At 40.2% G+C, this 144,179-nt stretch overlaps 2 protein-coding genes across 5 annotated transcripts; one reads left to right on the forward strand and one right to left on the reverse strand.

Annotated features, from left to right (window-relative positions):
- Positions 1-19,706: 19,706 nt before the first annotated feature.
- Positions 19,707-48,148, reverse strand: kif18a (kinesin family member 18A). Of its 2 annotated transcripts, none has more exons than XM_070963933.1 (17): positions 47,842-48,148; positions 45,478-45,635; positions 44,991-45,095; positions 44,234-44,344; positions 43,161-43,358; positions 40,062-40,238; positions 39,863-39,937; positions 39,646-39,746; positions 36,734-36,896; positions 36,000-36,164; positions 34,911-35,032; positions 34,484-34,773; positions 31,921-31,977; positions 25,123-25,501; positions 21,779-21,871; positions 21,453-21,553; positions 19,707-21,291 (listed from the first exon to the last, which is right to left on the reverse strand). In XM_070963933.1, exons 1-17 carry the CDS (start codon positions 48,146-48,148, stop codon positions 21,155-21,157), a joined length of 2,739 nt encoding a protein of 912 aa, XP_070820034.1. In that variant the 3' UTR covers positions 19,707-21,154. The 2 variants fall into 2 exon arrangements, with proteins under 2 accessions (XP_070820034.1, XP_070820043.1); XM_070963942.1 differs by having other exon boundaries at positions 21,030-21,291; positions 21,453-21,550.
- A 1,232-nt stretch (positions 48,149-49,380) lies between these two features.
- On the forward strand, positions 49,381-107,091 carry mettl15 (methyltransferase 15, mitochondrial 12S rRNA N4-cytidine). 3 transcript variants are annotated; one of them, XM_070961575.1, is made up of 6 exons: positions 49,381-49,420; positions 53,638-53,888; positions 83,594-83,730; positions 96,802-96,993; positions 98,460-98,638; positions 106,497-107,091. In XM_070961575.1, the coding sequence occupies exons 2-6, from the start codon at positions 53,655-53,657 to the stop codon at positions 106,913-106,915; spliced, it is 1,161 nt and encodes a 386-aa protein (XP_070817676.1). In that variant the 5' UTR covers positions 49,381-49,420; positions 53,638-53,654; the 3' UTR covers positions 106,916-107,091. The 3 variants fall into 3 exon arrangements, with proteins under 3 accessions (XP_070817676.1, XP_070817658.1, XP_070817667.1); XM_070961557.1 differs by lacking the exon at positions 49,381-49,420 and adding an exon at positions 65,106-65,177 and having other exon boundaries at positions 53,563-53,888; XM_070961566.1 differs by lacking the exon at positions 49,381-49,420 and having other exon boundaries at positions 53,563-53,888.
- Positions 107,092-144,179: the final 37,088 nt, after the last annotated feature.

The raw sequence follows: 144,179 nt of genomic DNA on the forward strand, positions 1-144,179 counted from the left end.
ACACCAGTAAATCAAACTACTGTACCTCATGTCTCTTCTAGTCACCTCTTAACAGTCAAAGTGCAGTTTGCAAAAAAGAATAAACTGCCACATATGTTAAGTCTTAATTAATTTACATAAAAAGCATAATTTCTTCTCCTTTCTTCATAACGAAGCGGTCAAACTAGCTTAATCCAGTCACCCTGTTGACAATGTGCTCCATGCTGTACATCTGTCATTCTGTCGAGCGGCTTCATAATATTTCTGTAGAGTGTGGAATTAATTATCAGGCTCGGTCGGTGACTCAGAGCTCAGGTCTTCAGAAAGTAATGCAGCCCGTAAATAATCGCCCCAGCCACCATACTTCACAGTGATGGCAAGCGCTGCATTTGTGCTAATTTCACCATTCTATGTATAGTGTGACGGACAGTGTCAGGATGGATGATATTTGGGTTGCCCCAGTGGCTTAGCAGGCTGAAATTGGACTGAATGTGCCAGTGGGATATTGAGGGTTTCTATCTGGCTTTGCTGGGTACAGTATCATCTGTCTTCTTCAAACCATCTTTCAGCAGATAAACACCAGGTGACTATGTAAACTCTGTCTTTAGTGCCTGAGGGGAGAAATCTGCAGCTCTGGGTGTGACATATAAGTGCATTGATCTCCTAACTCTGACTAACCTCCGTCTGCCTGACAGCCGGGAGTGGAGGATGCTGCCTGTCTGCCATTAGCTTTACGACCGCCTGGGTGAGGCGGGTAATCTGGGCCTGCCACTGGACTGAGAGGCTGCCAAGCTACAGTAGGCAACGAGGAGGAAAAACAGAATTTGAATTTGAAATATTTTAGAGAAATTTCATTTGTTGGACAACAAGACTTAGGTCGAATATGGGCGCAGGACTGTGATTTATTCATGATTGAAATGATTGCAATGTATTGTAATTCTGCAGCGTGTTACACCGAGATGACATTGTGTGCGAGTGTTTGTGTAAGCTCGAATGTGTATGGAGTGGTGCGAATTTGAATAGATGTATTTGCATCTTGTTGCTTAGCCAAAGGCATTATTGGTTCCCAGTGGTAGTGACCTGAAATTTTGCATGCACGGCAACTCTGCAAATGGTATCCCCTTTATGATCAGCCAAATATTGCACAGCGCAAGTACGAGGCACTGACCTTCAATGCAGCACATGTATGTAACACACGTCGACGGAGATGTTCACATTTCATGATTGTCTCTCCTTCCCAGTTTTTCTGCTGAGCTCTACGAGGAAAGGGAAAACAATAAAATGGGTTTAAATGTGTCTGCATTTGGGGCGCGATGGCTCAGGCTGATTTGATGATCATGGTCATGAATAGTCAGTCCTATTTGCATGCCGCCATGCCTTCAAGTATAGCTAAGAAGTCAGACATACTGAAATGTAAGAATGTGAAAAAGAAACAAAATAAAATAACTGAAACAAAAACCACACAAGTAAAATGCCATTTTTATAGCTTGCAGATGTACAGAAGTCATTCCACAGTGATACTTCTTGCACACTCAGGAGGTAGGTGGTAGATTGTGAGTTCAGATATTCACTTTTGTGTGATCCTAGCCAACGCCCGTGAGGTGGATTGAGGAAGCACAAGCTATTGACCTTGTAATGGATTTCTGAACTAGACATTGAGCCCACTGATGCCTTCTTTTACTCTGAATAAGAAAACACACACACTTTCTTAGTTAGCCAGTGTAAACATTTCTAGTATAACCAGTAACCATTGTAAATACGTTGCTGTAAAATCCACTGTGAGCCAAGTTAAAATATTCAGTCAGACAAGGTCAGCAACCCTGCAAAACTCATATCAGCATTACACAGGCTTTAAAACAAAACCGTTTTTTCAATGTTTTTATGTAAAAGCCCTATTTCCTGACCCCCATACTAAAATGCCTATGTGATGAATATAATCTTTATCTGCTTAAGCACTTGTGGGCGCCCAGGAATGGACGGGTCAAGAGTTTTAGCTCTTTTACTGGTTGTCTGATATAAAGGATAGTAGCAGCAGCCTGCAGAGGAGGTGGAGGCTCGTGACTTGGAAGCTGGCAGTTCAAATCCCCGGACTGACTGACGAAAGCTGCACAGGGAAGCAACACTGTGCTCTGCCTCAACCGAGCTGTTGCACAGAATCACTCAAGTCCCAACTGTTCAGTAACAGCAGTGTAAGGCTGTGGCAGCATACTGGGCAGCTCCAAGGTGTGAGTGTGGTGACTTTCTCTTCCCATAGTCCGGTTAAATTCGATTTTAATGAAGTGTATGTTTGGAATTACACTCAAAGGTTTGCCAGTCATGAAGATTTATCCACCAGTGAGCAATGACAAGTTGTACAAGTGTAAAAAGGGCATGTAGAGTCTACGACTGCGCCTGACCAGGAAAGGCTCCGGCAGATAACCCGTAATAGCACAATGTGTAATTTTTATGCTTTACTTTTTGTACAAATTAAACACCAAGACCTAATGTGCTGATTAGTGAACTTTAGAGGTGCTGGTAGGTGGATTTTGTTTCCAGTCTTTCTGCTAAGCTAAGCTAACTGGCTACAGGCTGCAGTTTCATATTTACTGTACAGATATGAGTGGCATCGATCATATCTAACTTTCAGGATGAAAGCATATAAGTATATATCCCAAAATGTTGAACTATTCATTTAAAGTGCTTTAAAAACAAATGGAAATTTAAATATCTACAGTTTTATTAAACATGGGAAAGTCCATCTGTTGAAGAGGAAGCGCTAAAAGCTGCAGAGAAGCTACTAAATAGACAGTATTGTTATATGTTTTCATATTTTTACACCTCTTTACTCTCTAAACAGTATCAAAATGTTCTAATCACCAAACCTTCATTATAAACAATGTCACGTGGTCTGCTGATGTTTTTTCATATCTGAACTGCATGCCCCCAGCTCCCCATCAAACCCCCCTCCTCTGTACAATAAAGTCAAACAAGATTCCCTATTACAGTTGACAGACAGACAGTAGGCACAAAGTTTAAAATAAAGGTCTTGAAGGGAATAAAAGCTTTGCAGTGAATGGTGAGGGAATTGTTAAGGATAATACAAAGGAGTGGGATTTCTGGTGCATTTGTCTGCGAGGGATATCCCAGCCAAAGTTTCTCTATACATCAAAGGGCCGCCGCAAATAAAAGCACACTTGTCAGGGGCGAACAAACTGCCTCCTTTGTGCCTTCTACCAGCCAAATTCAGGCACACAAAGCCGTTGGATGTACAACACTGCAAAGAAGACATACTATTCAGATGACATGCTTTGCTCTCTGGTGGTTTGCTGTGTGCTTTTGTCTGCCCTGACCAGGACAGATATATAATATCACTGGATCAAAATCCTTTCAGTCCCTTTTACTCCCTGTTAAAGACTCCCGTTACACTCCCTCCCCCATACACTCCACTATTCTTTCTTTTCTTAAACAAAGTAAACTTGATGCAGCCAGATAACACTTGCAGCCCTCAGGCCTAATGCCCAAAAATGAGTCTCAGGTTAATTCAGGTTTTTTAGCAAAGAGCCTTGTACAAACTGTGGTCAGGCAGACTGGACAGTTTTCACTCTGGCCTCAGGAAAGCTTTGTACGTTTCGGTTTCCATTTCTTTAAGCATCTGTCATCTGCGTCTTTTATATTCCTGTGAAATAAATCACTATCACTTGGAAAGTTTTTCCATGCCAAGAAAAAAATAAGAAGAAAGTAGTCTTACCGCCCGCACACACTCTGACACGACTCAAAAGCCCATCCAAGTACAAACTAAAACACGCTGTACATACATCAAGATGATTTGTATGATGCTGTGGAGATTTCCTGTGTGAAATCACTCAGATAATTATTTATCTGTTTTAATTAGGGCTGCAACTAATGGTGATGCCATTATCCAGTTATCTCAGTTAATTGTTTGTGAAATATTTATAAAATCTAAAATAGTCATGAAAAATACCCATCACAGTTTCCTATAGTGAGAGTTGACGTATCCAGATTGCTTATTTTGTCTGATCAACAGTTGATATTAAGTTCATTTTCACAGAAAACAACATCATATTGGCCTATTCCAGTGGTTCCCAACCTGTGGGTCTTGGCCCCTTGAAGGAGTCGCAAAATAAATCTGAGGGGTCTCGAGATTATTAACAAGATATAAATAATAATAATTAAAAAAAACATTTTCTGCTACACAAAGTCGTGTTGCTTTCAATGTTTTCTTCAACCTTTGCTTCTTATTTCGAAGATTCATAAATCTGGCTAATAATACATTTAAGTGGTCATAGTAAGTCACTTTGGAAAGAGCATGAAATATGCACATCTCAAGTGTGTAAAGTGTACATCCTGTGCTACACACTGGACATTTAAGGGTTTATAAGCTGGTGAATCATTTAAGTACGGATGTCAAATCTATGACAAAGAAAGAAACATTTGTGCTTTGCTTCACATTTATCCTTATTCTATTTCATTTTTGCTATTATTATCACGTGGGTTTTATTCTCCATCTTATTTTGCATTAATCTATCCCTGTCTTCTCTATGTGAAACACTTGGTGCAGGTGATTTCACTGTTTGTGGGTTTAATTTACTACATGTTATTCATTCTCTTTAACAGTCTGGGTTTTTTTTTCTTTTAACCCCCCCACAGCACCGTGTTCTTCTTCAGGGCAGCTTTACAGATAATATCCACAGTGAATTTTAACCCATAGAAAGACATGTTGGGGTAGGCTGAAATAGAGTTGTTTTGGTTAATCAAGACTGGTGGTAAATTTGTGTCCATTGTGAAAATGGGAGATTCTGTTCAGAGGCACCAATTGGTAAAGTGTACATACAAGGTGAAACATTTTCTGAGTTGCCAGTGTATTAAAGAAATAAGGGGGTTTGGAGACCTTTGATGCTTCTAGTTTCACCCTTATTATCAAATGGGTTTAATTCTCCATCTTATTTTGCATACATTTTCTATTTTATTACTGTTATCATTATCCTTATGTCTGACCTCTCAGCCATGGATGTGGCAACATCAGGCAGTGAAACTGCCAAGTCTACATCATCAGGTATGTCTGTCAAGAGGTGGACCACTATGCCAAAGAATATATGTATGTGATGTACTGAGGCAATATCAGAGAGCTGCTTTTCTCATCAGTTCTTCCATTTGTTATGGAGTGGTATGCAGCTAATGCTCAACAGATGTGTGAAGCAAAGTTACTTGTCCATCAGCTGTGATACACAGTGAAAAAAAGCTGGTGAATATTGCAATGATAAAAGTGTATCATGAGCATGTTAATTTCAATATGTAGTTTTTTTTTTTTTTTAAACTATGTTTGAACAGATCAATTTCGCAATGTGCTACTTATCCTCCTCAGGATGATGAGACAAAAAGATGGGGTTTTGATGATAATGAAGAAAATACACTGGCTGGATGACTATGTCAAACAAAATCCTGCATTGCAAACACAAACACCGCAAGAGGACTCTGTAGGAATCAGCACTGTTAAAAAAAAAAAAAAAAAAAAAAAAAAAAATCATCCTGATTTTTGTATTTTGCATTATTTTCTTTTATACAGCAAATCAAGTCACAGATGAAGAAGGCTATTATTATTTCAACACATTTTATTGAAACATTTTTATTCACTCATCCATAAACAGTCAGTTTTCAAACATATTTTCTTCTCTCACATACATGCTTGTTTGCTAATCAACACGAGACAGACATAATAAGACATAAAAGAAAAATACAATAATTAAATAAATAAAAAACTTCAACCATCCTTTAGCGTCTGCATTAGGACACCTTTGTCTTCTCAGGCTTCTACCATTTTACTACATTACTTACAGTTGTATATGAAAATGACTATTCATCAACACTACAAACCAGTGAGCTGGGAATCTTGTAAAGTTGTCCCGCTTGGTAGTAATGCCTTTGTTTCAAGGGTATTATGTTCCCCATATATGTTCCCCCTAGAAACAACTGAGGTTTCTGTGGTGGAGGTATTCGGTTAAAATATTCTTACCTTTGAAAGTGCTGCTAGCATCATTCATCAGATCATCAACGGTAAACTGTCTACCCTTCAGCTAAGTATAAGGACTTGGCTTTGCTTGAACTCCATCATTACCTTTTTTCATTAAATCGCTTAAATTATTTTCCCACCTCATTCGTCCGAGCCTGGCACTTTGGGTCCTGTGGATTCAGTCAGAAACATATCAGACGATACAACCAGTATGGACCCAGCTGGCTCAGATGGTGAGATAGAGGGCATTCAGCAAGCCCTACACCACCAAGGACAACTTTTTGGACAACAAGGACAGCTTTTGGAAGCTATTCATGCCCAGCAACAAAACATGTGGAACAACGCTCAAACTGATGTATCTTCTTCCATTACAGTCCCACTGCCACCTAACCTGCAAACCCCAGTCCCCAGTGTAGCACCCACGCTGTCCTGTCAGTCTTTTTCTCACCAGCTCTCAGCTCTAAAGGACTCTCAGGCCCAGGAGAACTTCACTGACAAAGGATTAGCCAAGAAACTCAACTTACTGCTTAACCACTCCTGTCACAGATAATGCTTTAAACGGCAGAGGTAACACACTGCACCATACCTGTGACTATTACTCTGTCTGGCAACCACAGTGAGAAAATCAGTTTGTGTGTAATGTCACCCCTTTAATCCAGTGGTACTATGCTATCCATGGCTTAAACTCTACAATCCACATATCAACTGGATAAATCATAGGATTGCTTCCTGGAGTTCTTTCTGCCTCTCACACTGTCTCCAATCCGCACCTTTCCCTGTTTGAGACTACCCTGTTTGTAATGCCCTGTCTCCTCCAGATTTGTCTGGAGTGCGGTCCAAGTATTATGATTTGCAGGTGGTATTCAGTAGGAAGCGGGCCGTCTCCCTTCCTCCTCATCATCCCTATGACTGTGCTATTGACCTCCTCCCTGGAGCTCCCTTTCCTACTAGCCGTCTTTACAACTTGCCTCGCCTTGAGAGGGAGGCTATGGAAACATACATCCGCGACTCTGTCATGGCAAATATAATCCATCCATCTACCACTCCAGTCGGTGCTAGGTTTTTCTTACCAAGACAAGATAAGTCACTTCGTCTATGCATAGACTTCAGGGGCCTCAATACCATCAGTGTCAAAAATAATTACTTTTTGCCACTAATCTCCTCGGCATTTAAATTACTGCAGGGAGCAACCATTTTCTCTAAAGAGAGGGGGACGAATGGGAGACAGCATTCAACAACCCCATGGAGCATTTTGAGTATTTGGTGAAGCCCTTTGGCCTCACCAATGCCCAAGCCGTCTTCCAGAATCTGGTAAATGATGTATTGAGAGACTTCATCAATCATTTCGTGTTTGTGTATCTTGATGACATTCTGATTTTCCTCTAAGAGTCAGGAGGAGCATACTCACCATGTCTCGCATGTGTTACAAAGACTGTTGGAGAACAAACTTTTTGTTAAGGTGGAGAAATGTGAGTGTCACACTGCTTCGGTCTCCTTTTTGGGGTTTGCCACGTAGGGGACAGGTGAGAGCAGACCCTGAAAAGATCAGGGCATTGGAGGAATGGCCAGCCCCCACAAACTGCAAAAAGCTTCAGCATTTTTTGGGTTTTGCGAATTTTTACCAGCTCTTCATTTAAGATTACAGTTGAGTAGTAGCTCCACTAACGAAGTTAAGCTCTCCATCTCTCCAATTTTTTTGGCCTTTGGAGGCAGTGGGTGCCTTCGCCAGACTCCAGACATTGTTTATATTGGCTCCCATTTTAGCCCAGCCTCATCCAACTCATCAGTTTGTGGTCGAGGTAGATGCTTCAGACATGGGAGTAAGGGCAGTACTGCCACAGTGTGCAGGTTGTGATCAAAAGCTTCATCCATGCGCCTTTTTCTCGAGGAAGTTGACCCCAGCAGAAAGAAATTATGATGTCAGGGACCAGGAGCTGCTGGCGGTAAAGATGGCGCTGGAGGAGTAGTGGCACTGGCTTGAGGGGGCAAAGCAACCTTTTGTGGTGTGGAACGATCACAGGAACCTGGCATACATCCAGTCAACCAAATGATTGAACTCTTGACAGGCCCGGTGGTCTTTATTCTTCAGTAGGTTTAACTTCACCCTCACCAATCGACCTGGGTCGAGAATCATAAAACCCAACGCCCTCTCCTGGCAACACAGCTTGGAGAGAGTCCAGAGCCTGAGAATATTCCACCCCCTTCGTGCGTGGTGGCGGCTGTGACATGGGAGATCGAGTCCATCATTAAGAAACCCCAACGGCACCAAAACAACCCCATGTAACGGCCCACCTAAGCATTTGTTTGTACCTGATTCTGTCCACTCCCAGGTATTGCAGTAGGCTCACACATCCAGATTCGCCTGCCACCCAGACATAAATAGAAAATTAAAGATTCTGAACAGACACTTCTGGTGGCCTAAGATGCGAGCGGATTCCTGAGAATTTGTTGCCGCCTGCTCAGTTTCGACCCTAGGAAAGGGTTCCCGTCAGGTACCTGCTGGTCTCCTCAGACCATTGTCTGTCCCTGGTTGTACATTGCACTAGACTTCATCACAGGTCTACCCCTGTCACAAGGTAGTACTGTAATCCTCACTATTGTTGATCGGTTCTCCAAGGCTGCTCTGCCCAAGCTTCCCTCCGCCAGGGAAACTGCTGATTTGCTGGTCCAGTATGTTTTCGCTTACACAGCATCCCTGCAGACATCGTCTCTGACAGAGGGCCACAGTTCACCTCTCAGGTCTGGAGAGAGTTCTGTCAGGTCTTAGGAGCATCCGTCAGCCTGTCCTTGGGGTTCTACCTGCAGCCCAATGGCCAGACCGAAAGTACAAATCAAGACCTGGAAGCAGCCCTAATGTGCGTGTCGGTCACTAATCCCATGTCAGGGTCTATCCATGTCACCCCTGTCAGCAGTTGGCAGATATTTTATACTAAGTGACAAAACTAGAGCAGATGACGGTGAAGAGCATTGCTCTAGATGACCAGTCATTGTTAGTTGTTGATAATTAAAGATTTCCCAGCCTTCACCACTTCACAGAAACTGCATTTCAAGGCTCTCATGGAGCAGAGCAGCGGGCTCTGAGAATATTTCTTACCTCTTTCCCGGACAATCTCACCACTCACCCACAGACACTTCTGGAAATGTCTGTTCTGAGGTCCTAGATGTATTTGAATTTTTTGACAAGGAGCTTCATGCAATCTGCACTAGCTGTCCATTTTTATAAATATATACTTGGGTCTTCCTTGGGGATAGGTTGTATGAGGCATTCGTGTTCAGTGCCACGAACCAGGACTTCTCCACAGTGCTAACACTTCCCCTGCAAACACGCCTCTTTGGGCATGTCTTTGTCTTTCTTCCTCTGTGGTATGAGGTATAGCCTACAACATTTCACAGAATTTTACACTACTACATGGTGTAACACTGTAGAGAGCCTTGTTTGTGCATCTCATAACAGTGCTGTGACTGACATAAACTTGTGGTCAGTATATTTTATGAATTTGGATGTCAGAGTCTAACCATAACAATATCATCATCACATTCATCATCGGTACTCACATCACCATCCAAGACATACCGCCTTCTCTCTGTATTGTGACGACCACAAATGGACTTGCAAAGCTTTTTTCTTGGAGTCATAATGAATAGATATAGCTGGTACATAACCAGACACCACTAAATACACTTCCAACAAATTGTCTTCAAAGCATTTGCAAGCACAGCTAAAGATACCTCACACCATTTGAGCCAACTATCAAAATCCCTTATGGAAGGAGTGACTTCCTTATTGGAAGGTCGATTTCCTTGACTGCACGATTGGTCACTGAAAGCAAAAGCAATGTTGTTTGTATTGGTACATATACTGTGTGAACATTTTTCAAAAATGGCAAGATATTCTTTGCTCACCAGTGGATTTGTCTGTGTTAAGGCCTTGTCATGTGAGGTGACTCCTTAAGTCTTATCAGATGTGTCCAGGTTGTCTCTTTGCACAGCTTCCAGCTGGCGATATGATTCCGCTCCAGTATCTATAGTCTAATAGCGATCTTGCAGTCTTCCAAATGTAGTGCGATAAAGTCATTTTAATCGCCAACCTTTTTTTTCATTGGACTGCAACCATGGTTGTGAATTGAGCAAATGTTCATCAGCTGAATCTGTAAAAAACACATTAAAACAGATACAATTAAAGTAGAGCACTTTTTTAAAAAAAGTATTTATGTATGTATGTATATACATACATACGTGTGTGTGTGTGTGTGTGTGTATATATACGTGTATATATAATTGTTGAGAGAAACATATCACAGAAAAAGAAAATTCTAAAAATAACATTTCACAGTAACTCATCATTGCTAGTAGATGTTCCTAATAAAATTGCATAGTATGGAAAATACATATTGACCTTTTATACTGGTTTTGTCTCAACAAAAAATAGTTCAGTACTCACCATATATCAACATCATGATGATTCCAGAATTAAAAGGCCTCTCTTGCAGTGTAAGCTTGTAGATGTTCTTTCATCAGAGACAGAATATCCAGAATGAAAGTCGTGTCTCCTTATATCTTGCTTGCTTTATATCCAGCCCTATTTATCAATAGGTTACGCCTTTGTAAACAGACAAATTAAATACGCCCACCAAAACCCTTCAAACTTCTGTGAAGAATTATAACATGTCCTTACAAGAACACACAAAATGGTTACTCACAAAATTGTTACAGGGTCCTAAAAAACAGTTATTCGGCTCTTACAGTCAACTGGTCACAGGTGTAATTGTATATTTTTCTTTTTTAAATAAATCAATATCTAAATAGGACAAACAAGCAAATGTTGTCAAACCATATATGGCTCTTTGGATGACTGTCACAGTAGTTGCCACCTCTCCCCTACAACCCCCATCATATTTAGATGTGCACTTTGCATGTGTGTCTCATGCACAAATGACTATTAATTACTACTCATTTACTATAATTAGTGCTGTTATCACAGCTGTTTTTAGCTGCCTTCCAGAGCACTTTTATTCACCCCTCTGGTCTTGATTCTTCTCACTATGATGACATGTTTACCCAAGAAACTAATTTCTGAAGAACACCTAATTATTGATTGGCTGGAAATATATATAGTAAAGCCTGGTATAATCACAGGAGAAGGGAGCCCTTTTTAATTGTTTGGTGTGTGTGTGTGTGTGTGTGTGTGTGTGTGTGTGTGTGTGTGTGTGTGTGTGTGTGTGTGTGTGTGTGTGTGTGTGTGTGAGACTGGGAAATCATAGTCTGATTTCAGTGGATTTTAATGACGTTCTGTGCTATTTTTGATTCACTTTTTTTTTACATTTGAAAAAACGTCAAGGCACACCTGAGCTCACTCAGAGGCACAATGGCGAAAACCACTGCTTCACTCTGCCTTATGAGATTTCAGTGTGTTGAATAAAGCAAATCTCTGAGTGAATGCAATGACTCATCACCAGGGTCATTTGCCTTTCACTGCAAATGAGTGTGGGTGTCTGACTAACTTGCAGTTATAAGCTGAATATTGTTTGTTAATCACTGAAGAGAGAGAAAGAAAGGGTGAGAAAGAGAGACCTAGTGTTTGTGTTCATGTGTATGATACGTATGAAAGTGTGTGTGTGTACAGTATGGGTGCCAAAGAGACACACAGACTGAGGGCCACATTTTGAGTCTTTGAGATGCATTGGGTTATTTATCAAACAGGCCCTTTCACCTGGAAGTGCAGCTTCCTGTCATCTGACAGAGAAACCCTTTGTGTGTTAGCCGTGAAGTCCGTCACATGCATGCGAGGGAAGAACGTGGCTGGTTGCGCATTTTGCTTAAAGTTCACACACTTTGTGAAGGTTTTCAGTGGAAAATTTCTCATCACTACAAAGCAGGTGCAAGTTTTTGCAAGTTTTAAAAATTAAAGGCCATGGTAGGCAGGAGGAAATTTAATTAAGCTCTGCAGAAATCCTGCCCACATATAGCTACTATTATATCCATGGTAACGCGTCATTTGAAGGGGTGTGCATAAGGCCGGCATTACACGATCATGAAAACGTGTGTGAAAACTGGTATGATCATGAATTAATCTTCATGATTGTTTATAATTGTTGTCATTAAGTGCCATTTAATTAATAATGTCATTCAAAAGTTTTCTAAAAAGAATTTCAATCAATGCTTTAAGATTTCAGCATCATTATAAAATTGACTGTTACATCAGTCTCCAACTTCCTGCAGAGTAACAACTACATCAACAGGTCGGTACAGAAGGGAGGCATACAAGGGGTCCCTGGTTCATCAGGGAGGTGAGCAAGGGTAAAGGGGACCTCGCTAAACTGTGGCTAGACTTAACACACTTAATACCCCACAAGCTAGTCGAGGCTGCAGTTGAGAGACATCACATACCCCAGAGGGTGAAAGGCCTTATCCTGGATTATTAAAGCAAGTACAGCTTAAAGAAAGCATGAGGAAAAGCAGAAGCACCAGAATAACGCCTGTTTTCCAAGAAAGGGACCCTCGAACACGTCCTGAGCAGCTGCTCCAAGACACTGAGCGAGGGGCGCTGTCCTTGATACGCGATCAGGTCCTCAAGTCCATTGCTGAGGCAATCAGCAAGGGGCTCAGTGATAGCAGATAAGACCAAGCTACAGACAAGATGACTGTGTTTGTCAAGGAGGGAGGGTGGCTGAAGAAAAGACCCATGAACCACTCTGCTGGTTTGCTTGCTACGGCCGGAGACTGGGTGATGACAGGTGACCTGGAGAGGCAGCTGAAAATTCCCCCACATATCATCTTGTCCTTGCTGAGGCCAGACATCATCTTGGTCCCTCAGCCACAAGACAGCCCATCTTGCTGAATTTAACTATGCCCTCAGAGGAGAGGATGGAGAGTTGATAGAGGAAGAGGGGAAAGTACTTGGTACTGGTGGAGGACAACGACAGGAACGGGTGGTGGGCCCGGTGCATGCCAGTGGAGGTGAGCAGTCAGGAGTTTGCAAGCCATTCCCCCCACAAGGCCTACGCAAGCCTGGGCATTGCAGGACCAAGAGGGAGAGGAGCCGTCAGCAACAATGTGGAGGTGGCAGAGAAAGCATCTTGATGCCTCTGACTGAAAAGGGGTGACCAGTGCTATCAGTCAATACTCCTTGAACAGAGAGCAGGCTTGATCAACCTTGGTCCAGAAGCCTGTACAAGGATGTTTGTTGCAAGACCATAAAACACCCAAGGACAACACTCATGATGTGTTCATGTGCCTCAGAAGATGTATGTAAGAACTATAAAACCTTTGTAAAACTCTACCACTGTACAAGGAAATTATCCACAAAACTGTCCTAACGGAACTGAAGTGTAATGATTTTTATTTTAAAATATTTATTGGTTTTAGTATTTTCATCCATAAATAAGGACACAAAGTAAAACAAAACAGCTCAACAGATAAATCCACATAATAGTAAGAATTAAAATCTAATAATAAATACATTTAAAAATATGTTTTTATATACTTTCCAAACCTTTAAAAGTTTAGTGTGTAGGATTTAGTAGGACAGTGCAGAGTGCAACCAGCTGAATACCACTTGTGTCACCCTTCCCTATGATGCAAAAAACACAAAAGACATGAAAGACCCTTGAGCCGGTGCATGGTTTGTCCATTCTGGGCTACTGTAGAAACATAGGAGCGCAACAAATCAAACCCGTTCCCTCTGTAGTTCATTCTAAGGTAATGAACACACAACTCTTCTTATTTTCAGGTGATTATACACTATCGGGATGTAGGAACAACCTGAGGAGCTGCTTCCACTGACCTGATGTCCGGGCAGACACACAAGGAATCAATAAAGCCTTTACATAAGCAAAGCTCAGGCTGGCACGACAGAGATCTCAATTTTGCACAGAAAGAGATGTTATTGATACACTTAAGAGGAATAGTAAAAGACATTTCAACACATCAGTTTTCATTTATCACAGTGTTTTACCAGACTTATGCAAAAGGCCTCAAATAAAGTTACCAGTTCTGCTAACATGCAGCTACTAGAATTTATTTTCTAAGACTAGAAACTGACAATGTGACATTTTTTGGCTGTTTTTGTGATTATTTGTGGTACCAGAAGCATAAGCATCTGTCTCCAACTTCAGGTCAATGTTGTCGTTCCCCTAACTTTAACGTAACAGTCATTTGAACCAAATACTTCAGGTTCTGCTGTGTGCAGCGCTAACATCACGCTGAAGCTGAAGATTATGCTTTGTAGAAATCTGATGATGAAAGATCAGTTTGAAACAGTTAACTTTCAGATTTTGGGCTAATTTTGGATGGATTTCATCACTATGGTGAAAAATTTGTTACCAATTGCAACGATGACATGTTTTAGTTTTGCAACAGCTCAGATTTGCGGCTCTATTCTCCAAACCAAAGGTGGCTGAGGCTCACAGGTGTCGGTATGTGGAGCCATCTGTCATACTGAAGTGAAACAAATGGGATTCCTCAGAAATGCAGATGAAATTGTTAAGACTGATGGCAATAACATACACCTACAGTTAAATTATCAAGCAGACTTGTGCCTCTTGTGTTGAGAAACAAAGATGCTAAAAAAACAAAACAACAGTGAAGTGACCAAACTATTTGCTCTCACTAAAATTAATGATAAAAGTGTTCAGCAACAAAACCAACAGGAGATTGATGCAGATGTGAATTGAGCACAGTCTGTACATGCCCACGCAGTCCTGAGAGGAGGTCTCCAACAAAACAAGTGAAAACACCTGTGTGGACAGTGGAGTGGTTCGGACTTTTCCAGACAAGGCCTGAATAAAAAGGGTCTAAGGTGCTGTGTTAAGGTTACACTTGGCTCTGCAGAGTGGTCTTCCTCACTTCCCACAGACAGGCAGACGTCTAAACCATCCTGTGTGTGAGAGTTACATTTTCTACTTAATGTGCAATGGTTGCTTAGTGTTTAGCACTGCTGCCCCACAGAAAGAAGTCAAAATACTCAAAATAAAATACTCTGTTCCTGTGTGGTGTTTGCACACTCTGCAGCAGTGGCTCCCATAAGTCTGAGGGGTCATGGGATGGCGAACGGTATTGGACAATGCATGCTGGATATTATTAGGGGTAATATTCCTGCTATTGGCAGCCCTGGCCTCAAAAATATGGTTTGACCCCTGGCCAGGCCCACTCCCTCTAAATATTTAGGACGGGAGAGATGTAAAGGACAAATTTAAATGAAAGAAATTTAGATATAGCTGTCATAAAAGCATCACTTCAGCTTCATTGTCATCAGGTGGAGAATTCCCCCCATTAGTGACAAACTTTATAGTATAACAGCACAAGAACATACGACAGAGCAACAGGATGCTATAAACCGAATGAGGAACGAGGGAGGATTTACAAAGTGTTGGAAAGGAACAGGTGTGAAAGGCTGCCGGGAAATGAAAAAAATCATTTGAATGTCCATCCATTCAGCTCGGCAGTACTTCCTGGAAGTTGCGGTAAAGAGCATGAGCATACACTCATGCACTGTATAATTCCAGTAGGTTTGGGACTTAACCCTGTCTCCATGGTAATTGGTGCAATGATGACAAATTTGCTGTTTCAACAAACAAAATGACTAAAAATTCTGGAGCCTTAACTGATGTCTCTGTCGTGTGTTTTCGTAACATCATCACATGTGTAACACAGGAGGGACACATTAACAGGAAAGGATGTTTCACACTGTGTCTAACAGGCAGAATAAAATAGAAATGGTTTGTTAGAGTTTGAATTTGCGGTCTGTGGGTTCAGACTGTAAGTCAGCAAAGTACTTCAGTAGACTCTGCAAATGGTGAAATGTTTATTTGCAAGGCTACCTGCACCATACAGCTCATTCTCCTGAGGATGAGTCATCCACAGGCTACATACAGTACATTTGAGGTGGGCTTCGGATAAGCTCCTGGAGGAGAATGTAGAGGGGCAAAGAACACTGCTGAGCCATCACAGCTGTACTGATTTTCTGTCACATTGTTTCACAACAGGAGACATTACCTGGTAAAGGAAACTGTAAATCTCACCCATCCCCCACCGCACAAGGTCCTGCCAACAGTCAGCTATGTATTGGTAAAGGGAGCCAGGTATTTGCTGCCACATTGTTTTCTCACAAAATTTGTTTACAGAGTGAAATGTGGAGGGAGATTGTAACCCGGAACGTTTCAGAAAACAAACTGCTGGGTGAAAAATGAGGAGGAGCAGCAAACATGTAACCAAACAGACACGTTATCAGATACATTTTTGTTGCAGCCAACATGCGAAATAGTTCAGCGTTTGGTGACATTCGAGTGAGGATAAAAGAAACACTGAGTGCCATCAAGCTCTCTCTGATGCCTCTACCTTTCTGCAGTAGACAGACAGTATACATATGTTGTCCTTGACGATGGATGTTAAAAAAATGCCCCTCACAGTTACCTTGAGCGGGCAAAAAAAAAAAAAGAAATAAAAGATGAAATAAAAAAAAGCACTAGATGGTCTTTTAAAATGCAGAGCTTTGTTCCAAACCCCAGAAGAAAAAAGAAATAGACAAAAGCTCCAAATGCTCACATTAGAGATCATTCAAGCATGTTTGAACCATAAGTAACAAAAATGATTAAAGGATTATCAGAATTGTTGGCGATTAATTTTTCCACTGAGTTATCCATGAATCAACTAATCATTTCAGCACTACTTTTAAATCTCTGTGAGGGTGTAACAAGCTATCAGGGCTTACCTTATCAGAATCACTCTGTTTGACTGCCTTTTAAGTTCAAGTATCTCCCCAAATGTGCTCCAATCTTGTGGATATTTTCTATTCTATACTTTTGTGTCTATTCCTTTGCTTCCCAGTGTTGGATGGACACAAATGTACGGAGTGTAAACAATCCTCTTGGTGCTGTTTTACATGCCAAATTCAGGGTGCATTGCAGGAATTTCCATAACCTCCATTTAAATATTTGCATTTAGCATCACGGGACGGAGCAATAAACAACTCTACTGTGCCTTGCTTATGATGCTGCCTAGAACAGCTTTAATTTTCTACTACAGCAAATTGAATTAATGAAGCAAAATAATTGTGCTATCCACAAATGCATTTGTGTCCCCCCTAAAAAAGAAGTGTGGAGGAGAATAAAATAGTAAATACTATGGCTCATCTTGACAATTTTTAAAGCAGGATTTGAAGCTGAAATACTACTCCTCATTTTTCAGCTTTTTCACATCAGCAGGACACACAATAAGCTGTGTGTATGCATCAGGCATGTACACCTCGTTTCAGGTGACGTACAGATAATTTTAGCCAAACTGAGGTAAAACAAAAGCCAGAAAAGGACACTATTAGAGCAGTAAAAGGACAGACAGTGCTGGTGGTCAGCTCTGCACGAGTTATTCCACGGTGACATATTGCTGTAAGATATCAGGTCATCTAATTAGACAGGGGATGAAAAGTTCACAGCTGTGACGTGCTGCCTTGTGGGAGTCAGGAACATTGTAGGAGGGATCATATGCTTATATTTGTATGTTCTGTTTGGTGTCTCTCTTCCTGGCCACGCACAAATATAAAGGCTCTATTCAAATGCTGCATTTACTCATTTCATTTAGGCCAACGCTCAAGGTTTTCCGAGTCAGAATTATAACAAAGAATCATAATTAATTGCATCTGTGTTTTGCGCGTGTGTGTGTGTGTGTATTAGTGTGACAGTATCTGGGAGTGTGGTGGGTTAAATGTTGCAAGTGCTTCCAAATCAAATGCTGACGTTTCATCTCCATGAGGAATCTTTGCTTTTAGCAGTCTTGTCTGTTGTCTATGTTTAAAAGCACTCATCTCTGACACTGCATGAGGTTCAGAAAAGGTTATTATCCCTCTAATCAGGAGCAAAAATAAATAGCTAAATAAATAAAACCATAAAATCTAAATTCTCTTACATGTGCTCCTGTGATTTGGTGGTGAAAATAAGACATGGAGTAACATAATGACAGTTCAATTAAAAGTGCTCTGACCTGAGGGCGAGATGTGGCCTTTGCTTAACAATACAAAAATAGAGTTAACAACTTTGTGACGCATTTGCACAGAGGTGTTTTTTACTAACAAATCACAACACACAGCATGTAATGTCTCTCAGGGAGGCAAGATAAAACAATGGGTCCGACATGATCTGAGATTCTACCTGCAGTTGCTAAGCAACACCCACCTCCAACCTCTCAATCTGTCCCATTGGTCAGCAGGAAAAACGCACAAGGCGCCCCATTGGCTAAGAGAAAGTTAATAAACTTTAGCCAAGACCTGCCTCCCTGTGTGCACACACTCTCTCTCTCTTTCTCTCTCACACACACAATGAAGAGATTCTTGTGAATGAGAGCATGAGAGGGTGTCAGTGCTTGCGCAGTACAGTGCTGATATATGCATTGAGCTCCTGAGCTAAAAATAAAGATCACACTGAATGCTGTGCCACTGAAAGTTGCAAGACTGAATTCAAAGTGACAAGTCTAGTTCTCTCCAGACAGAGCAATGAGGTCCCACCCTCATCACAGATCCACAAGGTTTTTTTTGACATTCGTTTTTAGTATAGGATTCTAATAAAAGCCTGTTCCCAGAAAGTCTTCACATCTGATCTGGCTAAAAATGCAATGTAGGAAAGCCTGAAATATCTTTGAAATGCAAGTAAAAAGTGGCGTTTAGCAGAGGTTTCCAAATGGACCCCCACAGTCCTGTGAGATGAGCTCAAAGACCCCTTCATCCACAATACAGTGAATGAACTGTTAGTGTTTAGGTCGGTTTGGTCAAGGTTGCATTTGTACTACTGTAACTTGAGTTTTCCATTATTTCTTTTAGCTATTTCAACTGTTTATCCATTACTTTTAGCTCACTAGTTCCACTGTTTGTCCTTTTCATCCAAATCATTTATCCATTACATTTCATTGATTATTCACCACTAGGCCGGCTTTTCATTACTTAGTCCACTATTTCAACCATTGCAGCTATTTTGAGTTCTCCGCTCGCTTGCTTGGGATTTTCTGTGTTTTCAGTCGTAATGTGTGATGTTATGTGTTGCAGCTGTCAGGTTGGTGGGAGCACCTATTGTGGCTGATGGTCGCTTGTTATTTTAAATACTAGAGATCCGCTGGACTCACCCCAATTTGCAAGTCAAATTTATTCCTTTGCATAAATGTGTAGATATATTTTATTTAAATCAAAATTTCTGTTTTTTAAATCAGCTACTCTACAGTGTTTCCATGTGTGCCCTGGCAAAAGCAGAAATACCCCCTGTGGAGCCAGTACACATAGTTGGGCAAAAAGACTAATTGGCATCATTTTCTCTCCCCTTTTAAAGGTTAATCTCAACTGGGGTTTTGGACAGCAGTGATTGAGTTAGTGGTAACACCTCTTTTAAGCCTGAATGTGTGTGTTAAATGGTGAAATACACTTCTCATCCAGAATCCCCATGAGGCATAGGTAGAGACAAATAGCATCCTATCAATCAATACACTCAGGGATCACCCTTTTTCCTAAAGGCATATGAAACGGGTGCTTTTTCCGATACAAAGACAACAAGGAAGTTATCTTTGTGAGTTATACTGCAAGTCGCTTGCAGGTCAGTTCAATTTTTCTTGCCATTGTGTTTTTCACCTTCCATGAGCCTGTCCTGCGTCACTTATTTATCGTTGGAACATTTTGTAACCCACACTTCATTGAAAACCACATTCAGACTCAACTTTAGTAGCAGAAAAAAGACAGATATTACATTTTAGAAAGGGATTTATTTATCGAAAAACAGCTACAGATTCTATTACAAGCCGTTTTATGAAAAATATTAAAAAGAATAAAAAACCAAAGCACAGCTCAGTGATGAGCGTTTTTTTTTTTTTTTTTACCATACTTCCATTTGAGGTCATCGATAGTCTACCTCTGATACTAGCTGCCCTTGGAAACATCACCTACCAGGTCGATCATTGTTTAGGACAGTGGTGAGAACGTCTGATCTGGCCCATGAGGCAATCCACAGATACCCACCAAGAAAACGAAACAAAGACGTGAAAAATAAATAGCAATTACTTCTTTTCTGTGAAAAGAAGATAACACAGCAGTAGACTAACACGTCCTTCGGGTTGGTCACTGAACCCAACATGAGCAGTTACACTGTTGTCAAGCCAGTGTGTCTGTTAGTTTGTGGGGTTGCGCTCACAATGATGAAAAAGGCTAATCTCAGAGTCATTACAGCTTCAAACGTGCTAATATGGAAGAGCTGCATGGACAAACAAGCTAGGGTTAAATTAAGGCTCCTCAGCAGAGTTTGGAGGTCCAACAAGCAGCTTTCACAGACCGCAGTCTGACAGTGTTATACAGGCAAGTTTTGTGGTAAGTGAGCAAATTGCTGATGGGCCTGATAACCTACAGCAAAGCCAACCAAAAACAAGCTCAAAGGTACAGCAGGTACAACAACTTCCTTGTGCTTGATTCTAAAAACCGTATGTATGTATATGCTGAGGATTTTCTCTGTTTTTTGTTTTTTCTGAGGAGACGTGCACTGACGTTTCCAAATCTGTTTGGGACAACCTACGACTGTGAGCAGCTCTTTTCAGAACTGATCCTGTAAAAACTCCTGTACAGCTCACCCAAACCTGGAAAACCAGCTGCAAGTAGCATCATCATCATCATCACAACCACCTGACATCAGACGCCTTGCCAAAGAGAAGCAGTTCCTGCCATTGCATTAGAGGTTAGTGTGTTATGTGCTCGGTAATTTAATATGGCCCACGACGGATGTTCTACAAACTGAAATGGCTTTTGATAAGAAAAAGGTTCCCCACCCCTGGTTTAAGAGAACAGTTAAAAGTACATAACGTACGTAAAACACAGAACATCCACAGGACATGTTTTATTTCTTGCTGTTAGTGTGTTTTAAAAAATTTAAAGGTAGGCTGAGAAATGACAAAAATCAGAAGAATCTAAACAGATGAACAATTAACTATACATTGTTTATATACAGTCAAGTAAACTTTCACTGCGGTGAAAGGCTAAATTAGAGCATAACAAAATAATACAACTGCTTATTACATTTTAGCTCAGAACATTAGCATCGGTGTGAGGGAACGACAGTGAACCACTTTTTTTGTAGATTTTGAGACGGACGGAAAAGACTGGCGAGTAAAAATGTTCATAAAGGCAAAATATCCTGATTTAAACATGGTGGTGCTTTATATCTGTTTGGTCACTCGTTTGAACCGCTGGGACGTTTTGTAGAAAATTGACTTGGATTTCCGAGGTTCAAGTAGGCTGAGATTTCCTTCAGAAATGCTCCTTGCAACTCTCCGAGGCCTGTTCTCCTCTGAGCCTGAGGACAGACGCCAAACAAGGAATGAACTGAAGGACACTTTTCTGTTTGCGATAGCTCTGAATACATGCATGTGGATGTCACAATCAGTTCTAATAATATAATAAACACTGTGAAACTTTGACAGAGCTCTTTTCTTCTTTTTCTTTGTGAACACTTACCAGCAAAACGATGCACTCTGATTGGTCCCCGGGTCACTGAGGGGTCTTTCTTTATGCGCTTCGGTGCAGAGAGACCCTGTGTTGGCTCTTCTCGGATGCTGCTGCAGTGAAGGAAGCATGGGGGAAATATGAAAACCCGCAACAGCAGAAGTTCAACGTCATCGAAAACTCAAAAAAGAAAAAAAAAAAAAAGAAAACAACAACAACAACAACAACAACAACAACAACAACAACAACAACGAAAGCATTTAATTAATCTATTGCCAGTATAAAATAAAATGATTTCCATAAATATAAGAGAAAAGGTCAGAGGGAGGGCACGTTACCAGTTAAATTTCCGCTTTCCTTGTGCAGCAGACGTCATGTCCATGTATGTCGGGTTGGGTCGTCTCAAGTCTTGGACAGACGCGGCCGGTTGCCTGCAATAAGCAGCATTTCCCTTTGCATTTAAAATCAGATAACTAAAATATAAAACATCTTATGACTGATCATTTTCTTTGCGTCTTATTTCAAGAGCTACGTACACAAATACGTACTTATCCGATGCTTCGTGTCGATGCACCTTTAGTCAGAAATTTGGTTATGTAAATTCTGTTGTCTCTCAGATAACTTTGACGCCACATTTTTTTCACCAAGGCACCTCCAGGTATAAACGGAGTAAATCACTGTTTAAGGGCCGGGTATTCCTGTTTTTGTTTTTGGTGATGATGCACACAAACAAGCTCACATCCTTTTCTTGCATTAACTATGCAGGAATTTCAAATTTGACCGATTCCACCTCAGGAAGGGATTGAGTTTGGAGCTCAAATGGACGTCTAGCATCTGATCTCTAGATCTGAAGTTTAAATTAACAAGCAGATAATTGAGGATGACTTGCAGTATCAGTGAACTGCTCTAAACTCTGGCATCACTCACGTGCCAAAGCTAAACCCAAAGTGGCCAGCTCCTCCACTGCAGCGCCAAAGGTTGACCATGTGACTGAGTGAGTCCTAGGAGCTGCTGGTGGAATCCAAAAACAAGAAGTAACGAGGTGTTTGGAAAAACCTGCCAGAGGAAATCAACCTGATGAAATTGCTATCATGTTTTATATAACTAACCTCAACCTGTAATTAGCCTTATGTAATTGACATTCCTCATATATTACTCAGCCAGGTCTCCAGATTTGTCTGGTATTTGTCTTTTTTTAATTTCTTCCAAAAACAACAGTCATTACACTACTACTACACTAAACTACAGTCACAACACTGTCAAAGTCACTTTGAACTTCTTACTCCCTCTCGTGTCCCTGTGTGCTACACTTTGCATGAACCCTGCCCAGGGAGCCGCCACTCACTCACCTTGCACTCCCAAAAATCGCTTGTCGACAGTCGGCAGTGCAAAACTAATGCACTAAGTTTCCTGAAGTCGTCCAGTCTCTACCTACAATGGTCTTGTACTGAGAAATATTTACAAAAAGGTCCTGCTTTTCCTTGCTATCTAAATGCAAGCTTCCCGTTGAGATTTGACAGCGTGCTAAGTGCTCTCATAAAGTCTGAATTAGCTCAACAACTCCTCATGAAACAGTATGTTTGTGGGGAAGCAGACATATTTTCAAGCAATTTGATTTGTTTTGGCTTTGAGGTTGGCTAGGAACAAATTTATGCACCAAATAAAATGATTCACACTCAATGTGTCAATGTGAACACTGCTCTGTTGGGAGCATCATTCACTAACACAAACCCTTTCTGCTGCTGTAGCTTGGTTTGCCAGTTCAGGCTGAAGACACCATGACGCCGCTCAGCTCAGCTGACTAAAGCCTCTTGGCCCAATGTTCCAGTCTGGAAACTTGCTGCTGGTATACTATTTGGACTTGAGTCTCTGTCTTGTTTTGAATAAGGTTTGGGAGATTTACCACTTCTGAATGGTTTAGTTAGCATCCAGACAGGCAGAGTGTCTTTTACACAGAATTCTTCAGCTGCTTTGAAACTTTCAGTGTGCAGCCAGAGGGACGTGTTTTAAGACCATTTCAAGGAACTGATTTGAGTTTTCTCTGAATCAGTTTTTAAAAGTGCAATACATGTTTTTGAATTAAATAAATGCAAAATTTTTCTTAATGCAATTCTAAAATTATGTGTTCTGCAATGAGGCTGGCTGAAACTTTGATAATTTATGCTTTCGGGGAGCAATGTTTAATTCAAAATGTGTTGAACAAGAACTGTCTGAGTTGAATACTGAACAAACGTTGAAACATCACACTTGTATTAGAGTTAGGCCTTATACCAAGATTAGCATGGATGACATAAGGAGTGTTTTTCCCTCTGTACCAATTTTTCTTAAGAAACATCAAGAAAAATAAGTGCATGTCCCTGATGTTTTAAACTCAATTAAGAGAGTTAACGACATTCATAATTTGTGTTTGCTGTACTTATTAAAAGCTTCAAAACAGCTAATTCAAAGATTCAAGGTGAAGGAGCAAATGCTGATTTCAACCTCATCGAATGTTCTTGACAGCTGTGACATCAAGAAGCAATGGTGGGAAATGGTTTATTTAGTCAAACGTCAAACTATATGTCGGTGCTGATTAAACATAAACCAAAAACAGTGTTTCTGCAGGGATTTTATGAACATATATGCTGCTTTTTTTTACCCACCTCAACTTGTGTTTCTTATTCTGTTGCCCGGCTATTGGCTACTGATTGGGAAAACACTTGCTTGTCAAGACATTAACAATATTAGATCAAATTAATTTTTGATGATACACGAGACATCCGAGTGATTGTGAGTGTGGCCCAGAGAAAAGGATAAGAAGCACACGACAAGCTGAGAAACACGAAGGCCTGTGTGCTGCATGGGAGCAGCTGATGTTAGAAAAACATTCATGATTAATGGCATATGTCCAGCAGAAAATGTGAATTTCTTGCTGCCAGCTAATTGCTCTGTATGTCACAGAGGTTAATTGTAATGATGCTAATATTGCTCACTGGTATACTTGAGCTTTAACACTAATGGAGGCAGCTAAAAACACTCCTTGGCTCAGTCTCCATTGCTGAAAAGTGCATTTTGAGACAAACTGTTTGGTGAACGGGAGGCGAGAAAGTACGACAAATGGCTGATAAATCGTGGCAGCTGTTGCAGTTTTTTCCTCTGAACTTGACTTATAAAAATGTATGTTTAGACTTAGATTACGATGTTATATCAGTTCAGGTTTCTGCTGTGACAGCTTTGTTTTCTTTCCCAAAGCATCTCCCATGAAGAGGAGTGTTTTCTGTTAACTTTCTTACAATATTTCAAGCTTACGTGACACTATTGTGTAGTGTACACTATTGTAGCAGTAAAAATTCAGAGTGACCACAGGAGTGTGGTAGGCGGCACGTGGGTGTACCGATGCATTTGTTTACGACTACTTCAACGTGTTAAAAGGCTGCACCATATGGACTGCCAAGAAAACCAATGTAGTGAATGTGTAGAGTCAAGAGAACTGTAATCCACATTAAAAGCAATCCTGTTGATTTACTTGTAATGTCATCTGCCTGACTTTCAGATGGGAGAAAATCTCTTCTGAAACCAAGTGAAGTGTGTACAGTGGATGGACAGAAACTCGTGGCGAAATCATAAAGAATGAATAAGACAAACTGGGTCTTACACTTAACATCCTCAAATCAAAAGAGAGAAAACGTAAATATTTTCTCACCTTTTGTTAGGAACCTGGTTGCCCTCATTGGTCTTGGGATGACGGAGCTGCTGGCTGGGACCTGAGTCAGTAGACTCCAATGCTTGACAGGGACTACCGCTGCTTATTATGATGGTTGCATCACTTCCTGTTTCAGAAACATTGTCCAGAACTTCAAAGGTCATGTTGGGATCCATTGCCCTGGAGGAGCCCAGCGGCAGGGCCTGAACAGTTTTTTGAATGGGTTCTGGTGTGCACTGGAGTGGGAACATGCCCTCCTCAAACACTTGGGTCTTGGCAATGGTCCGGGGGCTTTGTGGTGGCAGTGATGCACATAGATTTCTCCTGATGGGCATTCTGGGAGGTGCTTCCGGTTTCATATTGGTCTGATTTTTTTTCCCTGAAAAAGACGAAAACAATCATAAAAAGTTAGTAGAAATTAAACAAACAATGCACATTAATAATTAACCGATGGTGGAGGAACAGTGACACAAAGGGAACTTTAACCAATCGACACCAAAGAGCAATCATCCGCCAAAGTTCTCTTCTCACTCATTTGGAGTAGGAGGGAATCAGTGGGGGGAAAGATGATGTCACAACCTTCCATGCACCAATCAGATTTCAGCCTTATTTGAATCAATCATCGCTGATCAAAACACACCCACACAGTCCTGTAGAAGCAGGTTAATAGAGTTTTTGACTGTTGGACGCATTAATAAAAAATACTTGAGGACGTTTTATGAACTTTAACTTAGACTGTTGCGTTTAGCCGTGAATAATTAATTTAACAGAGAAATACTTTAGATTTAAAGGTGTTCTGGCGCTTTTGCAAGGAACCATTAAGGAACAACTTGTTTCATAACAGAATTCTAAGGTTCCTTATCAAAAAACTAATTTCTGTGTATCTGGTGTCTATGGGTACAAATAATGCTGGTCAAAATGTCACATGACGCAGGATGTGGTATGGCTGTAAAGTCGCCGTGTTACTTGTGGCTAAAATGTACATTCTGAGTGTCATCCATCACAAGTGGAAACATGTGGAAAGGTTTTGCCTCCTGCATCGACTTGACAGACACTTAGGAACTGAATGTATCTTTAACCTTTAGCTTTTATCAGACTGTATGTAAGCCACTGGCCTACCTCACCTTTGGTCCTTGAGAAAAACTGCATCATGTCTTTGCTGGCGTCTGCAAAGACAGACGCCAGCTTCTGCAACAAGCCATCTTTGGAATGCATTTATCAATGCTTTGTTTACAACTCAGGGCTTTGAAAGTGAAAGCAAATCAAAGCACTTTAAAAAGTAAGCAGGGAAACAGTAAACACACCCCTCCCCAAATGATGGCGTCCCCCATTCTCAATCAGTAATCAGCAATAAGTGCTGAAGTGCCGGCCTTAGGATAAACAGTGCAATTTAAAAAATGTCACAACGGAGAAATGAGATGGATTGTTCCCTTAAGTTATAAAGTGTGATCAGTGGTGTTGGAGATACTATGCATGGCACATGGCAATTAAACATTATCATGCCCTCCTTGCACATATAAATTTTACAATGTTGGAATGGAGCTGTGACATGCATTTTTAGCCAAAAAAGCAGTGCCTTTTATAAATAGACCAGACCTTGAGGATTTTACCTGCTAACAGCCTTGGAGCTTCTTTTTTATAACTGAGGAAAACATGGTGCTGAAACACACGACGCAGAACTCTGTGAACTCTGTTTTTGAAAGGAGAAAATGCTGCTGCTACTACTGTCGGTATGAATAGTTCAAAATAATTAAATTCAAATTAATGAAAAATTGGTTGGTTCCAACCTGTGCAATTATCCCCAGTAAAATCAAGGGCATGATCAATGCTGTGAGTACGATGTAAGTATGAGTAAGATTAGGGATGTACCGATCACGTTTTTTTGCCATCATTCCATTTTGAGTATCTGCCGATACCAAGTCCCGACCCGATACTCTATAAAACATTATGAAACGAAATAAGAGCAAAGAATAAGATCCAGGATGTCGCTTATTTTTTGTAACCAATGGCTCTTATATTAACATGTAACACTTATGCACAATTGTGCATGCATGCAGCGCAGTGTATTGTAAACTTCTATGAGGTAGCTTGAATTACAGTCTCAAGTCAGAACAGAACACAGAAATAAAATAACATTTTCTTCACATTAGTAATAGTGCAACAATAAGTAAGGGATAATGCTCGACGAGGTGTCCATTATCAGAAATGAATGGACGACGCGGAGGTGTGAACCGTCCGAATGGACTTCGCTTTCATTTCTGATAATGGACACCTTGAAGGGCATTATCCCGCTTATACCATGGTCACTTACGAAAGAAATAAATATTAAATCAATTATTAATATATTAATGTTGTTTTTTCACAACCCTTTCACAAGAAGTGGCTGAGTGGACTATTTAATATCTCTCGTTGTGACGCGTTGCCAAGGTAACCGGCTCTGGCCACAGAACCTGCAGCTCGGTCGGCTGCAGCTGTTATATTAGGCCTAATCAGTGGAGGGAAGTGAGATGATTGCTTAACGTTACGTTACGTGATACAAAGTATCATTTCAGAGGGCAAGTGCACCTCTTAACGCTTGTGTGTGTCCTCTACTGTCTTGCGGTTGTGATAAATAAACTGTGAAACAACGTATGTTAATGTATGTTCTGAGTTTCTGTTGCCACGGTTACCAACTAGCGTTTGAGCCAGCACAATTGTTCAACAAACTGCTGCGTGCTGCCGTGTTCCGCGCATGCGCTGTTCAGTGGCGTCTGTCACAGACACAGACCCGGCCTGTAAACGTTGGTAGTTAATAAATACTATTTTATTCTCATTTATTTTTAATCACTAGCCCATATATTGTAAACGTGATTAAAAATAACAATAAATATACATATGTATATATATTATTTATCCAATACCTGATGGGGACATAACGTCCGATCCGATCGAGTCTGCAGACACGTGATCGGCCCCGATTTCCGATCACGTGATCGGATCGGGACAACCCTAAGTAAGATGCATCTTTAGAGAGAGAAACACTGCTCAATACTGTCTTGATATTCAAAGAGCTGCAAGGATTGCGCCTTTCTGCTGTTCAACAAGACTGATGAGTCTGTCGAACAAGGAATGATCTAGAGCTAGCTGATTGTGTGCATCATTTTGCTGCCATGCAGCAGCTGCCCCTGCACCTAGATAGCGGTTGAGTACTGACAGACAGCTAACACTGGTGGATTGTGAATAATATTTGGAATCCACTGCCAAATAGCATCAGGATTGGTTTAATGTGCATTAATTATTGGTAATTATTGCAAGAATACAAATGTTGCAGAGCAGACTGATGTTAAATCAGTGTCTGCATGACATTATTAACACCATTACACTCATGGCATTTTCTACAGAGGTGTGGTGGGGGTGAAGGAAGGGGCTAAAAAAGGAAAAATGCCAGCACAGAAAGGAAGTGAGAACACTAAATGCAAAGGTGAATGACTGATTTATACATTACCCTAAATATCAAAATGCAATATTTAGCAAATGTGAGTCAGACTTCAGACAGCACACCGAGTGAGGAGACGATGATAAATAGCCCTTTTCTGCGGCAAAGGAGTTGTCCTTAGCAATAAATGGCAGCAGAGTTCCTTCAATCACATATTTTTGGCTTGTAGGGGATTAATACATGCATGAGTTGCTATTTCTGGTGGAGGCTGCACTGAATTAGGGTCGCCTGGTTGCTGCTGCCTGTTTTTTATAGTGCGCCTTTTCTGGTTGGTGGAGCAGGGGAGTTTACGTCTGTTGACGTTTTTTCCTGCCCTGCTGTGGATCTGCATTTTCATGAATGAAGCTCAAGAGGGATTGGGAGGGTTAGATGCTAGACAGACAGAGAAAAACATTTGAGGGTAGGAGGGAAGGAAAGGCAGAATGGAGGAAAAAGCCAGACTAAGAGACGTTTGAAGCAAAAGGGACAGCAAAATGTAGGGAGGAAAAAATAGATAAGAGAGAAGTGAGGGGTAGGAGATCGAATAGGAATATAAAAAGAACAAGATAAAAGGGGCAGTGGGAGGTAGCTGGATGAAAAATCATGAAGCTATTAATAAATGCAAGTGTGGAACTGTTATAATTAACACTAAATTGTGGAATGCAGAAATATTCCTTCAAAGAGATCACTTTTGTGTGATTCGTTATTATTAAGCAGTCCACAAAGAGTTAATGCTCTTTCAAAACCCCAACCCTCTCGAAAACCGGTGAAATTTGATTGGCTTTGCAAGCTGCAGGGTGGAGCTATTTCTCATAACATGCTGCAGTGACTTCCATTAACAGCTGAGGAAGCAGTAAGAGACTGACAAACAGCATCAGGATAAGATCAGAGCAGTTTGTCTGAATGCTAAATAAAAGCTTTATTTATTAAAGCACATCTGTGCTATTTCAACTCTATGTTACTTTGAATCATTGCCATTTAGCTTAGCTGGTAATGCTGCTCAACATGCATAAAGCTGTACCCACTGTGTAATATATGTGTGTGTGTATATATATGTACTACATGCATGTATGAGTTGTAGCTCTAGACTAAAATTGAAATGGACAGGCCGGTTTTCAAGGATGCAAGTGTGAGCCAGTGAATGCGTAATTGAGGAGAATGCATAGTTTTGATTTTATAAGAGAGCTGAAACTGTGGCCACATGATCCCAAAAATGGTAAAATAGTGATGCAAAGAGTTATTTAAAGGCTAAATACATGACGCTGATCAGACTATATGGTTTTTCATTATAAAGCTATTGCTAAGGCCTGCATGTGCGGTATGTTGTGTTGAAATTGGATGCATGCCTGGACAATGAGTTATTTCATAAGGTGCTGCTGCAATGTGGGCTCATTCTGCATTTCATATAGATATTATTGGTATAATGTTAACATAAATCCTTTTGTGTCAGGCAGATTTAGCAATAATACTGCAGTGTACATTTAGCTCACGTACTGTCCACTATTGCTGAAGGGACACTGTAATAGTCACTTTATGTATCTATAATTCCTAGTTTAAGGAAGGTTATAGAATATTATATTATTTGCAGGCCCTTGATTGATTTTGTCATCAATAATCTCGATAAATACAAGTATTATTCTATTCAGTGTTGAAGGAATGAGTCTCAAACCATCTGGTTGAAGATCTTTTAATTGGTTTTTAGTTAGTTTCTGGAAATAAGGTCTGTGGTTACAACAAACTTTAGATTTTCACGTTTTGTACCTTGACATAAATACGTCAGTAAATACTCCAATCAAGAATTCTGAAGCTTTTACGTGTCCTAAAAAACAGGCAGTTAATAAGTGGCAAAGTGAGAGTACAGAGGTTGTCGGGGATGTGAAACATCATCACGCTGAACACAGAAACTCATCTACGCTGTCGTCCCCCTCTACAGTCTGGTTGTGTTTATATTTGCACTCTTCCAAACTCCTGTAACTCAAACTTTCCAGCTTGTAAATTTATGAGTTTATAGTAAAGTGTGTATAGTATAGTGTAGGAGGGAGCTTCATGGTGGTGATGTGTAAGTCATGTGAGTGTGGTGCAGTTCATTTACAGCCTAACTAGCTTTTTACCTCTGGTGATTGAATTTATGCTTCAAAAATCCTAAAATATGAAAATGATCTTTCTGAACAAAACATGTCAGTATCGTTAGTTTGCACTTAGTTTGTCACAGATATTATTTTCTGCAATAATCCAAAATCCAGTGGAAAACTCCCTTTGGCTTTCTGTCCATGGAACAGGGCGATGCTAACTTATCCCTGCACCACTCCATTAGTGGGGAATAAAAAGTATTCATTAGTGTTTTTTAAATACCAAATCCACTCAGTTTTATTGCGCTTGTGTCACATGCTGCATTAAACTGAATAAAGTTAAGATATCCACCACAGTAATACAATTATAGAAAGTGCAGGTGTTGACACTTGAGGAAAGAGGAGCGTAGATGTAGAGGCCAAGATGGGTAAAATTATGAGAAAATAACCATCAAATAGAAAAAACAATAAACAACCAGCTTGACTGGCTTGTGATGAATAACGACGGGCTGGATGGACAGACTGTCCCGAAAAACTTACTAAACGAAATGAGAGGAGCTCACTTATTATAAGTTGCAGGGAAATTCAATAGTAGTGGTGACAAACTCCCTGGTGCTTTCATGTTTCATTTCCATTCAAGGAACTCTGGTCATCTGGCAGAAGTACTCTTCAAAAGTTACATTTCCCACAATATGTTTCAATGAAATGTAGACCAGCTGCAGTAAATATCATTATGGCCAATTTGAACTGCAATATTTCACAAAGGTTTTTGTGTTTCCTTTCCCCTACGGTTCCCTGTGTACAATTTTCCCTCTATAAAACTGGTTGTGGGTATTCACATCATTTTCATTATTCAAGGTTTGGGCCAGGACAGGATGTCTGCAGCCCAACAATAAATCACATTAGATGTCGGACTTTTCATGAGTATTTTACTACTCGATACAAGTCTTTTCAGTCAAACTGCTGAAGACATGTTCAGCAGACACAAAGCAACATGGCAAAGTGAAAAGTGAAAATCTAGGCTCACGCAAAAACAACTGAACAATTTATATGGCATGTTGAAAACACCACTTTATGATCTGTGTGCTCTGCTTCAATAAAACATCATCTTTTACAGTGTGTTTGCGCAAGTGTGATGCATTGAGTGAAAGGTGACAAGGAGAGAGAAAATAAGTCAATGATTGAGGGGGAGGGGGGATTAACAGGTATGCAGGGGTTTTAGATTAATGACTACAGTATGCCAGCAAGATGGGGGAGAGAGGACAGCAGATTTACCTTTTGGTGATCGAGCAGCGTTGCACAATAATGTTCTTTTTGTGTGCCCCTCTGCACCTGAGAATGAAAACAGTACAGAGGTTCAACATCAACACATCATCATAATTCTAACACATAAATGTCTGAAAAGCTTATGTTGTTTTATTTTATTAAAAATGCTACATTACCAATAAATACTGGAGTTTTTAAAGTGAATTACTGGAAGACCAAGACAACCTGGAGTGTTTTGGGTCCTCTATGAACATCTTACAATCTTTTAACCTTTAAGGGTAACACTTAATATTCACATATTGACCATTAACTAGCTGTTTATTAGCATGCATATTAGTAGCATATTGGCTCTTTTTTAGCCATTATAAAGTGTTTATTAATGCCTTATTCTCAATTACCACATTCTATAGCAAAAGGCCATTAATTAAGAGTTATCCCAATTACTCTTTATTAGTATTAAGCTAGAAAGTTCTTGCGCATGAATTACAATATCAATAACCTAACCCTTAATAACCGTCAGAATAAGGCTTTAGTAATTGCTTTATTATAACTAACAAAAAGACAACATGCTACTAGCAAGCATGCTGATAAGCAACTAGTTAATGGTGAATATGTCTCCCTTGATATAAAGTGTGACCACTTAAAGCTATGACCCACAAAAGGCTGACACTAATATCAGTGTTCAGGGGGTTGTCAAATTATTTTTATTGACTGACAAAGAATTTAATACTATTTGAAACAAGGCAGCAGTGGAACAGAGGGACAGGTGCAGAGTTTACAGTCTCACAAATAATAAGACACCATCATAGTAATTGAGTATTGTTGGCCAGGTTTGGGTCATGCTCCACTGTCTGTCATGGCTTATATGTCATGAGGGCCTGGTGCTGCCAGGTCATGCAGAGATGACAGTTAAAAATGAACTGCGCAATCTCTCGGGTCCCACAATACACACTAGACCTGGACTAACGCCAAATACTCTAGCCCTTATTGAACTACCTTAGGGACACCTGCCAAATATATTTAGCACTTATAAAATTGATCTTACATCCCGGTGTCACGCGTACAATTGTCTTTAATGTCACATTTTAGGCCTGGCACAATTTAGAACCATCCAATGAAAAATGATGGAAAAACAAATCTAAGTCAAAGCAAAATTGTGTGCACAAGCATGCACACACAAACTCTTTCAATGTTACATGCTCTCTGTAATTGTGCAATTTTCATTTGAACTTTGTGCAAAACATTTACTGGGAAGTGACTCTACAATTACATAATCACTGTCTTCAACAAAAGCAGCAATGTGCTTAATGGGATACTGTTGTGTAAGACACTTCATGAACTGTAGTTAATATATATAACCTCTTGTCACTTAACATAAGAGCCTAATCTAAACCATTTGTTGTGAAAGGGGCATGTTAGCTGTAATTATGATCTAAACAATAAAGGTAGTCCCCTGTAAAAAGAAACCCTGCTTTAAGTGGTAGGCATAAACAAGTGTGCGTCTATATCCCCTTTTTAAAACAAATGACATGAAATATACAAAAAAATGTTATGTTAAAATGACTAATGGACTCAAATGTAGGAAAAAATTAGACATTAAAGCTTAATATTCTATATATTAATACAGACTCATTGAAGAAAGAATTAAACATCGGTTGTGTAACGTACATCTAGCTTTGGATCGGAACCTCTCACATATCCTGCCTTACACTCATTACCCGTGGCCACGTTTAACCGCGACGGCTTCATTAAGTCAAAACACTGAAATTGTTTGCTGTTTGACTGTCAGATCAGTGTTAATCTTTGCCAAAATGCGGTGCATTATGCCTATTGGCTGAAGTCAACTTCATTCAACACATTTAAATAAGACTGCTTTTAAAAACATTGGCTAGCTATCAGCTAACTCTGCATGTTAGAAGGATGAATGGCTGAGTGACATTTTCTCCCTTTCCGGTTTGACATACAGTAGATTGTGACATGTAGTTAATTGAGGGGGACAAAACATTTATGTGTGATTATTGGGGCGACCGGTCTCCCCATAAAATGACGCCTTCTCTGTACTTCTTCTCATAAACATAAGCTGATGACTGCAAACGCTCTTTGTTTTTGGTCTGATTTTTCTCATTTAGTTTATTTGGGAGCCGTGGTGTGTCGTCTCAGTTGCACTTTAACAGACATTTTCCAAGAAGATGTCTTCATTATAAGGAAGCACCCATTACTGCAACAACTGGTGCGTGTGCTGGTAAAGCAATTTCCCTGCCAGGTTGTTGGCAGTAAACTTTTACAGTGAAACAATTAGCAGTAGTGAAGCACCAATACCGATATTGGTCCAATACTGATTCATAGCTGGCAATTTTAAGACACTGCCTTGGGCGCTGACACAGTGTCAGTGTGAGACGTTTTGACCTTTTCTGATTTTTCATAGGCTTAACAACTGATTAATTAATATTAAAGAGAATCTAAATAATACTACTATTAGTAATATGAATAATGTAACCAAAACAAACCATCTAAACGTAAGATAAATAAACAACAGGTGAATAAAGAGGATGATAAGAGTACAGTGACTTACTGCATGGGCTACTCTGGTGGTACAGCAGATGTGAGAAAGACAAGACAGGCGCCAGCTCGCTGCAGAGCCTAGCGCTTCTCGCCTCATTTGTCTCCTGTGATTCCTCTCCGGTCCTGCCACCTTTCAGCTGCTGCCCCACCTCTTCCTGGTCTGCCCAGACCACACCCCTCTCTCTCAACACAAGGTGCTCTAGTTCATGGTTCTCCATCTCATCTGCTGCTGTGACCAGCCTGGCTCCACGCAATGTTGAGTAGTTCCGACTATAAGCCGGCAACAACATATTCACCATTCTGAAATGCAATAGAAAAATAATATAGACATTTGTTTCCTGGAAAAATCATGGGTTAGAGTGAGCTGAAATGCAGTTTCTTCTGCACCGAGTAATAGTTAATTCAATAAGAAATGGTTCCAGGTATTGTCAGCCTACTTCTGCATGCGCTTGTTCTCCTGATCCTGCAGTGCAGTGAGCTTGACCATCTGCTTGATGTGCTGTTCAAGATCATTCACCTGCAGCTCCAGCCTGTGGCAATGTAGGTCCTTCCCTAAGACCTAAACAAGTGGGAGAAGTGAGGTCAGAGAGCAGAAATGATGAGGCAATTCTAACATAGCAGCATATTGAATTAGCACTCTGGTGGGCAGAATTAGAAACAAAAGGTGGTTGGGGGTCAGGATGCTAGAGAGACGATGCAAAGTTCTGTTTTCATCCATGTTTCATCAGAAAGGCTGTCTGCTCAGGGTAAGGGAGGGGAGTTTAAAAAAAAGAAAAAAAGAAGCCTGACGTAAAGAAACTACGAAACAACAGCAGAGAGAACATTTGACCGGTGGGTGCGTCATAGTTCTGGGTCAGTTCCTGGAAGAAAGGATAAAGAAGAAAAAAAATAACATGGGCATGGTTTTAGGTAACTGGCTGCTGTGTGAGGGATGAGTAAAGGGTATTGATTTATTCTCTTCAGTGATCCACGAGTGAGCTGGAGAAATAAAATGAGCACGGTTCTAATTACTGGGAGAACAGATGGGAAGAAAACAAAGACAGTCACGACACCAGTAGAGACACAGCCTACCTTCCAAAATAAACAAACAAAAAAACACCAAGCCATGAGTTTTGAAGGATGTAACCCACATTGTAAAGTTTTTCTCTATATCTAACCATGCTCATTTGTCTTCTTACATTAACTCAAACTATTTCATCCTGCCTACAAGTTATGTCATCGAGTATATAGTTTTTCTAACTGTTCACCTCTACTGATCCAGTGTACAGTGTTTCGGGAATTCATATAAGCATGGCTACAAGCGTGTTTGCACAATTTCAATTAAGTAAAATCATCAGCAAATGTTCTAATCACAGCAGGTGTTAAAATAAAACAAAAAAGATCAAGCTTAGATTAAACCAGGAAATAAAAATGATGAAATAACATCTACAGAATCCACCTGTCAGAATAAACATACATTTGCCTGTGAATCCCTCAGCTGTTTTTCAGCAGCAGTAAATGTGAAAGGGTCAATAAGCTCTCCTTACCTCTCCGGTCTGATCATTCGACTTCAGCAGCTTAATCTCATTCTCGACACGATGAAGCCAGCCATCGTTGTCCAGGAATCGTGTTTCTGCCTCCTTCAAACGTTTGCAAATGTTTTGCTGCTGGGTGCGTAAGCTGGCAATCTTCCGCTCGTGCTTACAAGTGGCCTGTTGAAAGCAGCAACAAAAAACAACAAGAGGTAATTTAAGTGATATTATGAATGGTCCATTGTTGATACTAGTATTAGTTTTACATACTATCAACTCTGTGTTCTAAATGACAATAATTAAAGCTGCAAGGAAATATATGGCAATCAGGCTCCAATCTGTGTCTAGCAACACAGATGAATTTAAAATCTTTAGTTTTTGCTCAGAATTCATTGTTGAAGAGGTGAATCTGAATGCATATTAAAATAAGTTTTAGAATTTATGCAGAAGCTTTAGCACCACTCTGTTTAGTTTGTTTTGAAGGACAGTGGACCATTCTGCAAAGTTTGGTGCAAAACATTCTCAAGAACTCACTTTTTCTACTTTAAATGGCATTAACAGCTGGTTCTAACACAGAGCCTCAAATGGCAGAGAAGAGCCAGGAACTGGGGAGCAGTGACCCTGTCCTGTAGTGGCGTAAATGAGAGGCTAAGACAACTATAGAGAACAGAGAAGTGGAATGATGACTCAGCAGCTGTTTTTCTGCAGGGATGATGGAGTCTGTGGATAGCAGCGTAAGCATCAGCTACCTTCTCAGTCTTTTCTTTGGCACAGAAGTATTGGACCTGCAGGTTGTCCTCCTCGCTGTAGCGCTGGCGCAGCTCATTCTCCTTCAGTTGTCTCTCCAGATCCAGCTGTTCTCTCCTGATTTGGGCCCGGCTCGAGAAGATTTGCTGCAGAGCTTCTGACACCCTAGAGAGAGAGGGAGAGAGAGAAAGGGAGAAAGAGAGAGAGAGAGCAAGAGAGAGATAGAGACAGAGAAAAGAGTGACGTTTAAATGTTATAAACTATGCCTAAATGTATGAATTGGCCCTTTGAAACAGACAAAAAGGTACATACGTAGAGCCTAACTCAATTACAAGAGCCTTGCAGTAAACTGTGTCTCGAAGCTGTAATGCTCAGTTTTTGCTGGCTCTGTCAGAGAGACCTTCATTCAGTGTTGTTTTGGACTGTATTATACTGAAAGGTAATGTTTGTGTTTCGTCCACTCTGATTCACATACATGAGGGGGACAGAATATTAGAAACACCTCTTAGTATAATGCAATCCAATAAAACATCACCATCATCACAGGGATTCCAGCCAGATGTGATTACAAGCTGCTGGGCCACGTCAGGACCAAATTTATATTAATTGCTGTGCCAAGAGCTCTTACTGACTATTTATTTATGTATCTTTCACTTCCTGAAAAGGCCATGAGATATTTTGTAGCTTTATCAACACATTTAAACCAACAGTTTACAGTAATACATCTAATAATGGTAAAAATATACCATTTTAATTAGATCAAAACGTTTGCATGACAAATCACTATTTACAGCAATTACTTAATGAAGCTTTAAGGCTTGAGTTAATTGGTCACGTTGTTAACCTCTTATTATAATTTCGAGCTTCCATAGATGCCATTTCTGTTCAGGTTGAGCCAGAAAGATAATCTTAGCTATATGATGTATATATGTATTCCTGGGACAGAGCTGAGGTGATATCCAGATTGGATGCAAGTGGCTGTCTGGTTGAGTTAAAGCAGCAGGACAGACAGGAGAGGCATGCAGGTAAATAAGACTGGAGAGCTGTCGCTGAAATGTGACTGCACTCTTCAATGTAACTCCAGTGACGTAGGAGACGTCGTGGCCTTGCTAGACTGCTGAATTTTTAATAGTGTGAGAAGCGTGCAGCCTCTATTCAGAGCCTCTCACTGTGCGAGTTGTGAATTCTGATGCCAGTGAATGAAATGTGTGGGAGTGAGACTCATTCAGCTTTTCTGTGTCCCCCGCCCCCAACCCAAATACCCCGACAGATGCCACTGTATGCCTTAAAGATGACTAGATGGGATCTGGCTGATCTGATTTATGCAAAAGAAATAAATGTGTATATATCATTTGAAGTGAAGTAAAAGGCACAGTACAGCTCTCCCCATCAACATTGAAATAGCTCATCTAAATAAGATAGTTAAGATAATGTTAATTATAGCTGTTTTATCAAACACTAGTATGTCTTTACACACACAAAGGTACTGACTATTTGTGTCAGACAGAAAATGAAAACAGTCAACACCTGCAGTTCAGTCTTGATCCTTGGGCCTCAGAGGACATCTGGTTTTTAATCCATGAATTAAAATAATTCCTGATTAAAACTAGGATAATGCTTCCTTTACCTTAAATTTGTCTGAAAGTTCAATTAACTACTGACTACAGTAATTAGTTTTTGGAGGATGAGGTCACCACTGAAGATGCGCTGTTTTCCAGGAAGTAACAGTTTTCCAGGGGGTGCAAGTGCCCATTTCATGGGATAGCATTTCATGGGAGTGACACAAACAAGTTGTTTAAAAAGTACAAATAGCTGGTAAACTAGGTGTGCTGTAAGCTGATCGACACGAGGTATGGAAACGGATCAACGCCTTTATCGGCAATTTAGCAGCACTGGATCATCATTTCTGACGCTTTGTTTGCACTGCACTCTGGGTAGGTCAGCTGTCAAAATCACCAGTACTGCATTGTGTTGTTAGTGTGCACGCATGGCAGCACATACAAATAAATAAACAGCAGCTGGCATTTTCAGCTAATGACATCCACGCTGACACGGTGTTGCTGATCAAAGCATGCAGAACTGCTTTTGGGTTTAAAAAAAAAAAAAAAAAAAGATGCTTTGCTTCTATTTTAGCAACATTTGTCTGGTGCACCACACCTTGAAAGCGCTGCTCCTGGCTGAAAACTTCATTTGAACTTTGGGATTTTGTGTGTGTAAAGGGTGAAGACAGACAATCCAAACACAATCAAAAAAATAAAAAACTGTTTTCCACTGTTGCTGACCTATCAACTACAGCTGTGAGGAGACCCCAAGGCGGACCTGGGGCACCATGGAGTAATTATATCCCATTTTAGCCTGGGATTGCCTTGGGAACCCCTCGGAAGAGCTGGAGAACATGGGCAGGGTGAGGAGCTTCTACTGCTTCTAACTAAGGGCTAATTTTTTTTTTTTTGTTGAAATTTCTGTTGCGTTGTCTCATGTTTGTCTGCTGGATGTCAAAGTAAGCAATTGTAACTAATACGCTTGCCGTAGGGACTTTCTGAGCTGATACAATTAAGTCTTATTGCTCAATTCTGGACTATTCATTGAAACATAACTGTCACTTAATAAATAAATAGCTAAAGAAACAACATTCATGATTCTCCAACATGGACCACTATCTGATCCACTTTATTATAAATTATTATGGATCTGAAACCACCAGAACCACCTGTAAAACCACAGGCCCCATGAATCACCACTATACAATACATACAAATGCAGGCTGGAAAATACAGGCTATGTGTTCTTTCTGCCTGCAATCAGCGCCTGTGCTCCAATTACAATGTTTACAATAAAAGGGTTTATGACATAAAGCAACAACAATTGATATATCTCACATTACACTCTGAATCAGAATCATGTACATGCTTACCTTTTGAACTCTGCTTGTTTCTGAGAAGCGATCACGCTAGAAGCCCCAGGCACCATGTTCTTCTCCTCATACGCTTTTAGTTTCTGCTTCAACTGTAGAATCTTTAGATAACACAGAAATGAACCAATGATCATGGTGAAATTTTAAGCATGAGAAAAGAAATGACAGATTTTCTTGAATTGAATTGAACATGGTAGTGTTGGCTGTTTCATATTACCTCTTGCCGTTGCTTCTCACATATCACTGCATATTGGCCAATGTGACTGTCCAGGCTTAGAACATTACTCTTCAGCTGATAGGTAAGGGTAAAGAGAAAAATGTATTGATTTCAAATGATTTTAAACATTTACAGTCCAAAAAACACATCAGTTTCTTTAGAATTAACAATTCTAAAACAATATAACTTCAATACTAACCGAGGTTTTAATCTCCTTGGCCCTGTTGGCATACTTAAGTGTGTTGTGGGTGTCATCATATGACTTGGATGAGGGGCTAACATTGGCAATCATAACAGTCCTGCAGTTGCCTCCCAGACAGTCTTTAAGTAGCCGTGTCAACTTGCTGTCCCTGTACGGTATATGAGTTTTCTTACTCTGAAATAAAAGAGACAAGTTAACATTAGCCCAAGAAATGGGACCATTTTGGATGTTCAGATTCACTTAAAGTGCACACAAACAAGCGACTCAGAAAATCTGAAAACCTCTTGGGGTTCCATAGGATTTACTGAGAAAACACATCAAATGAAAGTTTGAAAAGAACAAATACAGAATGCGGGAATCCACGACTTCTGTGAAACATGACAAAAATCATAATGAAAAAATGAAAAGTGTGTTATTGCTGTGGTATGTAGAGGAGCATAAATGTGAGGTGTGCCTTAATATCGATTCTCCATCTGGACAAGCTCCACAAGAGGCGCTTAGTCAGATTACACACTGTTTGGTGGGGACCAATAAACCTACCAGGGAACAAAATTCAGTATGGGGAGTTCATTTTAGAGTTAAAATGGGGAGCAGCCACCCACAAAACTGGTCTGGAGTCCTTCTGCAGCTGGTCTGTGAACACAGCTCTGAATTTAATAATGGCATTAGATAAACTACAGCTGCTTAGGTGAGTCACAATCTCGTGGGCATTTAGATTTCAGAAAGTCACATTAAAGTCAAGTAACAAAGGAGTGTAAACTGATCTCTTTTTGGGTTCACAGCTGTGCCTGCACTTCTGTCTGGAAAAACCCTGAGCCTACATCTGGATTCAAAGACCTTAGCTATAGGTCATGTAAGGTCCAGAGAGAGAAAATCTCCTTTTTAATAAGAACAGACGTTCAAACACATTCTTTGTGCAAAGACACCATCTAAAAGTAAACCATATTTCAACAAACTCTCACTGTCGTTTTGACTTTGACCATTAATTTGATCAATCATGGGGAATCTGTCACAGATCCAGTATAAAACGACCCTCTGCAACTTAGAGGGGAATGGAGGGACGTGCACTAGTGTGAATGGGAGTCACTAAGCAGCCATGAAAAATGAGAGCTGGGTTCAAAAAGAGCAAGGTTCAAAAAACGGATTTTTTTAACTGCTACCTCACTGTGCCACAAGGGACTGATGTCTGGCTATGATGGCCATGCGACACTCTGGTCTGTCACCTTCTACTCTCCACGATCACTTAGATTTTTTGTAACTGTGTGAGCATAAAACTGCGATTTGAGCGCAGGTAGTGAAAGCTACTTGCAATAATTGCAGGGCTGGAGCATGAAGACCCAATAAGCTTTATAATTTAAACTGAGCAATTAGAGACTGGAGGGGATGACAGAGAGTTTAGTTCTTAAATTTGCTGCATGAAAGCTGACCATGCTTGAAAACACTGATAACCACATATCAGCATTTACGTACAAAAAGCTCAGCGCCCTCTGTCCAAAAGATTACCACCATCAAATGTTTACACTTTGGACAACATTTTCGGATAGCCCCTTTTTTGTGGGTGGGAGACACTGGCCTTGTGTGGACAGAAGGCCAAAAGGGAGTGAAAGGACGCATCGTAAAATGTATCTGCATCGCCCACGGCAAACAACTTACAACAAAAACCTCTGTGCAGCATAGCATGAAGATGACATACTGAACAGCCCAAACAGAAGTACCAGACATTCTTCTCACTCAAACGACTGGCATGTCAGCCTGAACACAAGTGGGGACATTCTTTCCTGTAAACAATGGCCACAACATGAATTCCTTGTCTGGCAACAGTAAACACTAGTGCACCAATGACCATGGGGATAGGGTGTGGAAGGAGTGGGGATTAGTGGTGGGCGTTGTAGGTTGAGCACATCAAACTATAAATCCTTGACTGCCACACTCAAGAACGGTGGGTATAATACTAACTGGACAGCGTAAATGAAAGAGCACAGTTCTAACTGAAGAATGAAGTAACCTGTTGAAGAAGGATCACATTTCAACATGGCTGCGGTACATTTGCACAGCACTTCCTAAATGCATGTGGCCTGCTTGCGCCTCGTCCCTTGAGGCTGCTGTGTAAAATGAGAAGACTGCTTGACAGGTTAATGTATGCAACTGGAATGAAATAATACCCAAATACTCAGTTGACTCTCCACTTCCCAGGCTCTCTGTTTCATATGGACGCTAGTGGTTAACTTTATATACATATAACCATAACAATTTTAAGAAACAAATGCAAAATTTCCATATGCACTGAAGATTTGCTGCCAAACACAGACATAAAACAACACTAAATAGAAAACTTTTAATTTCCTCACAGTTTGTGCTGTGCGGAAAACTACACATTCTCTGTATTTATGATCTGTGTGTGTGTGTGTGTGTGTGTGTGTGTGTGTGTGTGTGTGTGTAATGTGCTGCATCATGTGTTTTCTCTTTGCAGCTTTCTTTTGAAGTCTGTCTATTTTCTATTTTTTACCTTTTTTTTTTTTTTTTACTATTTTTTTGTGCTTGTTTATGCCTTTTATTGGTTTAAACGGTTTAATCTTGCTTGATTTTAGCTAATATGCTTTTTTGGGGGAGGGGGGCAACTATCATAGTAGAAGCTTCAGTATAAAACTAGTGAGCTAACTAGCTAAAAACCACAAGGCTTGTAATCCATAAAAAATTGATTTGATTTGGCATTAAAATGAATCTAGATGCATTTCTGCAAAGCTGCATTCTGAATCACTCAGTCTATTTTTCATTAGATAATAAGATAAAATCTCACGTGAAATAAGTTTGACTAAAATACTGGTTTTGGCTCGAGTAGATTGGCTGAAACGTTCCAAATAATTTGATGACTAAAAAGACAAAAATGTAAACAGCTTTCATTGACTACAGCTAGACTAAACACAAAAGATGATAGAATCAACACTAGATACAAGCACCATTCATAACAACATGAATTGATATGACTGCAGTTAATCCTGGGCCTTATTTTCATGAAGTCATTTCATGTTGTTGTTACATTACTTCTGCAAACTTCTGTGTGTTATCTACAGTATATGCATGGTAGCATAAACTCACCTTTGGGTCAGCAAGAGCATTGATAACATTTCCAAGGGCAAGGAGTGAGCGATTGATGTTTGCACCTTCCCGCAAACGTGCCCCTTTAGCATTGGTGGCACTGGCCCTCTCTGAGCCAGCCAGATCAATCAGGCTCATTTTGGCAACGCAGACGTTAGGATTGAGGCTGGCGGTTTTGTCCTGCTGTCTCAAATATATCTGGAGAAAATGGTACAAAACTATCAATTTAAGAGTATTGAGAAGAAAACTGACGCACTGTTAGATACTTGTAGTAAAACACAATAATTCAAATAACTTATCATCTTCTAAAACGAAGACATTAGTATAGGGCCCTATGATTTCTGCAATACAGAAAACATGGATGGAATCCTGAAATTTGATAAGAAAAATGGAATCAACTGTAAAACGCGTAAGATCACAGAAATTTCCAAACTGTGAATGCAATTTATAAAACTCTGGATTTTTCCCTGCCATTATAATTGTTTTTTGTCAGTGCCTCAGCCAAAATAAATACAAAAATAAATAAATAAATAAATTAAATCAAATTGTTGCTCTGTTTTGGTGTCTCACAAACACACACAGTCAAGAGTTCATCACTTCAACACTGTCAAAAGTCCAACCACATCTGCAGGTGCAAGGTGCAATTTCATTGAAGACTATTATGTTGGAAAAAATGAAAAAGCTACGTCCGTTTCTGGCCAAAATTGTAAACAAGGATGAGCGTTGTTGAACGTGACAGTAGCCTCCATCAGAGCCACTTAGGTGGCATGTTCGAGCTGCATATGGAAGCTGATAATGTTGTATTACATCAAATTCATTGACATTCATTCAATTTTGAAAAATTTCTTATTGAATTGTTGAAATTGTATTCATCCTCAACATGATTAGACATTCTTTCTGATGACAAAATATACTTAATTGTGAAACACAACATTTAAGACAAAAATAAAAGAGCATCTCATAGGGCCCTGTAACTGCCCATCTGAAACTGGGGAGTAGGAACAGTTCGTAGTCAAGCTCCTTGTGTTTGTTATTGACTCTTTATGTTGTTTTCTAAGAATGGATTGAAATACCTGCAATACAGCATGGGACCGGGAAGAGGTGGCATTCATATCAGTGGGGTGCTGTGTCCTGTTGCGATTGCCAGAATCCAAAGCCCCTAGAATGTGCTCTGCAGATTTAGGCTGTATAGAAAAAAAGAGAAGTTGTGTGACCCAGTAAAAGGCCAGATTTGGAACCACCACAGTGCATTTGCACACCACAGCAACAGAACAGTAAGGTGGCTCAACATTAAATAGCTTGTGTATATAACCTAGTTCTATAGAACAATATTTGGACAGTGTTTCTATAAAAGAAATAGTGTGGACTGTTGGCAGAGTTGAACATTTTCTTAATTCCTAAAAACATCCAACATACGATCTTACAGACTACACTTATTATGTATGACTGATGGCATCACAGAGTGAAAGTCTCAATTAAAATGTTTTCTTTCATTAAGCCACTAGAGGAAATTGTCTTCCTAATCACTTGACACAGTAAGAAGTGTCTGTTTTAATCAGAGCTATCGCTCTCCTTCACACTATTTTTTGATAATGTCTTAACACAGGAAGTGTATTTCTGAATATCAGGGCTTTCATGAGAGCCCATTTCTTGCAAAATATAATTTTACAATTAATTATAGAAAAATTATATTATGCATTGCAAAAGCCACTAAGGGCAAATTAAATTAAACTGACTGCAATAAAATGCCTTTGCAATGAGACCAGTATTTACCTTTAATATGTGCGATGATGCTACGGGGGAGTGTGTATGATACATGTTGCTACTAACCTGATGCAGTGTGAGGCCCTGAACAACCACCCCTTTAGAACTGTCCTCTCTGACTGCAAGTGGGCCTGCATTGGCCAACAAGTCCCTGATTTGTTCATTGTAAACCTGTAAACAAACAACAAATATAATTACAAACAGCAGCAAATCCATCAAAACCAGCCCAAGAGATCAGTCAAGACAAAACAGTATGATTGGTTTAAGGCTCTGTAAGGGATAAGCGTTAAGCGTGAAATGTTTAAAAGTGTTAATGGAATAGGAAATACAAAAACATGAGGGGAAAAATATCACCTATGGCCATTAATACAATGTGTAACTGCTGCAAAGCCTTAGGTCAAAAGCAGTGTGGTTTAATTACCAGTAAATACAAGAATCAAAACCCTTCGGTCACAGTCTGACAATGATGTTGACTAAAAAATGATCAGGGTCTACAATATTACAGAGAACAAGAAAGAACAAACACAAAAATAATAAAGACTCAAATATTCACCTCAAGATACGAGAATGCAACAGCAAACTCTTTCTCCTCCTTGGCGTCATCCATGCGCTTGAATAGCTCGCTCATGGTACGGTACATGACCCCAGGGTCATCTTGTGAGCCTAACATGGTATGTGTCTTGCCTGCTCCAGTGGCACCATATGCAAAGACTGCAAATAAATTGCAATTGAAAAATAAATGACCATAAAATCAGACATGTACAATCCCACTTCCAAGAAGGTCAGAATTTGCTCCTTCTTTTTGACATATACTCAATTCAAAACAGTACAAAGACAAGATATTTAAGCAACTAAAGACTGGGAAAGTTGTGGAATGCTCCAAAAACACCTGTTTGGGATATTCCACAGGTAAACAGGTTCATTGGTAACAGGTGATGCATCATCATTTGTATGAAAGGGGCATCCTCAAAAGGCTCAATCGTTCACAAGCTTCGAAGGAGCGAGGTTCATCACATGATTATAGTTGTACAAAGCAAAGCTTCCAAATCCAGCCCAAATGGCGAGTCAATTCAGATCCAGCCTATACCTCATGTTATGAATAGGCTACAACGCTTCAGACCTCGGACCTTGGATAAAAAAATCAGCTGTGGACCCGTTAAACATGAAATAACACAGTCTAGAAAAAGCTACAAAACCTGCTCTTTCTCACCAAAACAGCCTTTATGAGGGGATCCACCTTGGCTTCATTGCAGGTTTCCACCCCAGGCCTCTCAGGGCCAAGTGACCAGCACGCAATAGATTTAAAGTAGATGACTGTAACAGATACAACAGTTGCGTCCTTCAACTGGGGCCAAAAGCAGCTATATTGGGGAATCTATACATGGACTACAAAGACTGGAAGCAGGGGGAAACTCCCAATATTGTTCCACCAGAGTGGAAAGTTCCAGACCTCTAACCTTCAATAAAAATCTGATGCATACCTTTGACTATTAAGATTGACAATTATTGCCAAAAGTCTGGGTCAACTGTGCCTGACTGATAAAAATTACAATTGTGGAGTCAGCCTAAATTTGAAAGTGGGCCCATGGTATGTAATACTGTCACTTAAATGACAAGCTTTAAACAATAAATCCCATCTTCATATAATATAATATAATGTAATAATATACATATAATGTTCAGTTTTTGTTTTAAGTGTTTGAGAGAGGTGTTGATTCAAGTGTATGAACATTTTGGAGGCTGCAGTTTGTGGTGCTGTTGAACTGTACTATGTTATACTGACAGCTGTATCTATTGTCTTATCCACCCCATTTACTGTATATCAATGAGGGCAGGATAAATAAGAGAAAGGTCTCTCTGTGTAATGCAATACAGTTCAACAGCACCACAAATTACATTCTCCAAAATGACCATACAGTTGAATGTTTCAGCAGGCTCAGGATTTCCAGCTGATCCAAGCATCTTTCAATGGAGCACTGATGACTCTCTAAAGCCAAATCTGTTATTGGTCCTATCTGCAGCAGGTACATCGGCTGTCAAAATTTTCCAATTGTGCGGATTTAAAACACTGGAACTGCACAGTGATGTCAGCTAGTGACCAGAACATGAACCCTGGAGCATACAAAGCACATTAACAGCAGCCAGCAGTTTCAATTAATGATACGGTAGTGTGACTCAGTGAGCCATGTTGGGGGAAAAAATTAAAAATAAAAATGCAGCTTTAAAGTGGCGCTGGCAGAACTCATAACTGCATTTGTACTTTGGTATTTGGTCATGCAGGGGTCAAAGAGAGGCGGATAAAAATCCAAAATCCAAATGTTAGATCACTTTATGACAGAGGCCCCAAAGGCTTTAGTTGTTGCTGATAGTGGCTGTCGGTTTGGTATGATCATGGCTCTAACGTCGACTACATTCAAGAGTCGTTCTTGTGCAGTGAAATGACTTGGTTGTGCTCCTGTGGTGTACCGGTACCAAGCAGCAATCTCCATATCTACATCCACAGCTTCAACCACCACCACCATCACCAGGCAGAGAAGCTACTTAATGTCTGGTAACACAAAAGCTATTGCTTGAGAACTCTGGGGGCTATTATCTCAAAACAGAGTCATTCAGCTGTTAAATATATCAAAATAGGCGTATTCTACTTCCTTTATAGAAAGAGTTTATAGAGAGAGTATACTGTATATTGCATCTGTATCATCAAGAAAAAAATAATAATAAAAGAATCTAGATACTGAATACCAAAAGACTCAGATAGGGTTTCAGCACCAAAAAATGTGATTGGGACATCCCACTTGTTCAATATATTTTTGTGCTGCGGAGGCTCAGCTACTTCTTTTTGCTATTTGAGGATGGCAACATGTTTGGCTGACTGGTGCAGCTTTAACACACAAGTATGTATGTATTTATGTGTTACCTGTGCAGTTAAATCCATTCATCACACCGTCCAAGAGTCCTTTAGTGGTGTTCTCAAAAAGGTCAGCTTGAGTAGAGTTCTCACTGAAGACATGGTCAAAAACAAACTTGAGGTCTTTGTTCGCCCTCTTGTTGATATTTCGGTTCCGGGACCCAAAACATGTTACGTTCTCTTCTTTGGGGTCAAATATGAGCATGTGGTTATCGACAACTTGGACCACATTTCGACAGTTTTCACGCTTCTCATTGTCGCTGGTCGGCCTCACTCGAACAACCACCTTTACGTGGCTGCACACATCACTTGCCATATTGATTCCGCTGCAGTGACTCTGTTGGTGCAAAACAAAAACAAAGGGTTAACTACATTTTCAACACTTCAAATTGCAAATACTGACATTATTTTCTAATAATATGCTCATTAAATCACTCAAATTGAGAGAGAAGTGACCGTAGAAAAACCAAGAAATGACTGTAAAGGCCAAAATTATGTGACAATAAAAAATGGATGTCATGTATGAGGGCTGGAACATGCATTTCAATAGAAAACCCCTGCAATAAATCATACTTGTATAAAGGTTAGAATGTTTAGTCTTGTTGAAAATCTTATAGAGATGTCTTTATTCAAAATGATTTCCATTAGGTCCATTATGGAGGCTGTAGTTGCTGTGCTGTGAATCCTACTGCTTTATAATGTGACGTCCAATTTGCCTAATATCTAATATTTTGGCCATCCTCACTGATATAAATGGTGTTGGCATGTGAGAAAAAAAACGTGCTGTTGTAAGATGTTGTTTAAAAAAAAATGCTAAACTGGCAACTACCAGTTACAAAATCAGACAATGCTAAATGAAAGTGATGGTAACGTTATTCAATGTGTTTGTGTACACTGCACAGTCATTCCCATGCTTACAAATTAAAAAGAAAACTAATAGAGTAACGTTATGTTGTAGTCGCTGCTTTTCTCTCTTATTTAAACCAAAGAAACAATGTTTAATCGACCGATTATTTGCGACAATGAGGCTTAAAAACGGCACAATATATACAAATATTGCCTGACAGTTAATGCCTAGCAACTGCTCTCAAGTCACAAAAAAGTTACGATATAAAATATAACAGAGTAATTTCACTGTTTGTTAATTGCTATTTAATATGTTAGCATTAAAAGGCGTAACACCTGAATATGACGCCAATCCTGCCGACGTTAATTTAACAGGCTTAGCTAACGCCTGCTAGCTAGCTCGCACACAACTTCCAGCGGTACGTTGAGGTTGTTCTCTTTATGTCGAATGCACTACGTGTGATTAAGTCTTACCTTTTGTCAGTAGCGCCTTTCTTTCACTTCATTGCCACAGTAACGTTTTCCGATGAGACACAGGTAGATTGTGTGAAAAAACAAACCAAAAACGAACAAACAAGCTCGCTAGCGAGACTCAGATGGCCATAGCTAGCATGACAAGCGCCAATATTTTCAAAAACAAGCCCTCTTCCTCTGTCGCAGCAGATTGGATGCGAGTCGCCGGTCATGGGCGGATCAGAGTGACGCAGCGGACATGCTGCTGCTGAAGGTCTGGTCTATTACGGTAAGCCACAGTTAACTTCCCGAGGTGTACGGTTCACCGTCATAGTTCACCCTGGTCTGGCTAAATAGTTTTAAAATGTAACTCAGTGGTCTGCTTCCTTCATATCCATGTATTCGTTGACAGGTTCTGTAGTTAACTGCGCGCGACCATCCAACATGGTGGCATAGCAACAGTAAATATTGCCTCGCTCTATCGTCTGGTGTAAAATGCCCAGCCACTGCTGATCTAACACCGTCACAGATACTACAAACGCGTGACAAAGAACAGCTAACAATGTAATAAACGTTGTATAAAGCCTCTTACAGTCGTCTCCAGGATGTAGATGTTAGCTGTGTCAAACACACCTTATACACTTTAGGTAAGGTTAGTGTGTGACTTTGTAAATTGACACTATGCGTGTAGTTCTCATCCCCCACTGCACATTTTCTCCACGTTAGCTCTACTGTTTTAGCAAGGTCATTAGCCAACTGGCTTCACACCAAAACTGCGGTAATGGCACTCAAAAATAGCAACATACACGTTGTTACACACGCGTGGTTAAATTAAATCACCTTGTTAACAGCCAGTTATGCTATTGTGACCTGGAACCCACTCCTAGCTTAATGGCTAGCAGCTAAGCAGCTATGGCTACAAGAATATACATGGGTCTTGCTGAAATCATAGATCCATAAAAAAAATACGTCCTCCTTTAATAATAATGCCCTTACCATCCCATTCCTGGTGTTATTCTCCACCTTTCACCCAATGTATATCACTGGGAAGGACAACAAATGGGATGGGCTGTTAGATAGACTTCTATGTGATGAGTGAAAGTCACTTCCAAGTTGTGGCCATATCTAATTATTCTTAAGTGATAGTAAATGTGCAGTGTGCTTGTAACCGTTCATTTGCCTCTGCTGTTGGCTGAAATATGTAACATTTGGATTGAAGGGTAGGCGCTCACAATGGTAATGTAATTATGGTGTGTGTGAAAAATTCTTTTTGAGTCCTGTAGGACCCACAGTCTGACAGCAATCATGAATCGTCACTCAATATTTTCATTGGCATCTCATCAAATACTGTGTAATTCTTTGCTGCCATTGAGCATTGGCTTTGTGTTCACCAATGTCATGTGGACACTTGTTGCCTTCCTTCACCTCCTTCACATATTTCTGTTGTATTAGAATGATACATCAGTAACAGAGCTCTAATTTTCAATACATCTTGTTGCCAGGAAACACCTGAATACCTTTTTAACCATGTGGTTCACTGTGGTGCCTGCTGCGGCCAGCGTTGTTCATGTAGGCTGCCAAAATGTTGAACTAATCAGTCAAACATGTACTCGCTCTTCTTGTGGGTGTGGATGTTATGCAGTGTATGAACCACAGATGTATGCTGTTGGAAGGGTTCATCCTTCAGGGTGATTTGAATTAGCTTAAAATGTTAAAACTCAAATTAAAGCTCTGTAAACCTGTTGTGAGGACATCAAAGCAGTGGAAGAGTGAACCTATGGAAGAGGTTTTCAGGTCTGCTACCAACAGTCTGGATGAGTACAGAAAGGCTGTGACGTCCTCCAGCCTTTGTGAGAAATGCTTTGTACCATCATACACCAGGGTTAATTATAACAATGACAAACCCTGGTTCAGACAGTTATCGTTGCAAAAGGAAGAAGCGTCCAGGAATGGGGACAGGTTTAGAGAGTCAAAGTGCAGGTTTAGCTAGGCACAGAGATGAGCTCAACAAATGTATCCTGTTAAACTCCAGCGTTCTCAGCCAGCAACTCTGGTTCCATCTGGAACAAACCTAAAGCCCCCCCCACTCCATCAATGAGTTTCACCTGTCCTCTGGAAAAGAGGAAGAATAATGGTGGAACCACGGGAAACAAAAACAAGCTCCTAATACACAGTGGACAGCAGCGCAACTTCAGAGCAGAACCCACAGCTGAGGGAATGAAACAGACTTTATTTAATTTACTGAGTCAACAATAGCAATTCTGATTATCCATTACTGCAACAGATGGCAGACAGTATGATCATCCCTAACCCTAAACATAACTTGTTAAACAAGCAGAACATAAACTTGAAGAAATGTGATGTCTTCGGCCACTCTTCCTGCAGTTCTCTTAATCCACACCCAGTTTGTTTTACACAGCCATACTTTATGCTAAAGTACTGCAAGTGAACCTGCGTTATCCTCAAAACCTGAGAAAACTGTTGACAGAAAAGGTTCACCATGTCAGTTATATGGAGGTGGTTTGGATATCTCAAAAGCAACAAAGCACTAACATGGTCTGCAAAATACACTGTTGATGCCAACTAAGATTGGAAACAGACCAAATCTTTACCCTCACCGGAAAACCTACCACAGTGACCTACCACACTCCTTCCTGGAGAGGGACGTTAACAAGCTTTTTAAGAGGCACCAACCCACTTTTGGACCCCCTGCAGTTTGAATACCAACAGATCTGTAAATGATGCAGTAAACATGGCCCTCCACTTCATCCTCCAGCACCTGAATCTCTCAGGAACTTATTCCAGGATCCCGGTTGCGGACATCAGCTCTGCTTTTAATAGTGACTCCACCTACAAGTAGATCACAGACCTCCTGTCTGACTAGAGGCAGCATGTGAAGCTGGGAAAACATGTCTCAGACCTCTGGGCCATCAAAACTGGACTCCTCAAAGGCTGTGTCCTTTCCCGTCTGCCCTTCTCCCTGTATACTTCCAGCTGCACCTCCAGTCAACAGTCTGTCAAACTCCTGATGCTTGCAGATGACACAACCCTCATTGGGCTCATCTCTGGTGGAGATGAGTCCACCTACTGGTGACCCGGTGCAGTCAGAACAAGTTGAAGCTCAATGCTCTGAAGACAATGGCGATAGTAGTGGATTACAGAAAGAACCCAGCTCCACTTAACCCATCACTCTGTCTGACTCTCCATTTGACACTGTGGAGTCCTTCTGCTTCCCAGGCACTATTTACACAGAGGACCTCAAGTGGGAGCTGAACATCAGCTCCATCAGCAAGAAAGCGCAGGAGAAGATGTACTTCCTGCAGCAGCTGAAGTACAAATAGCCAAAGAGTATGATGGTGCACTTTGACACTGCCATCATTGAGTCCATTCTCACCTCCTCCATCACCATCTGGTATGTTGCTGCCACTGCCAAGGACCAGGGCAGACTGCAGAGTATCATTCTCTCTCTTGAGAAGGTGATCAGCTGCAGTCTGCCATCCCTCCAGAATCTGTACTCCTCCTGGACCCTGACCCATGCAAGTAAAATTGTGTCCAAGACTTCCCACCCTGGAGGCAAATGTTTTTAAACAGTCCCCTCAGGCTGTGGCCCATCAGGACCAAAACCTCTGAACAGTTTCTTCCCATCTGCAGCTGACCTCATCAATAAGGCCCGAGACCCCCACTGACAGTAGCTCTTTTTAAACAGGGATCCTGCATCACTGCTGTAAAGAAGACCTGTCATTACGCTGGCTTTGCTTTTTTACATCCACCCAAACAAAGCCGGTATAATGAAGTGTAAAGAAAGTGTAATGGCTCCGGCTCCCCCATTTCACACGTATGTCAGTTCAACTCTGTTGCTAGCTTAATGGCCAAACAACGGGCGTAAAGTCTAAAAACCTGAATCAGTGCGCTACACTAATGTACTTTTCTTGGACTCTGCCTCACACATCGCAAATATTCTGTAAATTTAATACTGTGAACTTTTACATTCATGCACAAAACTGTACAGCTCTACAGCTTTTATTGTTCTCAGATTTAGATTGTCAAAGTTCTGTTTTTTTTATTTATGCTTCTTGACTTGTAGTTGGTTCCATCTTTATTTATGTTTTGTTGTGCCTCATTTATTGTTGTGCACAAATTACGTGAATTCCTTGTATATGAAAACCTCAGCAATAAACCCTATTCTGATTCTTAAAAAATCCCTTCTGGAAATAGCAAAGCTACTTTATTAGCGTGCACCACAAGTTTTCTGTGAATTTACTCTTACCAGTATTTTTGGTCCCAGTTATTTAATTGCGCTGTTCTTAATTGTTGCATACCATTACTGTACGTACCCACTTGTTATAAATAAATTAGATATCTTTTCCCGATACAAGGAAAGTAGCTAACTTTGTCATGTATTTGCAAATCAGCAATTACCTGTCACTTGAAGTTCATAACTCCATCACCATCTTTAACTTTCAAAATACTTATATTACCACATGTCTTTGCTCTTATTTCTTCCAGAGATTGGTATAAGCATCATGATTTTCCACATGTCAGTCCGCTCCAACCCAATATTACGGAAAACAAATCTGGCTGTGTGGAGAGCATGGAAGTCATGGAGGTTAAACCTGCACTCTTCTACAGTTTGTGCATCTTCTGGAGCTGGTCCTGGTCCCCTGGACAGATCTGAAGAACTGTCCCCTGAAAAGCCTCCTCATACTCCTGTCATGCTTAAAGAGGTGCTTCAGTACTTAGACATCCAACAAGGTCAGGTATGTTTTTATCCTTATTTTCTATGCAAGCTTTTTGGTTTTTACAAAGTTAATCTCTGTTTGTTTAAATGTTCCTTTAAATATGCTAAAGATTCATTCAGACCAAATGAGTGCCGTGTGAAAGTATTCTAACAAAAGCAATGGTGTCATTTTACATCTTTCATATCACCATCATTGCCAATATAATTTATTCATCCAGTGATGTATTTTTGCATTAAAAAGCTCCTAGAATGTGTTCAGACTGTCAGCAAATCTGATGTGTGACTAAATTGGATCTCTAGGACTGACTACATTCACTGATATTAGCAAGCGATTAGGTTGTATTTGTATTTTCAGGCATTGTGATCTGGTCTCCCTTGGTTGCTGTGGTAATGGCACAGGCACGCAAACTCATACTGTTCCTCTAATGTGTGTCAGAACATTTGAAACACCTATCAATGTCCTACGTTTCGATTCAGCATCACTACTAACCACAGCCTCAAAAACTACAGCAGAGTGGAATCAACACCTCTCTGACAGCATCAATAACAACATATAATATAAGCCTAACAGAGATAAGATTTATTGCAGGGCTGTAGTATTAGTTTTGTAAACAAATACATTGGTTTGTTTTGACTTCGGTAGAAAAAAAATATCATCACACAAATCACAACACCTCAGTTGTATCTCTGAAGATGAGTCTTTAATGATAGTTATTCTCTTTACTGAGATGTTTGTTGCTAAGGTAAAAATTCTGCTCACACTATATAACGACTTGTTATAAAAGCTCACATGAATTGGACAGGGTACCAGTAGCTTGGCTTTTATTTAATGTATGTACTACCAGGACAGATGGGCATGAGTCAAAAGCCTTCTGGTGTGGCAGGCAGCATAGGAGGGGAAGTGATGCCCCCCCATATAATGCGCGGTCAATGCAGGTGGGGGCCATGGGTCAACAACTTAGTCAGGAATTGCGCCACTGTAAGGCTGTTGGCAGGACACAGGGTGCTGTGTCGCTCCTGCCTGAACTTTAGCACCTCTAAACTCCTCCGCTACCCGCCCATTTGCCAACTGTCCCAAGACAGCTTGCCAATCAGATGTTATTAAAGAACAGTTTGATAGAATTTGTTTTTGCATGCTGTAGACCTCACTTAGCGTGGCGTTTTGTAGAAATGTTGCATGATAACATTCAGAAGTCATGTTTTAAATGCTGCTTCACTGCAAATGTCTTTTATTTATTTATGTGATGACACATATCTGATGTTGCAGTTTCCAGAGCCAGAGCAACATTACAGCCTTATTAGGGTGTTGACACATTGCACCTTCAAATAAACAACTTTCATTAAACAATTTCCCCCGGGGATCAATATTCAAGATTCTGATTCTGATATAGCTACATTATAACTCTAATAATACACAACCACATGCCCTGACTGAGATGTCAGGCAATCACAAAACCTGAATTCTGTCATGACTCTCTGACAAAGCTGCCATTTAAGCAGTCAAATTTGTGGTGGTTAAGTGACGGTGTCATTAACAGATCTATTGCTGTGAGGAAGAAAACCTACCATTGATATCAGACAAATGTTGACTGGAATCATTGAGGGCAGTGAGATTAATAATTTGAATGGCTATTGTAAAATAATCACCGATATGTAATTGCTCTTGTCAGCTGAAGCGGAGTGTGTATGAATGGAGTACTTAAACGATGATGGGTGTCAGAGCAAATACTGCAGTTAAACCAAAGTGTGTAAATGGAGCCTTTCAGTGCCCTGCTGCCTCCCACACAGGACGTCTGGCTGTAAATGTGTATGCAGGTAGCTAATTTGCGCTGGTAGCCCACACTGTATTTTCACAGTTTTACAAATGGCCATCATGCTTGCTTGTTTGGTCTGGATTGATGGCTTGTCACATTTCTTCACTGAATGCATACATTCACTTAACAATAGTACCTTGATTTAAAAGTCCCATCCAATGGATTTGAGACAGTTTTCTGATGTGTTTCAGAACAGGATTTAAAACATAAGATGGGGAATGATTTTTAGCCACATCAGCTGCGTAGCCGTAAGGATGGTAATATCGGTCAGCTGGTTCACCACTTGGGTCCAGACTGAAATATCTCAACAGCTATCTTATGGATTGACATGAAATTTTGTACAGATATTCATGTTCCCCCCGGGGATGAATCCTAATGACTTTGATGACGTTTCGTCTAGCGCCACCAATAGTTCAGTTTTATCCTGTGAAATGTCTCATCGTCTAGTAGATTGTCTAGCGCAGAATTTTGTGCGTACATTTATGGTTCTCAGAAGATGTATTGCAATTACTTTAATGATGGTCTGACCTTTCATGAGATGATATTTGGGTTTTTGAGTGAAATATCTCAACATTTACTGGATGGATTGCCATTAAATTCCCTGTCTGTGCCCTCAGGATGAATTGTTAGAACTTTGGTGATCCATTAACTTTCCCTGCAGTGCCACAGAGCTGCTTGGCTTAGTCTTGTTAAAATTTGTTGAGACAAATTTTACTGATAAGTTCATTTTGACACATATTGAGTAGAAAGAGAGAGTTAAACAGGACACCCAGGGAGACAGGGTAACAGAATGGAAATATCAAGTGCTAGTACCTCATGCACAAGTCATAACTTTGGATGCTCAATACTTTTCCAGAGATGTGCACAAAAAAAAGATCAGCAGTTCAGATTAGCAGTGTTGAGTGTTGGTACGGTGTGATCATTCAGCTACAAACATAAAACCCAAGTTGAAATAAACCATACTTTTCTTTTAGTACTGTCCTCATCTTTTACTGAATGTGTTATTAACATAGTCCACCAGATAGAGATGTTTGCAGTAGAGAGCTAGAGGGACTCAAGCAGACTATTCACCAAACCAATATGATGAGCTGAAAGATGTGCGGAGCTGTTGATACTCAGTTGATGCTCAGTGGTGTTCAACCCACAACCCTAAACTAAATGCCCCCGCAACTTAAATTGAGTTTTGAAACTTGGCTTCAATCAATCATGTGAAGCAACAGTACTAAATTGACTTTTTTTGAGCTCTTAATTTAATGCTTTCATGCAACCTCCTCTTCAGCCCTTCAGCTTGGTAATACTCCTGGTTAAGTACAAGAATTGTGCTGAAAAGGACGAAGCATGAGGAGTCCTCCACTGGCGCAGGCTGCTTACGTAGGGGACCTCCTCTAGAATAGATTAATGAGCCATCAGCTGAGAGTCCAGGGGAAAAACCCTGTGCTGCTGTAGAAGGAGAAATGAGCTGCCTACTCTTACATTTCAGTCTTAACACACTCCCCCTTGTGGAATTAATGAGGCCATAAGTGTTAAACCTACTTTTTTGGATCAATGTCAGGGTCTTCCAACAATCAGCTCAAATTTTTAACAGGATTTGGCAAATAATAACTATTCGACTTAGATTATTGGATGGGCAGTTGAATATTCTTCGTTGTGTTTCAATGCATGAAGGTATATCCTTGTGATTTGCTGGTGTAACAGCAGATTTATTGTTGTTATTGAATTACTGAGGTAGTTTTGAAGAATTACACTTTTGGCATACATATGATTATAATGCTGAACAGCGAGCATCACCCATGGCATCATGCCAGTCATCCAGAATCTCAACATACACATTTCATCCCGTTGACAGTCACTATCGGTGTATGTTTAAGTCTTAGTTTAGTTCGTGTTAATGTACATTAGAATTAAATGATTAATATGTATAATTTGATTAGGGTCAACTATCTACATAACATGACCTCTTAAATGCTTGTACTCTTACCTCTTTACTAAGCAAATCTAAAGGCAACAACAGTAAACAGTTAAAAAACTCTTAAGACCTCCAGAGCACTTATATTTTTATGTCATCATGAAAGAAACAGAAGCATTAATGCCAGTTTATGTACAAAGCAGGAGGTTGCCAATGTGGAACTTGAACACCGTAAATAGCACAAACCAGGCTAGACTCATGATGACGATGGAAATCTAGCACAAAAATACAGCAAAACAGACAAACCACAAATCACAGGTGTTGTAGCTTGTTAAGGCCCTGAACCACAGCAGACTTAGTGGAGTGATGCATTTTTCACTTCCTCTGTTATTTGGGTTATTTGGCTGGCTGTAATTCGGACACATGAAGAGGCACTCTGTTCTTTGGATAGATGACCACAGACCACTCGGCCAGCTGCTACTTCTCAATGTTTTTTTTTTATTGCATTTTTAGGTGCGACATGGAGCGCAGACCAGGAAAAAGTAGTGTACAGTCATACCCTTGCTTTCTTCAATTTCTTGTTCATTTTAATGCCTGATACCACTAAAGGTATATTACCTGAAGAATACAATGAACACAACAAAAAATGCAGCTGATTCCATAATACTTTATGTCCGATTTGACATGCTTAAGCTTAATTGTATTCCCAGGGTATATAAGAGGCCATTGCATGTCATAAGCAGCACTGCACATTGCAAAGGCCTAGAGTGGTTTCCTGCTTACATTCAAGCCGTAGCACAACTCAGAAGTTGTCAGCTCTCACATAATGCCTAAAACAAAAGAATTATGTGAAGTCACAAAGGCAGCCATCTTGGCACTGCTAGAAATTGGCATGAGTGAGAGACAGGTAGCCAAAAAACTAAAGATCTCCAAGATAGCCGTTCATTACACCAAGAAAAAGCAAGCCGAACATGGTACTACTAAATTGCTAGCTGGTCCAGGCAGGAAACGTCTTTCTACCCAACGAAAGGACCGTGCACTCATCCATTCCTGTGTCAGGAATCGTCCTCAGACCTCCAGGGACCTTAAAAATGAGTGGGCACTGTCGAGAAATGTGCCATGCTCAGCAAGGACAGTTCAAAACCGACATCTTGAAGCTTGTCTGAAGTCACACAGGGCACGGAAGAAGCCCTTCATCAACGAAAGGTAGAGGAAGGCCCGGTTACTCTTTTCTAGGGATCACAAGGATTGGACTGTTGATGATTGGGCTAAGGTTCTCTTCAGTGATGAATCCAATTTTGAGTTGATGCCTACTCCAGCCAACTTACTGGTTAGGAGGAATCCTGGAGAAGCCTACAAACCAGACTGTCTTGCCCCTACAGTAAAACATGGGGGTGGATTGGTGATGATCTGGGGTTTTTTCAGTATGGGTGGAACAGGGCAAATGCAATTGTGTGAAGGGAGAATGAACCGGGTCATGTACAGGGCTACTCTTGAAAACAGTCTTCTTCCATCAGCCGATAAACTTTTTCCCGCCTCAAATGACTGGATTTTCCAACAAGACAATGCCCCTTACCACATGGCAAGGTCAGTTAAAGCCTGGATGGAGAACCAGAACATTTGAACCATGCCTTGGCCTGCTCAATCACCAGCACTGTTTTGGCAGTACAATGCCATAGCTATTGATGCAAGAACTTAAGTGATTTTGGTTATTATCAAGAAAACCACGGAAAATGGCTAGATATCAGCTCTTAAATTAAACTCTTATGAGCTATTTTTGTTGTTATCATTATATTTGTCCAAACAAATGTACCTTTACTTGTACCAGGCATTAAAATGAACAAGAAATTGAAGAAAACAAAGGTGGTCTAATATTTGTTTCCATGACTGTATAGTTGTGTGACATGAAAGAGTAGTTAAGTAGTTACCATCTGTGTTATGTCATCTCCACCTTTTTTCATTCATTGTGGTTTTGTGGAGTGGTAGCTTATGGAGGTTGTTAAGGAGGAACAATACATCAGTGTTTTATTGAAATTAATCCAGCATATCTAAGTGTGCCATTCCAGATTGCTAATGTCAGCACAGGCTATTTTTTTACGGGTACTGGGTGTATCAGCTTGTAAAGAGGGGCATACCTCTTTAATGATCTTGTCTCATTAAATTAGTTTTAAGTCTTGCAGCTGAATTTTGGGTCATCTGAGGAGACAAATGACTCTTTAAATCCACAGTACAGTGTGTACTATTTAGAAAGTTAATATACAATCTATAAAACCTCTATTGTAGAACTGACAGGAAGCAATTGAAGGGAGTTTAAATAAGCGTGATATATACTCTCTTTTTGATCTTTGTGGGTGAATGGGCTGCAGCGTTTGAAATGTACACTACTTCAGATAAAAGGTCCTTCTTTTGTGACCTTTATCTGGGTTTCCTAACTTATATTTCCAGTATCAGCCAGGTGAAGCGCTGTTGTGAATACAAGCAACGGGGTAATATGATCTTGTCTCTTCAAATTAGTTAAAAGCCTTGCAGTTGCTGTTTGGGCCATGCAAGTCAAGAAATGTCTTCCGGAGTAAATAAGTGTAAAGGTTAAATCCTGACGTTGTTGTCTGCGTATCTTTTCCTTCTGTAAATATTTTTATAACGCTGCTAACACAGACTCTTTATGAATAAAGTATTATTTGAATTTGACAGTGTCTCTGTCAGTGTCTCCTCAGACATACAATCCCTGATTTTAGCTTTGAAGCTATTTTAGATTGTAATAAGCAATATTTGGGCGGCACGGTGGGGCAGCAGGTAGTGCGCGTGCCTCACAGCAAGAAGGTCACCAGTTCGATCCCCGGGTCGGGCGGGGCCTTTCTGTGTGAAGTTTGCATGTTCTTCCCGTGCATGCATGGGTTCTCTCCGGGCACTCCGGCTTCCTCCCACAGACCAAAAAAAAGCTCATTAGGTTAATTGGTGACTCTAAATTGTCCTTAGGTGTGAGTGTGAGCGTGAATGGTTGTCTGTCTTTGTATGTTGCCCTGCGACTGACTGGCGACCGGTTCAGGGCGTACCCCGCCTCTCGCCCGCCGACAGCTGGGATAGGCTCCAGCCCCCCCGCAACCCCGAAAAGGGATGGTCGAGTATAGAAAATGGATGGATGGATATGTAATATTTTGTTTTTCAGCTGTAATCAGTTGTGTATTTGTGGGAATGAAAATTGGGTTTTTTTCAGATGTAGAAATGTAGAAAATTTGCATTTTATTGATATTAATCTGACAACACATGTTGAAGTTGTGTTGTAGTCCTCCTTTAAAAAGGTAGCAGCGCAGACAAACTCATCTGTCACATATAATGCACAGAATAAACAGTCACTATGTTTACATGCAGTCAGTATTCGGGTTATTGTCAATATTCCGGTTTCTGAAACATTCGGAATAACCTGTTTACATGCGTGAGCAAACAGCGACGCACGGACAATATGTCGACGCACGGAGAACGTCATGATGCAATGCGCGTCATTTCAGCTTCTTCTTCCTGTATCCAAAAACAACAACAACAGCCCGGGGCCGGTAGCAGTCACCTTCGTTTGCGCTTTGGTGCTGGTGCTGACCCACCACCAGTACTTGACACTATTCTGTCTCACTTTCTTCATTAATGGAAGACGAGAACGTGAAGAAATAGGAAATGGAGCTGGAGCTGTGCCATCCATATCCATGCTACCTGCACTCAAAAGACCAAGATTCCTTGCGAATAGAACATGTGCAGAACACAAATTAATGTTCTGTTCGATGGGGATATTCCGATAGGTGTATACATGACCAAATATTCAGGTTAGAAAAGGAGTAACCCAGGGGTCATATTCAGGTTTCTAAACACCGGAATATGAGCATATTCCGGTTTTTCAAAAGGGTTATTGGTGTTTACATGGCTGTGCACAACCGGGTTATTGCTGATATTCCGGTTATGAAAGGGTTACTTGACTGCATGTAAACGTAGTGACTGTCTATATTATCTGGAACAAACAATGAATTGTTTTCTCTGTACTAAACATGCAACCACAACTTCTTCTTGGTCTTTTACATTTTTTTTCTTTTTTTTTTTCTTTACACTCCTTTTTTGGGAGCACTGAGTAGTGAAAGAGGAGGCTGGTAAATAATTGATCCTTGTAATTAAACACTCCAGCCAGGGATGCTGGGGCTGATTGACGGCCAGATATTAGGCCCTTGTCTCGTAAGGTTGCAAGTTTAGTCTGAGGTTATCAGTGGCCAGAAGAGTCTTTCTCCCTCCCTGCCTCATTACTTTCATGAGTAGAACATTTCATAGTGGAGTGGTGGGTGGGGGTGTGGTGTGAAGACAGTCTGGTACTTCATTAGCCAAATGGGGTGCCTCAGTCTACAGAGCGCCAAATCGTTCAGCCTTGCAGAGCAGACAACCCATTTGTGGGTGCTTCACCACACTGTTGTGTTGGAGTTGTTTTAGCCCTTCCATCTGACACATTCTTCAGCTTTAGGTTCACCTGAAAAACAACTCAAACAAATAAAACAAATCTTCTTGTTCCCACCTGAGCAGATGGTGTCTATCATAGCTTACTTTGCTCCCATCATCCAAACTATATTTGCTCACTTTCCCATTTTTGCTACGTCTTACAAAGCTTTATATCATATAGGCTTACAGTAGATTATATTGTCCAGTAAAGCTTAAATGCGCCCCTGAAAGTAAATACTTTCCCAAATGTTGCACTTTATTAATGTTTAATTCAATTTGCCATGACAGCATTGACTCTGTATGTGTGTTCATGTTTGTTTGTTTGTTTGTTTGTGTGTGGTGAGTGAGAGAGAGTGTGTGTGAGAGAGAAATCTCTTTACAACTGATGCATGAACATAACATCAAATAACAACGCATAGCACAGGGTAAAGTGGAGGAGAGTGCTGCTTCAACATCAATTACTGAGAGTCATATTTGCATATAGCTTTAATAACAATTATTGAAATTGTATAACTCTTTACTCACATGCATCCAATATTGCAAACTTAGTAAAAATAAACTGGAAGCCATCCTCGATGCTGAATTGATGCTATTACAGCAGGTTTTATTGCAATATTTACATTTGTTCCTGGTGTGTGAGTGTGGGTATGCTAATCAGATACATGCCCTGTGGACAGCTGGATTTAGATGACTCATTCCTGCAACACATCTTCAATTGGTGTTTGTGTGAGGTCCAACTGCATTATCTCAGTGGTCTTTCTTTTAAATATGTTCCAGATAATTAGATGACAAAACATTTATCATTTAGTGTAGTTACTATTTATCACTGTTAGGGTTTTTGGTACCATTTAGATTTATTTATTGGGATTTTAATTCCTGTTTTTCCACTTGATTCCGGTTTTTATCAAACCGTTCCCCTCCTTGACGACTATGAAAATGTGCTGATATCAAACAATACCTTTATTTTCAGATGATTTAAACTAGCAGGAAGCGTGATTTATCATAATTGTTTAGACTTTTTTGGTGTTCTTTTTTGTGAAATAGCAAAAAAGATTACCTTTCTATGCCCAAGGTTAATATTAGTATACAGTTAAGAGTTTGTTGCCCTAGCCTTAAGTGTTTCTGTCATGTCTTCTCTTGCATGAAATAGTTTTAACAGCAGTCTTATTTGGCTGTATTACTGCTGTCTACTGTAAAACCATGCTTACGAGCTCTACTACCAGCCATATTGTAAACATAAGTGATGTATGGTAATGCCGGTGTACGCTGTGACAGAGATGAAAGTGTGACGATCTGCAAACAACAGCCAGCACACACTTGCTTTCTATATAATACCATCAAAGGTGCGGCCCGTTGCGCAGAAGCAATTTGTGACACAGGTCGCAAATGATCGTTGCTGAAACTGCATATGTATCTACGAGTCTTTGCAGAGCTCTCATGTGCTCATGACCTCCAAGTATGGCATTTGTTTTCACGATTGAAACAGCTCATAATTAGTGAGAGGAAATGATCTCATGTTGTAAATCGCAGCTTGCATGTTGCACACGTGTTGAAATTGCCCCTGGCTCAACTTTTGGCACAGCGCACTACAGTGTCATCCAGCATGTGCTGTGTTAATGCCGTCAAATGGATTCATTTTTACTCTTTACCGGATGATGATGGAGAAAAAGACTGTCTTCGACTTTCCATATGTGAAATCCCCCAAACAGCATCAGACACGAGGGTCTTGAGGCCAATTTAAACTGAAGGTGATTTAAAACAGGTGTGATATACACTCTCTTACTGATCTTCCTTAGCATGTGCTCCTGCATCTAAATGATCTTTATTAAACGGCTGTTGCACCTTCTCTGATAAAAGTCAGTGGCAGTGACCTTATCTGTGTAACCAACATTATCTATATTCCCAGCAGCATCCAGATGAAGTGCTGTTGTTCTCAGCTGGAGTGCTCCACTCCTTGCCTTCTCTGTTTCCTGACTAATTTGGTAGGAAAAGAGCATGTCCGCTCGACACTACATGACACTACTGACCTAAACCAGTAACAGAAGTTTTCTCGCTTCCCTTTCACTGTTCCTACACCATGTCCACCTCCACAGTTAAATCAGAAACTGGGGCTCCCTGATTTTTTAGAAACTGTATTGCACACACCTCTCTTAAAATATATCTCATAAATACCTGCTTGGTTCTTCTTGAGCCTCACATTAAATCCCACAAGGCTTTCCTCATACTCTTGTCAATGCACCACAAACCTAATGCTTTACATGCCAGATGTGCTTTGGCTGACCTTCACCTCTGCTGATGAATAGCTGAACGAAATACATGCATACTGGCAGAAGTGCTGGAGATAATAAATTTCAGCCTTGCTGTATTAGCGGCGTCCTGCTGAAGGCAACCCTCACATACAAGCTTATGTTCCCTCCAGGCAGCCTAAGGCTCCTGAGACTGACCACTACCCCCCAAAGGCTAAAAAGACTGATTTCAGTAATTGAAAGCCCGGAGCTCACTGATGGTCTTTTGTCCAAGTGGCAGCTCAAAGTCTGACCTTTGGTAGCTTACACCTTTACAAACTATAGATCTAGATCTGTGCCAGCCCCCTAAGCTTAGGGATGGACTATATGTCCACATAGGGTTAGGCTTTGGGTTTGTGAGACTACTGTCATCCATTAAATGTAATAGTGATAGCCGAGTTGCAGATCTCTGAATTGCTGGCCACATCTCTGATCGGTAGGATCTTTCCATGAGACAAGTGTTAACTGCTCTTAGCAACCACAGCTTCAGTGTTAAGTGAAAGCGAAGTTGGTGGCATGGATACGTCACTTACCACTGGTTGATTGGAGCAAAATAATAAGTGAAACTAACTGCCTGATGAAGAGGCTAATACTACTAGTCTCACCACCCATTGACACAGAAGCAGCCAATAAGGAAAATACCAACCAATATAAGAGGTACTGGTATGCCTACATTATGCACACTCACGCACTTTTGTATCTTTAACCACACTCATTGTGATGCACTCTGTGGCTTTTACAGTCCCTCCATCTCTTTTAAACAGGTACTGTACATACAAAACCTTGGTGGACTGATGATAATGCCAGCCATGGAAAGGCCCGAAGCAGCTTCATCAGTACATAGCCCTGCACTACGAAGCTTCCCTTCAAGCCCACCCCCTCACCCAAGCCACCTCCACCGTCCCCACCCCATTCCCTACTTCCTTTCATTTCATATTGTATTGTCAACCCAGTCTTCAAACTACTGGAAGCATATTCTTAAATGCCTCTAGATGTCTTTTTCCTCTTACCATGCCTTCCACCACGAAGCCCTCATTTAGCTCGACTCCTCTTTGCACTCCCTAATGGACTTGGCCCTGTTCTTCTTTTGTCTTCCTTTAGTACCATGAAATTCACCTTCGGGAGAGAAAGCCATCTTTCCTGATGCTTCTTTACATTTTGTGAATATAGTTAGATGATTCCACCCCCTCTTTTCAGTTTCTGTTCTGTTTTCTCTCGGGCTTTATATAGTTTGCATTGTTTCCTTGGCACACTGTATTGACAGTAGTGTCACACTTAAGATAAATCTTTGAGAGCAGTGAAGAAGAGCAATGAAGCATGTAATCATTTTGAATAGATTCACTGCATCATTTTTGACCTTATTTCTTGTTTCCTGTTAAAACAAAGAAATACCCTTTTGGCGTTTCTGTCACAGTTTGTGGCATTTCCTATCCACTGGAAGTTAGTTGTCTATATTTTGTATTTTTTCTATGTATTTGTAAGCATGTCAGAATAATGTCATCAGTAGAGATGGTCTTCTTAAGAAAAAACACAGCATTGGTAGTTCAAACTGCTTAAAATGGCCTATGTTTACATTCAGTGCCAAAGTTAGACATAGTCTGACATAGAGGGCAGAATAATGTTGTAGGGAGGAGTGGCGATATATAGGGTTTTCTTTGACAGTTGTGACCAGGCTTTGCATCTTCTCTTTTGCACACATTCAATGCTGCTTTCTTTGTGAAAGTGATATTTCCCTAATGTTGTTCTAGTAGTTGTAGTTGTCTAAACTGAACCATAACTTTCCCATAATTTATGTGGCACGGCTGTGATCTGCTAATTATAACCAAGTTGTTTTTGTTGCCTAGACATCACCATGCCTTCATTGTCAGGGTAGCAGACCAGAAAATTCTAACATTGCTCATTTTTGAAATCATTAAACACATCTTTAATGTAACAATGCATGCATCTCATCACGTTAAGTGATGCTCATAGCGCACACCAGTTGTTTCTTACAGACGGAGTAAGAAGTGATGGTGCAGTAGCCAGTGTGAGCCAGAGAGTGAACGTCTACTTTTTGTGGATAGTTGATGTGAGTTGATGCTGGAAACTGAGGTAGTGTTGTATCTCAGTGGGCGTCCATCTGTGATAACGCACATCAAGACTCTGATGATGATGGTGGCGAGTGGTTTAATACGTGTCATGCACTGACCATGTGTTGTCCTTCCTACACCTCCCTATGTATTTGTCAAGTTTTCCTGGCCTGCATCAGACCAGCATGACATGTAATATATTGGTGATTTGTTGGAGCATCTTCTTAAAGAGCCCCTCCAGACATGTTTGAAGACATAGTAAAAAAGTCAAATCACAATTGAGTTATGTAGGCAAAAAGCCTTAAAATTAGCTACACCCCTGCTCTCAATCCACAATCTCTGAATATGCAAACACTGTTAGTTTCAGACATTCAACTTTCAGACACAAGATGTCTCATACTTCACTGAAAAGGCCATTTTCAGTGTAAGTGCAGTGGAGGATTCATGTTTCCACATCACACTTGTATATGTTTCACCCTGGTTGACGATTGGCTCCCAAAATAGTTGTGATGTCACAAAATCGTGGTTAAATCACGTGTTAAGATCTAAGCACAGAGAAGGTTTCCAACTTCAGCAGATGAATGTGAAAACAGCCTTCTAGTCAAACTGCACACACGTCATTCTGCACAGTGAAGGTCAAACAAAAACAAATAAAAACAAAATGCAGAAATGTTGTCCTCTTGGATATTTATATACCAGCTCAGTTGTGAACATTATGATTTGACTAGACAAATCAAAGTAATGAGGAGGATTTTACACACCGCAACCCTCTTGCCCTTATTTTCAACCCCAAACTAACCTGCTAGACTGTGGGAAACATTAATTTGATTATCATGAATGACTGTCTCTCACAGCTACGCAGCACAGAAGTGAGGCTGTAGTCTCTGCTGATGTTAAGGCTGTGTATTCTGGAGCCACTGCTGCGTGTACAAAAGAATGTGTTTTTTGTGAATTAGATGCAGTTTTTCAAATAAATTTTTAAAAACAGGCTGGTATAGGAACATGTAGAAAATGTATCTTAGTGGAACTGCGTTATAGCAGACTTCAGGCATTCCCCTGGTATATGACAGTTATAATAAACGTGATCATGAAACATTGACATTGTTATAATTTAACACATACATTTGTAATTAGGATATCTGGTACTGACTGTAAAGTAATTCTTATCAGTCACTGGACCATTGTTGTAATGCATTTGCAAATTTGATTTGTGATGTTACTTACAGTAATTAGCTTGCTAAGTCTGTATTGTTAAGCCTGTGTCTGCATTCAGTTTTATGCAAAAATGAATCTTCCAGAAGAGAAAATGTAGCTCAGTAAATCTCCAACCTGCAAGACAAAAACAGACAGTTTGGCTGGGGGGGTGGGGGTGGAGAGTGATGACTCATGCACACAGTAGAGGTCCCTCCCTTTCCATTTCTTTCAGTGTCCAATCAGTTCTTTCCCAGCTGTCACTCATTGCCTCCAAATCAGATCCCCACAATGCTTTACTATCCCCTGTAAGTCGCTTTATTTGCGAAGGTTTAAAACATGTAAAGGTAAATGAAAACGCCATTCTGATCAATTTGACACACAGATTGCTGCTTGATAATGTGATTACCTTACAGTGCAGATGATAATCCTCTGCATCTAGGATGTTTTGGTCATTCATTGGCCCAAAATTCAACTGAATCGCACACGAACACGTTTCCTAATGCTCCAGAATAGATTATGAAACAGCTACTTTACGTGCATTGAGCTATGTTTTAATTTTACAGAAAGAAAGTTTTAATACCTTATCAAAATAGTTCTCAGAGAAGCGAGATTAATGCATTGTGTTTTAAATATAATTACTTTCAGATTACTTTTTCACAATGCAAGCACTCTCTAAAATGGTAGAAAGACTAATCGTTGCCTTGGGTTGCCCACATACAGTAAATATTGAGTTATTGGCTCATAGTTTCAGAGAAGATACAAGTGCCTGCTATCCCTGTTTCTCCAGGGATCTCCTCAGCACCACCGTGGTGTAAGAGCCAGTCTCCGGACTCCTTACAGTGGGCGGATGCTTGACATAGGCTTTATGAGCTTTATGTAGAGGAGGACAGGGACTGGGGTTTTCCTTTTTGCCGTCAGATTTTTATTGAAAAATGTAACAAATGTAACCATAGAACAAAGGCAGGGCTGGCATGGATTATCTGAAAGTGGTGGTGCGAAGAAAAGAGTACATAAAGAAGAAGAGAGAAGGAATAGAAAGAAAATGTGAGGGGGTTGAGGATGTTTGACTTGAGGTGAGCAGAGTGAGGGGAGGTCATTTCACAATAGCACAAGACTCTTCATACTATATCAGCAGGACATTTAGCTTTAATGTAGCTTTGGGTAGCACCATGGCACAAGTGGTAACACTGTCGCCTCACAGCTAGAAGGTCCCCAGTTTGAATCCGGCTGTCGACACTGGTGGCGTGTCCTCCACCATGCCTTCGGTGCCTGCTGCTCGAGGAAAAAAGGGGGTACATGCAAGAAGATCACCACCTGACCAATGGTGACGAAGGTGGTCCCCACCTGGTTCCTGGGCGCTGGCGTCGGCTGGCAGCTGGCAGCTGGCAGCCCACCGCTCCTGGTCTGCCACGGAGGATCGACAGACCGAGGATGGGAAAATAATTTCACGGGAAGCATGGCGTGTAGTGTGATGTGATAATAAAAAGTATGTTTCTTCCTCGGGCTGCACGGTGGCGCAGCAGGTAGTGCGTGTGCCTCACAGCAAGAAGGTTGCCGGTTCGATCCCCGGGTCAGACGGGGCCTTTCTGTGTGAAGTTTGCATGTTCTTCCCGTGCATGCGTGGGTTCTCTCCGGGTACTCCGGCTTCCTCCCACAGACCAAAAACATGCTCATTAGGTTAATTGATGACTCTAAATTGTCCGTAGGTGTGAGTGTGAGTGTGAATGGTTGTTTGTCCTTGCATGTAGCCCTGCAATCGGCTGGCGACCGGCTCAGGGTGCACCCCGCCTCTCGCCCATTGTAGCTGGGATAGGCTCCAGCCCCCCGCAACCCCGAAAGGGATAGGCGGTATAGATAATGGATGGATGGATGTTTCTTCCTCTTCTTAAAACAATCCACTTTTAAACCATTAGCCCATTCAGTTAAAGGCTGATGACTTCCAGAAAAGAAGTCCCCCAACATCTAATGGTGCAAGAACAAGATCATTGTCACTCAGTAGCATTCATTTTTTCAGCTATTATTAGGTCGGCTTTGACAGTGCGCATTTGGCGTTATATGGTCTCGCATCGCCAGACCTATCTCCACAGCACTGGAGATAGGTCTGGCTTCACCCATTGTCATTATATCGGGGAAAAACATTCTGGCTTGTTGGTCTAAGCCCAGGATGCAGCGACAGCGCCCTCGCCAAAATAGTGTTGGGGGCGGAGGGGACCTGTTTTGGTGGAACATTTGGCATCAGCCGTCTTTTATAGAGTTGTCTGCTGGGGGAGCAGCATCTCGATGGCTGACAGGAAGAGACTTGACAAACTGATCAAGAAGACCAGCTTTGTCCTGGGATGCCCCCTCAACTCAGTGGAGGTGGTAGGAGAGAGGAGGATGATGGCTAAGCTGTCATCCATGAGCGAGAACGACTCCCACCCCCTGCAGCACACTTTAACAGCATTGGAGAGCTCCTTCAGCGACAGACTGCTTCACCCACAGTGTGTGAAGGAACACTATCGCAGGTCCTTCCTTCCTGCAGTCATCAGACTTTACAACCAGCAGTGCTCCCAGTAGACCACACACTCACCAAGACTTTCAAACTGACTGCACTAAACATCAACTGTGTTCACATACACTGTGAAAATATTTAGCTCAGGTGAATTTCAACTTAAGGTGCAATATATCAATCTTTCAGTCAGGTGTATTATTACTTCTATGTGCAATATCAATACTCCAGTCAGGAGTACTATCATCCAATGTGCAATATCAGTACCTGGCGAATCTCTAACTTCCAATGTGCAAAATTGGTATTTCCTACGTGCCATGGTGTAAATTTGAAAATACTATATATTGTTACCACTCCCATATTTTACATTTCAACATACTTGGTTGCTAGTTTCTGTATTTCCCCTTGTTAAAATTGTTCATATTTTTCAATATTCCTTGTTTATATTTGTTTATATTGCTTGTTTGCTATTTAATGTCTTTTTACTGATGCCCTCTATTTTTTGCTATCCACTTTGCTGCCGTAATACTGGAAATTTCCCGACTGTGGGACTAATAAAGGAATATTTTATCTTATCTTATCTTAAATCCCTGAAGACGAAAAGATAGCAGATGCTAGCTTGTTTACGTTTGTACTGTTAGTGACCAGGTTAGGGTTAGGGTAACTTGCCATGGTCAACATAGATCAGTGGGTAGGTTGCTAGCACAGAGATTGTTGTTGTTGTTTCCTGTGGTGGGATTTGGACAAAGGTAACACCCAGACAGCGTAAGGTTTTCCCACCTGAAATAGGCACCTAATGACAAGATTATACACATACACATAGTCTACATCCAGTTAGCCAGACTGGGTGTTTTGGAACACTTTTAATGCAAAGTCACTCCAAAATGTAACAACAAATCAAGTAGAGCAAGGTGCATGGGAGGGATGGATGTTTTCAGTGGCTCTAACACCTAGGAAGAACTCCAGAGGCTTGGATAACATGGCACAATATATCTTCATGTCCTCCTCTTTGCCACAGGGTTATAGTGACACTCAGGCTGCTTAATGTAGAGCTAGCAAGTGAGTTAAAGCAACAGTTTAAATACAGTCTTTACAGTAAGGCAAGTACCCACCCAGCCAACCATTAAATTAAGAGTCATCAGGGCTTCTGGCTCGGCATCCTACTTCAAAAAGTGTGACCAGAAATAGTGATGCAACAGTGTTTCTTCTGCATACTGATTCCAAACCACACATTTATGTAAATAAACAATCCCATGTTGTCAGGTCAATTGGTAGAAATGGTTATGTCACCTATATATGGCCAATATGCTGACAGGCTCCTCAATAGCAGATGTGAAAAAACCAACAAACCTACCTAAGATGACATTTTTCCAGTTGGCTTGTGCCTACATCTTCTGTGCATATAATTAGGCTTGATCTATTATCTACCAGTGTTGCTTTTCATATGGAAATACTCTCAGTGGTCACTTTATTAGGTACATCTGCACAGACTAATGCAATCCAATACAACACATCTGTCATAAAGTCTATTCTTGAATTGCAGTAGTGTTTAACTGCAATAGATTGTCCAGATGTACCTAATAAAGTGGCCACTAACTATGTATTCATAGCAAAACAAGTTAGCCGTAGTATTTGTAGTTTTGTATGATTGTTTGTGTTGTTCTTAATAGGCAGACATTTAAGTTTCCGTTCAACCGCAACGTGACAAAACATATTTCCTCTGGTGGTATCCAGCCACAGCTTGACGTTCATCTGTTAAGTTTTACTGATATATGTCCATGAAACTTCTGCTGCTGCCTCACTACACTGACATAGAGGTATTTCTGTTGTGTGTTTGTTCCCACAGGACCCTGCATTTCAGCAATGCAAAGTGATACGTTCACACCGACAGGCAAAAATTGTTTCTGTCACCAGTTTACTTAATGTAAGGGACAGTGTTGAGTGTCCTCTGCCAGCTCCCACATTCCTGGCTGTCCCAGGATCAGCACCTTGGACAGCGTTTGTGGCACACTTATGTACAAAATGTTAAAAATGATCAACCTGATCTGGAAGAATAAGAATCTGTTAATAGTCTGGAACCTTCACCACGGCTTATTTTGTTATTATTTTTGATTAGTTTTCAGTTCACTATGGTCTGGTTGTCATCCAGGAGCCTGATGAAGTAGCATTAACCAGAACCTCCGCTCATGCCCCTATCAGAAAAATAAAAGTATCTTAAGACAATAATGCACATAGATCAAACTGTTTCAAATCGGCTCATTCACAAGCTGTGTGTACAGGTGTGTACAGGTCTCAATTCTGATAATTGTTTAAATTTCCCAACTACTCAAGTTCTGTAGCTTTCTCCCTGTGAGAGCTTGAATACCATTAAAATATATCTTTTCTCCTATTTTTCAAATTAAATTCAGTTTATGGCCTGTTCATCTCCTGCTTATTTTCCTCAACCCAATGACCAGAAAATTAGAATCACAATCACAGTGCATTCATAGACAGGTGGATCATGATCATAGACACCTTACAGTAATGGAGACATGGTGATTTTCTGTTTGTCAGTGTCAAGCTGTGGGCTGGCCTATTTGCATTACAGTGCTGTCTGACACAGGTGGTGTCCTCTTGAAGTATCTTCACTTATGTGCTTGTTCTTTCTTGGATTTTTATCACAGGTCATTTACAATGATGGCAAACCAAGGATTAGCTTGGATGTCTGTGGGTTTTGCTGTTCTTGTATGAACAACTGCTTCTTAAGCTGTTTTCTTACTTCCTCTTAGACAGGTACAGGTTGGTGCTGTTCCCCACTTCTACATCAGGCCCCAAGCTCCTTCGCCCTAACACAACTTTTATCCTGTGGTAACCCATTACACTAAGAGTTGAATTGAGGTAGTTCAGTAACGGTAACAGACTCGGTGGAGGAGATGTCTTCATGCTTTACCTCTGTCTCCTCATTTTCATGTATCAGGACATTTCATTGTGTAATATGGTTCACAACATTTTCTATGCACACAAAAGGCTGATTTGTCTGAAATTGTGTGCACAAATTTGTTTAAATCTGTGTTAGTGAGCACATCTCCTTTGTCAAGATAATCCAAACACCTGACAGATGTGGCATATCAGGATGCTGATTAAATAGCTTGCTTTATTGCACAGGTGTGCTGGTCACAATAAAAGGCTGCTGTGAACTGTGCAGTTCTATGCAGAAAAAAAATCATTTATTAGGCACTGAACTGTGGATTTCACATTAGTAGGCCTACAGATATGCAGATTTTGCATCAGCTGTCTGGGTGGATCTTGCAAGTGAAAATGTGAAATGAACATTCAGTTCACAGTCAACAGCTTTGATGGACATTCCTGCAGTCAGGATGCCAATTGCACGATCACTCAAAACCTGTGACATCTACGGCCTTGTGCTGTGCGATAAAACTGCTTTTTAGAGTGGCCTTTGATTCTGGCGGGCACATCTGTGTGATAATCGTGCTGTTTAATAAGCATCTTGATATGCCACACCTGTCAAGAGGATGGACTAGCTTGGCAACGGAGAAGTGCCCATGAGCATGGATTTATACAAATTTGTGAACGAAACAAAAATAAACCTTTGTGTGCATAGATAAAACAGAAGTGTTGCATTCACATTTTCTTCAGTGCATATTTTCCTGTCTGACCTTCATCATCTATATCTTGAGTCTTGTACTATGAACCCATGCAGTGCTTTTGCTTAGACCCATGTAGGAACTGTTACAAAGCAGTTTTGACTGACTTTTGATATATTTCCTGTCAGTGTCACTTTGTGTAGCTTATGTAGACCTAAACAATATTTTACTGTGGCAAATGTCATATATTTGTACAATGCCTCTGATTTACTTCTTTTTTCACAGATACAGTTAATAAGATGCTTTATGTTCTTGGCTTTAAGAACCTTTAAGAGTCTGTCCTGAGCTGAAAGCAAGGTGGCTTCAAGAGGAACATAAAGACACTTAACCATGCCTATGTGTTTCATAACAGCACAGATTGTGCCTGACATTTGCTATATATGGTGTTGGGAGACACTGTGACAACCAGACTAGCCAGCTTCCTGAAATTGTTTAGATAGTTTTCCAGTATGTCCTGCCCTGTGCTACACTGGGAACACACACATCTGTAGACCAATAGCCAATGTCCTGTTGCAGCCAATCCAAAAAAGGGATGTCTCTAGAAAAAAGACCAAATACTTGTTTAATAGTAGACACAAGAATGCCTGCTCAGTGTGTGTGTGACTTTACCACAGTTTTCCCCAGAAAGAAAGCTAGTGAAGAAAGTCCAGCATTTAGATATTATTTTTCTCACAAGTTTTATACATCAAAACTTTAATATTGGGTATTACTCTGTGATCCTTTCTTTCACTGTTCATAGCTGACATTGAAAGCTAAACAGTCCTGCTTTTTTTGCAGCGTAAACACTCTGTCTCTGTGGATACAGCTGTGCAGTATATGATACACATTTACAACTCTTCAGCTGCTCTCTTTTCCCCTGTCACATCTTCCTCAGGGGAATGTGCTTTACCTGCACTTGCATCGTTCTGTTGCTTTCTTTACACAATCATGGCACCAGTGTTATGTGATTAATTGCATCATGATTGGTGCTGACTAATCAAAAATCAAATGGTGAAAGCTGCGATAATTGAATAATCAGGGCGGTCTCAAATGGGATTTTTTTTTTTTCCTGTTGCTTTTTTAACTGTGGCATTTAATTCTAAGCTGAACACCTTTTTAATTGGCAGGACAACAGACATCCCTTTGGGTCTGGTGTCTTCTTGGGAGCGTGAATCGTTGAATGAATCATTAGATGCAACTCTACTTAAGTGTGAACCTCTCAGAAATGTGTGCGAACATATCAGTAGGATTTATATAGTAGCCCTGTCTGTAGCATCGTGCCTTCATTAGATTTCATTTGATCCCCAGGAGTGTTTACCTTTGTCAGCCTTGTTATACCTGTGCGTACATGTTGGCAGATGTGGGAGCTTTTCCAGCAAAGCAGTGTGACCCAGTCTGCTTGCTTAAAAAAAGTGAACAGACACAGTGCAGTGACTGACACTGGCGAATAACTAAAGACAAAAAGTAGAATACATTTTTTGGACTTAAGCTGGACTTAAGGCAGGATTCAGAAGCATTTAATCAAATCATCTCCTCACAACCTCTTTAAAAGCAGCAGATAATTTCTTAAGGGCCTGGAGGAGAATCCATGTCTGTAGAGTCTCAGGTACATCAAGTTTGATAAAGTCTTATACAGTCTTAGCTATGACTCAAAAGCGTATTAAAACGCATAAATAGATAATACTAACCTTAAGCCAACTTCAAAACAATTGATAAAACGAATTAAAAACCATTTATTTTACTCTCATATTTATCTTTTATCAGCTTTTTTTGGTTTTGGTTCAGCTCCCTTTCCTGTTTGCTCCACACCAGCACACATTTGATCATATGTCATCTACAATTAGCATGATAACCTTCTCCAAATTAGAATTTATCCTTTGGGGGACCATGAATATCAGCACCACTTTTCATGGCAATGATCCAGTCATTAGTGTTCATGATATTTAGCTGTGAACCAAAGTGGTGGAGCAACAGGAGGACTGAGGGACTGGCCGACAATGTATCCCTCACAACTTAACACAGGCCTATATATGTCAAATTTTCAAATATTAGTCATGTACAAACCTGTTGTAAGATCTCTTTGTACAACCCAGATTCCACAAAAAGTTGGGATGCTTTGTATAACATAAATAAAAGCAGAATGCTAGCATTTTCAATGGTTTTGCAGTGTTTCTGAGTCCATGTATTAATATCCTTTATACGGTCATGTATTCACAGAGTGGTGGATGAGGATGCCCCTTTCATACCAATCATGATACTCTCACCTGTTGCCAATGAACCTGTTTACCTGTGGAATGTTCCAAACAGGTGTTTTTGGAGCATTCCACAACTTTCCCAGTCTTTTGTTGCTCCTGTCCTAACTTGTTTGACCCCTATAGCTGAATTTTTTTCAGTTTCGACACTCATAATCCTAAAACCGTCACGATCAGAAACCCTGTCCGTATTCTCTTATCAATGCACATTCAACCACGAAGACAAGTAAAAAGAAAAATGTATCGCAAGAATAACATCCAGACTAAATGGTCTTTATGTGAGCTTCAACAAAGTTCTGTAACAGCTGGGTCACTTTTTTACTTCCCCAAATTCACATGATTAATATTTAATTCTCATTAGCCTACTCAGCAAGCTAACACTGGGGAACACTTCAAAAAGTAATGCTAAAATATTTTTAATATTCTCACGTATGTACTGGCAGGCTCTGAAAAAAAGCCAGCCTTTCTTGATGTCTTCTAAGTGCCTCTGTTAGGACTCACTGATTCTCATTTATTTGTTTGGAAGTGACCTACAAACTTGGAGGCAAATGAGCAAATGCTGTTGTTGCGCACATAGACATGTCTTGTCCTAACTAGCTCAAATACCTCCTCAAGTGCCTTTTATTTAAACTTGTGCCAAAAGAGTGCAAACAGCACTGAAAAGATGAGGAATGAAAGTATTTGTCGTAACTCTGTAGCATTCCTTCGACAAAAGAGAGATTATCTTAACATACAGAGAGGCATTTGAGAGGAGCCCTCTGCCAAAGAGTTTTGTCAACATTTTTGTGCTCCTGTATCACTTCTTCATTCATTCATTCATTCACTCTCGCCGTCTTGTTCTCAGACTCAGAGGTAGTATGTTTAGTTTAAATGTAGGGGGGTAAGGTAAAAGGCTCCATGCATCTCAGACATTGCTGATGACCATCAGTATAATCTCTTGACAGAGTAATTGCGGGAAGCTTTCATGCCTTTTGAGTTTGTCTGCTCTCACTGGCCATCTGCTTTGCACACCCCACCCCCACCTGCGCCTTCTACCTGCAAGACAAATGTACACACCTTTTACGTGTGTTTAAATAAAGCAGATAGAGGAAAAAACTCATCCGCACCCTGTAAAGGGAAAGTTCAACATGTGGAAGGAATCTGCAGAGAAACAGGTGTGCCTGTAAGAAGACGGTTTACCTTTAACAGTTGTTAAAAAGTCATTTTATTTTCAGATAATCTTGATGTAGTTTGAGCATAGCAACATTCAAGTGTGAGAGTCAATTGCACAAAGCCAACGGACAGGTATGTTAATCTTTCACTGCTCTCTGCAGCTAATAAAACCACCATCATACCTGTAATCACAACCTCCACCGTCACCTGTTCATACCATGCTCCTGTGCTGCAAACCCAACTAAAATTTGTGCTCACTTCTATCTTGCCATGAACTTTGTGTGACAGAGAAAGAAATGCAAACCGGTTACCTCCACTCTTGCCATGGCAACGGACGCGACAAGAAAAGCGATCCTGTACCTGTGTATCTGTCTCCCTAATGGTCTGTGTGTTAGTGTAACAAGATCTGTAAAAACTCCCCTCAATGACATTTTAGATCCCCCACTGTAACTGACCTGGGCTGGGGAGTCACAAGTAGGATTTAGGTGAGTACTCAGCCTTCTATCAGGTTCCTGTTCCCCTTTTCCTAATGAATTCAACCATAAGAAGACTTGAGATGAGGCCCCTTTTTCCATATGGCCAGGATATTATTTACTCTTGCACGAGCTGTGTTATGTTTGCAAAATCTCATGAATGCAAAAATTATACTTTTCCCACATTGTATGTGTTTGTGAAATTTCTCTGAAGAGATGCTCTCAGTTATGTTTTTGATTTAACGAACTAGTTGAAAGTCCCTAACGTGTATGCATGTTCCTTTTGGAAAGAAAAGCTCTAATTGAGAATGCTGTGGGGTGACTGCTGAGTTGTCCTGCATTATAGCACCTTGCAGCTTCACTGTTGGACTGCACCACTCGGACCACTCCTAACTCTCCTATTCCCTCTGCTGGGAAAGGCAGATATTACACACCCTGACAGAATACAAAGCATAGACTACTATAATTACTTTTATTTTAGCTGTCATCTCTGAATTTAGAGCCTGAGATGACCCACGTTATCTTTGGGCTTCCTTCCAGACTGTTGCTTTCTCTGGGAAGGCCTCGTCTAGGTGAGAGCCTCGCTGACACCCCCTCCATATGAAATATCAATGTGAATGACTCACTCCCAAGTTTTGGTGTCAATCTTCATCACAAATGCCAAACCCATTATCACCAAATCTTTGCAAGAAGTTGTTTCGTCCATCTGGTGGCAGAAGCAGCAGGCTTTTTGTGAAAGGGGGAAGATTTCCACCACAGCATTCAGGGCTTTAGAAGAAGCTTGTTTTTTCATTCATTTACCTTAGAAATGATGTAAACAAACAATGCTCTGTTTTTGGTTGTACACACTTAATTTTTAGCTTTGCGTGTGTGTGTGAGTGAAGGGAGTGAAACTATTAAACCTCATAAAGATGGAGGGAGTCTGTGTTCAGTGCAGCAGTCATACAAATGTGAATAAACATACAGTATTTATATTTCCAACCAACCACTTCTAAGAATATTGAGCATCGTCAGTTGGCAGTCTGCGCTATCATTTGCACCAGTGACATAAATAGGCTTTACCTTTGTTCTTTTGGCCACAGCTTCCTCAAGATGTGACAAAAGATTGTTGTGACAAGCGCTGCACACTCCAGCAGAGGACTGGTTTATTTCCCGGTTGCTTGTGTCGACTGTTTCGATAAAAGCCAGCCTACTTTGCTGTTTGTGTTTCTGTTTTCGTTTTCCTTTTTTGTATTGAATAGCACAACAGGCAAGTTCATTATGCGTGTGACTCATCCCACTAGCCCACACCCCCTCCCCATCTGCTGCTGTGCGCTGGAAAGGAGAGGGAACCGCCATTGATCACTTCTTCCCTCACACATGCACGCACACACCCCACCTTCAACGTCACTATCGATCGACATGTTTAATGTTTTTGTGAGGAATAGTTGCCATTTCCTTTTGTGTCATTTTACATCTGTTTCCTAGCATTTGCTGACATTATAATAAATCACAGAGCAGAAATTTTAAAGATAAGAAGTGAACCATAATCCAACCAATTATTCAAACAATCTCAGTGCAGGGCAGCGATTTTATTTTTTGTAGCAGCAAGAAAATATACAATGAAATATGCCTGGAAAGGAGATGTTTTCTGCTTTGCATGTGTTAGACTATGAATACAGCTGAATTTACAGCTACCTGACTAACAGCAAAGATGCAGAATGTATTGGGCACTTCCCCACTCCCTCCCTCTCATCAAATGACTAATAAATGGTGATTAGCAGTTAATAAATGCGTGTAACTCACTATAACACTGACATGCAAATGCAAGAATATTCTGAGGTAGTTATTCACAAATTTGTTCATTCATTAATACCAAGTGCATACTATACTATGCAAGCAAGGCAGAAGTATTCTTTGCTGATTTAAGACAGTAATAAGGTCTCTTTGCTGACCTTATTACTCATTCAGCAGAGTTCTGGTCATTCTTCTGTTTGAAAGACTCAGAAGTAGAGAGCTGATATCGAACAGTTTTGTAAATACATGTTTAAAATATTAATAGGTTACATTAAGTTGCATTGACAAGAAATACAGTGTAAATATGGTACCTTGTGGGTTGCACTACTATAGAGCTATAGCAGTGTTTTTGGTGGCATGCATCAAAAATTATCTTTATCACTGTAACCAAAAATAGAAACAATGCAGAATCAGTATTATTTTTCAGATGGGAATCAAAACAACTGACTTTTATGTTTTCTGACCTACAGTAACAGCTTCTTATTTTTCATACTGTTGGCCCTATTTTAATTGTGCAAAGGCAACGACAAGGGCAGAGCAGTAGGTCTTGGGCACATGGAGTGTCGGCAAGCCCACCTGCTATTTAGCTTCATGTTTGTGCACCGTGTGCTTTGTGCTTGGCACCAAAATACAGCACAAACAGGAAAAGTGAATTCCAAGGTCAGGAAAATATTGGTTGGGGCGCTACTTGCACTGTTTGTTGCGTTGACATGGAAATAGGGCCCTGAGTGGAGGTTTAGCTAGCATGTTATTGGCACAGTGAGAAGGACCATTGCTATGGTGTCACTCAGTGATGTGATTTGTACTTTTTACAAGACTCTCTTGAAAGGACTCTTTAATTGAAAGATTACGAGCATTTTCATACATTGTTTGATACTGCTGCATTGGTTACCTGGAAAAGCATTCAAACAAACTGTGCGTTTGACTGTAAGATCATTAACTTTCCAAAGCCAAATATTCATGTTCGAATGGATTTTTGTCAAATATATGATAGTATTTCTTATTTGGGGGCTCCACCTTTATTATGGTACCCTGTTGTACGTGAATGTTAGTGTCTGTGACAGTGCATTTTAATGAAATTAGCCAATAGTGTTACATATTTGCAATTTTCTTTTGGTAAATGGTAAATGGACTGTATTTATATAGTGCTTTTCTAGTCTGACGACCACCCAAAGCGCTTTCACAACACTTGTCTGCATTCACCCTTTCACACACACATTAATATGATGGCTAAGCCATCAGCTAATTGCAAGCATTTTAACCATTCACACTCACACACTGATGGCACAGCATCGGGGGCAATTTGGGGTTTAGTATCTTGCCCAAGGATACTTTGACATGTAGATTGCTGAGGCTGGGGATTGAACCACCAACCTTCTGATAAGTGGACGGCTACTCAACCTGAACCTCAGCCGCCCCAATTTTGTGTTTAAAAGATTTAAGAAAGATAAAATATATCCACCATTGAATTTTCCATCATTCTGGAAGGTCTGATAAGATATAAGAATACCTAGTTTGCAATATTTTTCTCATCAAAGTCTTGCATTTCTTTTTTGGGTTGGTGTGAGAGCATGAGACAAAGCCTGAGAGTGTGTGTGTCCCATCAAAAGATGAAGAGTTGGCAGACAGCACATGAGTGAGCTGACTGTAGACCATGAATTGTCTGATTCAGCTCAGTACATGATTGATCGCATTTTAGATGTGCTTTTCCATAACTAATCAAAGCAGCACATTTTCATTAGTAAGAAAATTCAAGGCAAATGCCTCAGAGAGCCACAGTCAAGACAGACGTGAAAAAGGAAAAAGTCACGACTGCTGTTAGGACCGACAAGTGTCCTCGTTAATTGGTGACTATAGGCCGAATACGTCCGTGGTTTCTTGAATTGACGGGGCTGACAGCGTTAATGCCACATTCATGTTATATGGGATATATATATGTATTTATATATGACCTATATTTGATCAGGTAATCTCATGGATTGAATTCATGAAGTAGGGCAGTCGAGATGAGATATTCCCGTGGTAACGACTTAGGAGTGTTGATGTCATCAAGACGGTTGTAGGATTACAGAGTTGGTCATTGGAGGATTAAAATAGCGAAGTGCATTAATATGATAACACCATATTCATTTTGGTTCAGAGTGACAGTCTTTGGCTGGTGTTAGGCATCTTTGTTTGTCTGGTTTGCAGGTGATTTGTTAACAGCATGTGCAAAGTCGGATATATTGCAATTTCTCAGTCATAATTATTTACAAGTTGAAAATCATAATTATGATAATACCAACATGACAAATTGTCAAATTTGAGACCTGAGTCTTGTTTTTTTGTGGTGTTTTGGGTTACTGAAGGATAAATAATGTTTTAGTTGGTGTACAGAAACACTGTGGTGGGACTTCAAAATAAAGCAATACAAATAATCAACATTTGCCAGAACTTGGAAGCCATTATAGATCATCCAATTAATGATTAAACAAATGCTGGCCCTGCCATGTTTATCTGGTGTCAGTGGGTTTTTTTTTTCCAGATGAACTTTTCCCACAATGAATTTTTAATCTCAGTGTTTTAAAATGCAAAGGGCAAAACAAAATCACAACATTAAAAGAACTTGTGAAGGATTTTTAAGCTTACTGTTTGCCTCTCATACAGGATGTGGAGCTATTAAGCAGAATATGGTAATAATATATTGATTAAAAAGGTTGAAATCTAATGAAAAAGGTTTTGCAATATTGAAACTAACGTTTGAAGGTTTGCATAATGTTTTCATACGCAGAATAAATGTTCAGATCTCTGCAAACATTGTTTTGTATTTGCGTTTGACTGAGTTTCATTTTGGTTTGTTTTCTAGCTTTGAAATGTCCTCTGACTCACTGGATGTAGACTATGGGTGTAAGGACCCTTCCACTATGATCATGTTACTATTTTCAAAATCTCTGTCATTACGGGAAACAACAACCACTCCACTTGCAACCTACACCCTGATCTATGCTGAAAATGGCAAGTTACCCTAATGCTAACCTGGTCGCTAATGGTATGATTGTAAACAAGCTAGCCTCTTATTTATGTTCATACAGTCACTGCTGGGGGACAGCGAGACAGCACAGAGGACCGGGGGTGCTTTTCATTCAGTAAATTGGTCTCCTCGTCTCCTCCACTGGCTTCCTCTCCTCGCGTCTTAGCTCCGCCCAGCAAGGACATGAAAGAGGGATGCAAGGAAGGGACGTGAGGACGGAGGAGATGAAACTCTGAAATGAAAAATTCTCCACAGCATCAGTCCGAAGAGACGTCAATTACTGATGACGTTTATCTGCTGTGTGCCACATACGACACGCCCCTTAAATAATAAAAGACTTCCCCGTAGGCTACACCGCTGTATCCTCACTCTGGTCTCCTTCAGAAGCCTCCTCTCTCCTTGTTCCTCGTCTCCTTCAGGTGCATTTAAGCAATTGGAAGATCCTTCATCGTTGCGGAGGGGAAACAACTTCTGGGTCGACGAAGGAGAGAGGAGACGAGGAGGCACAATTCAACGTAATGAAAAGCACCCAGCAAGAGTGGTCCGCGAGTGCAAATGTGCGGCTGCAAAAATTTCAACATAAATATTAGCCCTTTTGAAACTTTTTTCCCAACATTTGTGCACCACTTCTACAGTGCAACGAATACAGCAGGACAGCGGTGACAAATTTGAAACTCTGAAGATGTGTTGGGGAAAAAAAGAGTCCTGCAGCTGTGAAAAAGGAAAACTCAAATACAAAATGATGGCCAAGATCTGAAAATCAAAACATTATGCAAGCCTTCAAAACTTTCTTGCAAGAAACATTTTTATTACATTTAAAAGCTTTCAAACAGTTTCAACGTTTTGAAGCTTTTTTTTATCAGTTTCGAAATGCAACCTGATTTTATAAGGATATATACATTAAATATGATTGTGAAGAAAACTATGTAATGAGCACTGCTTTTTTATTTTGCTCGCACAAAAAACAACCCTCCTTAAACTTTCAGACCTATCTGCAATTTGAAATTAATTTCAGCGTTAATACGGACATTATCTACCCTGAGATAAGACAGATTTGGAAACATGATTTAAAATAACTCTTGTCAGTGCACCACTGTGACTTAAACACTTAAATGTTGATTCTTACATTGTGATGATAAGATGATGATGATTAATGGTGTATATGGAGTTGTGGTGTGAGAATAATGTGTTGTTTTCTTGCTTTCTCGCATGTAGGTGGTCCTGGACATGACATTTGGAGGTGGTGGTCATACCAAAGCAATACTGAGTATGGTTCCTGAAGTCACAGTCCTGGCTGTAGACCGAGATCCTACAGCAATTTCTCTGGCCGAGCAGTTAGCCAAGGAACACTCGTAAGTGATTTATGGAAAAATATAAACTACACCAAAACACAGGTTAAAGCTTATGTTTCAAGCTGTCTAGACAAATGTTTATACTACTATTAATCATGTTTTTGCCATACATTTTTATAGTCACAGCTGACAGCTTGACCATTTTGAACAGTATTTGGTTTGTGGTCATTATTTCTTAAAACATACTGTAGGTGTGATGTAGTGATGCAGTCCTCCCTGTGTTTCTCACTTCTTGCCTGAGCCCGATCAAATGCTGCTCGCTAAGATACAGCCCCTGAGTTTCACCACCCAATCAAATCCATTCCTCCTTAACTTAAAGCTTTTCTCCCCCCACGCAAAGCTGGTGGGCCCGGCATGTCATTTGTCAGAGTAAGGGCCCACGCCGGCAGTGTGAGGGAGATGCTGCCTCCCACAGAGGATCTATAAGATGTGAGGGGGTGGGGGGAGTAGAGAGAAGCCCAGAGAAGTTAAGAAGTGGAGAGAGAGAGGAAAGAGAGAACAGGGAGACACGAGGACACAATGCCAGGGTGAGAGGGAGTGTGTGTGTACATGAGCAAGGCGCGGGAGGATGAAAATGAGATGTTCCTAAGACCATGGCGTGGGAAGGAATCCTTTTACGTAGATTCTGGGGAAACCTCTCTCAAGGGAATCTGCCAGAGCAATGTGCCTGTGAGCAGGGAATGACAATTAAGAGAGAGAGAGAAAGAGAACACTGTATTCTGTCAGCAGCAATATACCCCTGCTGTAAACTCTTCCACGCCTACTCGTGATGCAAGTTGAGAGAAGCCAGAGAAATCTAGCAATTAACCAATATTATTGGAAGCCTTAGTAAAAGACCCTGGCAGCCTACGCAGTGCATCCGCACAACAGGGTTAGAGGATTTTTTCTCTCCTCTGTACTCCCATGTCTTGAGGAGTAAGTATAACCACAATGCAAACTGTTGAGTGTTGGTGTGAATGTGAACTCGGTTTCACAGAACATAAAGAATCATTTCACCCCCTAACATTTATTTAAAAGCATTAAGCTTAGGAAAGTAACCCTCCGTTCCCTGAGTGGCATTCACCCGTGTCTTCAATGGGATTTGTCTCCTGCATGTTGAGCCGTGCTATTCTCTGCTTTTCACCATTCTTGTTGTTGCTATGACTTCCATGTGCCTTTAAAGCGCCGCGGTAGTTGTGCCCACAATAAATGTTAGGAATCGGAAAAGAAACCACCGATTATTGAAGAGCCAAGTCAGGCAAACATTGGGTTTACATGTGTGCATGTGGGGTCACACACAGACCAATATGATAACAAGTGAGATTAACTGTTTGCATGCACTGTGCACTTTGATTCTTATTTCACCTCTACGTATTAATTCTACCATCACAAATCAAATCGCATGTCTTTTCAGTAATGTTATCAATGACTAACTCTTGTTTCGCTTTCTTAAGATTGTAGCTCTTGAGTTGATTGAGTTGAGTTCTTTTGGATTATTGCGTTATTTGTTGTGTCTTTTGTTTTTGTGCGAAACCAATATACCATTGTATCCCTCGTACCAAGTACAACGATATGCGTATTACCTGATTCCATTACATACATCTCAACACTTTGGTGCAGATTCAATATGTCTTGAAGTATTGCGATATGATATTATGTTTTATTGCGAGCTTTGTCTGCTTTCTTAAAACTAGATCATGGGGGAAAACAATGTATATCATATGTCCATCAGTCTTTCAGCAGCAGCATTGCTATAAGAATAATGTTATAATAATATAATAATATTTATACACACTGTATATGTGCTGTGTGGTCAGTGTGGAGTGTTTCAGCTGCAGAATAGTAGAATGAGTTAGCAGTGTGACCTCAGCAGCAATTGGTTCGTTTCCACAGAGCAAATATATGCCTGTAAACATGAGAACACATGTTGTTTTACGTTAACGATGATGTTTGTTAAGATGATATAATCGTGGTCGCGATGCTAATTTCAGTTTCAGCATTAATGGTAATTCCCATTATACATTATCATCAACATATCGGACTAAGCTAAGCTGATTTACAAATAAATACATATAAAATCATTTCAGAAGGCAAAGAATCGATTCAGGAATCAATCTTGATACTTGAATCTTTTTTTTTTCCATCCCTAGTAGCAGGTGATGTAGTGTCTGGCCCATCAACGTATGGTCGCAGTGAATGGGAGCAGCCTCATCTCACCAAATACCGCATGAATAACACGCCAATGTCTTAAGTCATTTTGCGTGTTTTCATAATGCATTTTTTGCTTTTTGCATGTTATTTTAGGCATGAATGACATCTAGAAAAAATGTCGTATATGGAGGAGGTGGAGCAGATGAGGGCTCAAAAGACAGCACTAACTTATCTTAACTGAGATCTGAACGTTAACTTATATAAACATAAACACATTAGGACAACACGGTGGCACAGCAGGTAGTGCGTGTGCCTCACAGCAAGAAGGTCTCCAGTTCGATCCCCGGGTCGGGTGGGGCCTTTCTGTGTGAAGTTTGCATGTTCTTCCCGTGCATGCGTGGGTTCTCTCCGGGCACTCCGGCTTCCTCCCACAGACCAAAAACATGCTCATTAATTGGTTAATTGGTGACTCTAAATTGTCCTTAGGTGTGAGCGTGAGCGTGAATGGTTGTTCGTCCGTATATGTTGCCCCGCGATCGGCTGGCGACCGGTTCAGGGTGCACCCCGCCTCTCGCCCGTTGACAGCTGGGATAGGCTCCAACCCCCACAACCTCGGAAAGGGATAGTCAGGTACAATGGATGGATGAACACATTAAACTTACCTAAGTTACATAATGCAACACAAGTTTACTTAAACCAAACCATAATCTTTTCCCCAAATTAACCAACAAGTTTTAGTGCCTCAACAAATCCGAGCAGCCATTTTAGAATGTTAACCACGTGTTATTCTTACCACCAAAGAAATTCCTTGTAGGTGTAAAATCGTACTTGGCAATAAAGCTCGTTCTGATTCTGATTCTGATTCTGATTACCATGACAGTGAAGTTCTCTCGACTATGACGACGGTCACCTGATGTCATTTCCTGCATGTTCAAAACTCAAAATGCAGATGGTGTCAAATGACACTCAAGTCTGCTGTTGTCTCAGTTCTAACTAGTTGATTAATAACCTGAGTCAATCAATCACACATCACAGACAGCATCCAGGGAAGCGTAGATTTCCAACTTTGGATCTTTCATCATCTTTGAAGCAACATTTTCACATTTCAATCAGCTTTTGAACCAGGAAATAAAGATGGTATAAAGTAAAGTGGAGAAACAGCAGGGAAGCATTTAATAGTTATTTCTATGAGACGATGCGGCAAGACCACAAACATTAACATACATTTAGGGATAAATTCACATTTTCCCTGTAGCTGAAATAGTAAATAAGTCACAGGGAGGTTTTTTGTACCCTTCTTTGGGTCAACTGAAGTTGCTCAAATTGAAATTGAAATTGAGAAAAAAAAAAAAATGCATTTTTAAAGACAAGTCTGTGTGTGTTGGTTCTGTGTTTGGAGCCTTTTCTTTCTTTTTTTGTCTTCACTGGACTGTAGATATTTTCATCACTGCTCCCCTGCTGAAAGCAATCAATCAGCATCTTGTCTTAGGCTTCAGTGACGCAGGTAAAGGAACGGAGCAGGTCAACACAAGGGAATATTTCAGGCTTGATTTGTGAAGAGGCATCGTGTTGAACGAGCATGCGCTCAAACTGAGGCTGCTGTGAAAGTTCCTGATGTCCTCACTGAATGTACTCTTATTCCAGATGGATAAGAACAAGTGAATGCGAGTGTGTGTTAAGTGTGATGGAATACGTGTTGACAAATAGGTTCCATGAAAAACAGAGCCCATATAAAACTCATTTTCAGGTTCATGCATTTATTTTAGCTGTCTACCAGAATAGATTTACATGTTTTTACATGATTTACATGATTTTACATGTATTTCTCTCTGTTCACTGCAGCAGTGTACTGTATGTATTTTCTCAATCTGAAATGTTTTGTTTTAAGATCCTTTCTTGCCAGAGGACCACGTCCCAAAAAGCACAGTCTGCTCTGATCGGTCAGAGTGGAGAGAAATAACTCCTCACACTTATCAAGTACATCAAAACAAATGTGTTTTCAGCTAGCTTAAAGCTAGCATCTGTACAGTCGTTATGTTGGCTATTTGGGGCAAATCCACACGAACTGTCCAGCATTCAAATATGAAAGACGTGGTGAAATTTTACCATTGCTTTTGTGTCTGAACGTGCTTTAAGAGTTATCTAACGGCTATTTGCTAAACACATTACAGCTGAGGATGATGGGAGTCAGCAGAGTCATTTCACTGTGATCCATCAAAGAGTTGTCAGGTCATTTGGTAACAATAATAGTTGAATAATATTCAATAGTTAAACACTTGATAGTGGACCAACAACCGACTGACTGACCTTTTCATCGCCATTAGCGTGGCTAAAAAATATGATGAGAATTCAACTTTAGTCATAACTTTTACTTGCCACGTGGTGAAGAAGATGGTACAGCCCAAATGGGAAGAAGTGGTTTGCTTCACCATTCTCTTACATTAGTGGCCAGCAAGAAAGACTCTTCGTCTTTCTTGCTGGCATGTCACATTTCCCATGATTCAATGTGCAAAGCTATCTCTCTGAGCTTTTGGGAAATCAGATTCAGAGTAAGGGTGATCCAGTGAGATGCCAGAATAACAGAAATTTGCATGATGTCAATGTTGTGGGGTGCTACAACTATAAATAGCTCAGATCTCTTAAGCAATTATGAGCCCACACTTGGACCTCAGCACGTACACCACTGAAACTTGTCCTCTTTAATAATATAAGACCTTACATAAGGCATTTATATCTCCAACTCTGTGTCTAAGCCACATAAAGAAGTTAATAATTTAGAAATGTTATGTAACTGTTTTGCATATTTTTAAATCCTTCAGTGGCTTGCAAACACATGGAGAAGTCGCAGTGTGTGGTGGAAGGTATGTTCATCACCTGTGTGTGGGCGGACACACAGACCTCAGAATCTTCAATTCCAAATTAAAAAGCAATTTGTGGAAGAAATTCCTGTATAATTGAAAAGCAGGAGATTGCAAGCCTTTGATTAGCATGACAGAGCTTTCAGTGTTGTATCGTTGCTAGCTATGACAAGACTTAAAAATTCTACACTTCAAATTGTTTGTGTATAAAATGATTTCGACAAATATAATAAAAAAAAGGCAGTGGTCTCTTAGATTAAAAGTTTAGGTATCAGTCAGTAATTTTTTTGTCAACCCTGCCCAGTTATTGGAAGGCAACACTGCTTCCTTACATAGAGTAGCAATGCTTCACCTAAAATCCTAAAGCTATCTTCATGTAAAGCCATGAGTTCCTGCTCAGGCTGAAGCTAAACTTGTGCATAACATGCTGCTCTTCAACCCTCTTTTGCCAGTTAGTGTGCTGGCTGGAGCTGACAGCACCAGAAAAACATGTCCAGTCTGCAATTGTGTAGAGAAGGTACTCTGCATAGACCAGCTCACATTCTTTCTTTTCCCCAAGACTAATAAAACGAGGAATTCAGCATTTGTTTTATGCAGCCCTAACTTGCATAACATTCACTGGAAAGCTTGTGGCTTCAGTGGAGATCTGTCCCCTCTCACTTCTGCCTGTGGCCACTCCACCTCTGCTGACACCTTCAGCCACTCATTCATTGTCCAGGAATAATTGTTAGCAACTTAGCTAGCAATGCTACATATAGAATTCAGATTCAGATTCAGATTCCTTTATTGATCCCCGAGGGGAAATTGTTTTTTGTAGCAGTGCCCCATACAAGATAGAATTATAGAGTTAGAATAAAATTAGAAAGAAAGAACAAGAAAGGAATATATACATAAAGGCAATACAAAAAAAAACCCCAGAATATTAATACTAAGGACATATGTAAATAACAAATATACAACACAATAAAAAGTACAACAATAAAACAAATATATATACTGAGCAATTGGATGTGCAAAAAATTGAAGTTGGATGTGCAAAATTGAAATGGAAAATATATATCAGAATTACTATATATACTGAACATTGAATGTGCAAAATTGAATTGGATGTGCAAAAATTGAAATATACATCAGAACAGACAGTGACAGTGAAAGTCCAAGGGACATTCAGAGAGAGGAGTTGTGTAGGTTGATGGCCACAGGCAGGAAAGATTTCCTATAGTGTTCAGTCCTGAGTTTTGGTGGTATGAGTCTTTCACTGAACGTACTCCTGTGCCTGGCCAGCACATCATGAAGTGGGTGTCTGAGACGTTGTCCACGATAGTCCGTAGCTTATTCAGCATCCTCCTCTCTTACACCACCGTCAGAGAGTCACACTCCATCCCCACAACGTCACTGGCCTTGCAGAGCAGTTTGTAGAGTCTGTTGCTGTCTGCCATACTCAGGCTGCTGCCCCAGCACGCAACAGCATAGAGAATAGCACTTGCCACCACAGACATAAAAAATCTTGAGCATAGTCCGGCAGATGTTGAAGGACCTCAGTCGTCTCAGAAAATAGAGGCGAATGATAAGTAGGAGTGTTGACTCTTCCTTTAAAATAACTACACATACATGGGCATATTTTTTTTTGCTCTCATTGGAAATCTCATGTCAATATGTAATACGCTTACTGCTTCACAGTATTTGTAATCATTCAGATTGAAGTCGATGACAACCATTAATGTTTTTCTTTGATGTCCTCACAAGTCTCAATCCAAAACTGGTTCTTGGTTTAATAAACAGAAATTGTTAAGCTTACGCTTTGCAAAATCAGTGGAGTCAAAGATGCAGACCGGTAGGCAGAATGAAAGTACAAAAAAGGAAATTTATCAACAAGTCTCTTAATGAAGGTGAAATCTTGATGAGCCGAACAGGAAAAAACAACTGCGGGTAGAGAAAACAAAAGCTCAGTACTGGAGAATTAGTTTAGATTCAACTATTAATGATTGTCACTTAACACAGGAAGAATCAGGGCAAACTGGCAAACAGAGATGAAGAAAGCCAGACTTATATACTGCTGGCCTGATGAGAATGATGCACAGCAGGTGTGCAGGTGATTAGGCAAGAGACAGCAGAGGGTGTAGGATACCACACCCAGCCTCAGACAGACAGACAGACAGACAGACAGACAGACAGACAGACAGACAGACAGACAGACAGACAGACAGACAGACAGACAGACAGACAGACAGACAGACAGACAGACAGACAGAAACCAAAGGGAAGGGGGAAAAGGAAAACACTAGGAACAGACAGGTGAGCAGATCCTAACAAATGGGGACACTATTTTTTGGCTCTTCCTCCACTAGATTAAATGTGCAACATAATCAGCATTTAGGCTAAGTGTTGTGGATGAAGGTCACTTTCTGACTGAGCAGGAAAATAGAAAAGTCTGTGAGAGCATGCATCTTTTTAAATTTAGAAAAGTCGACTGCATTAACCATGGGACCTTGTCACAGTCCTCTACCTGTGTGAGAATAATGGAATTAAAGTGTAATTTATGTTTGTGTTTTTTGAAAATGAATTACAAGATAAGTCCATAAAGAAAAAGACTGTAATTTCTAAAATTATTTCCTAAAACTGGAAGTACTTGGAATTAGGAGGCAATACTCTACAGAGCTTTTGAGCCGCCTTTAGCTCCTTGTTTTGGCTTCATGGCTGCACGTTTACGGTTCACTTCACTCTCACTGTTCCGAACAGTGGGAACAAGCTCTGATAAACTCGCTGACTGCTACTTTTGGAGCAACAAAGTTAGCAACTAGTTAACAACAAGTTAGCAACAACAAAATCATCGGCGCAACACGGCTCAACCTCCAGCTGTTTGAGAAAATGGCCTCAACTACTGTCCAATAAAACACTCTAAAACCAATGAAATAGAATTTTTAAACTTTAAAAGACAGTTTATACTGCAACTTTGCATCGCTAAAAAATGTAGAAATTGGAGGCGGTGGGTAGAGAGCCACTAAGGAAGCAGTAGCAGAAAGGGATTGCACAGGTGATGGGAGAGAACAACAAAGCCTTTACTATAGATTTTTCAACAAATCAATCACTAGGCAGGATAGTGAATAACAACAGCAAAGCAAAGAAATGCCCCGGCAGCGTGGGTGAGATGCTCCCTTGCCATTTTGTCTTCAGTGGGTTTTGAAATACAGGACCTGCCAATTTGTGTTCTTTCCTTGAATGCCCCTAGTTAATCTTCAAGAACATTGAGTCAGTGTGGTGTGCACAAAAGGGGCATGTTTGAAATATACTAAAATATCTCAGAAAGGAATCGTATGGACACTTTAATTTTATTGATACCTATATTAATACTGATGCTGCTTGGTATCAATTCTCTTATTGACACACCCTTATTATCTTGAAAATAAGCATTTGTACTAATGCATCTATTGTGTTTTTTGTTGTTTTTTGTCAAGCTGTAATTAAAGTAGGTTTGTGGTGCTTTTGGTGCTCTTTTACTACAAATGAACTTGAATACTATACAGGAGCAATGAAGCAGCAAGCACTTGGAAGCTAATGGTAATAGAAACCTGTGGAGGGCTCCTGTCTGCAGCCGTTGCATTTTGTAACTAGTTTTACAGACGCTCACACTAAAGTTCATATCGAGGTGCACCTGTGCTCCCAAAATATGTGCCCTTTGTCATACCACAGGAGGTTTAAAAAGTGGATATTGCAGTCTAGCTTACACGTGGATGGCATAGACTAAATTCAACAAGCCTTCTCCTCCAGATGGAGATTCATGTGTTGAGAGCAGTGACTCAATCTATGTGCACAGATTCCTCGTTGCTTCAGAAATGTGTGAGACATCAGATTTAATGAAGCATTTGAAAGTGCATTGCATACATTTAAGAGCAGAGACTTCATTTTCACAGGAAGAAGACCATCTGATCACGGTTAGCCTGTGCTAGCTAATGTTAACACTAAAGGTTAAAACAAATTCAGGCACTGTTGTTTACAAAAGCTGTTAGAGCTTTGCAATACAGAATTTTTTGTATCTCATTTGCTCAGGAATAGCATCTTAATAGTTAGTTAATTCATTTAGTTGAAGCTGTGTAGCCTAGAGAGCATACTAGTCTTTGATTTTTTTTTTTTTTTGCAGTGCTTAACATTTGTTTATTGGTTCACCATTTTTAATTTTTTTTGTTTCAGTAAATGGGTAAAATAAAGAAAATTGACTATTAAGTTGTTTTGAAGCACCTCAAACTATTATTTATCAAGGGGGTATTTTCAAGAAATCAACAGAGTCATGCGAACAAAAGCTAATAGCTGAAGATGCTTTAATTGACAGTAATGATGAGGTCAACTTTTCATGTTATTTTGAGTGTAAGAGAACTTTATAAATTGGCCTTGGGCAAGAGGCTGCACTATCAATGGCAGAGCAGCTGCTTTGAAGAGAAACACTGCAAATTTAGGGAATATTATCCAAATATTTTCATACACTTTGCTATTGTTACTCCTCTCTTCCAAACATTTAAACCCATCCATCATAAATTCAGTCCACAGAATGTAAACAGAACCATGACTTAATGAATGGCTGGACACAGTGAAATTGCTTTTTATGCTTATTTTATTAGTTATTAATGCTTCTTTTGACTGTAGGTAAACTGAAAATGCACGCTATTAAATAAGGGACATCAACAGCAGAGCCATCAAGACTCAAGTTGGATCACACATAGCTCCAGGAAAAGTTTTAATTGTCCCAGTATCATGTCAACAGTCGTGTATCCCTCATGATGGCTAAAGCAGGAGTTCCTCTTTTTGGTAGGTCCCATATTGAGGTCTGAAGACATATAACTTTTAAAATCACTTTGAAATGCATGTTAATGTCATGCTGCTCACACACTGTCTGCTGGATAAGGAGGGTGCAGTCAGTTCGTTGCCACTTCAAAAAGCAAACTAATATTTTTGGTCACTTTTGTTTGAAGAGTAATAACTTCACTAGAAACCTGTCTTCATACAGTATCTGGGAACCAGGCAGGTGGGGAAGGCTGCAGAAGACCTTTTGCTCGTAATGTATAGATGCTAACTCCTGTTGCTCTCTTCTGCCATCATCTTCGTTCACACAATGTTAAAAGGTCACATGAAAATGCATGAGTGTGGCTAGAGGATCTCATCACTCGTGCATGAGGAAGTGACTGAGTACACATGGTCTTGCTCTGTTGGTGACAAGGAAGGCACCAACAGCATCAACATGCTGGTTCAGATTCATTGGGTCCTGTGGGTTGCAACATGGGGCCTTCTTGGATGTTGTTTCTTGAGCCGTTTTTGAATGGGTGGTGGTGCACAGTTTCCTGCTTGGGGGACCCACTGGCATCAGTCAATGGCGTTGCCATGAGGGGTTGTAATTGGGCTGCAGCTGTGTTTAGATGGGTGGTACATGTCAAAGTAACATCCGCATGAAACAAGGACCCAAGGTTTCTGTACAGAACATTGCAGTTTAATGAGATAATCAATGTTATTTGCTTCACCTGTCAGTGGTTTTAATGTTGTGGCTGATTGGGGTATACTTCACATGGTCTCCCCACAAACATGTCTGCTTAAAATAACCTGGACTTGCCTGATGTTGAGTGTGGGTCTTGTTTCTCTACCATGTATGATACTGTAATTATCAAAAAATGGAAAACAGTCAATTTATGGGAAATACTGTTTCCCATGAATTGAAGAGGCAACTTAGCATTCCCATTCAGCAGCAGTTGTTGTGGTTAGAGAAAGAAAAAGAGCAGTGCTCTCCACTCCCTCATTACCTTCGTAATTGCACAGACGAAGGTGCCCTTGAGCACAGCTCCTAACCCCCAAACTGCTCCAGTGGGGCCTCTCAGTGGGCAGCACATCAGACTGTGGTTGTACTGGGCAGCTTCCAGGTGTAAATGAGTAAAAACACACAGAACGTGGTAAACTGGATGAAGCTGCCATCTCCCATTCATTTTCTATGCGAAGCAACTCCACCAAAACCTTATTTAGAACTTGTGCCACACAGGACAAGGCTGACATGATGACCAAACTCAGACATTTCATTGTTAGCAATTAGAAGAAATGTAGAAAAAAGTTACATAACACTTAAATTAAGACATGAAATGTCTTTGAGGAAAAATCTGATACAATATGAAGTAATGAAAATAGATTTTCTGGTTATTTTCTGGTTCTTTCATAATATAAATTAATATCATTGGCTTCCAGTTTGATTGTATGGTTCATTTGATTCGGAAAATAATCCTCCAGTTTTTTTTTTTTGTTTGTTTGTTTTTGCATAAACTCCTTCCTGAAACTTCTTTTTTCAAATGATGGTATTTGTTTTCCCAAATGAAAGTTATTTATTCTTTACAAATACATTATTGAACAAAAAGAGAGAGGGTAAAGACAGTGGACAACAAAATCTAGATATGCCAGTAGTGACATATCCCTCCAAAGGATCACGATAAGACAATTAGTGGTGAGAAGTGGACAGGAAGTGTGGAGGGTAAAGTTCAAATAAATGAACTGTGAAGGTGTAGAAAATTGTGGTGAAGTAACCCCATCACCCCTGAGATCTGTTTGATATGTGTATTGTCAATAAAGGTAATTTGGAGCATATGTGGCTCCTGCTCTGATCTATATTATATTGTGCCTTTTAAAGCTGATGCCCAACCCTGGTTTCAGATTAGACCAATTTTATTTTCTTATTTATTCTTTGTCAAAAGTAATTCACAAAACTTATTGAATTTCATCATTATTTTCATTGAAAGGAGTGGACAGCTAGACTTATTGAACAAATGAAACAAACAATGAACCTCCTTTATTAAAGGTGGTGTCAATGGAGCAAAATCTACTGGTCTTTGAAAGTGTTTGAAACATTTTTATCCCCCTTCAGTGTTAAAGATGGTCTCAAAAATGTGTCATGTAATCTCTTATTCCACTGTGATATCAGCATTTCCAGGCCTCTGCTTTTCCTGCTTTACATTAACAACTTTCCTGCTGTATGTAGACAGTTTTTTTCTTCTTTATGCTGATGACACAGTAATCTTCTTCTCTGGCCCAAGCATTCAGATTTCAGATAAAGCCTATGTATTTTCAGTTACAGAGGAAATGTTATGTCAGATTAGGGCATACCTTATAAGATTCAAGATTCACCTTATTGTCCCACCCATGCTGCATCCACACAATTCTTTAAATACATATCTTCATGTAGTTATGCTTTTGAAACATTACTGTTGTCTGCCAAATTGGTCTCCTCCCAGAACTTATTGAACCAGTCTATAAACTCCACAATTAAGTGCTCAAGATTCTGAAACACTCCCTGGACTCACAACCACATAGTTTCATCACAATCTAACACCTTGACTTACCTTTATAGCTCCTGAGTGGCACTCTTAAAGAAAGGGAGCCATTCTGTACTATCAGCTACATAACTCCCTTCTTCTTCCTCCTTCACTGTATTATTTTATCAAGGAATAACTCTCTAACACCTGAGTGTGTTACCAGAGCCATTACTCAGGAGCTCCTCTTTATTGTCTTTGAAGAATAATTAATGCTGAAGATCTTTTTGTAAAATACGGAGCAGAATTCAATCCAGTATTAAAAACACTTTGTTCTCTCTGCGATTTAAACATGTATAAAGGCATTTTCTACTCAAGAGTCAACATTATCATTAACATGTCTTTTATTTCAACTGTCTCTAATCTCTTTGAACCATAGTCTTTATTGCAGCCCTATGTTGCTGTGTATGTTGTGTATTTTTAATGAAACATTGTTTTCTATTTCTTTTGCCTTTTCCGTTGTGTTTCTATTCAACCTCTTCTGTTGTGTTTCGATTCAACCTCTTCCCTCTAGCCAAATAGTTTATTGTATTAAAATGAAACTTATTCAACTGATAAACTAAAAACAAAAATAAAGCTTGCATGTTTTTCCCTTATTCTCTTTTTTTAAATTAATTTCATGCCTTGTTTATCAGTCAGAGAGGTGAATGACAATGATATTTTAAGCAAAATAATAAAAGGCCAGTTTGTTGTGTCACATGTATTCCTACAAATGTCTAATTGCCATATGCATTCCTTCATCCTTTCTTCAGTGGTCACGTCAAACCACTACTTGGCCGATTCAGCGAGCTTGAAGTCCTGCTGTCTAACATGAATATTAAGCCAGGCAGCATTGATGCTGTCCTGTTGGATGCTGGTTGCTCCTCCATGCAGATGGATATGGCAGAGAGGGGCTTCTGCATCAGCAAGGATGGACCCTTGGATATGAGAATGGATGGAGAGAGGTAAGAGCTTTGCAAAAAAAACAAAACACTGGACTTCATTTTCCTAATGAATAAATAATGGTGGCAGGTGCTGGATAATCAACCACTGGTTCCTTGAAATTGCTTCAGTACTCATTGGAGCAGTAATGCCAAAGTGCAGCAAATAAAAAACGGGCACTGTCAAAATGCTGCCAATAACATTGACCTGTCTTGGCCTCACAGGAATACAGCTGTCCTTTCTAAGTAGTAACGGAAGAAGAGTGACGTTATATGGGTATAAAAAGGAAGGCAGTCTTTCCCTAAACTGAACAAAGACTACAATCTTTTCCTGACCATACTATAATGGTCATATGGGTTGTTTTGGAGGATTTGATGCTAATGGGCCTATTGACTTCAACAACATAAATGCCTACGAGAGATTGAATTAGTATTTTAATTTTGGCAGGGTAGATAGAAGTATGAAAGTTACACAGCTAAGTGTGTTATAATTTTATCATGGATCGTTGAATTTACAGAAATAATTTGTTCTTTCACCATTTTGTTTTTTGGGAATTTAAACACAAATCCAATTATGATTGGGACTTTGAAGAAGAGACAGACCAATAAATCGGCCAGCCAATATAAACATATTCCAGATGTATCAGTGTGGGTGTATATACTGGTCACTAAGTAACAGGAAATTGCAGTACAAAAATGCTAAAGATAAATAAATTAAGAATGTGTGTCAATGTTTCTGAGTTTATCCACCAGAGAGCACTGACAAGTTTATTTTCCAATCATAAAACGTCCTCATGTGTATATCTTGGTTGCAATTCTTTAATAACCAAATTTAACATATCCTCACCAAAAATGTTAGTTTTAGTTATGTGTGTATGTAGTAATCTATTATTTATCAAACCTAAATCTGTATATACTGTGTGTGTGTGTGTGTGTGTGTGTGTGTGTGTGTGTATATATATATATATATATATGTGTGTGTGTGTGTGTGTGTGTGTACATGTATATATGTGCATGTACACACACACACACACACACACACACATATGTACATATATACATAGAAAGATATGCATGTGTGTATATATGCATGTACACACACACACACACACACACACACACACACACACACACACACACACACACACACACACGTACATATATAGATAGAAAGATATGCATGTGTGTGTATGTATGTGTGTGTGTTTATATACTGTACATAGTATGCATTGCAGTGTAATGCGCCTTGTGTTTTCACAGATATTTACGAATGCCTTTAAAATGTCATTATAATGTGCAATGCAGCCTGCTAAGATAACCATAATAAGCTGCTGCACAAGCTGCATTTCTCTTTTCATTCCCTCACAGTCATTCTTTTCATAACTGTCAGCCATAAAGGATTTCAGCTGTATCTCAGACTTGTCAGGATTCGCCACTGTCAGCAAGGACGTGACGTCAAGCAGCTTAATTGGGCTTCTCTTTGTGCGTAGGTACCCCGACATGCCCTGTGCTGCTGACGTTGTGAATACCTTAGATCAACAGGCTCTTGCATCCATCCTCACTGCATACGGGGAAGAAAGACATGCCTGGAAAATAGCTTCAGCCATTGTGGAGGCACGCCGTGTCAACCCCATCACTCGGACACAGCAGCTGGCCAGCGTGGTGGCAGGTAGCTCGACACTGTCCTGATTAATTCCCCGCAGCATTCTGGAAGCTGTAAGGGAAAATAAAACACAACTAGAGTTATTAACGCTGTCTGCCGGTGGGTCGTATTTGTCTCAAAAAATTCTGTAGAGTGTGACCTCAGTCATCTTCCTCTTTCCTTCCTCTGTTTTGGGTGCCTTTCTTCCACACCGTCCTTTAAAGTTAAGACAAAGACAGAGCTGGAGGCTGCTGGAACAGAATGTGGCTGATGCCTTGAAAACAAACATTGTCTCACATACAGTAACCCATCTCTCGCTCTCTCCACATTGCCTTTTTGGCTTTCTTCTTTTCTCCTCATTTCCCCTTTTTCTCTGCTCACAAATATGCACAGACACCTGACACATGCAAACACCCACATACGCTCACACACACACACGACACACTCGTGCATAAAGCCGGGATTACATTGTTTGTCTTCGCTGATTGTTTTTGGGTTTTTTTGTTTTTTTGAGCCATATGCCTTCAGATTTGAGCTGCTGAACGAGCGAGATGTTGTTTCAATGGTTATTGCACAGAGCAGTATGTGCGTCAGTGTCACCCTGGGAGAACAGGTGTGAGTAAGAGCAGCTGTGTAATCTTTTTTGAAGAGCAAAGCGAGTCACTACCAATGTTTATTCAGAAAAATCAGAGAGGTCTTGATTTAAGAAAGTTCCAGCGGGGCTCTATGATTGTGACAGTGATGCTGACTGGAACAAATTTACAGTCACAAGAGAAATGACGAAGGCTTATATGCATGCGTGGATATCGAGACATCATAATATTGTACAGCAGCAGAGAGTCATTCCAAATGCTGAATTTTCTAAATGAAAATAAGAAATAGTGCAGTTAATAATGTGTTTGCATCAATATCCCCTGGGTATCCATGTTATTTGATTAATTTGATAACAGGAGCATAAAAATACTGCATTTAGTCATATCCAGAAGCATGGCTGTGTGAATGAGCAGGGCTTTGGAGTTGTATTGTCTTTGAGCTATTACATTCTGTATATTAATTCCAAATGTATCTGTATCAGTAGACTTTGGGTATAGTTTGATTTTATGCACAGTATATTTGGCACAGTTGTTCTTCAACTGTTCCAGTGTGCTGTACACAACAGCCCAGGTTCATTGATGTTGGATGGTTCTGCGAGACAATGTCCAGTTCATGTTGTATTGTTAGATGAGAGGGTGTGAAGGTTAGGGTGGTGGATGAGCTTGTGTCATGTTTATAAACCTAATTCTAGTTCATCACCAGTTCATTGCTTTTGTGTCCCTAGTTTTTATCTACATTGGTTTCTTTTCCTATGTTCTGTTCCTGTTTTCTGTTAATGTGAAGCACTTTGTAAAGAACTGGCAGAGTCTTATGTGTGTGGCCTCTGGGTGGTTGGTGTTTTCCACATAAATCACACATGCAAAGGTAACAGAAAAGTCCCACAGCAATGAACTGTTTTTTTTTTAACAGCCTAAAATGGAAATACATCTGAGCAGCTTTCCCAAATCAACCCATGTAACTTAATGGAAAGTTTGTTTGCTTTGCTGAATGCTGACAGCAGGAATGAAGTGAGAAGCTTTGGCTACATCACAGCACCATATTACCCAATAAATGGCATAATCACCCTGTGCTTAATTCTGTGTGTGTCTGTGTGTGTGTGTGTGTGTGTGTGTGTGTGTGTATGTGTGTGTGTGTGTGTGTGTGTGTGTGTGTGTGTGTGTGTGTGTGTCTTGAATAGCCAGCGGGAAGGACATGGATGCATTGATTTAGAGATGCCACCAATGCCACCGATGCCATGTTTATTTCCACCCAGAGCAACAACAGTTACAATACAACTTGCGGTGATCTATTTGAATTAATTCAACAGTAGCATATATGCTATCACTGCCGACTGAAAATGCATTTAGAAAAAACCCTGTTTACCAAGGTTTCCCAGCAGTTTATTTTGTATAGATTTCTGCCTTAAATATTTGATGAATATAAATGTTGTCACTTGAGCTAAGTTGCAGAATATACCAATGTACCTATGATAAGCTAATATCAGCTAATAGCTGGTGTGTAGTTTTGGAGGATATATTTGTTGTCTTGTGAACTGACTTATGTGACTTTCATGCTTGGCCTCATGGCCTGCTCACACCAACTTTTGCAACACTGAATATTGGACAGAATCAGTTTATTGCAACCAAACTGATCCATGAAGAAGCTTGCATGTAAATCCAAATGAAGCTGTAGCAAATTCAGCTTTGGACAATTTTGCCACAGGTCTTTGCGTCATCTCATCAATTTGAAAGCGTCTTATCCATGACCAGCACTGACCCAAAAAAAGGGGGGGAGAAAAGAAAAGAAAAGAAAAGAAAAGAAAAGAAAAAACAGAGCCAGAAAGTTGAAAATGGAGGAAGCTATCAGTTTAACTTTGTTGCACCATCCAATTTTATCTAAATCTGCTCTGTTGTTGGATTATTGGGTTATATCTAGCTGGCTTTCTAGGTGGCAGCTAACTAGCCTGGTGGATATATGTTATTCAAACCAGGTTACTGCAGTGTTGGTCACTGTCTTATCTTCTTTTGAGGTTTGTTTAATTATAGTTTCCTAATCTCCGGCCTGTGTGGGTGGAGCATGCACAGTTCGGCAGTAAGCGCAGTTGACTAATGTTTTCATTCATTTGATTGATCATCAGGACCGGTATGCCTTGTCAGTAGGTGACTGCGAGCTGGCATTGCTAGCGTACCAAGACACGAATAATTGTGAACTTTCGGTGGCTAATTCTGGGTTCTGTTTTGTGTTTGCATTGCAGGTTTACAACCTATTTATCTATCTAGTTAACTGGCAAGTTAAGCATCAGTAGGCTAGTGTGGCAGGCAAGCTAACTAGCATACGAATGTTTATTGTGTGTGTGTGTGTGTGTGTGTGTGTGTGTGTGTGTGTGTGCGCGCGCAATAAACAGGAAAAGAGAAAAAAGAAAAGTTTTGAGTTGTATCCACCGTACTTGTCCTGATTACGCTTCCAGAGGGGAGTTTATTAGGCTACAGTGGGTAGTTTAATAAAAATGTGGACAGTGTCCTACAAGTAGTTACTACATCACCAAGCTTGCAGCAGCACCTATTTCATGAGGACTTACACAGTACGACTTTCTGGTGTGGCAAAGCAGTTGCATTTCATAAAGTCCTGATATGTAGCAATGCCATTTCACTTCAACTTTAGCCAATACATCATCTCATCTCATCTGTGTGTCCATTTTCTCCCGTTCCATTTATTTTGTTGTTGTGAACAAACTCCTCCATTTTTTTTCAGCCAGTAACACCAGAGCATCAAACACTGTTGTTGTCCAAATAGCTAATTGTGGAATGTTGGCTTTGTTGAGGCATGCTACAAACATCAAATATGACAACTTAAGATGAGACATAGCAGCAAGGCACAAAGGAGTACAGCGAAAGCTTTGTGATGCTAGTTTTGTATGTTCTGTCCTGTGTAATACATTCACAATCTTGTGGTTCCCTCTTAACTACCTGATTTCCCCTTTATGTACACATCTTAATCTCTTCTTTTCTCCATGGATCTGTCTGTAGGACCTTTGAAAGATGAATTAGAGAGAGAGCATATGGCTTGGTGAGGCCAGACCAGGGCTGGTCCTTGCTGTGCAGGCATTGTATTGATTGCAGTGTGAGTCACACCTTGGGCTGTTTAGTGCAGGAGGAGAGAAATGCCACATCACTCACTTCTCTATTTATTGCAGTTTCTCTTTAGGTCTATATAAATGTCTAATTGTTCTTTTGTCGTCTGTGTGGTGGTTACGAGTTGGTCAAGCTGGACTCCACAAACTCTTTACATGTATGAATATAAAGGGCATCTTTTAAATGTGCAGCAAATTTATATTCTCAGCCTTTGGTCCTAATCTCTCAAAACCACATCGACATTTGCATTCTGAACCCTGCAGGTAATTTACTGGATCAAACAGGCGCCAAATAAGTGCAATTTTCTTGGCATCTCAAACAATATTTACATGTGTGCAGTTAATAATGCCTTTCTCCATATAGCACATGCATGTAGAGGGAGGACATAGGTAATAGATAAGATATAAGGCAGGTGCAAATTGTTCAGGAATGTTAGAGCAAGGTTGTGAAGGGAATCATCCTTTATTTTACAGAAAACTAGTTGAGACTAAGTGCAATAACTAAAAAAAACCCCACAATATTTTGGTATTTTTTGAAACTGTACTCAATACTCTGACAGAAATTGTTTTTTGTCCTCAGTAAGAGTTAATTTGAACTTGGCATTCAGTGAACTCAGAGATCATGAGAGGCATTTGGCTGCGTTTACCTCCTTATTTTGGTGACACATCAGCCATATCCACACCATCTCCACCCTCCATCTGCTGCACACGGAGCCTCTGATGGACCTGCCACTCAGTCCTGCTGCAGCTCTCTTGCCACTGTTTTCAGTAGCTTCTATATATTTTTATATTTATAATCGCTGTTTTTTGTGCTTTGTGATCTTTAAATGTAATTTAATGACCCCGCTTACATTTACGGTTCTATATATTACATTCACTGCCACTAGATGTTGCACTAGCGCCAGCATCTCCGAACAAAATGGGCACCTCGCCACACCTCACTTCTAAGTAGAAACAGCTGTTATACTGTTCTCTACAAGGCTACCAGACTCCACTGACAAAAACGTCAATTTTTCTTCGCAGATCAGCATAAAACTCTATTCATTCAAACTCGACAGAAACAAAATAAAACTCAACAAAACCATCTTGGTTCATCTTTACACTGTTCCAAAAATCACAATAAACCCTTAATTCATTGAGATTGAAGTGAAATATTCTGGCTGCAAATGCTCTTTTTACAAACTCTACATTAGTAACGTATTCAGCTTGGTAAGGAACTATTTCTTCAATCTACAGAGTGACCTAAATCCTGTTTCCTCTTATCTATTCACCTGCGCAACCAGTACTTTTCCAGTCTCACTCCCCTTGTGACTGGTTCACTCACATGATCTTCATTCCCAGTCAGTACCTTATTTAAGATGGACTCCCACACTCACTCAGTGGCAGATTGTTCTTCGCAGTGCCAGATTGTTCTTCGCATCATGCTAGCAGCGTTCATTATCGGACTGATCTCTCGATACTGGACCTGCCTGCCTTTGACTTCGCCTGATCTCCTGTTCTCTGGTAGATACTTCTGCCTTCAGTATCTGTGTTTTGCCCTGCACATCCCGGACCTCTGCTTTTCTGTGACTTTTGGTCACTTTGGTTCGCCAAACATTTCAAGAGACTCTCAACAGGACGGAAATATTGGAAAACACCTGAGATCAAAGTCAGTCAAAGAGACTTCCGTGCACTGGTGGTACTGCATTTGGGTCCTAAACCAACCCGTTACAGTACAGTCTGGCCAGTCATGGACCCAGCATGCTCCATCGGATTGAGGGCATGCTCCAGCAACATGATGCTCTAATGGCGTCTACAGCGGCTGCAGCCAGAAAAGCAGCAGGGTGGCTCAAGAGCAGAGGCTAGCTGCATTAGCTGCACAGATCCAGCAGGTAATCGTCATCCTGACCCAGCCGGTTTTTCTGGGGCCATCTCAAGAGTCAGTCTCCACCAACCAACCATTCCACCTCCTCCTGTCTGCAAACCCTGGGTGGGGACTCCTGAACACTAGGAGTATGGAATTCTGGAGACCTGCAACTCCTTATTTTACCAAATGCTCCATCCCCTTTGTTGTGCAGCCCCACACCTTTACCTCTGAGTAAACCATGGTAGCCTTCACCATCACTCACCTGACAGGGAGGGCCTCGCCTGTGTGGAACTGCCGAGTGGGAGAGCCGAATGCCAGCCTGTGGGTCCCTTCAGTCCTTCACAGCGGAGCTCTGTAAATTGTTCAGTCTGGGATTACAAGGGGCCATTGCTGCTCAGGGCCTTCTGAACTGCCAGGGAGAACAGACAATCTCTGATCTCTGCCTGTGCTGTGGCCAGACCGGCCATTTCGTCTGCCAATGCCCAGCAAAAGCCAGGGCTCACCAGTAGAGAGAGAGGTACTGGTAATAGATGGGGATAGATAGAGTTCCACTGTCCAGTCCCATCTCTGCCAGCACGCTTGACGGCTCCCTGCTAGGAACGATAACCCACCAGACCACACGTGTCCACATCCTGCTGTCTGGAAACCACCATGAGTCCATCCAATTCCACATCCTGAGGTCATGTATTGACTACAGGGGTTTCAATGGCATCACCATCAAGAACCACTACCCACTTCCCCTCATCTCTTCTGCCTTTGAGCTTCTTCAGGGGGCCACCATCTTCACAAAGCTATACCTGTGCAACACCTATCACCTGGTTCACATCCGGGAGGGGAATGAATGGAAGACCTCTTTCAACACACCCACAGGCCACTACAAGTACCTTGTGATGCCTTTTGGACTTACCAATGGCTGTGTTTCAGGCCCTGGTAAACAACATGCTCAGAAACATGTTGAATCGCTATGTGCTCATTTATCTGGATGACTTCTCCCAGTTCCGTAAGGAACACATCCACCACATCTAGACTGTCCTGCAACATATCCTGGAGAACTTGCTCTTCGTTTAGGCAGAGAAGTGCAAAAAGTCCAGGCCCCTTCCGTCTCCTTCCTGGGGTACATCGTGGCAGAGAACAGCATCCAGATGGACCAGGCCAAGGTTTCTGCCTTCACATGCTGGCCAGTTCCCGACACCCGCAAGCATCAGCAATGGTTCCTGGGTTTGCAGACTTTTACAGACACTTCATCCGTAGTTACAGCTCCATAGTTGCTCCCCTCACGTTGTCCAAGACACCTTTCCAGTGGTCCACAGTGGCATATCCTCATATAGAATACTTAGTAATATGAACCTATTTCTGATGATTTTCACTCAACCAGAAGATTACATTCTTACAAAGTACCAAGTCCAAGGCAACTAGATTTATATTATTCTCAAACATGATATGGGGCTAGTGGCACAATGGATAATGCGTCTGACTATGGATCAGAAGATTCTAGGTTCAACTCCTGTCTAGCTCGTTGTAATCTTTCTAAACTTCCACTATGTGGTATTAATAAAGTATGATTTCATTTAAGAGACTCCTTTCTCCTCTTGACCAATGGAGATCCGAGGCATTTCAGCCTCTTTTGCGCAGTTCACACACTGATAACACCTGAGTTGTTGAGGTTGTACATGAGTTAATAAGTCATGTGAGAGTCTTCAGAGTCACAAGACTCAATGCTTGGATTGGTGGTGTGCACCTGATAAGTTCATTCATAGATGGTTGTTTGAGTTTGCCTCCTTCACTCTGATTATGAACTTCAGTCTCTGGCATGAAAGTCAAACATGCAACACACTCATCCACATCTGCTGTTTTCCAATATGAATGTAATTCCCAACAATTTACATCACTGATTAATCTGCAGATCATTTTCTTGATTCATCGATTAATCATTTCGTCTGTAAAACAACAGTTGCAACAGTCCAATTTACATAAGACAAAGTAAAATGGAAAACCCACACATTTAAGAAGCTGTAACCATGAAATGTTTGGCATTCTTGAAAAATTGCTTTACTAATCAATCAGTTTTCAAAATGGTTAGATCAACTTCCTTGGTTTCTTTGGTCCTTTGCAGTCTTGCTCATGTTTACATCTCATTTTACATGTTTCTTTAAAGATGTGAATCTTAAGTTTTTAGCCTCTAATGCACACTTCTAACATTTTCTGTTGACTTTGAGCTTTTTTTGTATTACTCTGTATTTTTGTTATTGACAGTAAAAATACAGTAACAACAAAATGTTGCACTACATTAGACTTAAATCCAGTTCTACTCACTCTGACCATTTCTTTGTCTCTAGGGTCATTTCCTCCTTCTGTCATCTATGCCCGCAAAGACCGACTCCACCGACCTGCACATGTGGCCACGAAGACTTTCCAGGCTCTGCGTATCTTTGTGAATGACGAGCTGAACGAGCTTCATGCAGGCCTGCGTGCTGCCCGGGCCACACTGAGACCTGGAGGACGTCTCTGCATAATCACCTTTCATTCGCTGGAAGACAGACTGGTCAAACGTTTCCTCAGAGGAGATGACCTGTCTAATCTAGATCAGTATCACTTCAGCCCAAGGAAGCAAGGAAACTCCAGGAAGGAAAAAAAAGATTCTGAAAGTGTTTATTGGCTCCCACTGCGAAGAAAAGTGATCATCCCAGAAAAGGATGACGTATCGGAGAATCCTCGAGGACGCTCTGCTAAACTTCGGGCAGCACTGAGGCGTTAATTATGCAAGAACAGAAACTCGCACTTTTCATCAAAACATTTGAGGGGTTTTTTTTTTGAGTAACTTTTTACAATTACTAAAGATTTTAACCAAAAATACAGATACAGTTCCATAACAACTGTCCACTGTATTTGTCTGATGTGAATACAAATTATTTTCTCTATTTGAATACACAGAAAAATAAAAAAAAAATACAGAAGAAGAAAAATACAGTTTCTACCTGATGCCCACCATGGGGTTTAATCCAGGTAGTGGTTCCTCTGGGTCATATGTTCCAACAAACACAAGTGGCCATGTTTTCTGGTGGGAAGCCAGTGAGGGTTGTTGCTTAGTGACTGATACTGGTCGGTTGGGGTACTGCACAGTGATGAGTGAATGAATCTCACACATATTTTGCCTGCTAATTGGAGCTCAGATTTTTTTTCTTTTGTTTTCAGTAACAGGTAAAACAAAAACTGGCGACACTGCACTGTGTCACAGTTGTTACAAGTCTGTTGACAGGCGTGCATAGAAAACTGGACTCTCCAAATTGGGATAAAACAGGCAATATATATGTATAAATAAAATAATCTCAACTCAAAGGAACACTCACTCACTTTCAGAGCTTTCACTTCACTTCACACTTCACAGTCTTCAATCAGTGAAGAGGATCACGTCATCTAGAACCTCTGTGTGGAACATGTAATAAGCATTTTTCGACACTGAAGTCATCCAGTGACACCAGATTCAGCTTGGATCATTGAATGAACACCATAAAATGCTGGTAGTTGGAATTTTGATCCAAGATTATTTTGCTATACATACTATTCCCAAAGGTCAAGAATGAACTTCCATGCTTGAAAAACTACAGTTTAAATTGAATACAGACACAATACTAAATCGGAGAAGCTTATTTATGTTTACAGTTAAATTTAAAACTTTTAAGTTTGGCTTCCAGGGAAAAAAACTTCACAATGCTAATCTCAATGGGCAGCAGTTTGCCTTCACTCATCTTGCCCCGAAAAAACTCAAATGAGAGCTGTTATGGCGTAAAAATACAACTTTGTTGAAAGCTTTTCATCCACTTTTACATTACAAACACCTTTGATTTAATACAGCACTGTTATGACCAACAGTAGAGTTTAAATACTAAACACTTTGATGAGTTTTAATGAGGAAAAGACTAATCTCCAGTGAAAAGGTTAAACTCTTATTTCTCTGTGCCATTCTGAAACGTATGATTTTCTTGCATTGCAGCTAAACAGCTCAACATATATAAGGAAAAAAATAGCCATTGCCATTGACGTCTGTGTTTCCACTGAATCTCCCTTGATGAATAGCTGAAGTGAGACCTCTACTGTACCATGTTAATCAGTTATGCCACTAAAAAACTGAATGACGCAAGTGTCAGAAGTGGTGGTGAATGGGCTGGGCTGTTCTTGAGCAATCTCTCACCTTCAACTGTAAGCAAATCAGGTGTTTTGATCTTTACTATTTGAATTTGACTTATTGTAATTGCTCCATCAAGATTATGAACACTTTTTTTCTTCTCAGTTTAGTGCGCTCTAAATATACCCATCTCGTTACCTTGGAAACTAAATGGCGCAAGTAACATTTAACTGTGTCTAAAATTATAAGATGTTTTAATCTAATATGAAATGATACCGTGTCGTGGGTTTGAATGTCCCTCCTTTTTGACATCAGAGGATGTCAGGTAACGCAAAGCACCGTCCCTGCTGATGGAAAATGTGACTTTTAATCTCATGGATACTTTTTTCTATTTTACGGCCACGAGATCTTTACTGAATGGCACTGTTAACCATGCACCAGGAAGTGAACGTGGGAAAGAAGATGTTACTCACGACTTAATTTCACACTGATGCGTGACAGTGTTCAAATGAATAGAAAAGCACAAAGAAACATGGGAGAGATGCCCACTTTTTGAAGCACACGTATTCCTTGATCCTCTGAACATTTTTAAGTGGTCTTTTGTGCTGCCATCATTTTATCTGGTATGCAGGACGTGATGTCCTGATGATATATGCTATATGTGTGCATTTTAATACAATCTTGTGAATGCAAACTCAGCATCTACAGATTGTAGAAATGTCGTACTCACCACGCATTCTGTACTCACAGCACTGAATTTCACATTTCATTGAAATATTTCATTAAATAATTGCCTCATAACTAAAATGTTTATATTGTTGATTTTAATGAGTCATAAGCAGGTCATGGGGTGAAGGTCATGTGTTGATCAGAGCTCAATTAACCAATATGGTAACTAAGTACAATTAAACAGGTACTGTCCTCAACGTCACAGATGTGACACATCAAAGTCTGTTTCCAGGTGTTGAGGAGCACTACTGCATATGACAACAGCCTTTCACAGCTCCAGAGGGAGCTGTGTGCCACTGGAGGTAGCATCAGTCGGGTCTGAAGACTACAAGTTTGACAAAAGTAAAAAATTTGGGATGTGGAGTGACTAACCTGTTCTTCATCTCTGCTTGAGGCTAACAGCTCCTGGCTACATTAGCCACCACTAGCATCACACACCTGAATCTAATACAGAACTGCCTGTAGTCAAGTTGCATTGTGGTTAATATAGGCACCTGGTTTTGACAAGGATATAAACAAAGACGTAACACTGCATCGAATTTGAACCTTTTCTTCTTGAAATAACTGATCATTGTAATGGGTGCAATGCTAAATCAATGGAGTACTCTTTTAAATACCTTATTTGAATATTTCCATTTTCTGCTACTTTATACTTCATCAAATATCAGTTTTTATTCTACTACCGCTCTACCACTTACAGTTTACTTTGCAGATTAAGATTGTACTTTTACTTCCAAATATTACCATAACTTTGAAAAATATAATTAAAGATGAATACATTTGGAATGCAGTACTTTTTCATTGTAGCATGTCAACTTTTACTGTGTTTCAGATCATTTAAATTTAGTTGTGGATGAGTATTTTGGTGTTACGCATAATTGTACAATTTGTGGCCCAGATGTACAGTACAGTACAGTATGTATATATATATTTTTTACTTTTAAACGGTGTGTCTGGTACAAGCAAAAAGTATCATGTCCAATATGTTAAAACTCGAATTTTTCTTGGCCACTTTGAAGACGAGACTGTTTTATTCTGTGTTTTTAAGAAACTGACATTTGTTGCTTGACGCAGGAGAAGACGATAAGAAGGAGTGTCAGGGACTATAAATTATTGTTATATATCTGTTGTTGTAACTGCAAATTCTCAATCACCATGGAAACAGTAACCTCTGATAACAGTAAACATAATGTAAGACTATGCTATTATTGTAGATTTGGATCGATTCATATTCTGACTACAAGGTACGTAACAATTAGCTACAGGAGTTGGTTCACGTCTGACACACTGAGCCTCATCTAACCTGCTGCAAACACACCAGCAGGCACAGGACGAACGTCTTCACTCACAGGGACAAACACGGAAGAATGCAAAATTTTAGTGCCTTATTGTTGAGTGCTCAGGGGGTTTGGTTGAGGACTCAATCATTCACAGTCTCACTAATTGCTTTATGAATGTGTAAAAGCAGGAGTGACCAACCTGTGGCTCTCATGCGGCTTCTTTCCTGATATGACAGACTTTACTGTCGCATGTCATTGTTCTTAAAGTTCAGCACAGTTCTTTGAAATGTCAGAAAAGTGGACGACCGCTCTACCTCCTGAGCCACAGCTGCCCCGAGAAGTACTTTTAATTGTAGAGTAAATTTACCTGATGATACTTACATATGTTTACTTGAGTAACATTTTCAATGCAGGACTTTACTTGCAATGGAGTACTCTGACAGTGGGTATACTTTTACTTCAGTAAATGCTTAGATTCAGCATGTAGAAACTGGCATCGAACACTGCACGTTTAAAAGATTTACCGTAAAGGCAAACGTGTAAAAGTTCTTAGTGTATTAGTGATGCTGACACTCTCTCCAATAACGGCAGTTTCAAAAGACCGTGTGGCCACAACAGAATACCATCCAGATATGAAAAGAAACTCTTGGAAATGAGAAATTCAACAGGTCCAACTGAGGGGAAAGTAGTTAAATACAAGGCAAGAATAAAATATCACTGAAAACAGGGTATTGGCATTGAATCTTTGGTGTTTTGTATCTGTATGTGACAGTCTTTTGGTTCTGTGTCTGACCTGTTGGTCACACCTGTACAATCCTTCCACAGTGTATGATAGAAGAGCTGAGAGCTCCAGGCACAGAATAAAACTGTTTTGACAGATACAAAGAGTCTGACTGGCTGCCCAACAAAACACAACAACAACAACAACAACAACAACAACAACAACAACAACAACAACAACAACAACAACAGAGGCAGATAAAGACTGTAGAGTTTCAGATCGTCATCAACAACCGAATCTCACTGTTAATCGTTTGGACAGAACAACTGGAGTAAGAGGACAAAACACCAGGTGAGAGGTTAAGAGAAATTATGACATCACTTTCAGCTGAATTTAGTTTGTAATAGTCCTGAAAAAATAAAACGAAACAATAAACAGTTCTGATAGTCAACTAAATACCTGTTGATGCAGCATTTTATAACCTCACTTCTGGTGATTAGAAATAGGAATTTTTTTGTTAGGTTTGATATAGAAAACAATTGTATCAGAAAAAAGCTAGATTAGACTGGACCAGACTGATGAAATATTAAAAAAGGCTGTCATCTAACTGTCCCTGGGATACTTTATCAAATTCTTTGACTTGATCTGAAGGATTTTGTTGTGAAAGTTGTCTTTTTCGTGGGTGGAAAATACTGCTTGACGAATGTTGGAAGATTTTTATTCTTTTCATGTCATAAAAAAGATGCTGGCCTAAAATCAGCACTGCTCTTGTAACTGTAAAAATGTGCTGGAGAACAGGAAAGTTGAGCCACCTTTTTGGGAATGGAAATGTATTCAGTCATTAGGAGTAATTAAACAGGTCTTATCTTGCCCTCATTAATTATCTTCATGCAAGAGGGCACATGAGGTATGCTGGTCTCTGCTGGGCATCTTTTTTGTGGACAGTGTAGCTATTATAAAGCAAGGCTTTGGCTTGCAGGGACACTAAAGGAATATTTATTGATTGCGACCAACAATCTGAAGATAATGAAAATATAAATCCAGGAAGCACTTTTACCCCAAAACTTGTTGGGGGAAAACAATAATCTACAACTGTTTTCATAAATGAATGTCATTTTTCCAGCAAATTAATTTTTTTTTTTTTTTCAGCAAAATAGGAAGAAAAAAAGGCCAACAATCTTTTGTGAGAGGATTTGCTGCTTTCCTTTCAATCACAATCACTGTGAAGTGAATAAACCTTTGAAGACCTTGGACTCTGTAACAGGCATCTGTTTCACTATTTTTTGACATCTGCAGATCAATCGATAATGAAAATAATCAGGAGTTGCAGACTTAATCGAATGCAAAACAGCTGCAGGTGAACATGAGTTGCAGGAGATAAGATTGGACACACATAAGACTTCAATCTGTGTCATTTGGATTATTGTATGTGACGCTGTGAGGTTTCAGAATATTCTGGAAGCGCTTTTCAAAAACAGTTCATTTGTGGAGGTAAATTATGCATTTTGAAGAGCAGCAGCATGTAAAATAAACAAAATAGAAAAACCTGAAACAGATGCAAAGATGTGACAAAACAATTTGTCAAGAAAAATGTTCTGTGGGCTACAGCGTGAAGCCGCAACTCAATCTGTGCTTCCCAAAAAATGAATGACGATGCGCCACCTCTGGATATTCATCTACCTCTGACTGTCACTTTTGTTATTTCTCCATTTCTGGTGGAGAGAAGTGAGCCAGGCGCTGTGACCATTAGCTCTCTGTGAGAGGAGAGAGACATGCGTCAGCCTGTGGCTCCCCCTCTGACAGACTGAAGAATGTATGAGTTTCACAGTGTTGGAGAACAAACTGAGGCAGCCACAGAAAGCTCCGTCTGTCCACATCTTTACTCCCTCCCTCTACTTTCACTGCCCGCCCATCTTTGCTGCTCCGCCTGCTATAAAAAGATTTCTCACTGAAAAACACTGAGGTCAAAGCTATCTGAATAATTTTTGTGATTGACGCAGGGTCTGCAGGTCTCAAGGGAATGAGATCCAACTGAGAAAGAAGACAGCCATGTTGGATAATAGCACAAGTGCACAGCCAGGGGCTACAGCTGCATTTTACTGACTTTCAATGTGAAACTTAGTTCAAGGGATTAAAATATGACATTGAAAACATTAATTACACCTCTTTAGAGTTAACCCAAATTCATCACCTTTAAGTTGCCAGAAATAAATCGAAGCCGTTTAGTGTTTCCTGGAGCTTAAGCTGACGGCAGCCTCGCTATGTCTGACCCATCATCAGAGAACCACTTGCTGCGTCAGGTGGTGCACAGGGTGACCTGATGTCAGCTCACATACTCGAGAGTCTCAAGCTGAAGGAGACACCCAACCGGCTTTCTTGCCTTCTATATCAGCCAATTGCATTTTTGCACATGGTCATCTCTGTCTGGCTATGTACGAAGCCCTGCTTCAGCCACCCTCCAGGACAAGAGGGAGTCCCTTAAGTGAACAAATGAATGAAAGTATAATCTATTTTACTCCTCACATCTAAGATGATAGAAAGACAGTAAAACCTAATATGCAGGCAGGTTATAATTCACAGATTGGATTTGATCATAAAAAAGTTGATATGACTCAGTGAGGATGGTGTTGTAAAGGACTGTTTGCCTCCACCCACACCTTCCCTAACCATGTTGTTAGTTCCAGAAGTGGATCCCGCAGGAGAAAAAACACACTCTTTTGAAAATGCTAAAAAATTTTAATCAAATGACATTCATGCGCTCATCACTGATGACATGCTATTAAATTCTACGACCCACAAGCTAACATAGCCTAGTGTAGTTTTGTTTGATGGGAAGGGTAAGCTTTGATTGATTGGAGACACTAATGGCCCCATTTACATCAGCTATTGGCATGCAATCAGTATCTGGATATCTTACTTTGATAAGAAAAATACTGTACATACAAGGTGTCAAGGTGCAGTAGATGCTGCAGTCTGATCAGCAGGACGAAGTCTGGGTGTGGTTACATTCATATTCAGATGTGATCTGGCTTGCGCTGTGTGTGGCTCTCAGCCACGTGACTAAGCAACCAGGAAAACAATATGCTAATTAATGCCTTTCCACGCCACTGCTAAATGCATAGTATGCAATTTCTGCTACGATGGGTCTCTCAATCACCACAATGAAAACAAAAGATGTAGTTTGATGAAGTAGCTTGGGATCATGGGAGTTGTCTTCATTGTTAAACAACCAGCACTGCAGATGAAAATCTCTCTGATGTGACCCATGTGGAAATATTCACACATGACAAATTTCTATGTTGACACCCCACAGTGCCCGAAAAGTCATAAAAAATATTTAGATGTTTTATAAGAAGAGAAAATAGATGGATTTTGGTATGTAAATACTCAAATGCTTTTTTTGACATAGCAAGACATAACAAAAATTTGCCGGGGCACAAGATAAGAACATTTCTGTAGAAAATGGATGTTGATGATCTGTGTCTTACTTTGTGCTCTCCTAAATCTACTTCAAGCCAATGAAAATGTGTTTCATTTCTGTGAATGCTTTACCAGAAAAAAATAAATGGCATTTTTCCCATATGATGGTAAAAAATAGCAAAATGAAAGAAAGATAAAATTACACTGGAAGAAAAAAAAAAACAGCTACCTTCAAATCAGGTTGTAGGAGGTGAGATGGCAAAACCTAGAAACCAGGAGCTGCCTGTAATCAACACCAATGAGGCGATAGATTGGATGGTGGCAGCAGAATAAAATCACCACCCTCCAAGTAGGTGTACAGTATATGACTAAATCTCTCCACCCCCCCACTTACTGCCATTATCCCACCGTAGGGAAAATTGCCTGTCTGGGTACAAGCCTGCAATATTCTCAGCAGTTGTCCATTTGGCTCTTACAGAAGCACCACTCTGTAGAATGACAGTGAAACAGAGGTCACATGCCAAACAGTCACCCTGGGGTTAAAATGATAGTTTATGTGTGTGTGTGTGTGTGTGTGTGTGTGTGTGTGTGTGTGTGTGTGTGTGTGTGTGTGTGTGTGTGTGTGTGTGTGTGTGTGTGTGTGTGTGTGTGTGTGTGTAAATTACTCGATAACACAGGACGCCTTCACTCCAGTCTTAAATGGATACCTGCCTTATCTTTTCTTATTTTCAGCTAAGTGTGAGTCCTGTTGGCTTGTGGATTCTGCTGTGACGGTGTAAACAGAGGACCTTGTTAACACACTGTATACGTCAGGAACTGTGATCTATTTGGTCTTTTTGGGCATTTTCTGGCTGAGCAACTCACAATGTTGCAAGTATGTCTGTAGTAGTGCTGCTTTAGCTCTGTTCCCTTTTTTCAGGACATTTGAGCATCAGCAGTCACTCAAGTGGCTGCTCAGATATTCTAGCACAATATTCAATAATTCAAGTCATTTATTAACATTAGTGTGAAACATGGACGTCGCTTCCATGATGTCACCTACAGGTTGCTGAAGAGTCATTGTGAAGCTCAGTGATGGTGGCTCCAGCTGTCACTGTGCCTGACTCCACCAAACTCCGAGCTAATCCAAAATGGGCGAAGAATGAAGCCTGGTTGCTGAAACCAAGCAGCTAGCTGTCACTCAAAGCAGCCATGCTCATAATTATGCATACCTTTAAGTCCAATGAGTTACGGAAGTACCTTCAATCTGCATTCATTCTCATGGCCAACAGGGGGCGACTTCAAAGAGAAGTCCAATCATAAGTCTTCTTCAATACAGCATGATGTTTATTTTGTAAATTATAGTCCCATTTGGAGTAAAATAGATGATGAAGTGGAGTATGCTTTTGGGTGTGGCTACATTGGGATTGACAAGTCACTACCACGGTGTGTCCTCATGCTCCCAATCAGAGCCTATCAGGATAGAGGCATAGCAATAAGTATCACAGTAAGTAACCTAGCTCCACCCTCTCGTCCAAATATTATCACTTTTGGCTCCAAAAAACTAAAGATACTGACAGCCATCATGCCAAACTCGAGGCTTCAAAACAGCAGTCCACAGATGAATGGGTGATGTCACAATGGCTCCCTCCTCTATTTATTTTCTAGTCTATGTCTGGACTATAGCATTATTGATATATTCTGAGGCTTGACTTTAATTTAAGAAAAAAATGCTGCTGCTCATGTTTTAAATAAAAGCAAACATCCTGCAGGTCTCATACGATAGTGTTAACCTTAGAATCAGTTTTATGGGTCTTTTCATTACAAATGAACTGCATCGTCCAGGACCTGAGGATTGGCCATGAGTGTTCAACAATGTTTGCATGTGTGCTGCAAAGTCAAAAGTGAAGTCAAACCCTTTGAGTCATCCATCACAACATCAACATGGCTAAAACACTTTAGCATGTCCTCTCTGGCTGTTTTGAAGTCACACCATCTTCACAGATTTTGGTTTGTGCATCTTTAAGGCATTCATAAAGGTGGTTGCCAAGCAACTGTTAAAAATAGTTGAAGGGGACAAAAAAATTGACAAATTGAAATAATTATATCCTTCTCCTAAACGCCTGTTTGTTTTGTATAGTCCGGCATGACTGAACACGTTATCTGATTTCATTTAGAGTGCATCTGCTCCCCCTTCGTCACACTATCTTTTCAAAATGCTCAACGTCAGCTTACACTGATGACACCCATTTCTATTTTCTCAAACTCAAAGCTGCCTCACTGCAAAAAAAGACTGAATGCCTTCAATCTCTCCACAGCTGAAGTGGGTCAAAACTGAAATTCTGGTAAATGACCCTGAACATTACTCCTTTCCTGTGTATAAACAACAGCAGCTAAGCTAACAGTAGTGCTAGCCATGGGTGCTCAACAGGTTACACATTGCAGCCATCAGGCTGTCTGACAGAACAATGTTCACTCCTGCAGGATGGTCATGTTCAGCCTTTGATCTGCTCCTGCAGATGCTTTCACAAAAATTCACTGATCATTTAAAAGTTAAAAGCAAAACAGTCCCAACCTGAAGTACAAGGCTAGACTACGACTGAATGAAATATGGATTGTTTCCCTGCTTCCCTGATAAGCTAATACAGTTTTCTGTGGTCATAGATACAAACTAGATGTGTGAGTGTCAGACCTCAGAGCTGCAGTGATAATATTATTGTTAACAGGATTAAACCATCTAAACACAATATACAAAACAGTATATTGATCACATTCAGGTGCATGCAGTTTACTGGAAGATGATACATTTGCTTGCAAGTTTTGCCCAATAACAGCCCTCTTATTATTATATATATGAAATTTCATCCTGCATTCATCCTGTGATTATGATGCGGACGACCCTCCTCCGCTTGCATTAGAGTAAATACATCCTGTTCTTGCAACATTTCTGTTGTGTCCCCTGGGAGCAGTGGCATCCTAATCCTGCTGCAGCTCCCTGTAAACAGGGAGCGTGTGAGACTTGCTATAGTGGGTATACTGCCCACACCTCCAACACATTAGCTGGGTTTTCATTCAAATGCATTGCGAAGTTTAACTAAATTTCAAGAAAATTATTAGGAGTGGGTTCATTGAGATAAGCAGGAGGTGGTGGAAACACAGTGATGTTGGACGCACATGCAGACGCCTAATTTTCGTCGATGCTTGTGCTCGTTCCACTGCTCATTAGAAAAAAACACAACGCTGATTCTGTTACATCAGCTGCACAGTTATTGTTATGATCAACAATTATGCACGGCTATTTGTAGAGCCCATAGCGCTAATTAATCTCATGTACCTGTAAACCAGTGTTGTGTCCACACACGACAAGAGCTTGGTCAAAGGTCCATTCACACAGATTAAACTAATTTGTGCTCATAGCTCACCATTTTGATTTTCAAGATAAGTTCACAGTCCCAAAAAATGAACACAGTCATGGTCATTTCTGCAGTTTGTGTTTTGATTTTTTTTTATTTCCCTCTCTAAATGACATTCAAAGGCAGGACATCTCAAAAAATGTAGTCTATTAAGTTACAAGTTAGTTGTTGCTGGGAAATAAGGGTCACCAGTCCTTTAAAAATGCTGTTTGTTTGAATGCCAATGTGGCTGACGTTTTTTCAGAATCAGCAAAATGTGAGATGTTTTCCACTGGAATCTAAACTGATGTGTTCATAAAATTCCTTCAAATATTGTCTTCATAGTTCTATCTGAATTGCCAGATGCACTATCAATACAATAAAACACAGCATTGTTAACTCTCATTGTAGTTAATGATTTATTAGTTGCAAACTTCATTCAGTTCACAGTATATCAAAAACATGCACAACACTGCTGTAAACCATCATCGTGCATCTGAAGCATTACAATTTATAGAACTCATATTGAAACAGACTTCACAAATTGCCTCACAATTCAGGATGAAATAGCTCAAATGTAAGTGAAAAGAAGATAATTTAAAATGAAGTTTAGAAATGTGCCTTTGAATGACATGTTACAGAACGCTTTGAAGAAAATAATAACACAATCAGTGAACTGACAAAAGACCCAATCAAACCATGTTTCACTCTAAGGTTAGATCTCTCACCAATCTCCTCCTTATCACCCGCAGCTATCTCTAGAAACCTGTGAAGTTTGCATGAGGTGCACACATTCTCACCACAAATTCCTCTTTTATAAATACTAGTTTATGTGATGGAAATGATGTATTCATGGGTTTTGTGCAGACGTATTGTTGATACAGCTGGCTCCATGTCTCTCCAGGTCTGTGCTTAGCAACAAGAAACAATGTGTGGATGAGAGAGGATGTGTCAGACTAGCATGTGTCAGTTGGGGTGTACTGGCTAATTCTTGAAAGGTGACGCACTTTTGGGCTCCTTTGGATGGTTGCGCGGCACTAGGAATAGACCTGTGGGTGTGTGTCCTCCACTGCTTTACACTGAGGCCAGTGTTGTATTGGCTAGCTTTCCACCCCCCTCACCCCCACCTTCACTTCCTTCTCAGCTGCATGGCTGGGTGGGATGTGGCGCATCCTCCTCTTGGTCAGTGTTGCTCAGGGCTTTTTCTTCTGGGCAGCAGCAGACGCGAACAGCTCATTGCACTATTCATGTGAGTTACATGCCAGACACATCAGTGAGATCTTGGCTTTGTGCTGCTTCGTTTAATATGGCTCTGCATACCCACAAGAAAATTTGTGTTGCCCAAAATATAAATAAAAAACATCAGTCATATTCAAATGCACTTTTCACAGTTAATTATATTTAAATAAGCTTGTTTACATCAATATTTATTAATCATTAGAATTTTTTTTTTTTTTTGGGGGGGGGGGTATTATTGTTAAATCTGTTAATTTATTGAGCCCTTTTATAGAGAGGCAAGTCAAACACAAACAACTTCAACTCTTTCAGCTTTCATGAGCAGCTGACATTAGTATTGCCACATTTTGATACATTTGTGACTAATTAATGCTCCTAACAATTTCTGAAAGAAGAAAATACTCTTGTTAAGGATAATTAATGCTTTGGTAAACAAACACATGTATAACATGCCAGCACAGATGCCAGCAAATGCTCTAATGCTAGTCTGCCTCAGTCTCGTTACAAGGTGCAGGTGCTGAGTCTTAGCACACATCTCTGTCAGTGTTTATATGCAGATGACTGTGTCCTTTATATCATTCACCACACATAATGTTGCCTTTAACATAGTGGCCAACCCTTAAATGAACTAAAATCAACGGTGGTGTTCCGTAAACTGTATCAGTGTGCTGAGCAGATTTTCACAAGTGGTTCTTTGTTTTGGGAGAGATTCATGTTCAGACACATTGTTATTTGAATTGTGCAAGGTTGAATGACGAAGTTACAGATAGAATTTCACACTTGTTATAATAACAGCAATGGATTGTTTGCCTCCTGTTTTCCCTGAAGCCCAGGCTCCTCACATATATGCCATCTCTTAATCATGGACGTTCCAAATGTGTAAAAAAACAACAACCCCAAAGCAAACGAACAAAAAAAGACACAAACACTGCCCTAAAGCATATTAATGCTGAAAACAGTTTAAAATTTGGATGTTACCCCGCACCTCTTGCCTCTGCACACAGCTTTTCTCTTCAACTGTAGGATTTATGCCTCATTAAGGCCATCAGAAATAAAGGCCACGTTAATAACTTGCTGGAGCAATGCACCATTCCACCTACTGCTCTCGACTCACCTTAGTGATTTACCTGCCAACAGGACTTCATGTACATCTGAGAGGTGTGAGCAGAACAGAACAACGTGTGCTTCTTTCTGCAGCCACTACTCATGTAGGAAACCTTGTGGTTTTTCACTTGCTCTGCCAATTTACACCGAATAAAAGCATAAGGAACCATCTGTACCATCAAAAATGTCAGTTCTTAGGTCATGGCGGAGATCGGGCAGTTGTATGTTTCTTTGGTGTACTTCTTTTTGTAAACGGATATTTGTATTTGCAAATAACTACACCATTTGTCCACACCATTAGGGATAAACATGCCCCGCATAGTATGCAGGGTTATTTGAAAAACTGCTTTCTTTTTCATGGATTGCCAATATACTGCATTTTTAACTAATTTCCTGAGGTGTGTAAAAAGAAAAAAAAAATCACGATAAATATTGTTAGTTGTTATATTTCCACCTTTCTCACCTAATTGTGGACAGAGCTTTGTGTTTTCAGGGAGGTGAGCTATGCAGTCAGTGTTCGAAGGTTTGTCCTTCCAGAAATTCTTCCCATACATACATGAACATTGTGTTGATAACATACAGAGTGATTTTTGGTTGAAGCACACACAAAGCTGTGATAGATAGATAGATAGATAGATAGATAGATAGATAGATAGATAGATAGATAGATAGATAGATAGATAGATAGATACTGTACACATAGACAAATGCACAGAGTCTCTCAGATGTGAGAAAGGCTCAAGTGTGGCTGCTGCTCACAAAGAAGTTGAAGCAGAGAAATGCCACAGCGCACGCTGAGTGACGTCAACCAGGAGGCCCCGTGGGGATGAGGTGAGTCAGAGCCAGGGCCGCGGCCTCGCCAGCTCTCCGCAGCCATGAGCGCGTCATCACCAGTCTCACTGACACCCTCTCACATTTCTCTGCATCTGCTTCAATGTGCCTCTGCCTCCCTCCATCCCTCCGCCTCCTCAAGAGGATCTCTTCACATCCATGGCATACGCCGGTTCTAGCTATGCCTGTCTGTCTTTGTCTCTCTTCACACTTTAGGGTGGGTACTCATCAAGCATGAAATGTTTCATGTCTAATGATGGTGAAAGCTTTCTGTCTTTTAGTATCTAGCTGAAGAGGGATACTGAAAAAAAAAAAAAAAAGGTAACATACAAGATGAGTCCCAAGGTTTGTCGCAAGGTGTTAGGTGAAAAAGGATTTTTCAGACAGCTTGACACTGTGAAAACAATAGTTTTGTATCGATAATGTACAAACAATAGCACAGTTTGGTGGTGTAAGCGCAGTGAGTCACAACTTTGCTTGACACTGGTAGTTAGACAAAGAACAACGCAACCGACCAACATCCTCTAATATCTTCCAGACCTAACCATGTACAGGTTAAGAGAGCAAATGCCTCTGCATCTCAGCAGTGTAGGTTTATGCTGATAAGGAGCTCATTAATGCAGGATATACTGTTAGTGATGGATTGGGGCTGGCAGATCTGAGCTGCGATGATTCACCCATCACAAGCAGAACAACACTTTCAATAATTTTGAGCAACTGCGCAGAAACAAACCATAAACCTTCATCACTTAACTCACCCCAGGGCCTCTCTGGACAGCCAGCCAGCACCGACTGGTCATATTTAAAGAAAAATTAGGATAGACAGATAATCAAAACAAGGTTCACTGACTTTTGTCGCAATCATTAACATCTCTGATCATTTCACCTATCTCACAACAAGCATTTTAATGTAAGGTATCTGATTTATGTATCTTTTAATGTCAGTGTTCATAATAACAAAAGTGAGAACAAATAAAATACTCCGTTTTGAAAAGCAGTGTTGGGTGGTTACTTTCATTGCATTTCACTGACTATCAACCTTGAACGTGAACAGATTTCTGGTCGCAGTGGAATCAATCAATCAATTAGTCGATCAACAGAAACTTATTCGGCAACTATTTTGATAATCTCATCAGTCATTTTTCATCAGGCAGCATGTGCAAACAACAAAGCTGGAATGTTGTTTGTTGTTTGCATGTGTTGCCTTTACTGTACAGTGCTTCTTATGTATTATGTGAAAATAAACATCTTAGGGTTTTGGACTGTTGGTTAAACAAAAGATGACATCTGAAGACATCATCTTAGGCTCTGGGAGCTTGTGACTGGCATTGTATTGACCAACTGATTAATTGATTAATCGAGAAAATAATCAGCAACTAGCTATATACTAAACTATCGTTCATCGCAGCCTTACTCCTGTTGTGTATTTTCTAATGTACATGTCCACATTAACCAAAATTTATAATCAGTTTTGATCGCAGTCTGCCTGTTAAAAAAAACAAAAACAAAACAAAAAAACAACTAGACAAGCACAAGCACATTTGCTTGTTTTGCTAGAGGAGAAGAAACTCTGAAATAGATATTTTAATCTTGATAAAATTAACAACTGTCAGAATCTCAAATTTTCAGTGAAAAACTGAGAAACAGTAACTTTCACATGTTTTCAAAACTGAATATAAGAGCTATAATCCACATTTCTGCACATGCACAGCTCTTTGGAAATGAAATTTACTAGAGATACCAGTTGCTCGACAGGGGAGCAGTGCTCTGGTGGCATGGCACACACAAGCCTCTGGTGGGGAGGACTGCAGTAGATGGAGGGGAGGGGTGGCAAACACAGAGAAACAGACTTAATTTGTACATTAAACACCTTCCAATTGGTCGACGCCTGTCTGCAAGCTGCCTGCAAGCTGCCTGCAACGTGTTCGAGTTCCATTCATGCCAGGTAGAGCGTGCTCAGCTAGGGGGAGCATGAGGGTGTCTGCTCGGGAGGGGTGGTGGCGGTGGTGCGGGGTGCTGCTGGGTTGAGAGCGGGGTGGGGGGAGTAGCTTGCCCGGAGAAAGAGGTCTGCACCACATACAACATTCAAGCGGACATCTGACGTCAGTACATCAATAATTAAAGCATTTTATTCATAGCCTGGGAGAAAAAGAATCAATTGACAAATCACATATTCACTTTGAGTTACTTCAAACGGTGAGACAATTAAAATGCACATCATGTCTGTGTTGTGCGTGCGTTTGTGTGTGATGCCATTCACACATTTTTCTATTTATAGCCTCTATGTTATTTAGGATGCGCTCCCTAAATATATGGTGGCAGGCATAGAAATCGTGACTCACTTTTTTTCCCTACTTGTCTGCCCTTACTTTCTGATTGGTTGTAAGATGCATCCAGGCATTGTATTTATCCCATCTATCATGCTCTGGCATGGCAACTTCCTCATTTGTACTTTATATATAGCTGTGCATACTATCTAAGAATATTCACATTTTCAGATATTAGCCTGGTTCTGGTTCTCTGACATGAACCTGGGGTTACTGCAGCCCATCAGCACAACTGTGCAGCTGAATACTTTACAAAGGTATGTTTAGAAAACAAAACAAATGAGGTCAAAAAACTGAGGACAACTTACTGAATTCACTCTTAAAGAACTCATATTGTAACATTAACACATCATCACTCTGATCAGCTGAACTACTGTTTCCCAGCCTTTTTGGCTTGTGACCCCTTAAAGCAAAGTCATGTCCTCATACGACCCCTCATCAGTTTGGACATGTTTCTAGGTTATGAGCAGCTCAACCAAAGATTGATTTTCTTTTACAATTATCCAGTAATTAAAAAGGCAAAAAGACGGAAAAAGAAGACAAAACATTTCGCATAGTAGAAATGATTTTTTCTGCGGTACTATTCTTTTAACCATCTCGCAACCCCCTCAAGATTTATGGAGCATCCTCCAGGTCGGGAAACACTGAACTAAACAACCAATTAGAACAAGGATGCTCAGCATAACAATATAATTAGAAAAATGCAGCACACACTTCACAAATCTCTACACTATTAAAAAAAGAAAAAAATTAAAAAGAGGATAAAAATCATCAACATCAGTTCTTCATGAGGAAAATGTTTGTGTTTAGTCCTGTATTCATTAAAATGAACTCTCAGATGAACAACTTGTTACAGGGAGGCAGGTTACACAAGCTTGGACTGTTGTGACAAAGCGTTCTTAAAGCTGCACTAATCAGTTTTTTTTTTTTTTTTTTTTTTTTTAAACAATGGATCAAATGACTATGTGTATTGTGAAATGGGTTGCTTCTTGTTGATGAACCCACAGAGAATTATCACCTGACTGCAGGTCCCCATATATCCGGTTGCCAGAAACTCTGATAAAATGTTCGAATGTTGTTCCGCTGGCCGCTACTGATTTTCTGACATTTTGGGGGAAATGCTCGTGGCATTTGTTTTCCTCTTGAGAGTTACATGAGGAGATCAGAACCACTCTCTGTACCGTAAATAACAGGCTACTGCTACCTTCTGGTTAGCTTACCTTAGCATAAAGACTGGAAACAGAGGGAAACAGCTAGCCTCGCTCTGTGCGAAAAGCTAAATCTGCTCGTCAGCATCTATAAAGCTCACAAATTAAAGCCTCATGCCATGTTTGTTCATCCTTACAAAAACCAGAGTGTAAAAACAACGTGTTGAGGTTTTATCTGGGTTATGTGCTGGGCTACTTCTTGGCTGGGTGCAGTGACTTTGTAAAACAATATTTTATCTCTTGTACAAATTCTACAAATTACATAAAATGTATTAATTAGTGAGCTTCAGAGGTGCTTTAAGGTGGATTTTGTTACCTTTAGACAGAGCCAGGCTCCCTGTTTCCCCATGTTTTCAAGCCTTAAGCTAACCAGCTGTTAGAAGTAGCTTTATATTGACTGTGTAAACAGTTGTATCGTTCTTCTCATCTAAATCTTGCCAAGAAAGCAAATAAACACATTTCCCAAAATGTTGAACTATCATGTTTAAACAGCTTTAATAAGTGCTACAAACATCTTCTATGTCTTCACTCTTTTACTACGCCACTTACCATTTAGGCTAGTCTCATAGATCTAAAAAAAAAAAAAAAAAGCTGGTAAAGCAATGGTCAAAGAAATCAAGGTTTCAGCGATGCTGTATTAGACTTTTCCAACAACAATCTGAATGTTGACTTCATTAACTTGGCAAACATGTCCTCTGTTTCCCCTTCTGGCCGCCTTTGGTCTGAATGCTGGCCTGCTGCTGACCTAACCTGACCTACACTCTGACTTTGCCAGTTGCTGCATCCTCGCCTTTGCCCTTTGCACCTCCCAAGACACTCTTGGATGCTCTTTCTGGGGGTTAAGATCATGCTATTATTATGGTCAGAATCTGGTAGTAAGCTCTGTTTAAAAAAAGAACAACATCACTGTCACCTCCAAGCTGAATCAAAGAAAGACATAACAAGACTCAAACAGATGCCTCCAGCGTCAAAGACAATACAAAGCACAAAATGTTCAGCGCTCCAAGACAGAAAGAGCTGAGTGAGTATGTACTAACTGAATGCAACCACCACGTCATTAAATGGGATGTTGGGATGAGAAATTAGTACCATCTGAGTCCTCTGACTATTGTTGGACTTTTGGCAACTTTTGACTAATTCGTAGCACATTTAGCTTTTTGCGTACATCCTGTTTATGACTCCCAAAATACATTTCATGCGAGCATTACAAATTCAGAGAGACAACAAATGAAAAACCTGAATAAATAAGTGGAGAAACATAATGAATGCAGATGCTTCTACACAGGTGGATCGCAAGGTACAATGAAGTAACTAACACCCACTCATGATCTGTAGTGTGTATTAAAATGCTGAGCAGGTGCAGCTGATTCTGATTTTGTATAAAATGACAAGAGGAAAAGATCTAAGTGACTTTGAAAGAGGGTTCATTGTTGGGGCATGGATGGCAGGAGCTCCAGTCATAAAGACTGCTCAACTGGCTGGTGTTTCAACAGGACCACTGACTAAAGCGGGAAAGATGTCAGTAAACAGGGTCGCAAAATGTGGTGGACAGCACACATTTGATGACTGTGATGCTCGAGCATTAGAGCAACACGTTAGGAAAACCAGAGGAGCAACTCTTCCTCAGGTGACTGAGAATGTCATTGCAGAATGTGATCAGACTGTCAGCGAGAACAGTCCATCAACAATTACACAGGGTGGGATCTTATAGTAGGGTCGCAGTACATAAACCTCCCATTACAAAGATTAATGCATATGTGAGAGATCAGGGGCGTGAAAACCAGAGGCGCTGGTCTACAGAGATGTGTGTGTGTGGGGGGGTGATCTGGTCAGATGAGTCATCCTTTACCATATTCCCAACAAGTGTGCGAGTGCATGCGTGGCATACACCAAGAGAGCGGTACAGGCCTGAAGGCCTCACCACTAACAGCTCTAACAGTTAGGGGCATTTTGCTGCTATGATTTGGGTCCATTTATCCCCCTTAGATTAATTCATACTTCTCCATTGACTATACTTAGAGACTACGCCATAGTCTATGCAAGTGGTCTAGCCGCCCCAGATGGCTGCATTGAGTTCTATGTGTACTTCATGCGTGCAACAGTGACTGAAAGTGAGCAAAGCATGTTGGAGTCGAAGCTAATAAATTTGGAACAACAGTTACTTATATTAATGAAATGCAGAAAAGAAAAGAAGTTGGAGGAGATGGTGTCAACTGATATGATATTTTTGGATGTTGGCAGATAGATTTGATGATTTTGGTTCATCTTGCACCAGTGTATGTCTATATGTGTGCCTATGGACAGTACTCAGAGACTGGCAATGACCATTCAAGTTGTCGCATCAGGTGGAAGCCAACAGGCCGTGACAGCTAGCTACAAACTGGTGCAATGTGACCCAATCACAGCTGTTTATAGGGAGGTGTACATCAGGCTGTGGTGCAGAGTTCGCAACTGAACACAGAAGCAGAAATCAGGCTTGGGAGGGGTCACTGCAAATCAGTACCAAGTTGTTGTGAGTGATCACCTTTATCCTATGATGAAATATGTCTATGCTAATGGGAGTGGTCATATTCTAAGGCCCTCGCAATCAACAGATCTCAACCCAACTGAACAGCTATGGGAGACTCCGGACTGACGTGTTAGACAGCGCTCTCCACCACCGTTATCACAACAGCAAATGAAGGAATATCTTTTGGAAGATACTCACCTTTCGACTCAGCCTTGCCTTTGATTTATATCACTGCGCTGCTGAATCTATCAGACAAATCCACTGCAATTCCACTCATGACAGGAGATATTTACAGATCAACTTCAATGTTAATCAATAATCTACATAATGTGACAACTTCTTAATTCATGACGGGTGCACAGAGAAAGCAGAGAGAATATATAACGTGTAAGCTAAGGATGTAAGGATGACGGTTTGATTCTCAGACCTAACTGGAGGAATCATAACGAACATCACTCACCTGTCTTTCAAATCTTTCAATTTCGTGCCCTTGACCAACACCCCCAAGGCTCTGATCGTAGACTGTGGCAGCTTCCATCTTGTACTTGAAAACTATAAATCTGTTTTGGAGTTACAGTGTGTTTTGAAAGTTTGCTCAATCTTAGGCGACTCAAGAAGAACATATATTCACCAAATCTGGACAGTGAAACAAAGTCCAGGCTGTATCTTTGTCTCTGTGTGAGGCTGGCCATGCCACCCATGTCAATGTGCCATTCTCTGACTCATGGTGTTGCCTACAGTGGGGGAGGGAAACTCAGGAGGCAGAGAGAGAGAGAAGACCAAGAGCTCTGACACTGAGAGTGGGATGAAGTGTTTTCTCCCCCTACTGACTGAAACGTTGTCTGGTGTTTTCACTGGAAATCTCACACAGATGCACATGCATACACAGACCCACATTCATTCAGATTTACCACTTCCTTTCTTTTATTGAAGCTTTATTTTAAGATTTCTTTCATCCCTCAAATGTCAGGGGAGGAATTTGGTGTTTTTGCCTGAACCACAACATGTAGTGGCTTTGACAGGCCGTGCAGCCTCGACACATTTTCAGCATTTTATGCTGTCAATGTGAAAGGAACAAACATATGACTGAAAGTAATCAGTGTGAAATAATAAAAATGTGTCATACATTTGTGTCAAATGTCAGTGTATAACGGACTGTTAATAAGTGTTTCTGGATCAGGACACCTGCTGTAGAAGTTTATCACTGCACTTGTGTTTGGATAAAAGGCAGTTTTTAAATATTTAGCATAGCTTTGTTAATGGTTTGGTCAGTTTCACCAATGAGTTAACTAGTAGCAGTTTAATATGTTTTGCACAGTAATTTAGAAGAGTAGTTAAAGTGGTAGCTTTAACTACAAACAGGGTTTTTATATACTTGTTCTCAAATAAGGGTTGTGAATTTGGGTATTTTATTAACTTAGAACCAGATCCAAAATGTAACTGACTGAAATGTGATGATAGATCTCAGGTGAGTCTCTAAATTGGACTTATTTTGCGCCTTATGTTGTAATGTTGAAATGTTGGATTCAATCAAGGAACCAAAAGGATTTGTGGATTTCAAAGTGGAAAATAAGTTTCAACTAGAAATCATTTTGAAATTGACATAATTTAGGGTGAAGGTGGTAAGGTGAAAGGTAAAGGTGAAATTTTGTGTTTAAATGTTATTGTAAGGCATTCAAAACATGGAAAATACATTGATTTGATTAATACTGGCAGTACTGGACCTTCATAAATGACACAAAAACCCTTCCTGTAAAATACAATAAAAAAAACAAAACCATTCATCATCTCTGTATATCACCTCACATATGGGCTCAGGATTAAATTTAAAATGTATTGTTTTATTGAATAAAAAAAAAAATCTTTGCACAGGTTACAAAAACCAGCAGAAGAAGAGAAAGAAGATTCTTTTTCATCAATACTACGAAAGTCTGCCTCTGTTATTTTGTGTGCATGATGTAATCGATGGTTTCATTTCAGTTCAAACAGGAGAAAACCTGAGGGTAGAACAACGATTTAAAGTTATTACTACTGCTTTCAAAATTGAAGCATATGTTTATCGCGTGCATCTTAAAACATGAAGACTTTTTCCTCAGTGTTGAACGATGTGTCACAAACAAGAGACATGATTCACCTGTTGTTGGTGTCCTTGTCTTATAAATTATACAATTCCTTATCACAGATCAAACTAACTTCATTAAATTCAGAAATTAGTAAATCATAAATGTCACTCTTTTCAACTGAAGTACTGTTTTTGTGTATCTGAGATCACAAAATGTGACAGTTAAAACAGTTAAAATCTGAGTTCATCCCTTTAGGAGGCTTTAATGTAACAAAATATAATTTCACAGCTTAATTGAGCAATAAAAACCAAATGAAAACCAAAGAGAAATTTATCATATTAAATCTAATCTGACCTAAAACTGATCCTGAACATTTAAGCTTTAAGCTCAGCTACATAGAGTCACTTAAAAATAAATAAACTTTAGAATTAAGTAACGATAAAAGGCTGTGTTCAGACTACAGGCACAGGTGGCCCACATTCAATGGTTTGGCTCATATGTGACTCAGAACTGTTGTTCATTGGCAGAGCGGTCGTCCACTTATCAGAAGGCCTGTGGTCCTGGCCACGTGTTGAAGTGTCCTTGGGCGAGATACTGAACCCCAAATGTGCCATCGGTGTGTCATGATGTGGCCTGGGTGGGTGAATGCAGACCTGTGTTGTAAAGCGTTTTGAGTGCTCAACGGACTAGAAAAGCGCTATATAACTACAAACATTTATTCAGTGTGAACAGCACAAATCACATGTAATCTGGTCTTCTTAACTTTGATTATGGCCACTTTCATATGAATTCATGTCATGACCCCTCCGCTCCTGACTTCAACTCTGCATCCACACACACCTCTATACAGAAGCATCAGCCATTGCTCCACAAAAGGCCATAATTAAAAAAAAAAAAAAAAGGCTTTATTTCTCCTCTTCCTCGTCTCTATCAGTACCTGCTCCTGAATTCATGGCTTCCCCTGCACAACAACTCATGAATGAAACCATAAACCTCGACTTCAGTGGCCTCCATGTCTACTCTTCCAATACAGTGTGCTGCATGTGATGTAGTATAGTTGTTCTTTTGCGCACGTGTGTCAGATCAGGACACACTGAAATCTGATATTGGCCACATTTAAAGAATAATGTGAACAGCCAAACAAAACAATCAGATTTGAGCGGTAAATCTGAATTGAGCTCCAGGGCTTGCAGTGTGAACGAAGCCAATTAGACTAAAAATCTGAGTAATGCTTTGAATACTTGGTGCTTCATGCACATTTCAAATGGCACAGAAAAAGAATAGCGGTTCCATATGCGGCCCCTTCTGTCTGTATTACTAAGTACATTGTCTTTGCATGTATTAATACTCTGTGACTCAGTCTGTAAAATGTGCAGTCTGCCCTACAGGTTTCCTTTGAACCACTCCTTTCACCAAATACATTTTTTTAGCATGTCCTGCTGCACACATATTTGAGGTTATTACCTTTTTCAGCATGTTAGATTGCACATGTCCATGTGTGCTCAGAGATGTAGATGTCAGTGACAAACCAGCAGTCAACAGGATAATCCCAGTTAATACCCTCACCCACTGTGAGGACATTACAGGTGAGAGACAAAAACGTATCTTAAGTTTTTCCACGTCTGATGCAAAATGTGTCCAGGTTTTAAGTCTTACTGGTGCTTCACCCGTTCAAAGCCTGTTTGTTTGGATCGAGCCAATTGCTGCTTGCAGCAGCTTTCTCGAGAACCACTAATCCGAACAGTTTCACACTTGGTCCCATACTTCCTTGCACCTGAGCAACACACCTGCCATGACATTGAGTATACTAATCATTTGCAAAAGCTTTTTTTTTATGGCTTCAGTGAAGGATGGATGTACAAAAGCGCTCATTCTCAAACTTTAGTGATGTCCAGGACACAATGAGGGAAGCACATTTTAACCAAAAATAGCCTTCAACCTGATGGTCCAGTGTGTGGGATTTAGGGAGATCTATGGGCAGAAGATGGAAGAAATAGAATTGAATATCCATGAGTATGTTTTCATTACTGTATAGTCGCCTGAAAATAAGAATCGTGTTTTTGTTACCTTAGAATGAGCTCTTTCTATCTATAGAGGGAGTGGGTCCTCTTTCATGGAGTCCACCATGTTTCTACAGTAGCTCAGAGTGGACAAACCACGCACTGGTTTTAGAGAATGCCTTTCATGTTTTTTGTGAGCTTTCAGGAGACCGTAGGTTTTCCTGTGCGCATAGGTAAGGGCTCTTCAGCTGTGTATGGCTGATATGGCCCATAGACCTGATTGGACATTCCTGCTTGCTACAGTGTAACATCTCTGCTCTCTCTTTCTTCATCTTTTCTTGAATGTACTGTAGTGAGCAACAGCGAGCGAGCTGTACCCAGCATGCCGTTCAGCAGTGTAACAGTTAACGGGGTCCTTTATCAATAGGCTGCACAGTGTGTACCTCTGACAGAAGTAATTCATGACTGATAAATAATATTTATCAGTAAAATGTTCTGTAGATCTCAAGAGCTTGCACTCAACACTTGGGTCCTTAGCAATAAGGGGCCCGAGTGTGAAGTCGATCAGATAAAGGATGGACATACATATGCACATTGAGACACACAGACACCGCTTCCACTTTAGCTGGTTATGTGTTTCTGTATGGCCCACGCACACGAACATAGTAACCCCTCTGAGTCACTGCGCACCAGTACATGTACAAATAAATATAGCTCATCAGCAGGTGTGAATATGCATTTTCCTGGTATTAGAAGAAAAGCTCTCATCTGACTAAATGCACACACACATACACAAGCAGACACACACATGCACGCACACATGATTATCTGCCCATGTGCACATGGGTGCATCAGTGTGTGTATGTTGTGTTTGTATTTTGATTCTAACATGAAAAGGCACTTCCACACCCATATATTACCTTCTAAAAATAAAGTCATGACGTCAAGCAACAGTTATTTCAGTTGGTCAGCTAGCACCCCCCACCCCCAGCCCCCTGCCCCACCCCCTTTTCAAAACACACTCAATAACAGAGCAACTTCCAGGCTTGAAAAATAAAAATATGAAAATGCTTCTCAGTAAACAAGTAACACACAGGATGAATATGTAACATTGCATCTTATATTATTGATCCTATAAAGTGAAGATTTACAATTCCAAGACTGTTCTCATTCTGAACCAATACAAGTAAACTCCACAAGGATGATAATAAGAGAGCAATTCAAGAAAACACATCAAATACTTTTGCGCATCCTCAAACTGCATATCTCCGTCTTTCTGTTGTCATGGTGTGATGCAGCATCATGCAGAGTTGTTATTTACATATCAAACGCAAACATTAACATGCTCCTGTCCCACCGATTTACTCATAAAAGATGGATATGTTAGCACCAGGCTGAGGTGTAGAAACAAGTTTCAGATTGTTGCCTTGATAAGTATTCACATCACATATAACTCTCTGCAGTGAGGCTTAGATATGAGTCATAGTCTAGAATGGTAGGAGGGCACATTAACAGACTGACTTTTTATTACCACTCAGCCGAAAACAAATAGCATCAACAACTGGATGAATGACTGTGGACCAATAATTAGGAACTACTTGAGGAAATACGAGGGTGTTCAAAAACACATAAACACATGATAAAATGTTAAACTGTAGTTAGTCCCTGGAAAACTGACCAGGCTGATTTAAACAATCGATGAAGGCTTTGATTCATGTCACATAAGGACAAACAGACATGCACATTCAAAATCTAATTTTAAAATCTGATTAGATATATCAGAATTTTCTTTCATGAGATGAAAATTAGGTCTTAGAGGCTGAAATGTGCCAGTTGGATCATTGCAAACTTTTTTTTAGCTGTGGTTAAATTAAATTAAATTAATTATTGCTAAATGTGCAGATTCAAAATCTTGTTTGTCTTCTGAATTTGTCTTTGTCTCATCAATGAAACTGCAAATCCTTAAATAATATATTTTTAATGGATTTGCAAAATCATTTTTTGCAATGGATTTTCAATTCTGCACTCTCTGCTTGAGAAGTTTGTTGTTCATCCACATTTTAAAGACACCCCTGTTTGATGGAAAGACAAACAAATAAAGATTTTAAATTTAATGTTAGTTCAGTTCAACCATCCTTTTTATGAACTAGAGCTCTAGCTGCTGCTGTGGAGCATACTGTATCTTTAAAACCACACAGCTTCAAACAGTCTTTAAATGTAAGTTAATGTAAATAGTAAATAAATTCAGTATAATTCAATCAGTAGAGCAAGAGTAACTCTAGGTAAACATACATAGTAAACCCTGAAAATCTACAATGACTGAGACTAACTAACTTAATATCAACAGCAATACAGCGAAGAAGAAACCAGCTGGAGCCTTTATTTGCTCCGTCTATTATGTCAGACTTGCCCATTATTTGAATACCAGCTTATATACGAGAGCTCACTCTATTCTCCATTTTTACCTCAGTGCACATGACAGTCGCAGTGGTGTGAATATATCTGGAAAGGCCACAGGAAATGTATTTAACATTTCTCATCCAACAATGCTGCTTGACTGCGTCAGACGTTATATCTACTCATTTCATCACTGCTGTCCTGTCGGGTCCTCTGAGGGTTCCCACTGCAAGACATCTGCAGAGATCACCTCAAACCCCGCCAAAACACAAGGAGGCGATCCTCAGCCCCAGATCGAATGCTTCTCTTGGTCTGCCACCTGGTTTTTTTTTTTTTTTGTCACACCTTCAATCTTGTAAGCAACAACCGGTGTGATCAGGACTTTAGGCACTATTGCCACTGACCCACAGAGCATGAAACCCTGTATAACAGGAACAAAACATATGAAAATGGAAAAAAGGAAAAACAAACCCCGACAACTGATGAACTAACAGATATGCCTCCAGTTTTACACGACTCTCACTTTCAACTTCAGCTTTGATGGATGATACCCATACAGATACGAATTTAAATAATTAAATGACAGCAGACTATATGACTTAAAATGCTGGTGACAGACAACTAAACCTCACTGTCTTTTCTTTCAGCTTGTAGACAACTGAAAACACCTGTGCAGGTACCATGTGTCTTTTATGTACAACCCTGATTCCAGAGCAGTCAGAAGGCTTCGTAAAACATACATAAAACAGAAAGAGATAGTTTGCTCATCCTTTTTGACATATATTTTATTTGAAAACAGTACAAAACAATATATTTAATGTCGTACTTCATCAGCTTCATTGGCAAACAGGTTCATTGGTAACAGGTGATAGGATCATGGGGATGAATGTTAGGATCTGCTCACCTGTCTTTCCCTAGTGCTCTCCGTTTCCCCTTTCCCTTCATGTTATTTGTCTGTCTGTATCTGGGCGTAGTCTCCTCCACTCTGCTGGCTCCTGTCTAATCACCTGCACGCATGCTGCACATCAGGCTCATCAGACCAGCAGTTTATAAGTCTGGCTTACTTTACCTCTGGCTGCCAGTTCATACTGATCCCTCCTGTGTTTTTTTCTGTGTGAGTATCTATTGGACAATCTTAAAATAGTTCATCTATTCACCAGGACTGTGCTTATGTTGGATTTTGTTTTGTTTTTTGACTTTTGGACTTCCCTTGGTGTTGTCTTTCAGCCACATCCAGTGTCCCACTCTGCCTCGACCCCCCCAGTTATGTTTTCCCGTTTAGCTCAGGAGGAGTTCGCCTTTAGTTTAAGAGGCTTGTTAAATAAATTTTCTTTTTTTGTTCCCTTGTTCTGTCTACCGAGTCCAAAAAAGCGTAAGCTTAACAATGAAAGGGGAACCCTTTGTAAATACATGATTGCATAAAGGATTTTACGACAAAAGGGGTCAGGAACACTTCACGAAAGTGTTGATGCTAAACACAGTTAATTTGTGAATGACTGCATTCTGTTTTTATTTACATTTTACACTGAGTCCAAGCTTTTTTGGAATTGGGCTTGCACTAAATAAACAGTGAATAAAATACTCAGCTAATGCTAAATTCTAGCCCTACAGTAACTCCACAAAACAGAACAAACAGAACAAGAAATAGTGCCTGCAGAACAGGTATACCAAATCTGTAAAACAACACTGATGCTTCAGACTCCATGGAGGGACTTCAAGTGACAGCAGTTCAGATATTTGGAGGATGAGGAACTGTTTCCTTTTGAAGAACAAAGAAAGAGCTCTGCTCTATATTCATCCTTCTTTTGTTAAGTCTGCTGCATTCTGATGCCACAGAAAAATGTAAATATTGAAATTTGTCAGGAACCGCTGTCAAAGAAGGAGTCAAAGCTGGCTGCCAAACAACAGTTTACATATTTTAGTGGTGAGAAACATTTCTGAATGAGTCTTACATAAATATCTCACATCAGCTGGGTCAAGGGATGCATCACAGTGGAGCGTCTTCAGTAAAATATTTAAGCGACTTCAATAAAGCAGAAAGGCAGACTGGTTTCAGTAAGTCTTGTTAAGTTTTCCGATGACTTCTTTCACGAGCAGGACTGAATGGATGGCAGGTTTACGCACATACCTCCTCCTACTGTATGCTCATCCCGCAGCTTCAAAACATCCTGGTGCAACAACTCGTGGCCTGTGAGACTTGAAACATTCCTCCCCTCAGATTCACACCCAGGAGTGTGGTGTTTCTTCCTGTGGTGTTTTTGTCTGCTATTCCTAATTTTATGCACCTTTTTTATCCGATCCAACCAATTAATTCTAAACATAACATTTAATAAGTCGACTTTACATTACATCCACCAAGCAGTACTTTGAAAATCCAAACTGTGAACAAATCAAGCTGACAGTAATGATGCACAAACAAACATGTATAGTTTAGAAGTGACATGCTAATCCACGTGTTCCACAATGCCTCAGTTAAGATAACTTTGTAATTTTAAAGTTTACACTTGCCCTGCGATCGGCTGGCGAACAGTTCAGGGTGTACCCCGCCTCTTGCCTGTTGACAGCTGGGATAGGCTCCAGCCCCCCCACAACCCTAGAAAGGAATAGTCGGGTATAGACAATGGATGGATGGATGTTTACACTTTATTTCCTCCTACAAGAGCCACGACCTGCTATTCACATGATAAAAAATATATATATATACAAAACACTGCTAAAATCTTAAAGAGCAGTTGTGCAAAAAATACTGTAAAAAGGGTTACTTCCGATCTTTTTGTCAAAGGTTTTTTGACCCTGTCCTATTTCCATCACAAGAAAAATGCAGTTTGGTTGTAGTTGAGGATGACCAGGCTTAAGGGATGCTTTTACCTTGTGAGAAATGTGTAAAAATTAAAGTTTATATTTGTGAGCTGTATTTGGAAATAGCTTTGAGGTGAGATGTTATCAATTTAGTGAAGTAATGGCACAAATTATAATCCTGTTCTCCAATTAGACAAAAGTAAGCACTACAGGCGGTTTTAGCAAGTTGCGTGTATACATGCACGCGTGCATGTGTGTGTACATGCATGTCTTTGTGTATGTGATTAGAGGACTTGCAACATGGAGGCTGTGGATGAAACATGGTGCTTGTAGCTACAGCAGGAGAGGAAGTAATAACTCTTAATGTTGGGCACTTGGGAGATGCACAAGCCTTCATTATCTCCCTAAACGCCTGAGGCTTTCCGATGTTCTCACCTTACACCCACTGCTGACCTATGACTCACCAGCCCTTCTATCCTCATAGTAAACCTCTATTACATTAACTTAATAGTGAAGCATCATGTTGGAAGGTTGGAGGGCAAACCCCCGGCTTCTCGTCATTTATCATTTCACCTTCTTATAAATGACTTACACATGACTTGAACCGTGTCCATTTGTCAAAATCCTGCTCATTCTATGCATTCTTCCAGCATGATGTGCAAAAAGAAACAACTCACTTCTATTTAGATTTGCCAGACTTGTTGTGGAGCTTGCCGATGTCCCTGCGTGACAGAGCCCAGAGCTGTTTAGACACTGACGTCACTCCATTGAGGGAGTTAATGGAGTGACTTTTGTCAGGGAACTGGTATGTCTCTGCCCAATAATGTATCATCAATTGTTTGACTTGATGCAAGTGCAAATTTTCTTTTGTCAGTGAACGCCTTGACCCAGCTGAGGCCCCTGGCCCAAAAGCAGCTGTGAAAAACTCAATTTTAGGCTAATAAATTCCTTAAATACACCTGGTTCCTTGTGAGAAAAAGAAGTGATCCCTTTGCTTTGATTTTGGGTTTAACCGACTGTAAATGTAATTATGTAATAAAATATAATTCAGCTCAGTCGCTCAGTTTTTGGATCAACACCTGGAACACCTTTTAAGATAAGATGATATAAAATGTGTATGGATTATGAGATTAAGATGTCTTGCTTGCTCCAGAACTAATTACATTTGTTTTTTGTCTTTCGTGCAAAATATCACTCCCAAGACAATTTGAGTTCATTTGAATCTCAAAAATAAGTTTTTATTTTTTGTGTTTTCTGCTTCTATTACAACTGCTTTCCTTCTCCTGTATGAGAAGTGTCCTGAGTCACATACTGTAGGATAACGGTAGCTTGTACTCATATCTCAGATCTCATTTTATGGGGGGAATTGTTCTACATGCGGGAGAAAACACCACTAATGGACAGAAATATTTAACTTTTCAGGAACAGGTTTGATTGCAACAGGGATGCTCAGCCACAGAGTATCCATCAGAGATAAGACATTTAATATGGTTTGGTAAATGCTGTTGAGCTAATTTGTGCATGTAAACACAGCAATCTGTAGGCCCATTTCCCTTCTCTCAAGAGATGATCACTGAGAAAACCCCAGCGGCTTCCTTAAATATTTTGTCATCGACAATAAAGTAACATGACAAGAAGAGTAATAACGGGACAAAACTTGAATTTCTGTACCAATTTCCAGAGGAGATCATATCAAGCCACCTCATCTGATAACATGAGCTCAAATAACTACACGAACAACAAACCAGTAAAATAACCCTCTAACGTTAGACTGGAACCATTATAATACCACTTTAAGGAAAAGGGAAGTCCTGCTTGAAGTAATCAAGAGCGTGAGCATCACAACAGGCTTTATGGTGATGGTATGCACTTATGATGCACTGATGTTCATCAGTTCAGTGTCTTCTGGATACGTTTCTCTTATCTCTTATCTTAAAATTAGTGCTGTCAAAAATTTTGCGTTATTAACATGTTAATGCAAATCAATTTTAACAGCGTCATTTTTTTAAATGCAAAATTAACGCTCTTTGTGACCTAGTGAACTTGTAGTTTTTTAGAAACTGTGGCCACTGCTAGTAACGTAAGAAAAACTACAGGATCTGGTTATAAACCGTAAACAAAACAATAGGCACGCCGTTAAAAAGGGGACGCAGCCCTGACGACGCAGTGTGAACACAATGTCTCTTCTGTGAAATATAACATGATATTTTTTATTATGAAAACTGCGATAACTTATTTGAAAAATGCCCTAACTTCCCTTGTTTCCCTGGAGAAAATGAGCGCCCAGATTATAACCTTACCATGACACACATTTCTTGCAGACTTGAGAGTAGGCTGTAAAATTATTACAACCTCTAACTTACATATAAAACTTTTTGCTGCTACTTCTTACATTTACACTGTGAACTCCTATTCTTATTCTTATTCTTATTCTTATTCTTATTCTTATTCTTATTCTTATTCTTATTCTTATTGTCTTTATTCTTTGTGCTTGTGCACTTACTGTTTACTTCTGTGTCAGACATGTCTTGTCTTACCGTGGGATAATGGGAAACGTAATTTCGATTCCTTTGTATGTCCGGTACATGTGAAGAATTGACGATAAAGCTGACTTTGACTTTGACTTTAACTTGTTGTATGTTGTAGTTTCATCATTGATGGAGAACAGAGGCTGTAATCTGCTTGAGTTCTGTTAAAAACAAACTGCAGTGATGATAAATATTTAAAGCAGGAAAAATCAAAACGTTCACAAAAACTTTCCAAACAAACCCTTCTGCATAATCTGCTTCTTCACTGTCCAACCATTTGTTCAGTGAGCTGCAAACAGCGCTGTTTAGCCTCCACTGATGACACAGAAGCCATACCTGCAGTACATTTTTCCAATGAAATATGAGGACCTGAAGTTTATTTTGTATTATATAATTTAAAGTTACAAAAAGTAGTTTTTAAGGCAATATTTATTTTTGAAATGTGGCATTTTAAGGGCAAGAACAATTGACAAATACATAAATGATTAAATAAATCTGTAAATAAATGAATAAAATAGAAACCAGCTTTAAGGACATTATGTAGAGAAACTTCTGAGAATAAATAAAAATGCTGCAAAAGATATATTAACAGTTCTATTACAATGTGGTCTTTCTCAAATGATCTTGGGATGGAGGAGCTGCTTAGACATATTATGCCTCAGTATCTTTAAACTGTTGTCCATGTTCTTGGTTGCAGTCACATATTTTCCAATATATCTCCAGGTATATGGCATCACCCCACTGGAAGCTCTGCTGAAAGTGGTGTTGTTAGCAATATTTTTGCAAACCTATGATTAAGCAATATACTGGGCATATGGATGAACAGTGAAAAATGTGATTATACTGGAATAAAGCAATGAGAGTCCATAAAGTGTACTGTGAATTTCAGTGTTCCTTCGTTAATTTAACAAAATCCAAGACTGTGTTCAAAATATCATAGGGGTTGAAATGTTGGCAGCTTTTTTTTTTATTAGTAAAGTGAATCACTCTGTTGGGGCTTGGAGGAATTATAACAATATTGATTTATGGTAACCGAGTAGAGGCTCACTGATACAACAAGGGATCCAGCGATCTTTGTGGGTCACCTTAGTTGTGCAGGAGTGTGCCTGTTTCTCAGAACCAAAGGTTTTCATCTCAGCCAGAGGCCACAGTCTCCACATTCCTTATTTCCAAGCCTCACTTCTGCTGATGACTCATCTCCCCTGCCTTATTACAGGGAGCAGCACTCACTCTCCATCGTCGAACTACAGGATTAGTTTACTGCACACACCTTATAATGAAATGGATAGGCCGATGTAAAAGGTACAGAGGGGCGACAAATGGATTGTAAACTGTTTCTGAATATGACTGAGGGATTCTGATGTCATGAAGAGGTATATTTGCTGAAAAGGTAAATCCACCCTGCAGCAACATGTTTGGCAGATTATATACATAAAGAGTGGTTGGTTGAATCAATGCTCCAAAAAGACCTGGAAATATATCTGCGAGTTGCTATTTTGGGACTGTTGTTTATGTTATTCAGCTCATAACCAAGATACAAACATGTGAAAAGCCAGAGGTGTGCCCAGCATTATAGCACTACTGCTGTTTGTGCCCCACATTTGAGACACGCCCTCTATTTACATTCTCGTGTTTTCACAATGCTCAATAACTCTACGTTAAATATACTTGTGCTTACGAAATGCTTTGATGTTATTCTGAAATGTCTGGAGACATTAAAGGTATACTGTGTATTTTTATCACGTCTTGACTACAAGCTAAAAACATAGATTGCATTTTGTGAGCCGGACAGATAAACAATGAGCTGAAACAGTCTGCAAAGCTCTGGAGCTGCAGAGTCGGGTGATAATTCTCCAGAGGTTCATCACTACGATCATTGCACACTGTCACTTGATGCAGTATTATAAATATATTGATTATAGCCTCTTTAACCATCATGAAACTGCTTCATTTTTCAACAGTGATTTCTAACAGTCTGGAAGACACAGACAAATGACAGTGGTGCCAGATCAGGAAACGTATTTTGTCCCTGAATTTGGAGGACTTATTGCCAGAAACCGACTCCACTGGACTAATAATGTTGCTCAGTGTCTGGTTGATGTGTAATTAGGCAATACATGCCAGCCATGTTTGCTAACTTTATAAGGTGGTAATATTTTAGGGCTGTGTCCTTCAGCTTGTTTTGGAGTTCTTCTGCCCTCTACTGGCCACTAATTGATTACTGCAGCTTTAAGTGTGGAATTCATCATCACCATGTTCAATGTTAAAATAACACTGTTGTGACTCCACACTCTCAGAATTTGCACTCCACTGTCCACTCTGTATACATCTATTTTTCATGTTATATATGAGCCAGACATGAGAGAATTTAACTTTTCAAATAAGCTTTAAATATACTGTTGACTGCTGCCTGTGCAGGCTTTATCACCCTGTTTACTGTATTCTCTTTATTTATCACTGACACATGCGTCGGGTCCAGCATGTTCAATAACCCTCATCTTTCTCTTCCTTTATGATTTAATCAGTAAGTGTTGGCAGGAGCCTAATGGCAAGGCCAGTGATGAGTCAGCCAGGCTGCAGTTTTGGGAGCTGGAGGTGAGAATAACACTGAGGGGAGGAGGAAGGCAGGGACAGAGAGAAAACACAAGCAGAAAGGAAGACAAGGAAGGAGGGATACCATTGTGAATAACACTGAATTTGGCAATAGGATTTTTTTTTCTCTACTAGTCATACAGCTTAAGAATTGTTGGAATGCAAAAGGACTTCTGAAACACCTCATTAGGTGTCCTCTTTGGCATGTTTAACATCAGGATGACGACTTCCCGTTGAAATGTGCAGATTTGTTCCATCCATAGATCACACTCAAGTCCAAGGATGCCTTTCCTTAATCAGGCGTCTGGCTGGGACCTGCCCTCATGTTTGCTGAGTGTTATCAGAGCAGTTCCACTTGGTCAGGATAAGACGAAGGTAAATGTTGTTGGAAATGTTTCATAACCATGCTGGACACACATATACCTCCTATCAACCTGATTGATGAGCCAGACTCGTAGCATTCCTTCCATATCCCAACAAATACCATCATGACAGGAGAGCTTTCCATGCCTGTGTTTAGTCCGTGGCCTCAGGTCTATATTTTCAAACATTACAGTAAATCTAATGTTAATTATGGACCCATTTTATAGTTGACTGTATTTTCACTGCCAGAGACATCTAGTGACATTGTTTGGGTATGACACACCACAGTTTAGACAGTGTGGTATTTTCATTCATAACACTGAAGCTGTTCCTGCTATTGAGCCAAAGACGCCAAATATGCCAGAAGACATCCTTCAGCTGTTTAGTTTGTAAAAGCTCATTTCTATATTTGAGTCTCAAGTGTCATTTGTTGATCTGTACATTGACAACAAGGTTGGGCCTCATAACAATACTTAATGTTAATGTTTGTGTTTGCCTCTTATTTAAACATTTGACCATGTCAAGGGATTGTGGGCCAATAAGAACATAACAGGCCTTTTTCATGGGAGGCAGGAAAAACACTGGCGTAAACAAAATTTACCAATGGCTGAATTCCATTTAGCTGCTTCATGCTGGCTCACTGTCATGCCGCTCTGGGACACTTGAATAGAAAAGAGCCATTGCTAATGCTATTAGTACCACCTGTGCTTGTTTAATTCATGAACTAATTGAATGTAAATTGTGTTTAATTCATGGAAGAAAATGAGGTTCACTGCACGTCTCTATTAAAGGTGTGATCATACTATGATGCTTCGGTAAACAGTTGATGTACACTGTTCAGATGCTACGGTCTGACTTAAGAACTGGTATTGAACAAACTTTAAAAACAACTGAATTCCATTTAGCTGCCTCAGTTCCAGGGTCCTGGCATTGTTCATGCTGTCACACTGTCAGGGTTTACTGGAACACTTGATGCAACTGAGCCATTGTTCACGACATTTCTTTCACCTCTGCTTTTACTGCTACGACAAGTCAAAATGTGTGCTGTGAGAAAGAGCTATTGAGTTTCAGTGTAATTACTGAAGGTTATTTGTACGTAACAAAAAAAACTGTACGCCCAATTTACACCACCAGTTTGTTTCTCATGTGGATATTTCAGAGCCAGGTGGGAGTCCCAAGCTTTGGGCTTATCTCATATGGAATATGAAGCGGAAGCCAGGAGATGAGTATCTTAGCTTCGCATTAAGACTGGAAATGGGGGCAAACATTTCGCCTGGCTCTGTCCAAAGTTTAACGAATCTGCATAACAGCACTTCTAATTGTACCGACAAATTATATCTCTGTTTACTGGAAGTTACATGTTGTAACTGGGCGGGTGTAGTGACTTCCTGTGGTGGTGTTTGCTGACAAGAGTCCAGGTTTGTGTACAGATTAAACAAACAAGATATGAAGAGTTAATTAGTGAGCTTTAGAGGTGGATTTTGTTACATTTGGAGAGAACCATGCTAGCTGTTTCCCCGTTTCCTGCCTTAATGCTAAGCTATGCTAATCGGCTGTTGGATTTAGCTCCATGTTTAGCATACAAACATCATGTCCATCCTCTCATCTAACTCTCAGCAAGACAGTGTATGCAGTATTTCCCAGAATGTTGAACTATTCCTTTAACTGCAATATGCACGTTTTCTTCTCAAGCTGAAACATTTTGGACGTGTCTTCTTCTCAACACTTGTTTATTAAAGCAGACTGTTTTCCAGTCTTTCCACTGATGTAAAAGACTTCAGGTTTCTGTAATCAATTGCTTGATGCAATTACAAGACTGCAATTTTTGTCTGAATCGAGTCTTTGTGACTGAACATGGGGCTGAAATAGGTTTGAATAAGGGCAGAATCATTACGAGGGAGAAAGCTCCCTTGGTCTTTTGTTCACAGCACAGGTGAAAGCCTGTTTCATACCCAGCCGACACATTTCAGGGTAAAAACTCTTTTTCTGAGAACTTCCTGGTGGCCACCTTACCTCCACCCCCATAGGTGATTGTATGATTTCTTGCACTTATTATGAGCAAGTCTAAGGGAGCTCTCACTCATTTTAAAGTTGCCAGAAGCCGTGGCGTTCACAGGCACCAGAATGTAGCAGATGTTTGTAAATTGATATGAATCATATGAAATCTGTCCGGTTTCTGTAAGAAACTTCAAGCTGAACGGCATACACATGAGGATTTTTCATCAGTCAAATGTCACTGACATATGAAGGTGTGAAAACAGTGTGAAAATATGTGAATTCTAATTAATTATGTCTTCAAGATGGGTATGAAATGTCATCATGACATGGACTGCCTGTGAGCCGACTTTCAAAGAAAAAGAGGATGACGCATAAGCTTATGTGTTGAATGATGTTACCGAGAAATAAGGGTGAGAGAAA

Source organism: Chaetodon trifascialis, chromosome 1, assembly GCF_039877785.1.
Source record: "Chaetodon trifascialis isolate fChaTrf1 chromosome 1, fChaTrf1.hap1, whole genome shotgun sequence".
Lineage (NCBI taxonomy): Eukaryota > Metazoa > Chordata > Actinopteri > Chaetodontiformes > Chaetodontidae > Chaetodon > Chaetodon trifascialis.

Coding starts and splice junctions, on each gene's coding strand:
- kif18a (XM_070963933.1), bottom strand. CDS start 48,148: ATGGCAAGTGATGTGTGCAGCCACGTAAAGGTGGTTGTTCGAGTGAGG. Junction 45,096..45,477: donor TTGCATTCTCGTATCTTGAG/GTGAATATTTGA, acceptor GTTTGTTTACAG/GTTTACAATGAACAAATCAG. Junction 31,978..34,483: donor CCACCAGAGTAGCCCATGCA/GTAAGTCACTGT, acceptor TTTCATTCTCAG/GTGCAGAGGGGCACACAAAA.
- mettl15 (XM_070961557.1), top strand. CDS start 53,613: ATGTCTTTGCTCTTATTTCTTCCAGAGATTGGTATAAGCATCATGATT. Junction 83,731..96,801: donor CAGTTAGCCAAGGAACACTC/GTAAGTGATTTA, acceptor TCCTTTCTTCAG/TGGTCACGTCAAACCACTAC. Junction 98,639..106,496: donor GCTGGCCAGCGTGGTGGCAG/GTAGCTCGACAC, acceptor CTTTGTCTCTAG/GGTCATTTCCTCCTTCTGTC.